At 51.1% G+C, this 142,023-nt stretch overlaps 2 protein-coding genes and 1 long non-coding RNA gene across 9 annotated transcripts in view; 1 reads left to right on the top strand and 2 right to left on the bottom strand.

Annotated features, from left to right (window-relative positions):
* Positions 1-25,963: 25,963 nt before the first annotated feature.
* On the bottom strand, positions 25,964-59,501 carry NFAM1 (NFAT activating protein with ITAM motif 1). The gene is made up of 6 exons (XM_061206621.1): positions 59,396-59,501; positions 43,266-43,595; positions 41,980-42,092; positions 37,268-37,366; positions 28,275-28,361; positions 25,964-26,381 (listed from the first exon to the last, which is right to left on the bottom strand). Exons 1-6 carry the CDS (start codon positions 59,499-59,501, stop codon positions 26,322-26,324), a joined length of 795 nt encoding a protein of 264 aa, XP_061062604.1. The 3' UTR covers positions 25,964-26,321.
* An 8,926-nt stretch (positions 59,502-68,427) lies between these two features.
* LOC133100891 (uncharacterized) lies at positions 68,428-121,371 on the bottom strand. 3 transcript variants are annotated; one of them, XR_009702553.1, is made up of 6 exons: positions 121,110-121,371; positions 72,602-72,689; positions 71,426-71,700; positions 70,319-70,852; positions 69,099-69,505; positions 68,428-68,732 (listed from the first exon to the last, which is right to left on the bottom strand). It is a non-coding gene; the product is annotated as an uncharacterized LOC133100891 (long non-coding RNA). The 3 variants fall into 3 exon arrangements; XR_009702555.1 differs by having other exon boundaries at positions 121,131-121,371; XR_009702554.1 differs by lacking the exon at positions 121,110-121,371 and adding an exon at positions 73,096-73,136.
* Positions 121,372-138,943: 17,572 nt separating this feature from the next.
* SERHL2 (serine hydrolase like 2) overlaps positions 138,944-142,023 on the top strand; it is a 16,338-nt gene continuing 13,258 nt past the window's right edge. For 2 of the 5 annotated variants that reach the window (XM_061204162.1, XM_061204159.1), the window contains exons 1-6: positions 138,944-139,041; positions 139,835-139,984; positions 140,098-140,211; positions 140,592-140,633; positions 141,058-141,077; positions 141,530-141,604. In XM_061204162.1, coding sequence (XP_061060145.1) covers positions 139,032-139,041; positions 139,835-139,984; positions 140,098-140,211; positions 140,592-140,633; positions 141,058-141,077; positions 141,530-141,604 — 411 coding nt within the window. In that variant the 5' untranslated portion in view covers positions 138,944-139,031. Of the gene's footprint in view, positions 139,092-139,834; positions 139,985-140,097; positions 140,212-140,591; positions 140,634-141,057; positions 141,078-141,529; positions 141,605-142,023 lie in introns of all 5 variants that reach the window. The other 3 variants (XM_061204161.1, XM_061204158.1, XM_061204160.1) reach the window with 2 other exon arrangements.

Raw genomic sequence — 142,023 nt, 5'->3', positions numbered from 1 at the left:
ATTTGCCTTTTCTCATTCATCCTCCGTGGTGCCGCCACAGGGTGGGTCATTCCCCCAGCTCAGAAACCTTCAAAGGCTTCCCACTGCCCTCAGAACAAAGGCCAGATGATCCATCAGGGCCTATGAGACCCTCCGTGGTCAGCCCACCTGGCTTTGCAGAATCCCCCCACCCCCACGCACCCTGTGCCTTTGTGTATGCCATGCTTCCACCCCAAACGCTCTCTCCCCCTCTGTGTCCGGGTATAAAGACCACCTCCTCGGGATCCCCCCCCCCCACATCCCTGCCTCCCTGAGTCTTGGCAGCATGGAGCCCTCAATTCTGCCAGTCTTTCCTGGAACCCAAACCAAGTGACATGACCTGACCAAAGATTTTTAGTGATGGAGACTTTGTTTGAAATGACTTAGAAATGTTCAACAATGAGATCACATGTAGTCACAAACTTGTTGAGTGACCTTAAACTGGAAAGAAGTAAGACTATCCTTTGGTCTTATTCTGCCCCGTGGAGAAGTTGCTTCAGGCCTGGACACAAGATGTCCGTCCACGAGAGCAGAGATTTGTCTGCTGAGTTCATGGACACAGGCCCAGTGTCTGGGACAGCAGCCAGGTAGTTGGGGTGCTGAGGTGGGGCTGGATGGGTGGGAGGAGGGTGGGTGGGTAAGTAGATGGATGAGTGGATGGGTAGGAAGGATCTGTGGAGAGGGTTCATATCGGCCAGGGACCACTTTAAGCCCAGCCCCCAGTCCAGAGCACAGAGAGGGTGACCCTTCCCGGGGTTGGGCTGGGGTCTGTGTAGCCCCCATGGGCACAGAAAGCCCCAGCTTTCTAATCCACCAGGGGCTGCCAAGCTGGAGATCCCTCTTGGCCATGGCATCTGCTTGTTTGGGGCTCAGCCACCCCCCACCCTTCACAGCATCCCTGGCCTCCCTTAGGGTCTCTGCTGAGCCTCTAGGCTCAGCCAGCCTTTCCAGCAGTTTGACCAGAACTCTCTGGAACCATCCTTGACACCTCTGCTTGCTCATGCGCTCCCTGTCTCTCTCTCTCTCTCTCTCTCTCTCTCCCACATCCAATCCATCAGCAAATCCTGTTAGATTATTTTCAGCAGCCTCCTATCCGTCTCCCTGGTGCTGCCCTTGCCCCTCCCCCGGTTTCTTCTCCACTCAGCAGCCAGAGGGATCCTTTTAAATGGTGAGTCCAGGAGGCCTCACCATCTGGCCCCCATTTCCTCTCTGAGCTCGTCTGCTACTGCCTCCCCCTCCCTTACTCCCCTCCAGCCACGCGGGCCTCCTTGCTATTCCTTGACCGTGTCAGGCACGCTCCCCGCTCCAGGCCGTCACCCGGGCTCATCCCTCTGGCTGGAATACTCTTCCCCCAGAGATCCACCTGACTCAGCCCCTCACCTCCTTGCCGTCTTTGCTCAAATGTCACTTTCTCAATTAGACCTTCCTTGGACACCTTATTTATAAATGAAAAAAAAAAAAAAATCCACCCCTTGTTTCCCTTCCCTGTTTTATTTTTCTTCTTAGCACTTATCACTCTGGACCACAATATATTTTACTTCCTTATTATGTTTTTTTGTCTGTGTTCCTCCATCAGAAAGTGATCTCCATGAGGGCAGGGGTCTTGTCCACTGCCCTGTACCCAACACTGAGCATGGGGTCTGCATGGCACAAATGAGGTGCTCAACAAACACGTGCAGAATGAAGGAAGGAATGAGTGAACCTCTCCAGGGTCCAGGCTTTCTCCTCCCTGAGCTGGCCTGCCCTAGGCTCAATGCCCATGCAGGCCCTCCCAGCCCCATCACTGCCTTTATCCCCTGGCCACTGGCAACTCTGGCCCACCATGCGGCCACTTTGAAGAGTCCCAAAGCCCCTCCCCTGCCTGAGGGCTGCCCACACCCTCTCAGAGGCTGCTGGGATGGGTGCAGGTACCAGTGGCTCCCAGAGCTGAGTTCAAGGGAAGATGATCCAGGGCTGGCCCATGCCCCACTTGGTTCAGAACCACTTATGGTTTATGCAGCACCTTCCCCAGCGGGCCCACATGGACCCCAGGAGCTGGGACTCCCCTGAATACCACCCCCAGCCACCACTTTACATTCTCCTGTTCTTCCCCCTTTAATCCTCCACGTTCATTGTCCGACTTGAGCTTCAAATCCAGCCTGACCGGGTAGACAGAGTGGATGGGGTCACTGAACAAATGAGGAAACGAGCTCAGAGAGGTCATGTGAGCTGCCCAGGGCCCCCAGCAAGGTCCCGGGCTTCCCCGGTGCTGGGCCAGATGAGACTGGATGGAGGGTGCTGGCTCCTCCCTTGCCACCCCCACTGCACTGGGGACACTGAGCCGGGCGGTGGGGCCCATGCACGATGAGCCGACAGGAACTCCAGTGAAATCAGCTTGGGGACTGAGGCCAACAAATCGATCAGCAGTGACAGCTCGACTCAAATATTTCACACAGACTTCACGCCGTTGCGGTTGCAGAGACGTGGCGGAGACGTGGCTCTGGAGACCGGTGAGGGGAGCCTGTTGGCCGCGGAGGTCAAGTGTATGTGTGCACATGTATGTGCACTGCATGCACATGTGTGTGCGTGTGCCACAGGGCACAGGACTCATGAACAGACAGATCACCATGGGTCCCGAAGTCTACACCCCCTCACCCCAGTGACTCCAAGGGGTGGCCTGGCGATGGGGAAGGGCACCCAGGAGGGAGAGAAGGGGGCGTCTGGACTATCCAGCAAAGGGCATAACAGGACAGAGTCCTAACCAACACACAGCCAGACACAGGTGCGAAAGCCAACTCAGCTGCTCATTCTCTGCGTTTCAGGCCTAAGCTCTCTAAGCCTCAATTATATTATCTGCCAATTGGGTCTAACAATTCCCACGTTGAAGGTTAGTCAGGATTAAACAAGATGACGTAGGCATTCAATACACGATAACTATTTAGGTTACTGGTAGTTTTATTAGAGCTCACATTTGCACAGGAGAACAGGCTGCCCATTTGTTCTGGAAGCAATCGCCAAGCCCCCCGCTTCTGCCTTGCAGTGAGCAGGACACCAGACACAAGGCCCTACCCTCAAGAGACTCACAAATACTAATAATGACGTGCACGAACGTGTATGTCCCAGCTGGCTGACTTTCGGAGGCGGTGTGGTTTGCTGCTTTATAAGCACAACCTCATTTAATCCCCTAGAGAACCCTGTGAGTTGGGGGCAGCTGCTGTCATCCTACAGAGGAAAAAACAGAGAAGTGAAGTAGCTTGTCCCTGGTCACCCAGCGAGCGAGGGGCAGAGCCAAGATTTGAGTCAAGGACCTTGCTACCACGCACAGGCAGGACACAAACCTGCGTGACCTGAGACACTGACTGCTCACATCAAGGCGGCACTTGGGGCCGTGGGAACACTGGGGAAGGAGGATGTGGAGAGGGGTGGCTCAGGAAGAGACGGACAGGGAACTCCACTGTCCAGGGACTTAAAGGCATGACGGCTTGGACAGGAGAAGGGGAAGGGTAGGCCAGGCAGGGAAGACAGCCTGGGCAAAGGCCCAGGATGGTGACAGGGCAACCCAACCCAGGCCTCCTCCCTTCTGCCTGCCTCCACCCTCCCAGCTGATGCGGCTCTCAAGGGCCTACTCACAACCTCTTGCCTCTGCCCATGCTGTTCCCTGTTTGCATGCTGTGTCCCTTATTCTTCTCCCTTCCAAGTTCGGTGGGGGCAGGATTTGAAAACAAGCCTGTGGATCCCTGGCTACACTGCCTTGCTTCACAGAAAGGGTGAGACTTAAGCCAAGAGAGACCCAGGGTAAAGAGGAGTCTGCCAGGAAAAGCATAGTGAGCAGAGGGAACAGAATGTGCAAAAACACGAGCGCAGAGTCAGGGCTGGGCCTGGATCTGTCCTCCTGCAAAGCCCAGAGTCCCCACAACCACCCACCATGCTCCAGGGCTGCAAAGCCAGTGCTCCTTCCACTGCCCTGCCTGGGGGACGCAGGATGCAGAGAACGCTCACCCCTGGGGATAGAAGCCCAGCTCTGATGTTGTTCAGCCCAGATGCTGCTTCTCCCTGAGCCTTGGCTTTCTCTCCTGTGACATGAGATGGTAGGCCCACCTCAAGAATTATTTGAGCAAAGGTAAGGAAAGTCTCTAGCACAGAGTAGGTGCTCTATAAATACCAACTGCCTGGAACACCGTGACAGAGCCCATTGGAGTGAGATTTCCCCAGCTCTCTGGGTCCTGGCATTGAGCCATTTCCTAACCAGGGAGCCAGGAAGCTCTGGAGGGCAGGGAGGCTCTGGGCTAAGCCTGGGTGGGGCTGTGATTTAGAGCAGTGAGGCTATTACGAAGATGAAATGTGAGCCCTGCCTCCTGGAGGCCAGTGTCAGTGGTGGCAAGAGGCCTGTGTCTGCCCTCAAAGCTGTGCTTTTCAAAAAGTCATCGTTGGGGGGGGGGACTTCCCTGGCAGTCCAGTGGTTAGGACTCCACGCTTCCACTGCAGGGGGCCCGGGTTCGATCCCTATCCGGGGAACTAAGCTGCGCGGTGCAGTGAAAAAGAAAAAAAAAAAGAAAGAAGTCATTGTGGGGCCTCCCCGTTGCTCAAGGTACCCCATGGCCCAGCTGACACATGAGACCAGGAGGCAGTTGTCTGGGACCCCTAGCCTGACCTACCCCCCCAGCTCCCCATGTCAGGGAGGCAGCAGGGTCTGCGGGGCTGCTCCACAGGGACAGGGCTGTTGGAGGTGGCCCCTTTGCCACTCTACCCTCTAAGCTTGGCTGTTATAGGGGAAGCTTGGGAGCCCCAGGAGGGGACAGTGGCACTTACTGGGCACCTTTTGTGGGCTCCTTGACTCCTAATGCCTCTGACAGCTAGGTATTAATATCCCCATTTCACAGATAAGGAAACTGAAGCTTGGAGAGGTCAAAGAAACTTGGACTGCTCAATCCAACATGACTTTAATCTCCCCTCCCTCCACTTGCAGAGGTTGTTGAAACTCCTGCAAAGTGTCCATCTTGGGCATACCTGGAAGAAAGTTCTTAGTGTAGGCTGAAATTAGCCCCGTGAAACTCCGCTTTAGGCCCCAGCACCAGCTCTCAGCTGTACATGGAGCTAGGCCCTCTGTCCCTAAAGCAGCCTCAGAGAATGAACCCAGCAGGACCTCCGCATTTAACCTGTGTGCCTCCCCTGGGTAACTGCTCCTCTCCGAGCCTCAGTTTCCCGACCTGTCAAATGGGGATAACAACAGCCCGTGTTCGAGGGGTGGTTGGGAGGCTCCAGGGAGTCAATAATCCTGGAATATTTCAGGAGCTTCCAGAGTCTTCAGAGACGTTCCAGCCAAGGGGAGAGGCTTAGAGGGTTTCCAGAGGCCTGACTCACCTCCCTCAAAGGAGGAAGTGGCCTTGATCAGGGCAGCCCTGCGGTGGGGGCATGGGACTCAGTCTCAGAGCCTGGCATGAGCAGGTTCTCACCTGTGCGATCCTGGCTCCCCGAGACCTGGCCCACCCACAGGTTGTGGCTCAGTCTTGCGAAAGGACAGCAGGGAGTGGGGCCAGGTAGGTCTGGATTCAAGTCCCTTGTCTGCCACTTACCAGCCATGTGGTAATGTGGCTGCCAGTCACCTCTCTGCTCTGAGCCTTGGCTCCTCCAGCTTCGAGGGCCTGTCTCAGGGCTGTGGTGCTCAGCCAAGTGTGAGGCCAAAGTTGGGTGGCCCCTCAAGCGGAGAACCAGGCATGCTCCAGGGCTGGCCCCCGCTGGGGACGGGCAGGCTGCCCCTTTCATTGTCTTCCCTGCCTCGCTGCTCCCCGAGGGAGCGACTGGAGAAACACATCCAGAAGAAAGGCCCCATGTCTTTGCACATTCTGTTCCCCCTGCTCACCATGCTCTTCCTGGCATTCTCCTCTCTACCCTGGATCCCTCCCTCCAGGTTCAAGTCTCACCCTCTCTGTGAGGCAGGACATGCAGCAGAAAAGGCACATAGTCAGGAGTCCACTGATGGGAAAACTGAGCTGCAGAAAAGAGAAGTGATGCATCCAGGATCACACCGTTGGAGGGGAAGAGCCAGGATTCCAGCCCAGGCTCTGCTGCTCCTCCTAACGCCTCTCCAGGCAGCACTTAAGACCTTCCTCAGTCCATCCCCGCCAGCCACGCTGCCCACACTCATTCCCGCCTCGGGGCCTTTCCCCACATGGTGACCCCAACCTGGAAAACTTGCCCTTCTCTCTACCCACCTAACCCCTATTGACTTTAATATGAGGTTACCTGCCCACCAGGCCGGTCCTCAGCCCCTGGAGCACACTGCCCACCTGTCTGCCTGACCCTCCTCCCTGCCCAATTCCTATTCACCTTCCAGGTCGCCCTGCGTATGCCCTCTCCTTCAGGAAGCTCCCTCGGACCGGCTGGACCAATTCCTCCTCTGGGCTCATTCCCGGACACCACCCCATTCCACCTGCTTCGTGATTTCTTGCTTGGCGTCTGTCTCCCTTCTCAGACTAGGGCTCTGTGGGTGGGACAGGAGGTCTTGTTCACATGTGTCGCCTCAGCACCCAGCACAGAACCTGATACAGACCAGGTGTTTAGTACTTGCTGTCCCTTCATGGAATCCATCCATCTAGCTTTTCATTCAACAAATGTTTATTGAGCATCAGGGATACAGCAGTGAGAAGACAGGCGGGGCTCTGCCCTAGTGCAGGTTACGTTCTAGTAACAGACACATACATGTATAACATAAGGTCAAGTGGGAATAGTTGCTGAGGAGCAACAGAGTAGGGAAAGAACACCACAGTGGGGAAAGGATGGGGCAGGGAGGTAAGGGAAAGTCTCTCTGAGCAGGTGACATTTGATCGATGTAAATACCAGAAGGAAGTAGATACTGGGGAGAAGGAATAGCAAGTGCAAGGGTCCTGAGGTGGGAATACACATGGTATGATGGAGGTCAGTGAGCAAGATGGGGGGTGGCAGGAGCTGAGGGCAGAGAGAGAGCAAGCGGGGGCCCCAGGCAGGACTCTGCTTTGACCCTGAATGAGCTGGGAGCCATTGCTGGGTTTTGGGCAGAGAAGTGCAGGATCTGGCCTAAGTTCTAACAGGGTCACTCTGGCTGCTGCATAGAGAATGGATTCCAGGGGGCTGAGGGGGAAGCAGGAGAACCATGAAGAGGCTGCTGCACTCAGACAGGTGGGCAGTTCAGGTGGAGAAGGGGTCAAACTGCTGGTATACTTTGAAAGTAGAACCAATGGTATTTGCTGATGGTGAATGGGGGGTGAGGGTGGGGTGGAGAGAAAGAGAGCTTGAGATTATGAAAGAGAGAGAGAGACAGGAGTCAAAGATGATCCCCAGGTTTTTTGGCCCGAGGAACTGAGTGGAAAATGAAGGTGCCGTTACCTGAGATGGGGAAGGTTGTGGAGATGAATTTCAAGAGCTCGGTTTATGATTGCTGAGGTGAAGCTGCCCCCTGGCCATCCAAATGGAGCTGTGGCAGGCAAAAGGCATCGGTTGGACAGGCCTGGAGTTTGGGAGAGAAGACCAGGCTGGGTGTGGGCACCTGCCGTATGAGTCCCCACGTCTTGCACATAGTAGGTCGTCAGTGAGTGCCTTGTGAGGGACACAAAGCTGGCCACAGCACAGCTCCTGACCTGTAGGTAAGGTGGACCAGGGTCCCGCGGGCCAACCACGGAGAGCCGCATCCTGAGGGGGGCACAATGGGCCCCGCCAGCATTCCTTGGATGACATGACTGGAGAGTGGTCTGGGAAGGCCTCTTGGCCAAGGTGGCATAAGAATCTTGGCAGACAGAGATGGGGTGGGCATTCTGAGAAGGCAGGTGCTCTGGCTTTAGGGATGAGGTGGGAAACAGGAGGGGGAAGGCCCAATGGAGCCAGTGGGGCTGGGATTAAGTGGATGGTGCAGGAGCCCAACCCCTGGCTCCAATCCAGGCTCTGGTACCTGAGGCAAGATACTTAGCCCCTGAAGTCTCACTTTGCCTCTAAAATAGGAATGATAACCATATCCCCTGCATGGGTTGGTGTGAGGATCAAATGAGTTAATCCATTTGATCCAACCTGATGGCAGGTTCTTGAAAATGTGACCTACCCATTAGTACTGAGTCCAGAGAAGGCGGTGTGCTCCAGCTGGGAGGACGAGAGAGAAATGAGGGGAGAGAACAGTGCATGAGGTCCAAGTGTGAGGTACCTGGGGCCCAGTTAAGGAGGGGAACTTTATTCCCTTTAGGCAATGGGGAGCCACGGAATGTTCTGTGCAGAGAGAGGAGGGCTGCTCTATTCAGTCCTCGATTATCCTCTACCTGTGCTCAGCTTGACACACCCCCTCCCATCCCAGGCCCAACAGTCCTACCCAGCAACCCACCTGCTGGGCTCAGGGGCATGTCTCACGTAAGAGCTAACGCTTGGTGAGCGCTTACTACATTAGTTCTCTCAACTGCCCCGTGTATGAAGTTTGTCCGATTATTATTATGGTTTGACGAATGAGGAAACCAAGGCACAGAGAACGTCACACAGATCAATGTGGTCACGCAGATGGTGGCTGGCAGAGCCGGGGCACAAACAAACCGAGGCAGTGGACTCAGCTCCAGAATCTCCCCCAGCCTCTCCCGGCTCTGAGACAGACCCCAGAGCCCTTTGAAGTGGCCGGGCATCGTGTGGAGCATCCAGCACTAAGTTTCTCCCAGCAAGCAAGGTGGTGTCGTTATGCCCACTCCCAGGGGCAGAGGCTGCAAGGTGAAGGGCCCCACAGCTTGTCCACGGAGGAGCTAGGACTCCAATCCCGGTCTCTTAGACTCCACATGCCTGCACTAGGGACCTGGCAGGCACAACACCTGGAACCCAGAGCTTCCTCTAACCTGAGCCTGCATCAGGGGTGAGCTCCCTCAGCCTGGAGCTATTTCTGAGGTCCTCGCTCCCCTTTGGGAGGATGGGGAAGACAGTGGATCCGTCCTCCCAGGCTGCCCTGGGGCTCGTATCACAGGCCCCTTCACTGTCTGTTCTCCTCCTTTATCCTTTCAAAGTGGTTTTCATCCCAAGAACCGACCTGGCTCACCAGGTCCCGGCCCTGCCCTGCAGAGAGGAGACTGAAAATCAGGCTTAACTGCATCCTCTTAGCAGTTTCACAGCCAGAAAAACCAGCAGAGGGAAATACAATGTTTGCAGACCGGGTCAGGTCCAAGGTCACTCCATAAAAATGGATTCCTAGAAAAACATAAACCAGCAGTTTACCCAATGAATTTTATTGGCTCAAAAAAAAAAAAAAAGCTATCCCATTTGAATAACGAAGGGAGAGAAACCATTCCCAGTTCCTCCTTTATTAGTGAATAAGGACACACAAAACTCAACAGAAATGGAATGTTCACATGCAGCTTGAGGTCTGATTTATTAGCCGCTTTCGTATCATAAAAACCAGCACTTTCTATTAAAATAGGATGATGTCCAAAAGGTCTGTTTGCTTTAAAATATTGTATTTAATACAGGTCAGGTCCTAGTTTTATTTTTTGTTTTTTAAACAAAGCTCATATTCTCCTGACTTCACGCCTGTTACTACAGCCAGAGGGAAACTGATTTCAGAATCCATCTGATATGTCGGATTTCTTTGTGGCATCCACTTCATCGCTCAGCAGCCAGCCATGATGTCATAAGCCCATCAGATTTCCGGTAGGGGGGAAACGCTGGGGAATTGGAAAGAATGGATGTTTCTTACCCGTCAGGAAGGGGAGGGAAGGGGTTGGGTGTGTTTGGGAGGCGGGGGACGGGAGGCAGGCTCAATGTTTGTGATATTAAATGTCAGGCAGAAACCTGAAAAATCCAGCCACCCAGATGTTTTCTAAATATCCAGATGTCTGGCACCTAGCAGACCACGCTCCTCCCGCCCCCTCCCGTCCCAAGAGGAGCTCGACATTTCGGCTTTGACCTCAGGTCTCCAGCGAGTGCGGGCTGCCAGGAGCTGTACATCCTTGAGGCTGCCCACCCTCGGGTTGGGAATTTTTTCTAAATCTTTACACATGGATGACAGGAGTAACTACGTCCAGATTTTTAAAAGCTGTTGAAGCAGTGATTTGAAAAGTTCAGTCCCTGGAATTAGCTTCCACGGAATACACTACGCAAGCCAAAAAGGAGGGAAAAAAAAATCCCTCAGCCAACACACACACAAACATATGTGACTCTTAAGCCATAGGAGTTAAAAACCCAAAACAAAACCAGCAAGTCTGAGAACCAAGGACTCGGAACTGACACTGAGAAGCGATGAGCCCTCCCACAGGAGCACGCTTCCCCCAAATCAGAAAAACACCAAACAGCTTTGTTCTTCCTGACAAAGCCCCTCGCTTCCAAGGAACAGACAGTTGCCAACAAAAGCACAGGGTAGAACTAATTTACACTCAGACTCAGGGCTTCAAGGAGTCATAAAGTACAGAAATGGAAATGGCTTTGCCTGGGAATCCGCCTCCCCACCACTGGCAATGGGGACCCCCGGGCCTGGGGGAGCGCCGCAGGCCACAGACGGAGCAGAGTCCTGGCTTCCAGTGGCCTGGCCACACGCCCACTGAGGCCACCTCCAAGGCCTGTGGCTAATTGCTCCTGAAAATGAGCCAAGAACGGCAGGCCCCTGGGGCCCAACCCTGCAGACTTCACAGGGAGCCAGGAGGAGAGGCAGCTGGGGAGGGGGACCACCTCCAATTAGAGATGAGTGCTTGGATAACGAGGAAAGGGGTGGCCAAAGGAAGGTGTCTGGCAGAGGGCAGGAGGAGGTGAGGGGGGGCTCAGGGCTGGAGGTGGGGGGCTCAGTGGCATCATCTCCTAGAACAACCCCTGTGCTTTTCAGATGCAGAAATTGAGGGCCGAGAGTGGCTGAGTGGCCCACCCAAGGTCACCAGGCTAATTAGAGGGACAGCCAGTACTGGGGAACAGAAAACACAGGCGTGGCATTGCATGGCTCTTCCCTGAACGTTATCTAATTTAATCCTCACAACACCCTGGGAGGGAAGGATTATCATTAACCTCAGTTTCCAGAGGAGCCAATGGAGGCGCAGAGAGGTTAAGTAATTTGCCCAAGGTCACACAGCTCATCATTAGCAGAACTTGGCATGAACCGCTGAGTCGCTGCCCGACTCCAAATCCAGTGCTCTTTCTGCTGGGTGGGGGGAGGCAGTTAAGGTTTAACTGGGAGCAGTGAATCTGATTTAAATACATCTTTAAAATGCTGGTGATCCCCCTAGAACAAAAGGGAGTGAATCATTGCAAATTAATTAATTTTTATTTTTATTTTTTAACATCTTTATTGGAGTATAATTGCTTTACAATGGTGTGTTAGTTTCTGCTTTATAACATAGTGAATCAGCTATACATATACCTATATCTCCATATCTGCAAGTTAATTTTTTAAAGCAATTCCAGTCAGGAGGGCTGGCTGGGCGGCTGGGTGGGGAGGCCGTTTTTATTCCGTCCCTGCCAGAGTCTGAATAAAGCATGCAGACACTCTAGCTGTGCGTGGAGGCCGCTCAATCCCCTGAAGTAGGGAGGACGGGGGGGGGGGCACTAAAAGCTTTGTCAGGCATCTGTGAGAGCATAATCTGCCACAGGAAAGTTGCCAGGCGCACAGGTCTGTCAGAGCCAGGGGAGGGAGAAATTCACTGAGTATAAAACTATGAAAAATGAAAATAAGAGTTGCCCCTCTAAGCCTGATTCCTACTTTCTAGCCAGGAGTTTAAATGAACTGCAGATCACCTGCGCTGCTATTTGTGGCCCAGAGGCCTGACTCTGGGTCAGAGAGGCACTGCCCTGAGTCCTGTCTGTCCAAGATGTGGGGGGAGGAGGGGAGTTACTGTGGCCCTGTACCCTGGCCATCCTGGGGACCCTGCTGGCCACCACCTTCTCCCAGAGCAGCATTTGAAGGAAACCAAACCTCCCAGAGCTGGGACAGAAAAATGAGGAGTAGGCTGATCTGAACTCAGAGAACAGGACAGTCACCTGTCCCCAGGCCTCCCCCCAGAAGGGTCTCTTCCCTTCCCGAGGGCCAGGCTCGGCGCTCCAGTGGGCCATCTGTGCCAGGCCTTTCCCTGCTCTCTTCCTCACCGGGCCTGCTGGTTTCTTTTACTTTGTATCTCTGAACAGCAAATGGGGTGTGGAGCCCAGGACTCAGGCCAGGGACAGGGAAAGAAAAATTTCTGCTGTCAGGATGCCTGACCTGGCTGAGCAGCTCCTGTTTTTCTGGGGAAATTCTACTCATCCTTTATTCGCTTGGCCTACCATCTACCCAGAAGAGATTCAGGTCCGGCCCTCATGCCTCTTACAGTTGATGGGAGGAGACAAACATCAACCCAATAATGACATAAAAATGTCCACGGAGGGAGTGGTTCCCGGGCTATGAGAGCCTGGCATAGGGAAAGTGTCAGGTCAGGGAGGTCAGGGAAGGCTTCCTGGAGGAGGTAACTGATGATGAGGCATTAACCCTTCTGACTCACTGTCACCTCTGCAGAGAAGCCTTTCCTCATGCCCACTCAAGGTTGCCTCCTGTCCCCATTCCTTTCCTGACTGTTGTTCACCAGCTATGTCCCTGCACTGGTCTGGAAGTCCTGTGAGGGCAGAGACGGGGTTTGTCTTGTTCACCACCGAGTTGCCTGTGCCTGGGACACAGTCGATGTTTGATGACTACTTGTTGATCAAAAAAATAAATAACATGTGCAAAGAACCTGTGAGGAATCACAGAGACTAGGAGAGTGTGTGAGAGTAAGAACGGGGACAAAAGGCACAGAGAGGTGGAGCCACCCCGAGAACCACCCTGGACCTGTAGGTGTCCCTCCAGCCTCTGGGCCCCCTTCTGCCTTTCCCCTGTGGCAGAGACTGGGGTTGGGTGTCTTCTCCTACAGAAGAGTGTCACATAGCTACCCTGCCCCACTTGATCTGTGCCAGACACAGCTCCCCTGGGTCGAGGTAGGTGAGCGCTAGCATCACCTGTCCCATACTCTCCCCCCACCCCCTTCTTCCCTCCTCCATTCATTCCCTTGCCTGATGCTGTGAGGCCACCGGGAGACACAAAGGGGCAGGGGGAGGCAGATCCGGGGGTCCCGATCCAGGGCCTCCTGACACCCCACCCCCAGGTTTCATCTGCACTCCCCCCCAACATCCTGGCGCCCTTTCTTCTCCCTGAGGCAGAAGCGGAAGGAGAGAAGGAGCAGGGCTCCGGGCTTGGACCAGACCGGGTTGGAGTCCCCTCAGCTGATGACCAGAGCGTGTCTGGACACCAAGCTGGCTCTGCCCCTCACAGGTGAAATGGAGATGCCCCAGGCTTCAGCGGGGACAGAGCAGGTGCTGGGTGGACCTGCCTGAGAGGCTCGAAATCAATCTCTGGTTTTCCTCTAGGGCTCAGTTCAGTTACTGCCTCCCCAGCTCCCTTTTCCGCCTCAGCTACAGAAGCTGAGGCTGGGGTTTGGGGTTCCCCCAGGGCGCCTCTGGCCCGGGGAAGCGGCTGAGGCCGGCGGCGGTGAGCGGTGTGTGGGTCCCAGCCCCAGCGCGGCGCCTCCGTAGGCGCGCGGACCCTCCCTCCGCGCCGCGCGCTCCTGCAAACTTTCCCGTCTGCCACCCGCCCGCGTGTACACCTGCTCGTGGTTCTGCGGCGCGGGTCCACACAGCCTCACCTGCCCCCGGGTCGCTGGAAGGTGCCTCAGTCATAGTCCGAGTCTCCAATCTCACCCGCCGCGAGTTACGAGGACCGTCAACCCAGCCTTAGGGATCAGTCTCCACTACCTCGGGATTTCGGGGTCGCCTCAGCCCGCTCCCCTGCGCTCGTCTACACCGCCTCGGCAGCCCCCAGGTCACTGAACACGTCTCAGCTCAGAGGCCGCGTCCACACCGCCTCGGAGATGCCTCATCTCTGGGGCCGCGTCCACACTGCTCAAGGCTCACGAGACCCTTCAGAGCGCGGACCGGGACACAGACCCCGCGACAGCCGCTCAGCATGGGAGGTGGTGCCCCGATCTTCTCTGGGTGCCCCCCACGCCCGGAGACGCCCGCGGGGTGCTGCTTACCTTGCCCGCGGCCTCACGCTCCTGTCCAGGCGATACCGTCTGTTTCATACATTGTGCAAGATTGTCGATGGTGAAAGAAAATGTTATATATCCTCTGCCGGTCACTTGGCAGTTCCCCACCCTCCCCACTTTCCTCTTGTTTCGGCCCTTAAGACAATACTGGGCCCCAGCGGCCGGCCGCCGGCCAGGGAACTCCGGGCAGGCGCGGCTGACCGTGGTGGGGCGGGCTTTAGGCGGGGAGTGGGCGGGGCCGGGAGGGGGCGGGGCACGCGGGCTCCGGCCGCCCTCCCTGGGGAAGCCTCGGTCTGCAACTAGAGCTCCTGTTCCGGCCGCTGATTAGTCGGCAGGCCGGCGATGCTGGCGCCTGATTGGCTAAGGCAAAGAAGGGGTTCAGACAGTGGGGGTGTGGGGTTGAGGGATCCATTCTTTGCCTTTTTTTTCCCCCTGTGTCCGCCACTACTCTTTTGGGTCCTCCTGAGATCTGTATCCTTTTCCTCACTGCTTCTGTACACCCCATCATAACACTTAGCTACCTCGAGGGTAATGAGTTTCTTTGTCTTTTTCCACCAAATAGGTAGCACCTTGAAGTCAGGACACCGGGTTTGTGCCGCTCACCGCTGTATCCCCAGGACCTGGCACTCAGGAAGTGCTCAAAACATGTTGATTGAATTCATGGAAAATGTACATATAGGTTTTTAGAGCTATCTTTAAGGCTGGTAACATCCCTAGAGGGTGGTATTACTATTCTCCTTCTAGAATGGGGAGACTGAGGTGCAGAGAAACGCTGTCACTTGGGACATGCTTACATCACTGGACCTCAGATCCCTACACAGCGATGCCCTGTGGAGTGTCCGGGCCTGAGTTTCCCATCTATCAAAAGGGAGTGGATTAGAGCAGATGGGTTAGAAGGTGAATCGTTTCAATGAACAGGCTGCACCGAGCGCTGTGTTTGGCAGTATGAGTGAGACAGCCCTGCCTTCGTGTTAAAATCCTGGTAGCCTGCAGCGCCCTCTCCCTCTCTGACCACCCCCCACCCCGCAATCACAGCGGAAGTTAAAAGCACTCTGCTCAAACCAGTGTACCTTGCCCACTTCTGAGGGTTTGCGGGCATATGGGAGGATTTTCCTGGGGGAGCCACAGAGGTTATCATTAAGCAAACTGACTTGAGCAGGCATGCTGTTCTGGGGGGAGGGCAGTTCTTGGGAACCTCCACCTCCCAAGAGAGTCGTTTTGATTGCAGGGTGGTCTCTGATATGGGATAGGGGAGAGAGCTTCCTCTGACAGAGGAGGATGTAGGAGCTGCTCCTGGAGTTGGGTGGGGGAGGGTTAATCGACCAAAGAAATGCTGAGATCCTGGGCAGTCAGATGCAGGTGTGCAGAGGAGCCAGCTTGGTGGCACAGTGAGTTCTCCCTGTGTCTCTGTCTTCACATGCCCTTCTTATGAGGATGCCAGTCATTGGATTTAGGGCCCACTCTAATCCAGTATGACCTCATCTTAACGTCATTACATCAGCAAAGACCCTATTTCCAAATCAGGTTACATTCACGGGTACTGGTGGTTAGGGTTCCAACGTATCTTTTTTGGGGTCACAATGCAAGCCACAACCAGACCCAATATGGAAAGACCATTCTGGTTAGAGGGGAGCAGCAAGAAGATCAGGGGCCCTGAAGCTGCACAGGGTAGGTTACCCTCCTAGCTGCCCACTGCTCTTTTGGGGCTTCTCTCCAGCTCATCTCAGTTCCTGGTACCTGGCAGCTGCCTAAACAGAGCCAGGAGGGAGCTGACCCCCTGGATATCAAGCCTCTCCTTCCAGCAGACCCTGCTCAGCCTGGGACCCTGAGGAGAGCCCAGCCTGCCTTCCCTCCTCCCCCTGCCTGCCTGGTCCCCACCCCCACCCGCATCCCACATGCAAGATGGACAAGGACAATAAAAGCTGTTTCACAAGCAGGTGGTGATTAATTGCCAAGTTAATTAAAGAGGCAGTAATTACTCTCGGATTTCAGAGGAAGGAGTGATGTCTTAGGCAGGGGTGGGTGGTCAGCCTTCAGGTCTCCCTGAAGAGGTGGGGCCGGAAGATAGAATTTGAAAAGCCAGGAAGAATAAACAAACAACATTTAAAAAAAGCAAGTAACATTTAAAAGCTTCAGTCTTAGCTATATAGCTATAGTTTTATTTGACAGAATCAGGTGATGGGCTTAGATGTTTAAGCCTGTCTCCGTACTTTCCCATCTTTGAAATATTTCATTAACAACAACCAAAAAAAGGCAGCGGGGAAGTTAAATATTTCTAAACTCCAGTTTGGGATTTATAAATGGCCTCAAATACACGTTGCCTCACTTTACACAATGGAGAGGACCTTAAAATTATGTGTAAAAAAAAAAAAAAATTATGTGTAAATCGAATCCCGTTTGCCCACCCTGTACATCTTAATGCCAGTGATGCTCTATCTTCATTTCTGATTGATTTTCCCTGGCAGAGGCGCAGAATTCTTTGCTTTAAGTGTCAGGCTCTCTCTGTCAAGTAGTTAATGACCTATAAAGCACTTAAAACGTACTGGAGGAGATGCTATTTGGAGGCACCCCGTGGTGTACCCTCTCCTATTGTCAGTAATCACCCCTCATTTATTTGCTCTTATTGGTTTGGAATTTGCTATCAGGTTTCCCTAAAGTGGAGCCCACCAGGAAAGGTCCAATTCCATACGGACCCAGATGAGTGCTGGGGTTGGCACCCAGGGGCAGCAGCAGCAGCTGAGGAGGGAAAGAGACCTTTCCTTAAGAGCCTTTCACCACGGGTGCCCTGGTCACCTCTCAGCATACCTTCCCTGATTACCTCATTCCTCCTGCCGCTGTGGCCACCACAGCCTTCCCAGTTTCTCCCCATCCTCTGTCTGCAGCCTCAACCTGTCTCCTGAGTCCTGACCCATACTCTCAGCTGCCTTTGGGACACCTCCCCCTGGTTGCCACCTGGATTTCCCCCCACGTTGCCTCTCTACTCCTGTACATCTCGTTCTGTTTACTGAAACCAGCCTCTGTCCACTGGATGGGGGCATGGACATCCCTTCACCCTTATGCCTTGAGGCCAGTAGGTCACCAGGTCTTGTTGTCCTCTCTCCAAAGTGGCTCTAGAGTCTGCTTCCCTGCCCCAACCTCTACCTCCTCGGTCTCAGTCCCAGCCCCAAAGCTTTTGCTTTTGGAGGCAGCAGCCTCCAAATGGAACAGGCCACCCTCCCCAGAGCAACTCAATCGAGTTGCCTCCTAAAGAACGATGTAGGGGATTTCGCTCTCCTGTTGCCCAAGCTCTGTGTGCTCTTCAGCCTCAGCTTGGTATCCAAGGCCCTTCATGACCTGGGCCTGGTGTCATCTCTCCAGGCTCCTCCCAGTGCTTCACCTTTCCTGCCATCCCACTCCTTCCATCTTCAGACCTTTGCTCATAATATTCTCTACTGGAGTGCCCTCATCCTTCAAGGGCACCTCTTCCAGGAAGCCTTCCTTGGTTTGCTCAGGCACAGTTACCACCCTCCTTGTGGATCCCATAGCCCTTCCCATGATGTGTTTTCCATGGGTTACTGTGTCTGCCTGTCTTGTCACTCATTCAGGGACATTTACCAAGCGTCCACCAGGAGAGGAGTTGTTGGGAGCACAAGCTCTGCTATCAGACAGGCCCAAATTCAAATCCGGCTTTGCCCCTTGCCAGCTAAGTGACCTCAGGCATTCACTGCCCCTCTCTGAGCCTCAGTTTCCTCCTCTGCCATGCCCTAGAGCTGGTGCATGTCTTTGGGCAACTGGAAGATGACGCCAACCTGGCAAGGTCAGTGCTGGGAGTGAGAAGAGAGGCCAAGGCTGGGGTGAGCAAAGAAGCTGTGGCTGCAGCAACCTCCAGGGTCAGAGCCGTGAGGAGGCATCACAAGGAGCACAGAATGGGAGAGAGCCACTGACCGGGGGGAGGCCTGGGAGGCTGAATTGGCTCTTCCAGGAGGAAAAGTGTATCCGACTCCTAGGTTGCTATAACCAATTGCCACAAGCTTGGTGGCTCAAAACAGTATACACTTTTCCTCTTACAGTTCTGGAGGCCAGAAATCCAAAATCAGTTTCAGTGGGCTGAAACCAAGGTGTCTGCAGGGCCATGCCACTTCAGAGGCTTTGAGGAGAACCTGTTTTGTTGCCCTTTCCAGCTTCTAGGGCTGTATTCCTTGGCTTATGGCCTCTACGTCCAGCTTCAAAGCCTGCAAGGTAGCATCTTCAAATCTCTTTCTCTCCTTCCATCATCACATTGCCTTCCGCCTTCTGTCTGTAATCTCCCTCTGCATCCCTCTTATAAAGACACTTGTGATTGTAATAATCTCCCCATTTTAAAATCCTTAATCACAAGTACAAAGTCTTTGCCATATAAGGTAATATTCACAGGTTCCAGGAATTCTGAGGTGGACATCTTGTGGGGGGGGCATTATTCAGCCTATCACAGAAGGCAACCAAGCGAAGCGGTTCAGATCACTAACTCTGAAGCCATTTCCGGGGGCTTGAACTCAGCGGCACCATTTGCCAGCTGCCTGGCTTTGGGCAAGTTGCTACATCTCTGATACTGTTTCCTTGTCTATAAAATGGGAACCGTGCCTAGCTCCAGACAAGAATTCAGTAGGCATTTAAGTATCTGTTGGGTTGAGGGAGCTGCATGTGCCAGGGCCTGGAGGTTAAGAGAGATCCCAGAAGGGCCCTTCTGTAGAAAGAAGGGACGAAGGGCAGGAAAGGGAACAAGGCAGGGCAGGCTGGGGTGGAGGAATGAGGGTGGAGCCGGGCCATGTCCCAGGGAGGAGTGAGTGTGTGTGTGTGTGAGTGTGTGTGTGTGTGTGTGTGTGTGTGTGCGCGCGCGCGCGTGCAGGGCAGTTTTAGGATGGAGCATCGTAAGGCTCTCTTTAGTCTCCAACTCTGGGCTTGAACCCAGAAAGAAGACAACAGCGTCCTGAAACACTGAGATGTGGGGTAGGAGTGCAGGGCAAGGGACCAGACTAACCTGGGGTCAACTCCCTCCTCGGCCCCTCCCAGCTTCCTCCCCTTATCCAGGGAAGCTAGGCTGACCCGCGGGCACAGGCTGAGGGAGGCTGAGGCATGGGAGCTCAGGGCTTGCTTTGTATTGCTACAGTTACCATTTTTCTTTCTGGACCTGGGCACTTGGCTCCAGAATCTCCCTCCCCTGGGGACTCACTGCACAGACTTGTTCTAACAGGTCCGAGGGGGCCACCAGCAATCTTGGCCCCGCCCCCCCCAAAAGGCACCCCCCCCCATAGGAAGCAGTAGGCTGTGGGGCTGCAGGAGGAAGGTGGGGGGCATTTGAAGCTGGGTCTTGACTGGTTCCCAGGAAGCCAGAGTAGGGGACCATCTAAAGGCCTGAGCACCCTGAGCCTTCCTTACCAAGCCAGCCGCTGTCAGGGTGGTTGTGACCTAGCCTGGACACTAGGGACCCACAGGGCTTCGTCAGTGTTCCCACCCCACACTCCCCACTGGGCTCAGTCCTGCTGGCTGCTTGGAAGGTCCCAGGCCCTGCATGGTCAGGGCTGTCTGGCCTGGCCTACAAGCCCCTGAGGCAGGACATTGCTGAGTGGGCTGAGACATCCCCCTGGCAGTGATAGAGGCTTCTGGGATCAATTAGCAGGACCACCCTAACAGGGCTCACGGCCCCTGATGTGCGCTCCACAGGCACGCATCAGCATCATCGACTGATCGGAGCCCAAGACAGCTTCCACGGCCCGGAGGTGAAGCGAGGGGCCGCTGCTGGCCTGTCTGATGTGCCTGGGCTTGGCTTCCAACAGTCCAGCACAGAGCTTGCCCCTTCCCATCAGGCGATAGGGGGCTGCCTTGTCACCACCTGCACTTTCATTGCCTTGCCTATCCTGGTGGTGTGGATGCAGCTACATGTCTTTCTCAATTTTCACATACGTAAAATGGGTCACCTACTAATTAGAGATCGCTTCCTGGAAATCTGGGGAAAAAATCATTCTCCCTTTTTCAGCAAGAACCAGCACTAAATCACCAGCAAAGGAATAGTTGAATTTATTCTTTAAGCAAATGGCCCTTGGGTCCCTGCTATGAGTCAGGCAGAAAGAGAGACGAGTAAGGTATTTGCCATGCTCAGGGAGCTCAGACCCTCCTGGGGATGTGTGTGAACCGATTCAATGCAAGGAGGTCAGAGCAGTCAGAGAGATGGAGAAACTGCTTGGTGGGGGGAGGGAGTTTTAGGGAAGGCTTCGTGGAGGAGGTGGCATTTGAGCAGGAATTCCTGCTCAGGTTCAGAGGTGGGGAGTTTGGCACCAGGGGGAACAGCAGCCATGACTGGAGCACGGACAGGACTTGGGGTGACTTTGGGCCAGTGCGAGCTGGTCAGAAAGGAGGCTGATGGACTCCATGAGGACAGAACTGTCTGTCTCTTATCCCAGCCCCAGCACAGGGCCTGGCACATAGTCAGAGCTGAACAAATGTTGAAAGAATGAAGGGATTGTAAAAGCCCTGTATACAGGGCTGAGGGGTCAAGCCTCCAACCTGTGGACAGTGGAAGCCACTATGAGGTTTTGTACAGGTTGTAAGGTAGGGGTCCTGCTTCATCCTTTCGCATGTGGATGTCCATTTCTCCCAGCGCTATTAGTTGAAAAGACTGTTTTTCCCCATTGAATTATCTTGGCCTGTTTATTGAAACGAATTGACCATAAATGTAAAACTACTGCAGGGTTTTGAGAGGGGAGTAACGTGGTCAGATCTGTGCTATAGGAAGATCAATTTGGTGGCAGAAACTGGGAAGGGCTGGAAAGAGGAGGGGTTGGAGACTAGATGGGTGGGCTCGAGGGAGGAAGGAAAGGGGAACTAGGGAGAAAAGCAGTCCCCAGATCAGCCGGGGCCCATGGTGGGGAGCCAGGTACAGGGCTGTGCCAGAATGTGACCAGCGGGGGCCTGTGGCACTCACTGGGGAAGCGGGATGGGGCGGGTAAGGGGGTGACAGAGAAAAAGCCTGTGCTCCTCAGCCTCTCAACGGCCACAGAGTGGTAAAATTAAACCCTCTCTAGATATAGCCAATGCGAGTACGTTTTCAGGTAACGAGAGGATTGTAAATGCAAAACAATGCCAATTACAGCAGCGTTACCCCAGATTATAAAGCTTCCAAGAAGCAGCTCACACCTCCAGGCGTGCTGTGCCTGGAAATTTCCAGGGGAGGCTTGGGATCCAAACATCCAGGCTGCCTGAGGCCAGGCCCCACAGTGGGTGTGGGCAGCTGGGCAGGCCTGGCCCTGTCACTCCTACTGACCTGCCTTCATTTCCCCAAGGAAATAGACCACTGAGGGGCAGGAGGACACCCCCGGATCCCCACAATTCTGAGCAATATTCTTAAGGAAATTTGTCCCTTCACGGGCCCCCCAGCCTGGGGGGCACAGAGTCCCTCCATGGCTCTTTCTGCCTCCCCCCGCTGCCCTTTGCCTGCACACAGTTGGAACCAGCCCAGCGCTGCCCCTTCTGTGCTACATGACCTTTAGCCAGTCAGCTTTCCTGAATCGTGGTCTCTGCTTTGGTAAAATGGGGAGACAAGCCCCCCCACTTCGCAGTGTGTTTTCAGGAGTAAATGAGATCTTGTAGATAAAGAGTCTGAACAACAGAAACCGGTACAACCTCCATGCACGACGATTTGGCAGTGTCCGTTAAAATAGTAAATGTCCACGCCCTGGGCCCCAGCGATTTCTTCTCGTCATTTCCTACAGAGAAAGTTTTGCAGACACGTCCAAGGGTGTTCCCTGCAGCACCTTCTGTGAGGTTAGAAAATCATAAACAACTGAAAAGGGCATTAATAGGGGCCTGATTAAATTAGGATCCATCAGTCCTGTGGAATCCTTTGCTGTAATTAAAGAGTCTGGCAGTTCCTGTGTGCTGTCACCGGCAGATCCCCACCACATGGGACTGCATGAACAAAGCAAGAGCAAATAACACGTACAGATGATTCCATTTAAGCTTTTCAGAACCCCACACAAACACTATATATTTTATGTTTGTCTATGTGCATATAGGTATGCAGATGCAATAAAACCAGCCGGAAGAAAATATGCCCGAATGACCCAGGGTTGCCTCTGGGGAGGGGATTGGGATGGAGGCTGGGAGGTGGCAAGAACATCAAAGAGAATTTCGCTTTGCTGTAGTGTCTACGTGTTTTACTGCAGTACATGCCTGTGTCCCCTGTGGAGATACACACATACAAAACACACGCCAACACCAAGTGCAGAGAATAGTAACGGTTAGCCTGACCCACGCGCCATCAAGGCTCAGAGGCCACAATTCTGACTGCAGGTCAAGGAAGGCACCTAGGAAGGAAGGTGTCTCAGTGCCTCCTGCCACTGTCCGCAGCTCTTAGAGTCTGGATTCAGGTCTGGGGAAGCCCCTCAGGTGGGCAAATGACATCCCCTGGCGTGCGGGAGGGATGCACTCTGTTAGCCTGGCTGGGCCGAGGCCACAGCCCGCCTCTCCTGGCTGAGCGTTCTGCCAAGAAAACTCTTGAACTACATAAAAATCCATCCTGGAAATCCCAGAGGCATCCTTAGAATGGAGCGTAGCCTTTCAATTAGAATGGGGAAAAAAAGGCAGATTTGCCTGTAACTTGATTTCATGTGAGTGAGGCCCGGTGGCCAAAATGCAACGGCTGCGCCTGGCCGTGGCCCCCATGCCAAGGTCCTGCCATGTACTGTGAAGGGGACCCCAGCCCCACCGAGGTTTCCAGTGTAACCAGCACGTGTTCCCATGGAAACTCTGCTTTGCAGAATCCTTTGGAAATTGTTTCCGAGGAGGGGGAACCGCTTCCCACACCCACTTTGCATTCCTGGGTTTGGTTTCCAGGGATGATTTTCTCCAAGTGCTGAGAGGAGCAGGAGCAGAGGGGAGGGCTGGAGGCTGAAACCTGCCCGAAGGGGCAGAACGGGCCATTTCTGAGCCACTACCCTGGAGAGGCCAGTGGAGGCTGAGGGTGTCAGCAGTGGTTGAGATGTTTCAGATGCCCAGAGGCCTTGAAGAGGGTGGCAGGGGTGTGACCTAGAGATGGTAGGAAATCCCAGGTCAGAGCTAGGGCGGGTCAGGCAGAAAGAAGCATCGGCCGAGACCGTGACATACACGTCCGCCCCACTGTGGTGAGGCTGGGGCGGGGTCCGGACAGGAGGAAGCAGGGCCCGAGGCCTGGCCGTCAGGGGCTGCCAGGGGCTTCTCCAACAAGCTCTAGGCCCAGGGGTCTACCCTCAGGATGGCTGCCATCCACCCTCCTGGTCTAAGGCTCCCCTTCACCTGGGTCTCACCTGTTGCTCCTCAGCCCCCTCCCCTCCCTTCCCTGGTGGCTAAGCCCCTCTCCCTCTCCGGCCCTCTCAAGGCCCCTCCTGGGCCCAGACCACCACACACACACACACACACACACACACACACACACACACACACACACGCCTCTCCGCTTGCCTTGCCCCCACCCCCAGGTGCTCCCTGCAGGGGGCCAAAGAGGGGGGTCCCCACCTCCAGGGAGGCCTGCCCCTCATTTAGCAGATTCCCTCTGCACTGCCCAGTGGCAGCCTGTTTTTCCTGAAGGATGAGTGGAGAAGGAAACGCACACCCACTGAGCCTCTGCAGAGCAGGGAGTTTCCCATCTGTCCTCTCTGAGCAACACTCAGCGTCCTGATTGTCACTGAAGCCAAGGCTCAGGTGGACATGGCTGCTGGGAGGTGGAGCTGGGATTCGAGAGAGGCCAGCGGCCACTCAGCCCCGGATGACCCCCAAGGGCGGCTCCTCTCTCCTCTCCTCTGCCCACTCAGGGTCCACGCAGACCTGCCCTCCAGGAGCTCAATTCGAGGCCCCCTCTGCCCCCTCCTCCTCCCTCGTGGCCACCTGCACCCCCCTGCAGTCATCGGCCACCCCTCACCCCTGCACCAGCCCCTCTCCACAGGCTCCCGGTCCCGGGGGCTGGGGAATGAGGGGTGCTTAGTCTTCTTGGCTCCATGCTGGGTGTCCCAGAACATTCTCCCCTGAGGGTCCCCCCTTCCACCTTGACCCTCCTCCCTGCCTCTCTCCTTGCTCATTGAAGACCTCAGTGCCTGCCCAGCCTTGCCCTGAACTGAGCTTGGTCACCACACTTGACAACGTCTGTGTCCACGAGAGGGGCGATGAGTCGGTCCCTGAGGGCCTCACAGGCCGCAGGGAAGAGTTGGGATTCTGTTCCAAGTGAGGTGGGAACGGTGGGAGGTTTTGCACACGGGGAGGGCCATGGTCCTATGTAGGTCTCATCAGGATCCTTTGGCTGCTTCGTGGAGAGGGGACTGCAGGGGGCTGGGCCAGGGCGGGGGGTGCAGTCTCTCCAGGCTCCCCGGACTGTCCCAGGGGCCAACTGGAAAAGGCTGATTCCCAGCCTGAGGGTCTGGGGCCAGGGGCTGAGGACGCTCCGGGGCCCAGCGAGGCGGCCTCCTCCTGGTCTTGCTGCCTTTGGTCTTCCCTGGAGAGACTCCGCTGCACGCTAAGCGGCCTGCCTCCCTCACCCGGACCCCAGCCCCGGCCTCTGCCTCAGGCTGACGGAGTCAGGAGCCTGGAAGTCAGCTCTGCTGCAGGCAGCTTCGCCTCCCTAAACAGGCTAGGAGTTCGTTAAACTGCCTTCTGGCGAGCGGGGGCCCCTCCCCGCAGCCCCGTGATCCCGCTCAGAGCCCTCCTTGCTGTGTGCTCCAAGGCCAGGCTCAGAACCAAGCTGAGAGGCTGTGAACCGTCCCGTGGGCCCGAGGGGGCCCCACACAGCCCTAGCGGAAGGGGCTGGGGCTTCTTCCTGACGGCAGCCCAGGCCCACCCTGCCGCCCCCAGCCCTTACCCTGCGGGGGCGCGGGGTGGGGAGGGGGCCGACCTGCAGGGCTGAAGGTGCTACCCACAAGCCACCCGGGGGTCCGGTCGGGGCCTGCGCCTCGGGCCACCACCCTCCCGGGCACATTGGGGTTTGTGTGCGAGGGCACCTGAGGGACCTCTGGGGGGCAGCACTGGGTGTGTGGAGGGAGGACTGGCCTGCCCATTGCACGAATGACCAAATAGTGGAAAGCAAGGGAAGGATGGGGGAGAGCAGGGGAGGGAGGGCTCAGAGCCTGGCAGCCTGGGTGAGCCCCACCCTCAGCCCTGGCCTGCCTGTGAGGTAGGTTACCGTGCGGGGCTGCTCTGAGGTGAAATGAGGGGTAACATGAACACTCGAGCAGCAGAAATGGCTCAGGGTCAGACACGGAGGGGCCGTGGGGCCTGAGCTTCTGCAGCACAAAGGGATCCCTCCGCCTACCCCAGGGGAAGGCCCAAGAACAGAGCCGTGCAGCTAGACCACGATGGAGAGGGCTGGCCTCCAGGCAGCTGGGACTGGCCCTGGGCAAGGAGGGAAGGGGCTGGGCTGGCCTCAATCCCCAGGGGCCGGGGCTGGGGCACGAGGCAGATAAAGACAGAGGAGGTGGGAGGGGTCGAGATAGGCCAGGTGGAGGGGGCCTCTGGGGAACTGGGCTGTAGGGTTGAAGGAGGAGCAGCTGAGACCCTGAGGCTGGGGAAGGTTTGAGGTGGTGGTGAGCAGGGGGTGGTGAGGAAGCAGTTGGCACACAGAGTGTAGGGGGCCAGGCTGATGGGAAACAACCTTGGGGTCCTTGCTGGGGGAGGCAGAGAGCTTCCTGCGTGTGCCCGGACCCTCCCAGTCCCAGGCCCCCAGAATGATGACCACCACTTAGCCACCTCCCTGGCCTCCAGCTCTGTCCCTGAGCCCAGCCCAGCCCAGCCTCTGCATGGTTCATTCTTGCCCACACCCCATACCCCCCACGCCAGCCCCCTGATCTACTTAGTGTGGTCGCCTTGTACCTTTGGCCTAGTTGGGCAGGGGGCGGGGAGGCGGGGGCCATTTGCCTAGTTGCTCCTTTATTCATCTACGCTGGGACCCCTGTGCACACAATACTGACAAGGGTCCCTGGCTGGAACCTCCTGGTGGTTCAGGCTGGTGCAAGAGAGCCCGTGTGTCTAGAGAGGGTAAGAAGGGCTCTGGGTGGTGTTCAGGAGAGCCCTTGTGGAGGGAGGGAGGGCCCGCCTGGCAGAGGGAACAGCTTGGGCAAAGGTCCGGAGATGTGGCACACTCGGTGGGTGTGGCCGGGCTGCAGAACGGTGGGCGGGGCCAGCCAAGGCAAGAGGGCACCCTCTTAAATGTGGGTGTGAGGTGATGGGGCACCCCTGGGGCCTCGCTCCTGGTAAAGATCAAGTCCTTTGGAGGGAGAGGCTGCCCCAGGGCCTCTGATCCAGGGCAAGACCCATGGGCAGGCAGAGCTTGTCCTAGAGATTTTCATAGACCAGGTTAAATTCACTGTCACCCTCAAATCTATGTTGTTTCTCCTGGAAAAAAAAAAAAAAAGAAAGAAATAAAAAACAGTAGGGAGGGAAAAGAACAAACTTGCACAACTTTAGTTTTAGGCAGAGGCAGACAAACAGATGGCTTCCCAAGTAGCTTTGACAGGGAGACCTGTCCTTGTCCCCAAGCCCACGTCACCAGCCTCTTCTCCCATCATTCCAGCCCATGCCTGCTCTCTGCCCTCCAACCCCACAGACCTCTTCTTTCCTGCCTTGGGCCTCCCCAGGTGCTCTTCCCTCTGCCTGGGGTGCTCCCTCCATCCTACCTCTTCCCTGGCGATCTCCTCCTCACTCTACACCCCCGAGACCCCCCTTCCCAGCTCTGGGCTAGTCCCTCCCCAGAGCCCACCCTTCACAGGGGGCTACAAATGTCTCTGCGTGTTTGTAAGATCAGTGACCCTGTTCCTGCAGACCCGAGGATCCTGGAGGGCCGGAACATTTCTAGTCATTCTGCCAGGACTTCAGGGCCTGGCACATGGTGGGCACTGCCTGGGACCGCCCAGACATCCTTGGGGAAGCCCTGCCTCCAGTCAGAGCCTAGTTCAGGGATGAGTATAGAAAGGGCTTTGAGAATAGGAGATTCAACAAACAGAGTCAGCCTGGGCCAGCGGGGCCAAGCACTTGCTCCCCTCACTTCCTGATGGCTTTTCCAAGGTGCCTACCCACAGCCCTTGAGCTCCTGAATCCAACCTTGCACTTGATGGTGTCCAAAGCTCTGGTGTAGATGCTACTTAACTTGGAACTCATTTGAATTCAGGGGCAGTTGATTTTTCAGTAAAGTGTCACTCATCCACTTTACAGATGAGCAGACTGAGGTTTAAGAGAGAATCATGATCGGGCTTCCTTGGTGGCGCAGTGGTTAAGAACCCGCCGGCCAGTGCAGGGGACACGGGTGTGAGCCCTGGTCCGGGAGGATCACACATGCCGCGGACTAACTAAGCCCGTGAGCCACAACTACTGAGCCCGCGTGCCACACTACTGAAGCCCGCGCTCCTGGAGCCCGTGCTCCGCAACAAGAGAAGCCACCGCAGTGAGAAGCCTGCGCACCGCAATGAAGAGTAGCCCTCGCTCGCTGCAGCTAGAGAAAGCCCGCGTGCAGCTAGAGAAAGCCCGCGTGCAGCAACGAAGACCCATTGCATCCATAAATAAATAAATAAATAAATGTATTAAAAAAAAAAGAGAGAGAGAGAGAGAGAATCATGATCAAGTGATATGCCTTAGTCCCCATCGTGATAATAACGAAGCCCTGTCCAGACCCTCCCAGGCTGGCATCAGTGTAGACTTCAGCTCCCAGCTTTAGCCACCTTCAGTCTGGGGACAGCTAGAAGCCAAACACCCCTGCTTTACTGGCCAGTGTAGACTCCAGCTCCCAGCTTTAGCCACCTTCAGCCTGGGGACAGCTAGAAGCCAAACACCCCTGCTTTACTGGCCAGTGTAGACTCCAGCTCCCAGCTTTAGCCACCTTCAGCCTGGGGACAGCTAGAAGCCAAACACCCCTGCTTTACTGGCCAGTGTAGACACTATACCGTGCTCAGTCGTAGTTACGATTGCTCATCTTGCACGGCGCCTACGGGGTCCCAGTACAGCATTTGATCCTCATGGCAAATCTAGGAGGTGAGTGCTGTTAGGCTCCTCAGTGTACAGACGAGGAGAAGCAGGCACAGAGGTTAGCCCCTTGGCCAGGGCTGCACAGCTGGTAAGGGGTGGAGCAGGGGTTCAAATCTACCAGACCTCCTAACCACTAGGCCAGCGGCCTCGGAGAGAGGGCTCTGATTCAGCAGCAGGTGGCTCACTCCTCTGGTCCTATTGACCCCATTTCCCAGATGAGGAGCAGGACAAATGGAGTAAGAGGAGGCTTGCTGCCCAGCCCCTGCGTACCTGGGAGAGCAGGCCCTGGGGGGAAGGCAGGCTGCTGGCCTCACTCTGGATGCAGTCGTAGACCTCGGTCTCTCGGCGCTGCAGGTCCTGCAGGAGACGTGGGAGGGTCAGAGAAGGGTGAACAGAGGGGCAGGGTCCCAGCGCCAGCGGCCTGCTATACCTCCCCGCTGCCTGGGGGAGCCCAGGGGCCGGGCAGACCTGTGAGGGGACACCCACCACCCCCCGCCTCGCCACTCGCAGTCACACGGCTGCACCTGTGCACCTGCCGTTCCCTCTCGGAGCGATCTTACCCCTTCCCCGCTGGTACAGTGCCACTCCTCTCTGTGCCCCTTGCCACCCCCCTCACATCACCTCAAGGCTCTAGTAGAGCCTGTGCTCAGCCCGGTGGGCTCTCCAGGCCCCCACCTACCTGGCAAGAGGAAGGGCCCAGGCCCCCTCCCACCATCCCTGCCTGTCCTTAGTTCCTTTGGTGCAGCCAGCAGCCCCCGGATGTGACTCCCATGGCCAAGGCTCCAATAGGATGCTCTCCTGGCATCCCCCCCTCACTCCCCTGGGCCAAAGCCCTGTCCCTGTGAGGGTCCCACCCACGCATCCACCCCTCTAGGTCTCCCTTCACCCCTCACCCCAGCCTGTGCTCACAGATGACCTAGGTACCCGCTGGAGTCACACTCCTTGCCCACAGCTGTGCTTGGTTTGTTGCTGGGTCACTGTAGCTGTGGTTGGCACACTTGGAGACAGCACCAAATGAGCTATGATGAGGGGGCTTCTCGCTCAGCTAGATGTGTGTCTTAGGGCCACACTCACTCTTGGCCCAGCTATGAGCAGCCTGACCAGAGGCCTCAGGATGGTAGAAAGTGACGGAGCTTTGAAATCAGACAAGCCTAGGTTCAACTCTCAGCTCTGACACCTGCCAGCTATGGGCAACCCCGGAACCTCCCTGTGCCTCAGTTTCCTCATCTGTAAAATGGGAATAATTGTATCTCTCTTTCAGACTCAATGGATGATTAAATGAGATATTGTACATAAAGGGCCCAACAGAGGGTCTGGCAAATCACAGGTGTTTAATAACTGTTGAATGATCATCAAGGGAGGCTTGATGCCTCCCTCCCCTCTCTGCGGTCACAGCCTGGACCCTCCCTCAGACCCTGATGGGCACCGGAGTCCCAGGCAAGGGGCAGATGCTGCTCCTTGGGGGATGTCGGAACAGAGCTACCAACAGCCTAAGCAAGAGGCAGGAACCTTTCCTTCCCACGTGTACATGTCATATGGATGCCGGCTGGTTGCCAAGGAGGTGGTTTCCCTGGCAACAGGCAAGCAGGGGTTGCCGAGGCAGGCTGGAGAGACAGGTGGTACTCTGAGGCAAGAGAAGGGAGGGGAGGTGGGGTGAGGGGAAGGAGGCTCCGAGAGGCAGCGGGGCGTGAAAACCTGTGTAATAAGCCATTTGGCACTTGGGAGACCCTCACTTCAAGGGCATCACACACAGGGATGGCAAGGCTGCCCTAGGGACCTCTGCGTCAGAAAGAGGGAGGGTCGGGACTTCCACGGTGGCTCAGTGGTTAAGAATCCGCCTGCCAGTGCAGGGGACATGGGTTCGAGCCCTGGTCCGGGAAGATCCCACATGCCGCGGAGCAACTAAGCCCGTGTGCCACGACTACTGAGCCTGTGCTCTAGAGCCCACGAGCCACAACTACTGAGCCCGCGTGCCACAACTACTGAAGCACGCCTAGAGCCTGTGCTCCGCAACAAGAGAAGCCACCGCGATGAGAAGCCCGCACACCACAACCAAGAGTAGCCCCTGCTCGCCACAACTAGAGAAAAAGCCCGCTTGCAGCAATGAAGACCCAACGCAGCCAAAAATAAAGAAAAATTTTTAAAAAAAGAAAAAGAAAGAGGGAGGGTCTTGGAAGGGGGGCTTCCAACCTGCCTCCGGGTAGGGACGGGGGCAAGGCTGTCCCAGGGAGGAGCCCAAATTCCGGTGAAAGGCATTTTCCAAGGCCTGCCCTGGCCTGTTGGGCTTTCATGCCTGCCCAGAGCACTAACCACTGCCGGCAAGCCTGGCACACGGGATGGGAGTCTGCTCCTCAGCAGCCCTGGGCCTCCACCGCCTGTCTACCCAGACCTGGATCCACACATCTGACAGTCCCCCAAGCTGGATGTTTCTGGTCACAGAGTGAAGGGAGAAAAAGGGCCTCCTGGCTGACACGTCAGCAGGAGAGCAGATCTCGGGTCCCACAGATGGTTCTCTTCTCCCTCGTGTCCAGTCCACGTGGGCTGCCCACCACGCATTAGCCCAGAGAGGCCCAGAGACGTCTCAGGTCACACAGCCCCTCCCGCCCTCCGCACCACGTGCTCCCACTGGCCTGGGCCCCACACTGCGGGTGGTCATGCTGTGGGTGGGAGCAGCTGCAGGGCTGAGGGCAGGGGAGGCTGCAGAAGTTGCTGCCAATTAGCAGCTGCTGAGTGAAGCCTCTGACAAGTCCTGACCTGCTGGGCAGCATTTGCATGCAGGGAGTGACCTGCATCACTAGGCTGTGAAATGCAGGGCAGCCTTGTCAACAGGATACCTTCTTGGCCTTCCTTGATGGTGATGGGGATGGCCTCCCTCAGGGTGTGCCTGCGGGGAGAAGGCCAGGCCTCTGAACGGGCTGGGCTGGGCTGGGCTGGGCTGTACTGGGATACCGGTCTGGGATCCAGGCCCTCTGAGCCCTTTGCCTCCTGCTGCCCAGTATGGGCAGTGATGCTGAGCCGAGTGGTCACCAGCCCTGGCAGAGGTGTGAAGTCCGTGCCAAGGCCTTTGTCCAGGGGGGTTGAGGCCAGAGCTGAAATCAGCTGCCCTGAGCCAGGACCTAATCTGAGGGTCCTGGACATTGGTCCCCCTGTAATACCCACCCCTGTCACCAAGGAAACACAAGAGCTGTGCTCTCATGGACACCTGCATGTTGAGATTTGCATGATGCCCTCTGCGGGGCAGACGGGTGAGATCTGGGGGCCTTGTTGAGCAAGGAGTGGTACTCAGGAGAGACAGAGCACATCTGCTCTAGGTCAAGGTCCTGGCGTGTCTGAAGTAAACAGCCCACGGCAGTGACAGGAGTCTGGTGAGGCAGGGCTGGGTTTGGCCTCCAATGAAGGCCTCTCGTGCCAGGCTGAGGAGCTGGCAATGGGGAGCCACTGGAGGTTTCTGAGTGGGAAGCGACAGCATCAGTGGTATGTCGGAAAGGCCCCTCCTGCTGCCGTGAGGAGCGGGAGGGCTGGGGGCTGAGAGCAAGAATGAGGCACTGGGCCAGGCAGAGGATGGAACACAGCTGAGGGGGGTAGTGTCCAGATGCTTCCGGGGAGCGTGAAACCACAATGCTGATGCCCCACATTCGCCATGGAGCACCTACTCTGTGCCCAGCACCGAGCCCCAGGGAACCCCAGCCAGCTGGGAGCTAAGAACAAGCCTCCACTCAGCTGATCGCTGAGCACCTACTATGTGCCAGGTACTGGGCTGGTGCGGGGGAGGGCACCAGGCAGACCACAATCAGAAAGAAATCAGTGGCCGTAAGGGCCACGCAGAGACCCAGAGAAGGAAGATGGGGATGTTGGCTCATGGAGAGGGTGGGGAGGTCAGAAAGGCCTCCCTGCAAAGGTGCCCTCTGAGCAGAGAGCTGGGGAGTGAGGGAGCAGCCCCTGGACGGCTCCAGAAAGGACACTCTGGAGGGGAGGGCACAGCCAACACCAAGGCCCCGCTGCGGGGTGGGCATGGGGGGCAAGCCTGGTGCATCTGGAGAACATCAAGGAGGCCAGTGTGCTTGGAGCAAGTGAGTGAGGGGAGAGACAGTGGGAGGGCCTGTGGGCAGCACGCTCAGAGACCACTGTCAGGGCTCCGGTGTTGACTCTGAGTGAGACAGAATCTATCTCACTAGACGGCCGAGGCGGTCATGAGAACGTGATCCGCAGACCTCCAGCTCCAGGGATCAGCATCGACCCGGAGCCCCAGCTGCTGGGCTCTGAAACTCATCATTACATGTGCACAGAGGCCACCCCTCCGTGGGCTACCACCAGCCAATGGCTGAGCTCGGCAAGGATGCCGTCACAGCCTCCCGCCCTGGGAGACCTGGGGCTCCTCTGACTGGGCTCCCCATGGCCTGCTGAAGCTTCCCTAGATGGTGCGGTGGTTGGTGCATCCTCTCTGCCTTCCTTCGCCCTTGCCTTTACCCAGGATGAGATCTGCAAGAGTCTGACGGCTCTCCCAGTCTTCTCCATTTTCTCTCACAGGTGGTTTCCCTAATAAAACCATCACACATTTATCCCTGTCTTGGTGTCTGCTTCTCGGGGGACCTAGGCTCACCAAAGGCTCTGAGCAGAGCGGGATGTGATCTATGTTTGGATGGGATCACTCTGCTGCTGCTGGGTGGAGCACAGACTGTGGGGCAAGGATAATAATGGGCCAGCTGATTAGAAACCAATTGCAGGACTCCAGGCACGAAATGGCGGTGGCTCCCACCAGCGTCAGCCCTGCAGGGGTGAAAAGGGTCAGATTCTGGATATGTTTGAAATAAGATGTGCTGATGGATCCGATATGAGCAGTGATGGAAGGAGAGAAGGAAAGGGCAATTTCAAAATGTTTAGCCTGAGCATCAGGAAGGATGGTGGAACCATTCACTGCATGAGGAGGACCGTGTGCAACCATTCACTGCATGAGGAGGACCGTGTGCAACCATTCACTGCATGAGGAGGACCGTGTGCAACCATTCACTGCATGAGGAGGACCGTGTGCAACCATTCACTGCATGAGGAGGACCGTGTGCAACCATTCACTGCATGAGGAGGACCGTGGAAAGAGGCACTTCGATGGGTAAAGAACTGGAGATTGGTCTGAGAGAGAAGCTGATGAGGGGTCCAAATGCAGTTGCTTCTGGTGTTCAGAGGAGGTGCCCGGGCTGGACGTATAAATTTGGGAGTTGTCAGAGTGTAGAGGGTCTCAAAACCTTGAGGCTGCTTCACTCCCAAGGAGGGGAGTGAAGATCAAAGAGAAAGGGCCCCAGGCCTGGACTCTAATGTTTAGAGGTCAGCATTTCTCTGGTTCCTAAGAAGAAACCAGGGATGGAGGCTGAGGAGGCATGGTAGTGAGTCAGAGGGGCATTAGGAGAGAGTGGAATGTTCCGGAAGCAAGTAAAGAAAGTGTGTCTAGGAGGAGGGAGAGCTCGATGGTGTCAGATGCTGCTCATCAAGAAAGATGAGGACTGGGAACTGACCACTGGATTTAACAATGTGGAGGTCAATGGTGACCTTGAGAAGGAAGGCTTTGGTGGGCAGAAAGAAGAGGTGTGCAGAAAGCCTGACTGAGTGAGTTGGAAAGGAGAGAGAGAAACTGAAAACAGGGAATTTTGACAGATCTGTTATAAGGAGTCGTCGAGAAAGGACAGGGTCACTGGAGGTGGCTGTGAGCTCAAGATAAGGAATTTAAAATGGAAGAAATCATAGCATGTTTGCAAACTGTAAATGTAATACTGTATCATTAGCCCTATATTAAAGGTTATGAAACCTAGACTCAGAAAGTTTAAGTAGAACCCGTGAGCAAAAGAACTAGGCTTTCGGACTTCCCTGGTGGCGCAGTGGTTAAGAATCTGCCTGCCAATGCAGGGGACACGGGTTCGAGCCCTGGTCCGGGAAGATCCCACATGCCGCGGAGCGACTAAGCCCATGCGCCACAACTACTGAGCCCACGAGCCACAACTACTGAGCCCACGAGCCACAACTACTGAAGCCCGCGTGCCTAAAGCCCGTGCTCCGCAACAAGAGAAGCCACTGCAATGCGAAGTCCGCACACCGCAACGAAGAGTAGCCCCTGCTCGCCGCAACGACAGAAAGCCTGCACGCAGCAACGAAGACCCAACGGAGCCAAAAATTAAATAAATAAATAAATAATTTATTAAAAAAAAAAAAAAAGAACTAGGCTTTGAACCCCAGTCTGTCTGGCTTACTCCAAATCCATGCTCCTTAATAGGTCAACTTTTCACATACAAAAAAACTGGAGTAGTACAGCTATTTTTTCCTGTCACAATATATCATGAGCATTTTTCCACATGAATAAAAAGCAAAAATTGACATAATCAGAAGGAGAAATATACAATCTACAAGCAAATGGGCAGATTTTAACTCAATTCACTCAACATCTGATAGACAAAAAAATCAATAAGGATATGGCACACTTTAGCAACACAATCAATAAACTTGACCTCACTGACACATATAGAACACTCACTCAGCCATGCACAATGCACATGAAATGTAAGCCAACAATAAAGCAAGTCTCAAAAGACTTCGAAGGATTAAAATCCTACCGAATGTATTCTCTGATCACAGTGGAATTCGTGAGAAACAAAAAACAGAATGATAACTAAAAAATAAACGTTTGAAAATTAAGCAAAAGACTTTTAACTAACTCATGGGGCAAGTGAGAAATTTAAACTGAAAGACAACAAAACTATGACATATCAAAACTTGTGGGATACAACTAAAGCCATACTTAAAGGGAAGTTCATAGCCTTAAGTGCATAAATTAGGAAAAAAGAAAGATTGAAAATCAGTGATCTAAGTATCCATCCAAAGAAAGTAGAGGAGAAGTATACAAAAATCCTTCCCTGGATGTTGTCCACCGTCACCACTCTTGTTCACCATCACTGTCTGAGGCAGTGCGATAAAACAAGAAAAAAAGAAATAAAAGGTATGAAGATTAAAAAAGAAGAAATGAAACTTCCATTATTCATAGATGACATGACTGGGTTCATAGAAAATCCAAAGGAATTTACAGAGAAACTATTAGAATTAATTAGTGAATTCAGCAAGATTACTCTCTATATAAAGTCAATACACAAAAATCAATCGTATTTCTACATTCCAGCAATAGACAATTAGAAAATAAAATTAGGGACTCCCCTGGTGGTCCAGTGGGTAAGACTCCGCACTCCTAATGTAGGGGGTCCAGATTCGATCCCTAGTCGGGGAACTAGATCTCACATGCATGCCGCAACTAATAAGCCCTCATGCCGCGACTAAGGAGTCCACATGCCGCAACTAAGAAGCCTGCATGCTGCAACTAAGACCCAGCACAGCCAAAAATAAATGAATAAATTTTAAAAAAAAAGAAAATTAAATTAAAATGGGGACAACACCTGTACCCTGAAGCCCTATTATGAGTATTAATGAGATAACAGGTGTAAAGTCCTACCACGGTACCTGGCACGTAGTAGGTACTCAACAAATGACTTCGTGACATCATCATCGCTCTTGTTAACGTCATTCTTATCTGCCCAGGTCCAACCCCAGCAGCTAGGGACTGGTCTCAAGGGCTAGCAGAGTCTGCGGCCTCCCTTCACATCTCCTTTCCAGCCCTAAAACCTTTTGAAGCCACCCTGCAACCTGGCAGGGCTTTTGGACCTCTTCCTCACACTCCAGAGAAGTCAGCCTGAGCCTCAGAGAAGTCTAAACACAGGCAAGAAAGATGTTCCATGCAAAAGTGAGTCTCTTCCATTAAAAGTAATCTTGGAGAAGGATATTTATTCATGTGAAAAGATGTTCATGAGATATTGTAACATGAACAAAAATAGCTGTACTACTCCAATTTTTTAAAAAAAGTATGTGTGAGTGTGTGTATGGGTCTCTTTGTATGTGTTTACAGAAAAGACTGGAAGGTATAGAGGTCAATGTTACTAGTATTTATACTGGAGGAAGATAGGCTCAGGATGATGGCTATTTTCTTCTTTTTGATATATATAGAAAGATCTCGTGTGTGTGTGTGTACGGAGAGAGAGAGAGAAATGTTTTTATTTAACAGCTGACACCAGAATTCCTCCTAGGGAAAATACCACGATGAGTTGCTGGGAGAGAAGAGAGAATATGGGGAAGTGTGGGGCCACGTGGGAAGCAGTGGCTGCTGGAAATTCCCTGGGGTGGAGGGGCTGAAGGCCCCATGAGAGCTGGCCGTGTTATGTTCTATTTGGGGTTATCGGCGCTGCCCTGTAGGAACGCTGCCTTTGCCTCGTCCCCATCTGCCTCATCCTCAGTAAACCGGGCCATATTCTGAGCACCCTCTGTGCGGGGTTTTGTGGACATCGAGGAAGGACCTGAGTTTCATGTATGAGTCAGGGTGGTGGGGACAGGAACAGCTACAGCACATACAGGCAGAGTCCCAGAGCATGCCCTTGGAGGACCTGCAGGGCCCAGACATGGCTGTGCACCTCCCAGGTGCGGAGTCAAGACCGCTACCTGGCGGCTGGAGGCCCCGTGGAGTTGAGACCCCAGCTGACACTGGGTGGCATTTATTCTTCACTTTCTCCACAATGAGCATATGTTACTTGTTCAACTAAAATAGATGTAACTGAAAAAAGAATGTCTGTCACCATCCCAGCCACCGGGCAGAGTGACCACGTGCTGACCAGATGGGCAAGCCGGGCTGGGGGAATGAACAGCATCCCAGCCGTGTCTCTGCTTGACTGTAAGGACATAAAACAGTGTGTGCGCGTGCGCGCGCGCGCGTGTGTGTGTGTGTGGTGGGGAAGGGGAGTGTGAAGAATTGAAAATCATTGTTGTGTTAAGGGCGTGGGACACTGCCTGACTTTTTCCTCTTTTTGTGATTCTTGTTGTTGCTCCGATGTTGTTTGTGCAATAAAAACAGGAAGGAATTGGTGAGCGGGTCAACGTCATTTGGTCAGATGAAGGGCCTTTCTTCATTCCTCACCAACTGTGCCCTCACTGCCCCTCATTCCAGAAGTGGAGGGGCACACCAAGGAGGGGACCCCAGTGGCACCTCACACCTACACTCCTTCCAGGGGCCAGGGCCACACACTTGTAACCTCGGTTCACCTTCACAGAAATCCCTCCAGGCAGGAATTCTTGTCCCCAGTTTACAGGTGAGGAAGTGGAGGCTCACAGAGAGGTCACACAGCTGGTACACTGACCGAGCCAGGGAACCAGACCCCGAGCCAGGTCTGAGAGGGCAGAGGACTCACTGTGTAGATGGATTCGGATGGAGGCTGCTCCCGGCTGCTGGCAGCGCTGGGGCCCGGGCACTTCTGGGCAGTGTGCTTCCGTGGAGCCTGCATCTGTCTCTGTGGGGAAAGGAGTCGGGGCTGGGGACCAGAGGCTCTCCTTCTCCCCACCCCCGACCAGACCCCACCAGAGGAAAGGATGGCAGATTGTCATGAGGCCACTCAGAAGTGCATCACTCAACACCTTCCATCACCCTCTCCAGGGAAACGGGGCAAATACCTGCAAGACCTACATCAAACCACTCATCTGCCGGGGGACACCGGAAACGATAAAGATCCCGGCGAGGCAATTGCCCACCACCCAGTGCCTGGCTCTGGGGAGGGAGGTGCTGCAGGGCACAGTGCCAGCAGTGTGACAGGGTCCCCGGCTGCAGCCGATTACTGTGGGTGTTGCTGAGTGAGCCAGCGCAGGCCAGACCAGGTGTCCAGTCCCTCTCTGCCCCTCACTGGCTCTGCGGCCTCACTCAAGCACTTACTCTCTCTGGACCTCAGTTTCTTCAGCCATCACCCTCCTTTGTGAGATTGCTGCACAGATTCAGGGAGGTGATGAGGAAGTCAAGCACTCTTGACACTCGTGTGCCACTTATGTGGCCCTTGGCCAACCACACACTCTCTGGTTAGCCAGGCGGTGTGAAGAAGGGGACACCATCCCTGCCCTCCCGGAGCTCAAGACCCGGTGGGGAGACGGACAATGAACCAGCAGTTTTACCACGTGTGGTTCATGCACTGACCAACAGGGACAGAGCCTCTGGCGCACGGGAGGGAACAAACGCCTCGCCTGGCAGGAAGGGATGTTTAAGGCTGAGAGGTTCGTTTGGAAGAGAGGGAGGAGAGGCAGAGGCAGCAGGTCTGGAAGAATTTAAAGACGGTCAGTGTGGCCGGAGAGGCGAACCTGCCCTGGTTGGGTCAGGATGGCCATGCTGGGCTTCGAGAAGAGGGTGGACGGTGGAAAACATCTGAGGGCTTTAACCAGGAGATGCCAGGATCAGAAAGTGGTTTCAGAAAGCTCACGCTGGGTGCTGCGAGAAGCGCTAATGGTCGTGGAGGCCGGGGCAGTGGGCCTTCGGGAGGGTGAGGGCTCAGCTCCTTCCAAGGCAGGGGGAGGCTGTCCGGACGCCCCCCTCATCTCAGGCACACCACGCTGCCAGCAGTGAAGCAACACAGCCTCATCTCGGGGCAGGACCTAAGTAAAAACCCTAGCCGCCTGCCAATCCCCGGACCATTGACTTGGGATTAGCTCTCGAGAGCTACTTAACGCGCAGGCAGAAGCCCGCACCAACCCCAGTCACAGCATGATAACGGCTCGGGACTACCTGAAGCCTCGCTGGGAGCCAGGTGGGGCTCTAAAGGCATGACTTGCCTTATCTCCTGCGCCTCTCAACAAACCTGCAAGACCAGTCTTCGTATCATCCCTGTTCCACCCATGAGGCTGTGAAGGCTCAGAGAGGGCTGACAACTTGCCCGAGGTCACAGAGCCAGAAGTGGCAGGGGCAGGATTGGAACCCAGGTCTGTGTGATTCACCAAGACGCTGATCTGACAGTACCTGGAGTTTTCACTCCCCTGTTTTGTTTGAAAGTGTAGGTCTCACAGACAGATCGGTGCAGGCATCCGGGAAGCACTTTACAGTTTACAAAGAACTCTGGGACTTACTGTCATTTAATTCTCATAGTAGCCTAAGGAGGTGGGCATGGACTTCCCACTTGCCAGAGGGGGAAACAGGTTTGTCCAGCTAGTCATTGACTGCCCTTGGATCAAACCCACATGCCCTGTTCTCAAATCTAGTGCCCCTCCCCTGCACCACCTACTTCACTGCCAAGGCTGGTGGTGTGGGCTCATGGGCAGGGGCTCTCCTGGACCCCATGGTGAGCAAGACCCAGGCCTGGCCTCGTGGCATTCCTATTGAGGCTGGTGGGGCCGCCAGGGAGGTAAGTGCCACTGTGGGTTCGTGAGAAGGAGTCCATGTCTGCCAGGGGCTGGGGCAGACTTCTCAGGGCTTGCTTGTGCCCTGAACATAGGACAGGAGTCTGAGGAAGTGTCCCAGGCCATGGAAACAGCGCAATGTTATTACTGGGGTAGTGACGCTCCTTGGAGCCAGCCTTGCCCCATCTGGGTGCCCTGTCCCAGACCATCAACATTTACCCTTCCAGTTGTGATTTTCAAATGAATAAACCAATCGGCAGCTCAGGAAACCTGTAGAGCCTCTGTTTCCCCTTCTGTAAAATGGGAGCGATACCATCACCTTGCCCACCTCACAGCCTGGCCACCTCTGACTCATCTTTCAGGTCTCAGCTCTCATTTACTCCATCATTCCCTCCATAAGCACTATGTGTCAGGGTCCCACAGACACTGGGGACACCAAGTCCCTTCTTTCTGGGGCTTATGCTCTGGTGGGGGAGACGGTAATGACACAGAAGCAAGGATGTGGGGAGCAAAGCAAGAAGAACCAAGCAAGAAGCAGGGAGACCCACATTCCGGGTGAGGGGTGATGGAAGCCGGGGCTGGGGTTGGGGCAGGAGAGAAGGGACTGGATCCTGGACAGACTGTGGGCAGGACTTGCCAAGGGATCAGCCGTAGGGGGAGGGAGGGGGCAAACACAGCACCAAGCCTTCTGGCCTGAGCATCTGGGGGCCTGGTGCCATGTGCTGAGCTGGGGCCGACTTGGGGAGACTAAGGTTCCTGACCAGGTGGGTGCAGACGCCCGTGGGTGCCCGCACGGAGTGGACGTGATCTGGAGCTCGGGGGTGGGGGTGGGGGGCTCTGGGCAGCCACATTGGGTGGGACTGTAATCCCTGGAGCGGAGCAGTCACGGAGGAGCGTAGACAGACGAGGAGAGCTCTGAGGAAGGGGCCTGGGAGGTGCCAATGTTCAGAGGCCACGAAAATGTGGGTGACCCAGCACAGGGCCACCGGGGGATCCTAGGACCAAGGAAGGAGTGTGCCATGGAGGAGGGAGACCTGCTGTGTCTGATGCCCTGTGAGGATGAGGACGGATCAGCATCGGAGGCTGCCTGCTCCGGGGAGCCAACCTTGACCCCAGGCTGAGTGTGAGCCCTCGAACCTGCTCTCAGGACAGGAATCAACTGCCTCTTCTGAGTCAGCAGCTCCCGGCTTGGATTCGTTTATCAGATGTGCTCCTGGCGTCCTCCATGCCTCTTCCTCCTCGGCCCTGTCCTCTCGGCGCCCGTGGCTGCCTGCCGGGCCTGTCTCTGGCCGGGGCTCCCACTGCATGCTTTGTTCCTGCGCTCAGCTCATGGTTCAAACGCTGGCCATCCAGTTCTGGGGCAGCATCTACAGGGGCCACGTCCAAATTTGGATCCAGCTCCGGGGAGCTCCGGGAACTTCTTTGGCAACACAAACCCAACAGCAGCGTCTGGCCTCCTGAGTTCTCTCTCCTTTAAGACCAGGTTCTCACAGCAAGTGCAGGGAGGGACAGCAGGAAACGTCCATGCACTGTGCTCCCACCAGGGGTCAGGCACCGGCTGGTGACTCGCAAACGTGGTCTCTTCCACCCTTTTCGGGGAAGGGTGGGGATCCATCCTTACCCCCATTTCTGGAGGAGAAAACAGACTCGGAGAGGGTCGAAACTTGACAAGAGGACAGGGGCTGCATCTGTCTTGCTTTCCACTGCGTCTGGCACTTAGCCCAGTGCCTGGCACACACTAGACACTCAACAGCTATTCCTGGAAAGAGAGGAGGGAAGGCGAGAGGGAGAGGGACGAAGGAGGCAGGGTCTCCGAGGCCGTGTGGCAGGAGGAGGGGCTGGGATCTGAAGTCAAGCTGAGGCTTCGAGGTTCAGCCTCTCCTGTCCTCCCTTCGAGACTTTACTGAGCACCTACTCTGCACCACTGTCTCCCTGGCCTCTCAGGACACTGAGATCAGTCATTAAAATCCTCTTTTTGCAGAGCAGGGGCTGAAGTGAGGGCTCAGGGTCAAGGTCTTGCTCTGACCCTGCTCTGCCCTCACCGGCTGTGCTCACACTTCATGGGGGGCATTTGTGTGGTCACACAGTAAGCCAAGTGGGGGGTCCACAGACGGAGTGTGAGTCCCTCCGCACCCCTGCCTGAAGCCCAGTTACTGTGTCCACACCCAGGTTGCAGCCTGGGAGCTGCTCAGTGAGGGCAAACAAGAGCTGTCCTGCCTGTACCCATCCTTGGAAGAACAGCAGGGTGGGGAGGAAATATATTAAGGGCCAGTCACCGCCTCTCTGAGCCTCACTTTTCAGAGCTGTAAAGTGGGAAGAAAACTCTCTCACCGAGTGACGCTGGGACGCGAACCAGAGCACGCCTGGGAGGGTGCCTGGCACCCAGCAGCCCTGAGGAAATGCTTCTTCCTTCCTTCTGGGCTGCTGGGGATCCAGAAAATCTGAGATAAGGTTTCCTAATCTGGAGAGCTAGAAATGGTAAGCATGCGGGCTCGCGGCTTCCATCAGACACTCAGAGGGACCCGTGACCCGGAAAAGGCTCAAGAGCCCTGATTTTTTGCAACAAGATCAAAAAGGACCTGGTGGTGATGAGTTGGCAGCACAGGCCCAGCCACAGGGCAGGGCGAGGGAGGGGGCCCTGGTGCAAGTGGCCACGAGGAACACCTATTCCAGGCACCCTCTCACGGGGTGGCAGCCCTAAGCCACAGTGAGTGGGGTGGGGGCAGCGTTGCCGTGTGCCTGCAGCCCCTACCTTCTTCCAGAGCAGCAGGGCCGTGGCCAGGAGGCTCAGGACAGTCAGGATGCCGACGAAACAAAAAAGCAGGAGCACCTGGGGGCCCTGCGGGGGCTCTCGATACCCTGTGCCTGGGTGGAGGGCAGGGAAGCAGAGATGTTAGTTGCCTGGGAGAGATGCACCCCACCCCCCAACCCTACTTACAACTCTCCCCCACCAGGACCCCCCAGACCCTGCCTCTGCTGAGGTCCTCCTTCCCACACTCGCCTTGGCTATGTTTCTATGTTTGCTGCCTTGATTCTTGTTAAGGGTAAGGACTACATCCTTTGCTTCTTAGGTGCCCCTGCCTCGGTGCCTTGGCTCCACCGAGAGGTGCTTATGGGACCTGGGTGAGTCATTTCGCCTCCTGGGACCTCCTCCTTTCCACACGTGAAGTAGCGATCATACGGGCAGGAGTGGTGAGGGTGAAGGGGGTGGGTTTGTACAAGGCCTAGCAGGTGCTGGCCGGCACCAGGGGTAGGTGAGAGCACAGCCCAGCCCTTTCCCTTGAGCCATCCAGCCTTTCATCCACCCCTTTCTCCTTCCATGCCTCTGTCCACCCCTCTGTCCCCCTGGTTGGCCAAAAATTGCAGAGTGCCAACCACATGCCAGGCACATGAGCGTCTGTTATTTGACTAGCACATCCTACTACCGGGCACCAGCCCTTGCATTCAGGATCTCACTCATCCCAGGAAAAGCCTCTGCCAGGCAGGGTATTGCCATGAAGAGTAGGTGCAAGGTGACATCCTGGCAAGAAGCAGGACTGGGGGCCAAACTCAGGTCCGTGGGACTCTGTAACCCTGGCCCCTACCAGTGGAAATCACAGAGGTGGCTCAGAGAATCATGACTTCAGTGATAGACTGTTCTTAACCTTTTGGAGTCATTACTCTTCTGAGAATGTGATGAAAACTAGGAATCTGTCCCCAGAAAGGTGTACACGAGCCGTGTCTTTGTTCACAGGTCTCTACAAACACACGTGCACATGCCCCATTCTGTGCTCACCCAACTAATAGTGCCAAAGGGACACTGAGAAAAGTGCCTGCCAGAGGTAGCCAGATCCACACCCCAGGCCTCTGCCCTTGCCACACAAAGATGGGCATCTCGGCACACCTGTGTGGCCAGGGGCTCCCCGAGGCTGCTCTGTTCTGTTTTGCCAAAGCTGAACAATGAGGCAAACGTTCCCCACTTCGGCTCCTGTGCCCCAAAGTCTGACGGATGAAACCTCTGGGCCCTTCGCCCTGGGAAGGGCCGCGGAGGAAGCTCACCTCTGACCAGGATGAAGGTGCCGTTGCCTGTCACCATGGAGTCCGGCCAGCGGACGGAGCAGTAGTAGGTGCCAGTGGCAGATGCGTCAGGCAGCTTGGGGGTGATCTGACACTCTTTGGTGTTGGTCTGGTTCTCTCTGCCTGGACCAGGTTTGCAGCTGGTCTTCTCCTCAGACCTCTTCTGGCCCTGCAGGTCCACATGAAAGTAGCTGACTGTGAAGTCCTTGAACTTGGGGGTGTATGGGTAGGTAATCCTGCAGCTGAAGGAAACGGCCTTGTTGGCCAGAGAGACCACAATGGGGAGGCCGGTGTGGGTCACTGACTGCCCTCCTGCAGGGGAAGGAAAAGGAGAGAGTGGTAGCTTCAATCCCCTGCTTCCCCTTGAGGACCGTGGCTCACACACGTCCCACGCCCTCAGTGTGTGCAGGTGGTGTCCAGGTGCTTTACACGTTATGACTCTATACTTCCCAACACACCCAAGGCACAAGTGTGTAAGGGCTCCATTTTACAGAGAAGAAGAGTCTGGGGTCAGGGAGGTCAAGCCGCTAGCTTTCAGTTTCTCTGCAGGTATGGAACGGAGTTGCCACCATCCCCCCCCCACAACCCGGGCTGGAAGACCCCAGACCCCACGCTTCCAACCACTCTCTCTCCCAAAGGTCAAGAAGCCACGTTGGATAAAAGCACAGGTCTGAGACAACCCGAAGCTGGTGAAGGATGAGAAGTAAAGAGGAAAGAGGCAGGAAACAAAACAACGAAACGCTTCCTGGCAGGAAGAAGCGCTTCCTGGCATAGACAAACACACAGAAGGAGGCAGGTCTGCCCAGGGCCCCCCCAGCCTGAGGGGGAGGCATGCCAGGCATCAATCAGGAGAGACAAACCTCTCCCTGAATCTGAGCTTGGAGAAGAATTTGTCAAGTTTTTATGGACTATAACAAGCAACGCCCCAGAAGCAGTTTTCCAACAACGCAGAGGTGTTCCATATGCAGCCTTTTGGCCGTGAGCATGACGAAGGCAGTTCTCTGGGAGCTGTCTTCTCCCCCACCCCCATGTACCACCCCCCTCTCATCAGAGGCACCTAGGAAAACAGTTTGAAAGCCCCCAAAGCAGCAGCCTGCCTGGCTGGGCGTCCCGCCCTCCTGCAGGCTCTGAGGCGCTGGTCAGATCCTGTGCCGGGTCAGCAGCTGCCACCTCCCCCCCCACGGACTTCAGCTGCACAAGCCACCCCCCAGCTTCAACATGCCCTGTCCCCCAGCACCTTCCTTCTCCTGCAGCTGAACAACAGACAGCTCTAAACTGAGGTCGGCATCGAGCAGCCAAGAACATGCTGGCCAGGTTGTTAATCGGGAGAAGATCATGCGTTGCAGCCACTCGGAGGGAGAGGCCGGATTTATCTGGGTGGGGAAGTGAGGCGTGGGCCTCCCACCTGCGGTCGGTGTGCGTCTGGCGAGAGGCCAGGCCGGTTTGTTTGGTTTCTTCTTGCGTCTTTTCAGCTCAGCCCTGGGCCGGATCCTCAAGGGAGGTGAGGCCAGGCCCTCTGGGAGACTCGGCGACAGGGGCGGAGACGGCCCTCCACACCCGCTAATCCCTCCAAGCTCGGGCCAAACTGATATTTTGAGCTTCCTGGGGAGCAACTAAAGAGACACCCCCTCTGCCGAAGAACTCAAACCAGTTCCAGGGAATCGACTGGCGTGTCTGGATGTCACAGTGGGTTGACTTTGTCATATGTGATGCTCATGCATGGAGACGCCACTGAGCCAGCCCCGGGGGCTCCCCTCTGGTGAGCGGTGGGGAGAGGACTTCACACCGCACTTTAGATCCCTGGGCTGGTAGTGGTTGTTGTTTAGCTATAATGATATATTCGTTTTGTCGTAAAACAAGGAGCCTTGATTCAGGGCTGAGGTTTGAGGTGTGGCAGGGGCAGGGTAGGGGTGCAGAGCCGGCGGGAGGGGTGGTGTGCACGATCCCCCAGGTCCCAGGTGGGCCGAGAAGGACAGAAGGCGAGATGAGCAGTGCTCGCCAGCCCATGCTGTGTCCTTCCTGCACACACAGGCCACCGCCCCGCTCTGCAGCCACCTCTGCTGTCCCCTCTGCCTGGGACTGCCACCTCCTCACCTGGCCAACTCCTAGTTAGTCCCCCAAACTCAGCTCAGGAACCGCTTCCCAACTCTTACGTACCTCCTCTCATTTGGTTCTCATGGTGACCCTGCGAGGCAGCCAGTCAAGCGCCAGCAACAGGCTGGTGTTTCCTCGTGAGGGTCGGGAGGTTGGAACCCAACCAAAACCACCGGGAAAGTGGCTACGCCGAGGCCTCTCCCCCTCCCCCAGGGCCTCCTGTCCTCCTCTCCCGTATCTAAGAGGCCACTCCAGGCCCGGGGAGGCTGGACATGCTGTCAGCACGGCGAGGCCACCTTCCTGTTTGTCCTGGCAGGAAGACATTCATCCAACTGTCTTAAAAAATTATCCCCATTTGAGGTATCTTTCTAGAAAATGAAGGAATCTGCTAGGGCAATTAAGCCAATATTTTACATTTCTGGGGAAATCTATAAAAATAGATGACCATTGTTCTGTATTCTTCTGGGATTTGTTATTTTAAGGTCAGAGGGACAGGATTGTGGAAGTGTATGGTCTTGGCTCAGGTCTGCCACAGAGAGAACCTCAGACCTCAGGTGAAACTGCTGTCTCCAAAAAGTGAAGGGATGAGGCCATCTCTGTGGACCAGTAAGGACAGCCAATCAGGAGACAGCAGGCCAAAAACAAGGAGGAGGACGGGAGGCCTGCTCTTGCAGCAAAGGCGATTGGGTTCTGACCTGAGGATGTAGCTAACTACTTCCAGTGGCCCTTCTTTTTACTGGGTGTCAGCACCCCAGAGCCTGGACCATGGCAGCCCAGCTCCTACCTCCTCTCCTGGACCTGTGCCTCCAAGAAGCCCCTCTGGGGTCCAGGCTGCTCCAATTGGCTGCCACCTAGAAGCATCCCTCAGTTAAGGCTCCGTGCTACAGACAGGTTCAGAGTAATTTCTGAGTCCACAGATGCTTTTCAGCTACCAGTTGTTTGCAGCTCCAGCAAACATTTAAGAGTATCAGTTAGATCACAGGCCCTGTTTGAGGTCCAGAGGGGCTCCCTGCCCTGGCAATGTCCCCAGTCTAACAGGGACGGGAGGGAGCCTGGAGTGGGAAGGCTGGTGGGGAGGGAACCACTAACTGTGACTAGGGAGGAGACGAAGGAGTGGTGATGCCCTGGAGGTCTGGAAGCAGGAACACACATGTACAGTGAGGCCAGAACTGGCCCAAGGAAAGAGGGGAAAGAAAACGTATAGAAAACGTATTCTGGCTCGGTGTGACACAGACCCTATGTCAACTAAACACCGTGACAGGACTTCCCTGGTGGCGCAGGGGTTAAGAATCCTCCTGCCAAAAAAAAAAAAAAAAAAAGAATCCTGCCAATGTAGGAGACACGGGTTTGAGCCCTGGTCCAGGAAGATCCCACATGCCGCCCGCGTGCCACAACTACTGAGACCTGCGCTCCTAGAGCCTGTGCTCCGCAACAAGAGAAGTCACCACAATGAGAAGCCTGGACACCGCAACGAAGAGGAGCCCCCCACTCACCGCAACTAGAGAAAGCCCGCGCGCATCAACGAAGACCCAACGCAGCAATAAGTAAATAAGTAAATAAATAAATAAAATAAAAATAAACACCGTGACAATCCTATGAGGCAACGACTGCAACCCCATTTTGCAGAAGAAAAGAAAACAGAAGGTCTTAGAGGTCCAAAGCCACAGAGTTCCTAAATGGTAGAGTTGGGATTTGAACCCAAGTTTGTCTGACTGTGCTTAAGGAAGAAAAGCCAGCACTCAGGCCAGGCAGCGGAGTCAGACCCAGCCAAGTGTGACCGGTGCCGGACTGTGAGCGTTCGTGGTGGCACCAAGCACAGGAGACATCAGATGCTAAAGAGACGGGTTTGTCAGACCCCTGGTAGGAGGCATACTTTTTCACAGTTGGAGGCTGACAGGTGGCTGCACGGCTGCAAGATCCCATGGAAACCACGGACCAGACAGTGTGGGTGAAGAGGGGCTTGGACAGAGCTGCTGGGGCACCCAACCTGCCCTGCGGGGGCCTGCTCCTCACCCTAGATGCAGAGGGGCTTCCTCGGGACGCTCACAGAGCTTAAGGTGTGCCCCCTGAGTGCCACAGGGATGGCACACTGGCTGGCATCTGTCTCAAGCCCTGTATCAGCTGCATCACGCTTTGGCCCTAGTTCAGCAAAGGGAGTGTGTCTCCCAGGGGACAAGGTGGGCCAGGGCCGAGTGAGCCAGCCTGGGGATTCTCTTAGATTCATGGGCTGCCAAGAGGGGCAAACGGCCCAGGGAGGAGGACTGGGGAGGACCTTGGATTCCTGAGGCTGTAGCAGGAGGGAAAACCACAGGAGCCCGGTTGGGGGCCCCTGAGTGGCCACGAAAGTGCCCAAGAGGGTCCACTCCACACCCTGCAAGCACCCAGAGACAGGCCCCGTGTCCGCCACACCTGATGGGCAGGGCTTCTCGCCCCTTCCCGCTCCACCCGGTTGACACGTGGGGACGCTCGAAGAGGGGATCTGAGCAGAGAAAGAGGGAAGAGGGCCTTCACCCCTTACTCTCACCCCATGGCCCCAGGAATGAGTTCAGTGTCAATCAGTTCTGAATCTTGGCTGTGACTCGGGTTTGGAGACTTGAAGAACTCATTTGCGACGGTAAGTGACCGCAGGGCTCTGCCGTGCTCAGAATGGCTGGAGCAGCTCCAGGAATCTCCGCACACCAAGAGATCTGGGCTGCAGGAGCATCAGAAAGTTGCTTCTGGATAATTCTGTGCATCCCGGTGCAGCCTAGGCCCGGACAAGCACCGGGAGGAAAGCACTTTAAGGAGCCTGGCGTGTTTTCTGCAGGAGGGACGGATTGGTGGCAGGAGGGACGGATTGGTGGCAGGAGGGAGAAGGGGCTGGAGGTGGCTGCTCTTCCCGATGCAGGTCTGAAAGGAAAAGAGGGGGCGGGAGGCGCAGGGAGAATTTGAAGGTCGAGTCCAGGGGGAGCTTTTCTGGATGGGAGAACTGTGAGCCTGTGTCAATGTGGATGGTACGGGACCCGGGACGGGGTGCAGCCCTGTTGGGTGAGGTCCATGGCGAGTGGGAGTGGGAGGAGGCTGGGAGCAGGGCAGCCAGAGAAGGATTGGGAAAGAGTTGCAGCAGGGCGTCTGGGAGGGCTCCACTCCCCAGGGCCACCACCCCAGCCCCACACAACTGCAAGCACCCAGAAGCTTGCACTGGGCAGCACGGCTACCCCCCAAGCCCTGCCCACTCCTACTTTGCAGGAGATGGTGTTTTCAGAGATGGTACATCCTCCATCCCTCACTTATTGGCAGCTCCAGGGACTGCTAGGAAGCCTGCGGCCTGAACAGAAATGGCGGGGGGAGGGGTGGGGGGCGGGGGGAGGGGTGGGGGTGGGGGAGGGGTGCCTAGGAGAAGACCAGTTTCCGGAGGTAGCAGGCCTGGGTTTGGATCCTGACTCTGCCATTAAAAACTATGCAACCTGGGCTTCCCTGGTGGCGCAGTGGTTAAGAATCCACCTGCCAATGCAGGGGACACAGGTTCAAGCCCTGGTCCGGGAAGATCCCACATGCCGCAGAGCAACTAAGCCCGTGCACCGCAACTACTGAGCCTGCGCTCTAGAGACCGTGAGCCACAACTACTGAAGCCCACGCGCCTAGAGCCCCTGCTCTGCAACAAGAGAAGCCATCGCAATGAGAAGCCCGCGCACCACAACGAAGAGTAGCCCCCGCTCGCAGCAACTAGAGAAAGCCCGTGCGCAGCAACGAAGACCCAATGCAGCAAAAAAGCAAATAAAATAAAATTAATTAATTAAAAAAAAAAAAAAAAAACTGTGCAACCTTAGGCAAGTGACTTTACTTCTCTGAACCTCGGTATCTTCCCTGCAACAAGGGGAGAAAAACAATGCCAAACTTGCAGGGTTGTCATGAGATAAAATGGGTCCAAGAACACAGCATGCCTGCCACAGGGTCAGGCTGCCTTTCCCCAGTGACAAGGAGGCAGGGAAGCCAGACCAGTCCTAAGTCCTCACTGTGAACGTGGAAAGGCAAATGCCAGCCTGACTCTTCTGCCCGTGTAAGTGAGAAGCCCACAGCACAGGGCACTGCAGCACACGGTGGCGTCCGGGCATGACAGGACCCCCGAGGACTCCCTGCCTCCTGCCCCAAGCCTGTCTAACACCTCAGGCCCTGTGCTGCGCCGGATACCAGGGGGTAGGCGACACCGTGGGGCGTGGACCCTGGGCCTGGCCCTCGAGGCTCGCCTGCCTGGCTGAGCAGTGCGTGTGCAGGGGGCTCTGAGCCGGGAGAGCCCTCCCCCCCAGCACCCTCCTGCTGCTCCTCCCCCATCCTGCCTGCTTGTCTGCCGCCCCTGTTGGGAAAGACTTTATCTACCACCCGCTGGCGCCTGATTCCTCCCTTTTCCGGTTCTTCTTTTGAATCTGTGGGCGCTTGAACTGTGGGTTTGAGAGCTGGTTGGCAGTCAGTGCCTCACTCCCCACTCTAGCCCAAGGACTCCATGCTGCGTCTCTGGGGGAGGGATCTGTAATCAAGGAGCTTGACTGGGCGTGGGAAGGGTGCCCACGCCATCAGACCTTTCCATGCCCAGCACAGTAGCCTCCTCTTCCACCTTGACAGCTCCAGCATCCATCCTTCTCTTCTCCCCAGCCAGGCTTGCCGGGCATTGCCCTCGAGGGATCCACCAGCCATCCTGCTCCTGCCCTGCCTGGCCGTGCCTGGACGCCCCACCAGAGGAGGCCCAGGAAGGAGTCTGAAATCAATTTACGGGGTCAAGACACGCAATTAAAAAAAAATAGAACATGGAGCATCTCGTTGGTAGTAAGGACGCTGTTTGTGACCTTCTGGTTTGTTATATTCCTACAACTGGATTCAGACAGGGTCACGCTGTAACGTGCATCCCTTAACTTTGGGCCGCTGTTAAACAAAATTTTTTTAAGTCCTTGTCCTGGCGGATCCAGTTCATTCCCTCAGGCCCTGTGCAGCCCCACTCAGCTGCCCTCGGTCCTCACTCACTCGCTCCCCGACAGACGCCAAGTCTACCAGGCTCTTGAGCCTTTGCCCACACTATTCCAGCTGCTCAGAATGCCCTTCTGTTCCCCTCCTCTCCCCAGGCTGTGGAGTCACCCTCTCAGTCTGCAGGACTCGCTCACCTCCTCCCTGAGCCACTCCTGGGTGCACGGCCCTGCCCGTAGAGCACATACCCTCAGCCTTTGCTGTCAAGCCTCCGATGATAAGGACTAACCTCCACTGGGCGTGTTCCCTTTTGCAGATGAGAAAACTGAGGCTCAGAGAAGGGAGAAGTTTTGCCCAATCGGCACAGTAGTTAGTAGTGGAGGAAATTGGATTTTAAGCTGTGTCTCTTTGAGCAGATAACCCCGTACTCTTATCCACTACTCTGGGCTACAATGTTAAAGTCTCAAAGCAAGCAAAAGAAAAAACTTTTCAAATGAAAGAACTGCCCTCTTTTAAAGGGAGACAAAAATTCAGAGGCCTTTCCCCTAAATTTGGGTCATCTAATAGGGAAACACATCTGACAGCCCGAAGGGGGTCTGAGGATGGTGACTAACCCTGCAGCATTAGGGGGACCGATACTGTTGCCCAGCTCACGAGAGCCTGTGGCTCCCAGAGCAGAAGCCAGTGGCCCCATGAGGCCTGTACAGACTGGTGCTGTGGCAGGGCCAGCCAGAGTCCCTCCCTCACCACAGCACTCACATCCTCTCGCCCCTAGAATCTGGCACTCTCCCCCCTCACGCCCCTCCCTCCCCAGTCTCTCCAGCTGTCCTGGGCCACTCACTGCTCCTCTCACCAACCAACCCCAGAGCCAGGCCCTGGCCTCAGCTTCCCCCTCTGCCTGGAACTCAATCCCTTCTAGGGCACCGAGCCAAGGGTATGAGAGCCCAGAGGTGGTGATCAAAGGTATCCATTCCAACTTAGGTCGATTTTAAAATGAAAACGCTTTGTCCAGCTACAGAAGAAAGCAGTTCCCACGGTCTTTATTTTAGGCATGGAGTTTTGCCCTCCAATTTAATTCTGGCATCTCTCAGAGCCATGCCTTTTTGTCAAGGCCCTTCTGATGGGCTGCTAGGGAGACACAGATGCGGGGCTGCTGGTTTTATCACAGAGCTCTGGCCATTTGCCTGAGCATGAATCCCAGGATGCCACAGAAAAACAGGTGAGTCCTTCAGGACACATGCATCAAACATGACGGTGCGTGGCCAAGCAGCTGATCAGGGAGAAGCACAGAGCAGGCGTTGGAAGGCAATCTTTGAACAGAGCGTGTGTATCCTGGAGCTCTTAGCGCTGATGCCCTCGGAACACTGCCATCAGACTGGCTGTCACATCTTTCAACACCTCCGAATGACAAAGATGCTCACGGATGTGGCTTGCCTGGGGGTGGGGGGGAAGGGCATTTCCACGCCTGCCTGCATGCGGTTCTCACGCCTCCAGACTCTGGACCCTGGGTGCACAGCGGCCACACGGAGACACAAACCGAGGGCAGAATGTCAAATGTTTAGTCCCAGAAATGTACAAGCTTCACCGGTGTTAACTGGTATTTTTATAGCAGTCACCTCCCTTTTGGCCTGTTTTGAAAGGCAAGTCGCTCAAACTTCGGAGCTCGTTTGAGGGTGTGGCCTGGGGACTCTGTTTCTCCCTTTACAACCGGCTTTACCCTTAAAGTAGGGGGTCAGGATGGGGTGGAGGTATGATAGAGCCAACGGGTGGAGTGAGGTTCTGCTCCTTGTCTCTGAAAGGGGAGAAATGGAGCAAGGGGGATAGACCCCACCAGGACGCCTCCTTCAGCAAGGAATGTGTGTCTCCCCCAAATTCCCACTGCCACTGGGAAGGGACCTGCCTGACGAAGCTGAAAGTGGTGAGATAAAGGGGAGTCTCAGGGGTGGCAGAAGCCCAGTGGAGGAGACCCAGCCCAGACAGAAGGGGCAGGGGCTTCCTGGAGAGGCGACCCTTGGAGCTGGCACTTTGTTTTTTAAATTATAACTCTTTAGGGCACACACACCCCTCCCCCCCGCATTATAAAAGCGCAACGTGCTCACTGTATAAATTCTAGAAACCACAGCGAAGGATCAAGAAGGACGTCAAGCTTGTGTGCAGTTCTCCCCCCCCCCCCCGCCGTGACATCACAGCTGTGAGCATTTTGATCTTTCTTTCCCATCTCTTTACCGAGCTGAGCTTTGAAGGAAGAGTCATTGGAGGCAGCCAGGTTTAGACGGGAGGGTCGACGCGAGGGGGTTTAAGCACAGGAAAGCTCCTTAGGTGAAGCCTCTACAAGGCTTCAAACAGGCCAAGGAGTTGGGGGACTCCAGAGCCGTGGTGGAGTTGAAAGAAAGGGTGTGAGTGGGGGCCAGGGGGAGGTGGGGGGTTGAATGTTGTCCTGGAAACCTGGGGAGCCTCTGTGGGCCTCAAAATTGGGACGTGACATGATCACACTTGATGTTAGGGAAATGACAAGAGAAATACTAGAGAGCTCCAAACAGCCTTCCTCAGCCGCCTAAAACCCTCGCGTTAGTGACTCGTTCTGTGGGATTCGGCGTCCCCCACCTCCAGCCTCCTTTTAAAATATAAATGCTTCTGGCTGACAACACACTAACTCCTTCCTGCGGATGCCTCCGCCAGATCACACCTGTATCCTGACTTCTCTTAAATCTCCCCCTCCCCAAAGATCCTATACCCTCCGGGCACAAAAGCACTCAACTGCCCTCCATCTTCCTCTCCCACCCCTTCCACATCCTCCAGTCTGCCAGCCTGGTCCTTCCCTCTTGTCCCACCCCCTCCCCTTCCAACATCTGATGCTTTCCACCCAGGAGGTCAGCAAAGACCCTGGCGGCTAAGCTGTGGCTCCTGTTCTTTCTGGCCTTGACCCTGGCCCCATAGACCCCTTCCTCTCCAGCCTTCCCCTTCTCTCTTTCTTACACAGCCACCTCCTAAGGTTGGGTACTTGTTGCTTGGCTGTCTGTACCCTCACCTGCCCCAGGTAAGCTCAGTCATGCGCCACACCTCTGAGCTCCTGCACATTCAGAACCACAGGTGAACACCCTAGGGAGCAAGGCTGGTTTGTCAGGGACTGGGAGAGTCGACCAGAAAGGGCACCACAGAGAAAGTAAGAAAGTACCAGAGTTTGACCTTGACCAACAGGTTGGAGTCACCAGGTGGGCAAGTGAGAGGACACCTTCCAGACCAAGGGAACAGCAGGAGCAAAAGCTCAGGGGCAGACAGTCATCAGCATGGCTCAAAGTGGGGTGTGGGGAAGGGGGGCAGGAACCTGGGAGGAAAGGGTAGCCCAGGGTCGGGGGGGGGAGGGTTCTATCGAAATTCTCTGCAGCAAGAACCAGCTGATGGCAATGAGGCTGTCTGCAGCTGTGCTCCATGGACCCAGGGGTGATCATCCTTATATATACACACTCTCTCCTGGGCCCCTAGCTCCTTAGGACAGGTCTGAGAAGGGGAGGTTCTGATTTAAAGGGTATGCATGTTTTAAATTTTGGTATGTGTTGCCAAGTATGAACTTGCCTTTGGAAACGTACCCTTGGACCCTATGACCAACGCTGTAGCAAGTGCCTCCCCTGACTGTCTGAGGATGGGCTGCCTGATGGGAGGAGGCCAAACCTGCACTTGAGCTTGGGTTGCACCCACTTGGTGCCTCCTTCCGGCCCCCACCCCTACCCCACAACCTGCCCATGAGCAGCAAGCAGGGACCAGGCCTAGAGCCTCAAGAGGGCCCCAGCTCTGGCCCTACCCCGTCTCCACCACAGCCCATGCAGTCTTGGGGTGGCTGTGTGTGTTGATGGGGGAGCAGATACTCACCAGGCCCACCCCCTCCTCCAGGCAGCCTGTCCCCACGATGGAGACCCACGAACCTTCCCTGAGGGGTCCCAGGTGCCATCGGTGGTCCTGGATGTGCCCTCCTCTTGCCACTGGCAAGAGGCCTGCATAGGAGGGTACTGAGTGCCATGACAGGGAAATAGGAGCTCAGAGTGGTCAGGTGACTTGGCCAAAGTCTTCCAGGACTCAAACCCAGGTAGGTCACACTGTCCTTGCCAGGAAGCCAGGTGCTGCACCTGCCAATATCACATCTACTCCCTCTCCCTCCACCTCTTCAGGCTCATTTCAATCGCCCCCTTCACTTCCTCTGGCTTTGGCCCCCACCCCAGTGCCTGACACCCGTACTCCCACTACCGTGAGGCCCCACCTAGATCCTTAACAAGCAAGCAGTCAGGTGTAGGGTCAAATCCTGTTTCCCGGCTTATGTTTACCCAGCACCCCGACATCCACTCCCTCATTCACGAATCAGGAGGGTTTTGTCACTCCTCTCCTGGTGGCATCACACCTCCACCCTGCTCAGAACTCCAGGGGTTGTCTGGCTGCGAGTTGAATTCATCCTGTTACTGTTAGTATTTCCTGGGCATCCTCTGGGTGCCAGGCGCCATGCTGGGAGTCAAGGATTCGAAGCCAAGTAAGTCCACACGTGTTCTGCCCCCTGGAGGCACCGAATACACGTGTGCCTGGAGACCACACATGAGCATTCACAGCCACAGACAGGAACACCTGGGACGTCAATCATAACTAAATAGATCGCAGTATATTCATTCAATGGGACGCTCCACAGCAGGGGTTGACAAACATGTTCTGTAAAGGGCCAAGTACTAAATACTTTACACTTTGCGAGCCACATGGTCTCTATCACAGCTACTCAACTCTGCTGCTGTGGGGCAAAAGCAGCCATAGATGAGCCGTGAATGGCTACGCATGACTCTGTTCCAATAAAACTTTACTTATGGACATGGAAAAGGGGATACCGTCATCACTCGGTATCCACGGGGGATTGGTTCCAGGACCCATCATGGATACTAAAATCCACAGATGCTCAAGAGAGGGGGTATCTTGTGCAGGTTGAGGGGTACAGGGGCTTTGGGACACTAGAATGTTCTCTTTCTTGAGCTGGGTGGTAGACACACAGGACTATTTATTTAATATGTATTGTACTTTTCTGTGTCTGTATTATTTTTCATAATATAATGGCATAGGATTCATAAAATGGCATAGACCGTCAACTGGATATATCTTAAAAAACATAATGTTGAGGGACTTCACTGGTGGTCCAGTGGCTAAGGCTCCACACTCCCAATGCAGCAGGCCCAGGTTCGATCCCTGGTCAGGGAACTAGATCCTGCATACATGCCACAACTAGGAAGTCCGCATGCCACAACTAAAGATCCCACACGCCGCAATGAAGATCCACGTGTCGCAACTAAGACCTGGAGCAGCCAAATTAATTAATTATTTAACATAAATAAATAAAATTATTTTAAAAAACAAAACAAAAAAACATAATGTTGAGTGAAAGATGCAGGTCACAAAGAACACCCACAGTATCATTCTGATTATACAAAGTTCAAAAACAAGCCAGACTAATCTATATTACTTAGGGACGCAAACTAAAGGATAAAAGTATAAAGAAATGCCAGGAAGCGATTGCCCCAAATTCAGGATCGTGGTGCCTCTGAGGGGAGAGGGGTTGTCTTGGGGGTGTCCAGAGGCTTTGGGGCACTAGAATGTTCTCTTTCTTGACCTGGGTGGTAGACACACAGGATTTTGTTTTATAATATTTATTGTACTTATTTATTGTGTTTATTTATTTATTGTATTTATTGTGTATGTATGCTATTTCACAATTTTAAAAAAGAAAGCAATGACAATAGGACCAACTGGAATGGCATCTGAACCCCTCCCTGACGAGCATTTATAATCCACCTGGAATCATATCCCAGTGGGAGTTGTATCCCACAGCTCTGCTAAGAGACCCTCCACAGTCAAACTGAACCTCTCACCATTCCCTCCCCCTGGCTCTGCCTTCTGGCCTCCCAGCCTTTATTCATGCTGTGCCTGCCACCCACCCACCTGCTCTGTCTCCTCCCTGTCTCCCCTTCCAACATTCCCCCTGCCCCACCTCCAGCAGAGAGGTGCTTCTCGTCTGCCTGCCTTGAAAGCTCTTTATCGGGATTAGACGAAGATGAAAAGCAGAGGCCAGTCCTGCCAGAGGCCCAGAGCTGCGGGAAGGCAGGCAGCAGGCTCCTGACCACCTTGTGGACACAAAGGGAGCGGCGACCCCGAGCCCAGAGCAAACGGGGGAGGGGAAGCAAGCCTGCATCGGTACTCTGGCCTCGGGCCTTGTTCTGCGGGTGAGTCTCACGGACTCCACCAGGCTTGGGGTGGGGGCTGTGGCTTGTTCACCACCAGGTCCCCCCAGTGCCTAGAACTGGTCCTCTTCAATGAACATTTGAGAAATAAATACACCCCAGAGCTCTGGAAAGGCCAGGGAGAGAAAGAGGACTGACTTTTTTGAGGACACGGAGGCTCAGAAAGGTTAAGTAACTCGCCTGAGGTCACACAGCAGTCAATATAAGAAGGCAGGACTTGAACATGGTCTGTCTGGCCTCAGACAGACAGAGGTGACTTGGAGGTGACTTGAGGCTTGGTGGAAGCAGGGCTAGAGCAGGTGTGCAGCTGCTCCCAGGAAAGCTGAGCCTCAGACTCAGATGATTCACCTCTGAGGAGAGCAGGTGCCCCTGAGACCAGAGGTGGCTGCTAAACCCTTTGAGAAAAGTAGAATTTGCCGAGGGCTCAAGAGACCAGAGGAGAGCAGGAGGAGGAGGGTTGGGAGCAACAGAGGTCCTGAGATGCCATCCGAGGGTGAGCTGGAGACCCCTGGAAAAGTCGAAGTGACCCCAAGGAACCCGTGGGCTCCCCAAGATGGAGAGCCAGCCCACTGAATCTTGCATTTCGATTGGCTCCTCTAGGCTGGCAGGTGGCTGACATTCTCTGAGCCCTAACCACATGCCCTAACCTCAGTCTGGGGATGTGCCACCAGCAAGCACTACTGTCGCACCCACTTGACAGATGATGCCACCGAGGCACAGCAACATTAAGAACCTGCCCAGGGGCCCAGGATGAGTTGCAGAGCTCAGACCCAAACTCAGGCTGAACGCCCCTGGCCTGCACTCAACGCTGCCTCAGGCGGTTCAGGGAAACGGTGCACTGAGCCCAAGCTTCATGGACCATGCTCCGCAAGGCCCCCGGGGGACACAGTTGAGGCCACAGGCTGGGTCTTGGCGCTGGCAGTTGGTGGAGCTGTTTGCACCAGGCTGATGGGTGAGGTCAGGGGAGGTTTGGGGGACGTGGGAGAGGTAGGATTCCCTCCACCAAACTCTCAAAGCTCAGAGACAAGAGGGTGGGGAAGGGGTGTGGCACAGCAGAGAGACAGAGCCAGGCGCCCACAGGGGAAGGACCAGGAATAATGGGGTGCTGTCTGCTGCTCCAAGAGGTTCTAGAAGGGACTTCCCTGGTGGTCCAGTGGTTAAGACTCCACGCTCCCGATGCGGGGGGCACGGGTTTGGTCCCTGGTCGAGGAACTAAGGTCCCAGATCCCGCATGCTGCAAGGCGCTGCCCCAAACTAAGAAAGTTTCTAGGAGACCGCAAGGTGTTTCCACCTCTTGCGAAAGAGCAGAGTTTCTCTTTTGTATAATGTTTGCTGCAATACTGGGGGAAAAAAATCTGTTGTTTCTTTGCAGTCAAGACAGTTACAGAAATGCTTTTCACAGCAGCACCCCGAAAAGTCTCTTCCACTCAGGTACTAGGATGTGCCAGGTCCCTTTTGGGGAGGAGGGACCACACAAAGAGAAATGATGGGAATTAGGGGGAAATTAAGTTAAAAATGAAAAAGTAGGAGTTCCAACACATTGTCACCAACAAGCCACATTTCATCAGGCCATCTTTGCATCTGTCCATGGGTGGGTGAGTGGGGGGGTGTGAGGTGCCCAGATGAAAGGAGATGACCTCGCAGCGGGCCAGGCCTCGAGGCCTGCAGTAGGTACCACACAGTCAAGTCTTGCCTCCCCAGGGGGGGTAGATCTTTCTGTGAAGAATGTTCTTTACAAAGAAAGGTAGGAGGACCCCCAGAGCCCACTGCCAAGAGTCCTGGCTCGGGGCTGAACCTGGCCTCTACTTACCCTCCAGGCCGTGGGCAAGCTACCTGGCCTCCCTGGGCCTCAATTTCCTGGTTCCTAAATGGTGCCAGTGGGGACAGCACCCCAAGGGAGCCTCGAGGGGGCCTGAGTACGCATGTGAAGCCCAGCTTATGTGCTCAAAGAGGCTAATTCATGATACTAAGAATAGCTGTTATTGTTTATGGTATAACCGAAAGGCAGAGGATGAAGTAGAAAGGTGGGAAGCAGCTCCTGGACGGCTCATAAAAGTCAAGGTGAATGAGAAGGAAAGCACCCAGCCTGCACAGCGGGGTGGGAGGAATCCTGGGCCTACCAGAAGGTCGGCACTGCCCAGTTGAGACTGAGCCTCAGGGACCCCGGGGTGGGCAGCCCTGGCCAGGGACGCTCCTGGGAGTTCCCTGGCCTGGATGAACTTGCCCCAAAGCCACTCATCCCAGGGCCTGGCTTGGATCCAGGCCACCCAGCTTCTGAGGGAATCTGGGACCAGGAAAGGGGCACAGTGTCCGCCCCCGGAAAGTAATGATGTGGCCTCTGGTTGTTATTGCAGGAAGTGGGAGGTGCCTCCCTTTCTGACAACAGTGGCAATTCTGCCTGGGGCACTGTGCTCCCATGGCCAGCAGCTGCCTCCCTCCTCCCCCAGCTAAGAGGGGCCACACCTGGGCAGGTTCCATGCGGTGGCTCCACTGTAAGCTGCCCTGGGAGTGGGCTGTCCCTCCCCAGGGATCCCGCACCCAACTGGATGCCCCCAGGCCACCCACCTCTTTGAAGGGCCAGGAGGTCAGGCCGTGCTGGGAGGGAGGCTGCTCCAGCAGCGAGGGTGGGGAACGCTGCCCCTGCCTCTTCAAAAGCCACCTTGGTAAGGCCTTAGCTAAACATCTCCTGGTCCCTGAAGGCTTCCCCTGTGAAGTCTGCAATGTTCAAACGCAACCAGCAAATCCCCCGAGACAGGTCCCGGGAATTAGCCGCGGGGCAACACGAGCCAGAGAGGAGCGCGTGAGAAGGAGAGGATGGCGCACCTGTGCCTTCGAGCTGCAGGGTCCAGGAGAGCAGGAACAAGCCCAGGAGCCGGGGCGCTGGGATGCGGCCCGGCGGGGCCCGCCACCAAGGAGGCCCGCTCTCCATCGGGGCCTCCGGGTCAGTGGCCCTCCTTCCTCTTTAGCTCACAAGAGGGGACAGCCTGCTGGCAACCACAGTTCCCCTTCGCGTAGCCAAGAAGCTCCTCCCTGGCCGCCCGCCCTTCCGCTTCCTCAAGGCCTCAGTTGGCCCCCTTGTCCTCTCAATAACCCCCGAATTTCCACTCAAGTAGAGGGAACAGACCCAGGCCAGGTGGCCGGCCTCCAGGTGAGGATCTGGGGCTCACACTTGTCCAGGAGAAGAGCTGGGAGGGGCTAGGCCTCCCAATCCCCCCGGGGGGGTGGGCTTCTCCCCTCCTCGGCCCCTTTCCAGCTGGTGGCCTGTCTAGAAGACACTGGTGACAGAGGCGGGCACAGGATTTCCACGGGATTTCCAGGGCTGGTTTAGCTGCTCATGTCTGAAACTCTTTAAAACAAAAACAAAAACAAAAAACCAACCCCATTCACAGAAACTTCCCCCCGGAAATAGTCCAGGTCCAGGAACCCGTTGGATTGAGGTGCTCCTCAAAGAGTAGGGCTTTGCACTCCCCCAGTGTGGGAGCAGGGGGTGGAAGCGGTCGGGAGCATGGGACGGGGCAGGCCGTCAGGGGGAGGGCAGGCGCCCCAAGTTCCCAGCCTTCCACGGGGCCAAAAAGCCCGTCGTTAGCCCAGCGGAGGCCACCCTGGGTCCCCTGCAGAGGCCCAGCCAACGTCTCCCCTCTGACCGACCTCAAATGAGATGTCTTCCTTCCCTGCAGCTTCCCTGAACTTGAGCCACCCCTTCCCCACCAGGAGATACATGACTTTCTTCCCCATCCAGCCAGGACAACAGCCCCTGTCCTCCCCTCCACAGGCACCAGCACAGGTAATTCTCTGCCGCCTGGGCCCCTTTCCCCCGCAGACTGGGAGCCGCTCGGCCTGGCCTTCTGGAGCCCAGCACCGGGCAGAGCCGAATGTGGGGGGACAGAGGTCTGCCGCGTGTCCGGAGTGGCAGAGAGAAGGGGTCTGGGGTGGTGGTGAGGAGCCAGCTGGCACGGGAGGAAGGCGGGCTGAATTGAAGGTGATGAGTTTCAGCACGAGCTGAGCACTTCCCCTCCTTTCCCCATTAGTGCCCATCATATCCTCAAGATAAAGGTTTTTATCCCAATTTGACAAACTGTGCCCCCGAGAGGCAAAGCAACTTGCCGAGATCAGGGTGGGTACCTGGGGCCGGCATTCAGTGCCCAGCTGTGTGAAGCCGGAACCTCTCTCCCCACCCCTGACGCGGCCTCCAGTGATGGCAGGACGGGGTCCAGTTTCCGCCCATCGTCTGAGTGCTTTCCCCTCAGCCACTTAGCACACAAACAATGAAAGCCAGAAGCCGTTTCCTACCAACTCCAGGAGTGCCAGGAGGATGGCAAGCAGCAGGGCCCGCCCACCAGGTGAGGAAGACGTATGAACACCAGACATTTCCTACTGGCTGGGGGGCGGCGGGGACCCCAGTGGTATTGACTGTTGATCCATCACAGTGATACATGATAGCATATGTCACAGTGAGACACAGATAATCTGCTTCACGCTGTTTCCGAGCTCCTGGGGGGAGCAGGTTGTCTAAGCACCTCGATGCCATGGTGATAGACGTCATGTTAATGCCTCCACGCACGGAGGGAGCACTATAAAGGCATCAGTCTGTGCCTCTGGGGTCTCTTTATGACTCGGCATCGGGAGGCGGCCGAGCGCCAGGCAGCCTCGGAACACGGACCCGGGCTCTGCCTCCACACTTGCCTGTCCACTCCGGGGCTGCTCTACCTTCTCCCAGCCACCAACACAAGGCCCTGGGCCCCCTAACGGCGCAGCCCACCTCTGGATCTGCACGCTCGGAGCCCCAGGAGCTTGGCCACCTCTGAGCCCAAGTCCAGCCCACGGCCTCTCGCCTGCCTGGGGCCTCCTGTTTGTCTTCTTTACCTCTGACCACACCCCCCCCCCCCGAGCCTAGCACAGTGCCGGCACCTAGTATGTGCTCGATAAATATTGGTGCATGAATGATGGATGAATGAGCATAAGACGGGGGTAAAGTGCCTCCCTCCCAGGCTTGCTCTGAAGGTGGGTGCCTAACATCGAGCCTGGCACATAGTAGGCTCCCTTCAGGCCCCCGTGGGATGGCTGGACTCCAGAGTGGGGCGGGAGGAGGGCCATGCCCTCCCCGGGCAGATGTGACTTGAAAAGAAGTGGCTGGGGGTCTTGGGTCATTGTTGAGTTTCCTAGATGCTCTGAAGCCACCCAGTCTCCTGGGGAGAGGCAGGCATGGACCTTGGGTGGGGAGCCAGCGGGCCCAGGCTGTACTGTCTGGGCCTCAGGAACAAGGGTGATGGAAGAGAAACCACAGCACATTCAGAAACCTCATTTTCTTCAAGACTCTCCACCTCCTCTCACTGAAGTGGCCACCGAGCAACGAACTTGCTGGACTTCGGTCCATAGGCTTCTCCTCTCCCCTGCCCTTGGTGGGAGCTTCGAATAAGTGGGTGAAAGGAAGAGCAGAGGACATGAGGCTCTGTTGGCATCTCCGGTGGGCAGCCAGGAGCTTCGCGGCCTTTGGGCCAGGCCTCCGCAGCTGAGTCTGCAGGCGAGGGCCCCGGGGCCGGCGCGCTCAGCTCCTGCTCCTGTCCAGGCATCTGTCTGCCTGTCCACCCATCCATCCATCCATCCCTTCACATTTTCCTGAGCACCTGTTCTTCACCAGGCACTGGCCTCAACAGAAGGATGCAGAAGTGAAAGACCCCAGCTTCGAGGAGCCCATGTCTCGGGGCAGGGGGAGAACTATAATCAGCACAATTACACAATCACATGGCAGTTCAGAGCAGTTACTCAATGCCATACACCATCCAAAATGATTTTAATCTACACAGCAATTTAATCCTCACTGCAATTCTACGAGGCAGGTACTATAATCACTACCATTTTACAGGTAAGGACACTGAGGCACAAGGAGGTTAAAATAAAATTTGCTCAAGGTCACACAGCTAAGAAATGTGTCCAGGGGAAATGACTATGAAGATGACCCCAGCCTCTGCTCCTAACCACTGCTCCAGCCTGCCTCAATGGCAGAAGTGTGTACAGAGCAAAGAGGGAGGCAGGGGAAGAAGTGAACTACTCGGGGTGGAGGGAGGAGGGGCTACCCAGGAGGACTTCATGGAGGAGGTGGCAGCTGTGACGGAAGAGGAAATGGGGGAGCACACACATCCCCTGCAGTCCTAAGGCGCCTTGTCCACACAAAGACTAAAGCTTTCCAAACTGGACCACAATTGCTGGCCTCCATACACATATTAAATGCCTACTGTATGCCAGGCAGTGGGAGTACAAAACATAAATCATAGTTTTGCCCTTAAGGTGCTCCCTGTCTAGGGAGGAAAACAGAACCCCCAGACAGGATTTCCAACTGCCCCAAGTGAGTGAGGGTGAGTGAGCGAGTGAGGTGAGGCCCCTGGAGCCGCGTTTGGCTCCGATGCTCAGGATCTGCTGTGTCTTCTCTGCGTTTCCTCCCCAGGCTGCACTGTGGGCAACGGGTGTACAGGAAGCCGGAGGGGACCACTCTCCTCCCTTTCCCACCTGCAGGAAGTCACTTCCTTCCTCCGTATAGACGCCAGCACCAGGAGGAGCCCACCAGTTGGAGGGGCCCCCTGAGAACGCCCTCTGTACTGGCCTGGTGGTCGAGATGGAGAATGTCCCCCTCTGTCGGGCCTCCACGTCCCCACTGCCCGGGGTACCAGGGGAAGCTGGGTCGGCTCCTTGTTTCCTTCCATCCTCTCCCTCAAGCACCCCCGCACTGGAGAGAGCGGTGTTGAGGGCAGCCTCCCTCTTCTCCTAGCAATACTCATGTTCGCCTTGGAGGCCCCCTTTCTGCACCATGTAGCAGCCTGCAGGTGGGTGGTGCTGACGGACCCCCCCCCCCACCGCTGACCTCACTCTGAGAGTGGACCTGACCACCAAGCCCAGGGGGCCTGAGGACTGGCTATAACTCAGTCGAACGAGACCCATCTAATTGTGAACTTTCTCAGGAGGGAATGAGCTCTCTGTTACTGTAGCTGTGCAAACCATCCACCCTGCACGCTGCTGGAAGATGCCTGCCTGGCCTGGAATGCTGACCTGGCCCATCTCCAAAGTCCCTTCTCAGTTCAAGCTGCTCTGATTTTGGCCTGTTTATGAAATATTTGTTTCATGCCAGACACCATTCTAAAGGCTTTACATGTATTGAATACTTCAGTCCTCATAGAAACCTCATGTGAGTAGGTGTTATTATTGCCCCTATTTTACAGATGAGGAAACTGAAGTTCAGAGACTGTAAGCCACGTAACCTAAGGCCACACAACTAGTAAGCAGTGGAACAAGGACTTGAGCTCCTCGGCTGCGCTTTTAATCACTATGCTCTCCTGCAATTCATGTGATTCTCCCGGGGGGGGCTAGTATTACAACCCTCATTTAGTGATGGAGAAGAATAGAGTAAGTGGCCTGCTTGGGGGTCACAGAGGGGACCAGAGTGCAGGGTTTTCCTATTGGACATATACCCAGAGTTACATAAGACTTTCCTTGCTAACTCTGTTGGGGGGAGGCAGCAAGGAGCTAGTGCCCCTTCCCCAGCCCCTGCCACACTGAAAATAATCCTGAAGATCTGAAAAACAAAGGTGGCGTCATTTTTCAACCTTTATTCCATGTTCACCACGTGCCAAGGCCTTGTTAGGTTTAGGCTCTTGGTACAACTGTGTCCCCAGGAGAGACAAGCACCGACCAGGAGGCTAATCACTGGAGGTCCTTGGGCGGCGGGGACCAGAGCTTGAAGGTCCCGTACTCAAGCTGCCACCCCCTCCAGCCACAAGGACAGCCCCTGGGTTGTCCTGTGCTGATGGCGCCACCTGGTGGCACATGTGGCTCTCACCTGTGATGTCTTCCTCTCCAGGTCGCTTCTTCCCCCACTACTCAGCAAGGTCAGAGCAGGACTTGAGAGGCCACATGATAAAGTCGCAAGGGGCAGGGGGTGGACAGGGCAGTCAGGACCAGGCATGTGCTGGGGGCCTGTGGGAACAGAGGGCAGGGCATGCGGCTGTAGGGCCCCAGCCCGCCTGCCTCCCTGATGCCTTTCCTGGGCACCCACGGGAGCCTCCTTCAGAGCCCGCCCCACTCTGTCCTAACAGCTGCTTTGGCTGGGAACACCTTAGAAATTCCTCTTGGGAAAGCTTCAGAGGAGCGTTATTGGGCGCCAGGAAAACCAGTCCATGGCTTTGCAGGGACAACCAGGGACTTTCCCCGGCAGGGCTCCCCATAGAGAGTTCAGCCAATTAAGGAAGCAATTAGCCTCCCCTGAGGCTAATTCATGCATTGTCACCTCACACAGTTTTATGGTTCTTTGGGACAGAGGACAGAGGGCCTCAGTTCCCTGTGGGCAGAGGCGGGTGTGTGGCAGCCACTCCTTACAAAGATTCCTGGTCCCACCCCAGCGATCCAGCTCCACAAGGCTTTGGGAGGCCAGAGGGCCTGTGTTTTAACAGATGCTGGTTCTCACACTTGCGAAACTGCCCGAAGTGCTTCCCAAGGCAGATTTCCAAGGGGCTGTGGGCAGGGTGATGGGCAGCTCTCCAGGGGGCCTGCTCTGAAGGGGCCACTGGCCAGGAGGAGCCCTTCAAAGAGGCTGGGTCGTCCCTCCTTCCTTCCTTCTCCCCCCTTCTCCTCCACTTGTCCTCCCTCCCTTCTCCCTCCCCCTTGGAAGGCCAGTGTGGTGGAACTGGAACAAGCCCCCTCCATCTGCATCCCAACCTTACCTCCTAAGCCAGTGGGGGCAGTTTCCTCACCTACAGTATGGGGGTAAAATACCCACCTTGCACGGATTGGATGAAGAACAGTTGTGGTAACAGAGGTGAGAGTGCTTGGCAAAGAATGAGATGTTGGTTGAAAGTAGCTGTTTTGCCTTAAGCCTTTGAGCCTCTCTCGAGTAGGTCTCTTTACAAGAGGTGGGCCGGCGTCTCGGACGGGAGCAGGTTCTGCAGAGAACAACAAGGGTCCAGCATCAGGGGATGAGGCAGGTGTAGCCCCCAAAGGTGTGCGGTTATGGATGAGGAACTCTGCCTGGGGGGGCGGGTCTGGGGGCAGCAGGGAGACACACGGGAAGGGTGGGGAGTGGGAACAGGAGGGGAGGTCTTCCAGGCAGCCTGGAGTCCTCGAGCTGGCCCCTGGTAGGTTCCAAAGCAGGGTGCAGGGGGCTGGGCAGCAGCAGGGGACTCTCCCACCAGCTGACCCCTCAGGAAAGCTCTGCTCTCCCCTCTCCTCCCTGCCCAGAGGTACCTTTCCTCTCACTTCTCTTCCCATCGAACTGTGTCTAGGCCCGCTCCCTCATACCCTCTGCCTGGGGAGACCTGGCTAAAGGTCAGAAGGCCTTAGGTCCACAGACAGCAAAGAACCCAGGCCACCACCTCTAGTTCCTACAGGAGTCCAGAAGTCCCTCCAATGACCCACAAGGAACTTTGGTTCGCTCATTCACTCATTCAGCAAACATCTCCAGGGCGCTGCTCTGGGCCAGGCCCTGTCCTGGGCACCTTCCATCTAGGACAGAGCTTGACACCCACACATCTAAGTCACAACCCAGTGGGAACCCAGTGTGAAGGGGACATAAGCCCAGATCAGGCTGAGCCTGCCATGGAAACCAAGGCCACAGCATTCACAGAGTCTTGGTAAGATGCTCCAGGAGTAGAAGAGAGAGGGCTGGCAGGAGGGGCTGGGACGTCAGGTCCAGGCTAAGAAGCTGAGACAGGAGAGGGGTCCAGGGGAGCCAGACTGGGACGGACTCCCTTCTCCCCCATCCTCTGATGAAGCTACCTTCTCTGTCCAGTGTCAACAATCAGATGAATAAAACCATTTATTTTTCTATTAAAAAATTACTGGTATTGCAACTAGTAAAGATTCCTACTGTTTTCATTTCACATGTACAGATTTTCAGCCACACTCTGAGTTAAGCAGATTCCTGGCTGTTCCTGGAAGCCCGGCATCATTTATGACACGGTTTCTGAGTGGAAAGACTTTCTCCAGAAGACAGCTCATTTGGAAGTAAAGAGATTTCCTGCGTTCACTGGAGTGAAAATCCCGTGCTTTACAAAACCGCCTGCAACACTGAGGAGAGGCTCTGGGCTTCTTAGGACCAGAAATCTTCATGGGGCGTGCTGATCGAGAAGACCACAGTCTGCCCTTCGTCCAGGTAGAAAAAGGAAGGGAAAAAGTCAGCTGAGTCTAGACCTTTGGATGCTGCGCCGTGAAACTTCCACCAGGTCACAGCAGATGGGCAGCAGCCTGAGAGCCCAAAGATTTCACTCACCCGGAAACCTCCTCCCCAGGAAATTCCCCCACCCCCACGGAGCCCAAAGGAAAGTATTTTCAGGCTTCTTTCATTGGACTTGGGTGAAAGTATTCCTAAGCAGCGGCCCAGCCTGGCTGGGAGCCCGGGCCTGAGTCACCGCATCCCTGCGCCCTGCTGGCCACTTCTTTTCCTTTCTTCCCTCCCTGAATCTATCTGCTGATCTTTGTGTCACCACCTTCTGGAAGATGAGCCAGGCGCAGGCCGTGGCCATCCCTGAGCTGCCCATGGGACCGGGGCTGGGCTCCTTGCCAGATGCAGCTGACCTCAGAGTAGGCAGGAGGCCCTTTGTCACCCGGCCCAGGGCCTGGACCCAGGCAAGGGTCCCCTCTGACACCATCCTGCCCCCTCCCCCGCCAGAGGGGGAGGGGAGGAGACTAACAAATGGTCCTGGGGTCCGGGCAGCTGAGGGGACAGCTGTGCTTGGGGTCAGGTGGGAAGGTTGGCAGGAGGCCTTGGCTGTTTGGGGAACATACTGGGGGAGGAGGAGATGAGGGGGGATGGGCTCAGTGGGCTTCCTGGGGTCTGCAGGTGGCCTGGGGCTCCCTGGAGCCCTTGTGGCTTTGCTCCCTCCCCTCCCCACCCCTCCCTCTGCTTGTGTTCCGCCTGTGACGGGAGGCTCTCAGGCTCACAGAGCCGCCCCTGCCCTGGATGAAAAGTCTTTCCCTCGGAGGTTTTTTTTTTTTAAGAAGGATACAAGTCATCCTTTTTTTTTTTTTTAAATTTATTTATTTTTGGCTGCGTCGGGTCTTCGTTGCTGTGCGCGGGCTTTCTCTAGTTGCGGCGAGCAGGGGCTACTCTTCGTTGCAGTGCACGGGCTTCTCATTGCAGTGCCTTCTCTTGCTGCGGAGCACGGGCTCTAGGCGCGCCAGCTTCAGTAGTTGCAGCATGCAGGCTCAGTAGTTGTGGTTCATGGGCTCTAGAGCGCAGGCTCAGTAGTTGTGGCACACGGGTTTAGTTGCTCTGCGGCATGTGGGATCTTCCCAGACCAGGGCTCGAACCCATGTCCCCTGCACTGGCAGGCGGATTCTTAACCACTGCGCCACCAGGGAAGCCCTTTCCCTCGGAGTTTTCACCTCCAGGTCCTTCTTCTTCCATTTCCCGAGCAGGTCTCTTTCCTTCTCACAGGTGAGGACATGGGGGTATGGTCCCCTGCCTCCCCCTCTTCAGGCCAGGACATCCCTGGTCCTGTTCATTCCCCCCACCCTGCTTCCAGACCCTTCCCCATAGAGGGCTCCTCCAGCCTGCATCTCCCTGGTGCCCAGCTGGGGTCTGACCGGGGCTGAGGTCAATGGGACCATGGCCCCGCCCACATTCTGGACAGATACCTCCTGAGAATCCCCTACCTCCTTCTGTGTCCCCTGTTTCCCCTGAGCTGCTGGTCGACCCTCTGCTGTGCCCCCTCTATGCCCCAGAAGCCACCCCCAACGTGGGTCCTCTTTTGAAGTAACTCATGATGTTGACTAACGTCTGCCTCTCACGTGGCAAAGCCTGCCCTTCCCTGAAGAGGCCCATCAGGGCGGACCGAAGGGAGAGGCACTGTCTCAGAAGACCCCCTCCTCGTCTCGACACTCTGATCCCAACCCCTCGCATCATTGGCTGAGATTGTTCACAGGTCATTTTGATTTAGAAAAAGGCTTTCTCAGGCTCTTGGGATCCACTCTCTATGCGGAAGTTCAGAGCAAAGGCAAAGATAATACTCACCCACTTAGCGGGGCCCATGGGAGGAACTGAAACCATCTTTGTGAGACACGCACCAGGAAAAGACAGAGGGAAGGGGCTAAGAACTGGCATCTGTTACGGACGCAGGAGGCCTGCAGGCACTTTACACACGTGATGTCACAGCCCCCCAGGAGGGACATGATCCCCCTGTTGACAGAGAAAGAACTGAGCTGGGGAACCCAGCCAGCCAGGATCCAGAGCGAGGCAGTGGTAGGACCAAGCCCCTCTCTTCTCTGTAAACCGCCTGCTCTCAGCACAGAGGAAACTGGGGTCTGAGGCTTACAGTTTCAAGGGGATTTTCACTGGCAAAAAATCCCTACAATTGCAAAGCCAATTTTAGGTATGACTGTAAATATTAACTTCCCCTTCTTGTGAGAACAGAACTCACAAGTTACAAGTTCTAAAAGGCTGACAAAACCATAAACATCAAGCAACTCAGTAACATAGAATATTCTGTATTAACTGCCCGACCACCTCTATAAGGCATTCCCTGTGATTTTGTACACTGATCACCTCTTCGTTGGACAAGGATTCTGGAATGTCATATTCTATCGAGAGAATATAAACTTCGACCAAGTTTCCTTCATAGATGAGCAGGAAGAATTCAGGGCATGTCCAGTTTCCTCACGCAGGGACTATCCTTCTCCTTGGATGGATGACCCTCAATACCCAGTGTGGCCGTGATATGCTCTGCAGGGACCTATTTTGAGTTATGTGTTATGTTCATTGATGTCAATATTTCATGTCAAATCACCAGGAAATTTAAATCTTATTCCATTGTGTTCATCGGATGCCCTCTTCTTCATTCATCGGTGGGAGAATTCCTGGAAGCCATCTGGACCCTCAACAGCCCAAGAACTGGTCTCCACGTGGAGGTAACTGGGAGCCACATAACCCAGGGCCAGTCCAGCACCAGCCGCCTGGAAGAGAGAAGGGAAGGGAATCAAGGGGAAAGAGGCTTAACTAACTGAGGTTAAAATGTCTCACATCTGCAAACCTTACAGAAACCTATGGTCATGTGAACGCAATGCAATTGCATATTGCAATTCAGTGGCCGAAATAAAGCCTGTGTTTTTACTGAATGGCACTGACTGAGCAGGTACATCCAGGCGGAGCCAAGCCACTCCTTGGCTGTTCTAGAGAAAGTGCCCCAAAGACGATGCGGCAGCCAAACTCCCGCTAGTTTTCTGTCTCTCTCAAAAGGCGCAGCCTTGGAAATAACCCTTGCAGGTAGGGGTGGCCTCTCTGCCTTATAGGAAACTGAGTCTGGACTTGGAGGAGGCAGGAGATCTGGGTGCAAGGCCCGGCCCGGCCTCTTCCTACCTGTGGGAACTTGGGCAAGTCATGAGGGTCCGACCTGAGCCTCCCCTTCCTCCTCCGTGAGGCCGATGAGGAGAAGAACAGCCGCAAGGAGTGGGAGTGCCTGTGAGTGTGAGAGCCCGTGGATGTGCATGGGGCTGTTCACTTCTGTCCGGGGATCCTGCCGTCTGGGGCTCTGCAGGGGGGCCCAGGAGCCCGGTTCTGGGAGCTCCTCTGTCTCCCCAGGCATAGAGAAGGGGTGATGTCTCTGATCAGGATTCTGAACCAGTTCCCGCTAGGCTGTGTTTACCAGCAGGCAGGGTGCCAGCCTCCCGCCCTGGCCTGGGCCTGCCCTCCACACTGGGGCGCTCTGACCAGCCCACCCGGCCACCTCAGCAGCCAGGCTCCGGCCTCGTTTCCTTTTCCTTTCAGACCTGATGGATGACTGACGGCTCCTCCTCCAGCTGTAGAGAACTCCAGCCCGCACTTTGCCTCCAACTCGATCGTGCAGGACCCAGCTCCCCTTCATCCTGGCATCAAATGTGTGTTTGATCAGCTTTTCATCCGTTTTCTGAAAATGTGGCGATTTGAGGCTATTCTGAATCTTGCAGAACTGTATGTGTTGCACCCTGGCAAGATATTGATGAAGCCCCAAAGCTGATACTGGATGGATGCCCTGCTCTCTGACAGCCCCTTCATCCCCTCACGGCCCCCGCCATGGCCCCCACAGCCCCTGGCTCTCTCCCCTTTGCCAGGGCCACCGTGAGGGACAGAGGGTCAGCTGAATGCTCTTAGCAGAGGGTCAGAGAGGCGGTGAACCTGTCCTCACTGGGTGGGGCTCCTCTGTCCCGCCCCCCCCCAGGTCAGATGGGAGGGGAGGGGTGGGGTGGGAGGGGTGGGGTAGCATAGAACAAGGTGGCATCTCTGTCCTGACATCCTGGATTCCATGGCCCCTCTGCTCAGCCTTCCTGAGAGTAAAAAAAAAAAAAAGATTGTTTCAGTGCTGGTTAAGTGTTCTGCATCTCACATCTTTAGTAATAAGCTTTCTCATTTGGCAGCAAATCCCAGTTTTACAAAGCATTTTTTCAACCATTTTTTTCCCTTGTGCACAGACCCCTGTAAGGTAGCAGCTCCCCAAGTTTTCAGAGAAGGGAGCCAGGCATCGGAGAAGCTGTGGCAAGTTCATGAGTTACTGTCAAGGATGCTCATAGGTCGATCCAGCAACAGAAAGGCCAGGGGTACCCTGATTGGGAGCTGCGGGCGTCAGGGCAGGGAGCCAGGGGCCTGGCAGGCAGGGTTGTGGGTGGTGGCAGTGGACCTTGGACCAGGGCTCAGGATGGAAGCTCTGAAATCCCAAGGGTGAGGAAAGAGGGAGAACAGAGCAGGGCAGAAACAAGGACCCAGTGAGGATGCTGGGGACAGAGTGAAATCAGAGCTCAGAAAGTGTAATAATCAAAGATCTATAAAGACAAAGCTCATCACCCCCGGCCTCCCACCCCTCAGTCCCTCTCCCCCAGAGGGGTCTACACCCTCAGGCTCACCTGCAACCTTCCTCACTCTTCTGATCTGCAAACAAATAAAGCACAGAGCCACACACAGCCAGGGAACTGGGTTTGTTGGTTTTTACTGCGGTAGGGCCATCCTCGCCCTTTTCACCTGAATGCGTCTTGCTTCGGGCTGGTAGGCAGGCCGGTGTGGGCAGCTCCAGCCTGCGCCTGGCCGGTCAGCTAAATCAGGAGGGAGGGCCAGGCAAGGCTGCAGAAAAGCAAAGATCTGCTGATCTTCTCTGCCCGGGGTGGGGTTGTGGGGACTGGCCCTGGGGGAAGAAACAGAGGGCAGGAAACTGAAAGAAGCCAGCTGCGGGTGGGGACAGCCCTGCCCGATTAAATGACCTGGAGAGGGCAGGAGTCCCCACAGGACAATCAAGGCTGTTCCTAGGGTGGGGTGGGGCGGCAGGGGGAGCAGGGGAGGATGCTGGCCCAGTAAAAACTGGCAGAACCGCCCCCATCATAAAAGGATATGTTTTCGTCAGGCTTTTTTCTAATCCATACTCCCCTCCCCCCCATTTCTCCCTGTCGCCTTGTTTCACCACGGACACCACTGGGGAAATTGCTGGGAAAGGAAGGAGGGAGAAGCAATGGGGTTTATTAGGAATGGTGACTTTGTGATTTTCTGCTGCTAAGTGGCAACTCTAGCTGCCCTCCCCCCGCCTGCCGGACAGAGGAGATGGGGACAGTGAGGCTCAGCCCCAGCCCGAGGTCTGGGAGTGACAGCAGAGGACAGCGAAGGCTACAGGGCCACCAGCAAGCACCAGGCCTCCAGCTTCCCTCTGCCCTCTCTGAGACAGTCTTACTGAATGTAGTCGCTTGAACTGTGTTCCCCAAAAGATATGTTCAAAGACTAACCCCCTGTGAATGTGACTTTATTTGGAAATAGGGTCTTTGCAGATATAATTAGTTCCTTTCATCTCGAGATGAAATCATCTTGTATTTAGGGTCGGCCCTAAATCCAATGGCTGGTGTCCTTGTAAGAAGAGGAGGGGACACACAGAGACACAGGAAGGAAGTCCACATGAAGATGGAGGCAGAGACTGGGGTGATGTAGTTACAAGCCAAGGGATGCTGGGGGCCACCAGAAGCTGGGAGAGGAAAGGATTCTCCCCCGGAACCCTCAGCAGGAGCATGACCCCGCCGACACCTCGACTTTGGAGCACTAACCTCCAGAACTGTGAGAAAACAAACGTCTGTTGTCTGAAGCCACTCAGTTCGTGGTACTTTGTCACAGCAGCCTCAGGAAACGAATACACTGAATAAAGAAACCAAGCAGGGATCATTAGGAAGGATGATGACTCTCCTGAAGAAGAGGCAGGCAAGGGATTTTAAACACCTCTGAATCCACTTGGGAGCAACCCTTTTACAACAAGGTGTAGTAAGAGAGAAGTAGGTAACCTTTTATTGTAAAGCCACATAACCTTATGAAAAGTCTGGAAAATAGAAAAGCACATTTACCTGTTACCCCATGATACCCTTTGGAGTCTACAGACCTGGGTTCAAATCCCTGCTCCATCATCCTTTTGACTTGAACGTAATTCACTTCTCTGAGCCTCAGTTTATTCATCTGTAAAGTGGGGATAATAATCCTGCCCTCCCAATTTTGTTAGAATTAAACAAGAAAATACACACGAGGTCCTAGCACGTGCCTGGCTACTCACCAAATCTTAGTAAGGTGCTTGTTGAATACTGGTTCCTCCCCCTCTCTGATAAAAAGCTCCAAAATGATGAGATTGGGTTTGTTTTAAAATCCCTAAATGTGGATGTATCACAACTTTCTTCTTCCTTTATTTGGAAACAATGAAGGTTTTTTTTAACTTTTAGAAAGACTTATTTTTAAATTTACATACAGTAAAATTCACTCTCTTGGGTATATAATTCTCTGGGTTTTGACAAGTGCGTAGAGTCGTGTAACCACTACCATAGTCAATACAAAGAACATTCCAGGGACTTCCCTGGTGGCCCAGTGGGTGAGACTCCGCGTTCCCAATGCAGGGGGCCGGGGTTCGATCCCTGGTTAGGGAGCTAGATCCCACACACATGCCGCAACTAAGGAGCCCGCCTGCCGCGACTAAAAAAAAGGATCCCGCACACCGCAACGAAGATACCGCGAGCCGCGGCTAAGACCCCTCGCAGCCAAAATAAATAGATAATTTTAAAAAACAAACAAAAAAAAACCAGTCCATCACCTCCCAAATTCCCTCCTGCAGCCCCTTTGTGGTCAGACCCCCGCCCCAGCCTCCAGCAACCACTGGCCTGTTCTCCTTTTGTCTTTTCCAAAAAGAGGTTCATAGAAGTGGAATCGCAAGCACGTGGCCTATTGCGTCTGGATTCTTTCACTGGACATACGCTTCTGAGGTCCGTCCATGCTGTCGCATGGCTTCCCCCGTATCGCGGGGGGTTCCCGCCGAGTGTGCTCCTGTGTGGATGACCACAGTGGCTGGTCCCTCCAGGTGAAGGATGCGGGCTCTTCCCCGATTTCAGTGATTATGAATAAAATTGCTATAAGCATTCATGTCTGGGTTTTCGTGTGACCATGAGTTTCCATTTCCCTTGGGTAACACCTGAGAGTGGGGTTCCAAGTTCCCATCAGGTTTCTAATGGCCTCTGGGTCAGACCTGCTCAGAGGTGGGGTGGGGAGAGGAGCACGGTCTGGGAAGATCTGGGTCCCTGTCGCAGCTCAGGGATGACAAAGGTCAGACAACTGAGGAACACAGTGAGGCTGCGGTCACCTCAGCCTCCTCCCGATCTGCTTCCCTTCTCTGGGAACGACCAGGCCAGGGCGGGGAGGAGGGTGGCCAGCGATGGCCCCTGGGACTAACCCGAGTTTTGTGGTATAATCCACATGTTCCGCTGCAGCCCTCCGGGGTGGGGAGGTGGGGGCAGCTCTGTTTAGTTCTGGTGCTACTGGGCCTGCAGGTGGGTCTGTGCCATCCTTGCTCCTTGCGGCTGTTTCTGGACTATTCTCCTCCCTCCTCCTTACAAAGCCTCCCTCTGCGCCTCCCGTCCTCAGTTCTTCTTACGTGTCACCTGTTACCTCTCCTGGCGGCAGGCACCCAGACCTCCAGGCCACGCCGCCCCCGGTCCTTGAAGATCCTAGCACATGGCCTACTGTCCCATCCACCAACTGCTCCTGTCTTCTCAGTGATTCCAGAATCCGTGTCGATAGTCCTTAGGCCTCTCAGTCCTTCACTTTCTCTCCTCCAATGGCTTTGTCCTCCTCGAAGCCCAAGGACCCAAGGCACGCTCTAGACCTTGCACCTGTGTCCAGATCCTTCAGCCCCTCAATTTCCAGCACTTCTTTGTCACCACCTCCTACCATCCATTTCCTGCTTCTGGATTCCTGCTTCCAACAACCCTTGCCTGCCTCAGGACCTACGAGCCATGATCTTACCCTCACCCCATCCTCACTCAGCATCACAGTCACTCTGACACCTGGACCCCCCCTCCATCCTCATCCTACTTGCCTGGGGAGAGCCCGGCTCTGGTCAGATCCCACCCTCCACCCACCTGTGCACACGCCCACTCTCCCCAAGGTGGCTGGAGGCCAACACACATGCCCACGGACCGCTCTCACTCACGATCCAAACCGCCCACCCCGCAGGGCCCCACTGCCACCTGGTCCAGTCCCTGCCCCCGCTCCTTGGGGAATATCCCCACCTCCCCTCTCTGCTTCGCCCACCTGTTGTACTTTCCTGAGGAAAAGGAGAAGCGACCAGCAAAGAAATCAGGATCCCTCAAGATCCCTTGCCTCCATCCTTCTGCTTGTTCAGACTAAAACCTCGGGGTCGTCCCCACGTCCCCGCCTCCTCTCACACCCCACCCCTCCACCTGAAAGTATCCCCACAGTACAGCCCCTCACGTCCCCTCCATGCCATCGGGCCCCTCCGAGCCCCTGTCTCCCACCCGGTTCACCGTGGAGCCTCCCCACCAAGCTCCCGTCTCTGCCTACGTGTCCTTCCCAGCTTGTGCTCAGCAGCAGAAGGAGAAGCCGGGTCGCATCCCACCTGCACACGCTTCGTGTCACTCAGAGTCAAAGCCAGCGTCCTTGAGCCCTCACAGGCTCTCTAGGACCTGCTGCCGCCCCACCTGTTACTTTCCGTCCAGCCTCCTCCCCTTCTCTCTCAGGCTCGCCCGCTCGCCACACTGGCCTCCTTGCTGGCTCTCCAGCCAAACTCGCTCCCCTCTGAGCCTTGGTACTTGCTGATCCCTCTGCCTTGAGCCTTGCCCCCCCACCAATATCCATGACCGTCCCTCCTGTCGCCGTTTTCCCAGCTTCACTAAAATGTTCCCCTCCTAGGGAGGTCTTTCCAGGCCACCCCATCTAAAACGGCACCTTCTCCAAGCTGCGTCTCCCTCCCTGCCTGTGTTCTTCTTTGGCACTACTGCAGTGTCTTTTTTATCTTTATTTACCTTGTTTGCTGTCCATCTCCCTTTACTGTGACGTGAGCTCCACGAGAGCAGTGAGTGGTCATCTACCCACTGCCGAGTTCCCAGCGCTATCGCAGTGCCTGGCACGTAGCAGGGACTCAACAAGTCTCTGCTCTCCTACGCTGCCCGCGCCACCCGGGACCTCTCCTGGGGCCGTATCCTGTCCTTCTTGCCAACTCAAGCCGCTGCTTTGGAAATTCTCCCTGGCTCTGCATCATTCCCCACTAGCTGTTGGGTCATTTCCATCAGTGTAAAAACGTGCAAATACACTGTAATTTCTCCTTCTTAAGAAGAAAACAACCAAGGACTTCCCTGGTGGTGCACTGGTTAAGAATCCGCTTGCCAATGCAGGGGACACGGGTTCGATCCCTGGTACGGGAAGATCCCACATGCCACGGAGCAACTAACCCCATGTACCACAACTACTGAGCCTGCACTCTACAGCCCGCGAGTCACAACTACTGAGCCCACGTGCCACAACTACTGAAGCCCGCGTGCCTAGAGCCCGTGCTCCACAACGAGAGAAGCCACCACAATGAGAAGCCCGCACACTGCAACAGAGTAGCCCCTGCTGGCCGCAACTAGAGAAAGCCCGTGCGCAGCAACGAAGACCCAACAATAAATAAATAAATAAATAAATAAATAAATAAAATGCTAGTTCTTTAGGAAAAAAAAAAGAAAGAAAGAAAACCTAAAAAATAGGATCACACAAAGTGGGAGAGAGGGAACAGTGTAGAGAGGATAGGGGTAGAACTGGACCTCTCTAAACATACCTTGTTTTGTAGTTTTGACTCTGGAACCATGTAACTGCCTTATTTAATTATAAACTGAAATTAAATTGAAATGAAAGAAATCCCCTAAAAAAACAGAAGCAAAAGGATGGGCTTCCCCGGTGGCGCAGTGGTTAAGAATCCGCCTGCCAATGCAGGCGACAAGGCTTCAAGCCCTGGTCCGGGAAGTTCCCACATGCCACGGAGCAACGAAGCCCATGCACCACAACTACTGAGCCTGTGCTCTGGAGCCCGCAAGCCACAACTACTGAAGCCCGCGTGCCTAGAGCCCGTGCTCCGCAACAAGAGAAGCCACCGCAATGAGAAGCCCACGCAGCGCAACGAAGAGTAGCCCCCACTCACCGCAACTAGAGAAAGCACGCACGCAGCAAGGAAGACCCAACGCAGCCAAAACTAAATAAATAAAATAAATAAATAAATTTTAAAAAAAAAAAGCAAAAGGAAACGAATAGATGTAACTGTGTATAAAGTTGACGGCTCAACCACTCAGGAACTATTTCAAGAGAAAATAATTTGACCGTACATCCCAGAAAAAATACTGCAAAGATTTAAAAAAAGAGCAAATAAATCTTAAATTGTTTCCAGTAATCATATTGTTAGCAATAATATTGGTATTTTTCTGAAATATATAATATAAATAAAATATACTATATTCTATATTATAATACATATTATAAAATATATGTTACATATAATTATATATATGGATAAAACTAATAAGTAATTATGGTAATGTTTTTAGGAGCCAAGATTTTCAGGATGAAAGAAAAAAGAAACAAATATAAAATCAAAAAAAGATAAGTAAAAACCCAATCACCCTAAATTTAAGCTAGAAATATAAGCATTTATATTTATATAAATAAATATAAACTCATTATACATTTTCTTTTTAAAACAAAAGGTATTTCCCAGGTCTGTCCACTAAAACAACCTAGAAACTAATAAGCAACAAGTAGCAAAGTATTCAGCTCCCAGATTGCAGTCTCTAAACACCATTTGTCACTAAAAGGAGGTAGGGCTCTTTGCTTGATTCCAAATCTGGGTAAAAAGAAAGGACAAGATGAGCCTGTAATACCTGTTCACACTAGAAAGGTCTCACAGACTACTCCGGCTCTTCCTCTTCCCTTCCCATCTTTATACAATACTTACTTTATTTTTCCTTCCTTTTTTCATCCAAATCCACTGGGCAGATGTGAACAAGGTAGGTTGCTGGGAGCCTGCAGACCCTAATTAGGTTGGGGGGGGGCGGGAGGTGTCAGGCCCCACGCTCAAGGTAAATGGCAGCCCACAGAGAGAGGAGACTGGTGTCAAACAGAGGGCATGAAACAACAGGAGCCCAGTTTCTCTCGGCCAGAGAGTGGAGATACAAATATGGAAAGTGGGAAAGCTAGAATGAGCCCTGTAGTACTAGACTGGAATTGCAGGCAATGCTGGGAACTCATGGTGTCTTAATAGATGGGAGGGGAGAAATGGAAACACACTATGGTAAGGTTCTTACACTTTCCATGAAGTGGTATATTATCACTTAAAGGTAAACTGTAATTAATTGAAGTTGTACTACAAACCCTAAAGCAAACATTAAAATAATAAAAGTCTTATAACTAATAAACCAATAAATGAGATATAATAGAATGCTAAAAATATTCAATTATGCCAAAAGAAGGCAGAAAAAGAGGAAAAGGGAAATAAAAAACAGATACGACAAATAGAAAATGAATAGCAAGATGGTAGATTTAAACCTAACCATATTAATGGTCACCTTAAATATAAATGGTTTATATATCCAAATTTAATGGCAGAGATTGTCAGATTGGATAAAAAAGCAAGATCCAGCTGTATGCTTTCTATAAGAAACACATTTCAAATATAAAGACACAAGTAGATTAAAAGTAAAAGGATAGGAAAAGATACACCTTGCTATCACTAATCAAAATTTTAAAAGCTGGAATGACTATATTAAGATCAGACAAAGTAGATTTTGGAGCAAAAGATGTTACCAGGGATAAAGAAGGTATATAATAATGACAAAGGAGTCAATTCATCAAGAAGACATAACAATCCTAAATATTTATGCACCTAATAACAGAGCTTCAAGATGCTTGAAGCAAAAACTGATAGATCTACAAAGAGAAATAGACAAGTTGACAACTATAGTTGAAGATTTCAATACCCTTCCTTCAATAATTGATAGAACAACTAGACAAAAAATCAGTAAGTACTTAGAAGACTAACAACATTAGTGGAACAAAAATTAGTTGAACAACATTATCAGCTAACTTGACCTGACATTTATAAAGCACTTTTCCCAATGATAGCAGAATACACATCCTTCTCAAGTTCACACGGAACATTTACCAAGATAGACAATATTCTGGGCCATTAAAAAAGTCTCGTTGCATTTAAAAGGACTGAAGTCACACAAAGTATGCTCTCTTATCAGAGTGGAATTAAATTAGAAATTGATAACAGGAAGATCTCTGAAAATGTCCAAGTATTTGGAAAATAACACACTTCTAAATAACCCATGGGTCAAAAAAGAAGTCAAAACAGAAATTTGAAAGTATTTTGAACTGACTAAAAAAGAAAACACAACATATCAAAATTTGTGGGACTATTAGCTATAGATATTTTGCAGATGCTCTTTATCAAGTTGAAGAAATTCCCGTCTATTCCCAGTTTGCTGAGAGTTTTCGGTTATTTTATTTTATTTTTTAAAATTATTTATTTATTACTTTGTTTGTTTGTTTGTTTTTGGCTGTGTCAGGTCTTAGTTGAAGCGTGCAGGCTCAGTAGTGGTGGCACTCGGGCTTAGTTGCCCTGTGGTGTGTGGGATCTTAGTTCCCCGATCAGGGATCGAACCCAGGTACCCTGTGTTGGAAGGCGGATTCTTAACCACTGGACCACCAGGGAAGTCCTGGGCTATTTTAAAATCATGAATGGATGTTGGATTTTGTCAAATGCTTTTTCTGCATTAATTGATATGATCGTATAATTTTTCTTCTCTAGCCTATTGATATGGTGGGTTACATTAATTGATTTTTGAATATTGAGACAGCCTTGCATACGTAGAATGTGTTCTGCTTGATTGTGGTATATAATTCTTTTTTATATTTGTTATAAATTTGATTTGTTAACATTTTGATGAGGATTTCTCTATGTTTGTGAAATATATTGGTCTGTAGTTTTCTTTTTTTCATGCTGCCTTTGGTTTTTATATCAGGGCAATACTGGCCTCATAAAATGATTTGAGAAGTATTCTCTTCTCAACTATTTCAGGAAGAGATTGCATCATAATATTGGTGCTAATTTTTCATTAAATGTTTGGTAGAATTCTCTATTGAACCCACCTGGACCTAGAGGGTTTTTTATGGGAGATTTAAAATTATGAATTCAATTTCTTTAATGGTTATAGGTCTTTTCAGATTATGTATCTCATCTTGCTTGAGTTTTGGTAGTCTGTGATTTTCAAGGAATTGGTCTGTTTCATCTAAATTATCAATTTATAAGTGTAAAGTTGTTTATAGTATTCCTTTATTATCCTTTTAATGGCTGTAGGATCTGTGGTGATATCCTTGTGTCATTCCTGATATTGGTGATTTGTGTATTCTCTCTTTTTACCTTGTCAGTCTTTCTAGAGGTTTTTTTTTTTTTTTCAAAGAACCTGTTTTTGTTTCATTGACTTTCTGTATTGTTTTCAATTTCATTGATTTCTACTCTTTATCATTTCTTTCCTTCTGCTTGCTTTGGGTTTATCTTGTCTTTTTTCTAGTTCCTTGAGGTAGGAATTTAGGTTATTGATTTGAGACATTCCTCTTTTCAAATGTAAGCACTTCGGGCTATATATTTCCCTTTCAGCTTCACTTTACCTGCATCCCACACATATTTTCATTTTCAGTTCTATGTAGGGGATTATTTTTTAAAGTGGCACCAAGATGTTTAGAGGAGACAAAGACAGCTATCTACCAAAAGGCATGCTCTTCCCCTCAATGGCATAGATGTGTTGCCAGCAAGTGGCTACCCAACCAGGGACTAAGTTTCCAAGTTGTCCTTGTCTCTGGTGAGGCAATATGAACAGTTCTTGCCAATGGAGTGTGAGAAGTACTGTATGTCACTTCCAAGCCAATGCAGTTAAGAAATAAATATTCTTCCTTCATCCTCTCCCTTTCCATGATGGAGGCAGGTGATGATGATGAAGCCTTAGAGGGTAGTGGAGCCAAAAGATGGAAAGGCTATGGTCCCTGAATCACTGTATGAAGGAACACCTCCCACCAACTGTGAACACTCATATTGGTCTGTTATTGGGGTGAGACACATGTCTTTTTGTGTTAAACTATTAATAGTTGGGATTTATTTAACAACAGCTAGCATTTCCTTGCTGTTAACCTCAACAATCAGCAGTGTAACCTGAAAGACATCTTTTAATAACCTGTTAAGGGCATGGCATCCATAAATATACCTGAGCTTATTGATTTCATCCAGAATCAATTCTTGGGTATGAAAGGCCTTACGTTTTGTTTTTTTTGTTTGTTTGTTTGTTTTTAATTTTAGCAATTTCATGTATCTTTATTTATTTATTTTATTTATTTATGGCTGTGTTGGGTCTTCGTTTCTGTGCGAGGGCTTTCTCCAGTTGCGGCAAGTGGGGGCCACTCTTCATCGCGGTGCGCAGGCCTCTCACTATCGTGGCCTCTCTTGTTGCGGAGCACAGGCTCCAGACGCGCAGCCTCAGTAATTGTGGCCCACGGGCCCAGCCGCTCCGCGGCATGTGGGATCCTCCCAGACCAGGGCTCGAACCCGTGTCCCCTGCATTGGCAGGCAGAACCTCAACCACTGCGCCACCAGGGAAGCCCCCACGTTTTGTTTTTTTTTTTAAGAATTCTGCTACCATTTACTTTTTATTTATTTATTTATTTATTTATTTATTTATGGCTGTGTTGGGTCTTCGTTTCTGTGCAAGGGCTTTCTCTAGTTGCGGCGAGCGGGGGCCACTCTTCATCGCGGTGCGCGGGCCTCTCACCATCGTGGCCTCTCTTGTTGCGGAGCACAGGCTCCAGACGCTCAGGCTCAGTAATTGTGGCTCACGGGCCTAGTTGCTCCGCGGCATGTGGGATCTTCCCAGACCAGGGCTCGAACCCGTGTCCCCTGCACTGGCAGGCAGATTCTCAACCACTGCGCCACCAGGGAAGCCCAGGCCTTACGTTTATTGCCTTGTTATACCTGCTATACTGAGAACATAAAACAGTAGAACATTTTGGACAAGAGACCCGATCAGAAATCCCAGTTCAAAAGCATTTGGCAGCAATTCAGAAAACCAAAGCCCCAGAGCTATCATCTCTGACAATGCTGCTCCAGACTTCTGCTTTTCCCCCATTAATGTCTGCTGAAGACAACCGTCTGGAGAAATGAGAATCCCTGCACTGTCTCAGTGGACAGTTTCTGCTCCCTATGTCCCCATGATATGGGCACATGGATGCCTTGGGAAGAACTGATGCTCTTAGGCTCTGAACCTGCTCTCCTGAATTTATGTTTCATTTTTGTAAATCAGAGAGGACGTGGTCCGGGACCGTCTACAAAACACAACCCCAAACTGCTTCTCGATGTATTTCCAGTTAAAACGAACAACTGCTCTAGTCTCAGATCTCCTTTGCATCATTTGCTGTATCTGTCTCATTGGCCTCCTCTTTTTCAGAAAAATGTACTTACATTTAAAATAGAAAGTGGTTATATTTTTAAAAGCTAAATGTCTTCCTCACCAGGCCAAATGAGGGTGCTTTCCCCCCTTTTTTTTCTCTGCACTTCCTCTCACATTAAAGCTATTGAATTTGAGCCCTTTTGACTCCTATCTGGTTTATAAGCTCTGATTTATAGAACAAATGACCTATGTAGCGCTCAGGAAGGCACCTGTCTGTCAGATAACCCCGGAGTTTGATTTCTCCGCCCTGCCCCCGCGCTCGTTTATTCATTCATGGCAGGGAGAGATCCGGAGGGCCAGAACAATTTCATCAGCCCTTGGAATTCACGTACTGTGAGCCTCCTTCTCCCCAGACCACGCCGCTACCATAAATAGACGTCACGTGGCTTCCTTTTATGATAAGGTCGGAGGAAACGAGTGCACAGGAAGAAGCCGCTAGGAGAGTCAGAGCTCTGGGTTTCGGCTCTACAACCTGAACAGTGCTAGTTCTCTTGCCTGGGGGCCAGCTCAGAAAGGAGGGACGAGGTGGAAGACCTCGTGGGCGGGTCGCCCCCCGAGGGCTCCTCTGGATGCCTGAGCGACTCCCTGACTCGCAGCAGTCTCTGCCCTCAGCCATCCCTACCCCTCGTGAGGAGGCCCGCAGACTCCTTCCCGCCCCACCTGCCCGGCCAGGCTCTGCGGCTCCCCCGGCTCATTTTCTGATAGAGCTGTCAGTTTTTATTGCTGATGGGAGAAATCATTTTCTCTCTTAGCTGAATGTTAATTGGCCTTTCCCCGCTCTTTCATTCAGTTAGTACATGCAGTCCCCTAGTTTGTTTCCACTCCCCAAGGGAAAAGCACCTTAGTAGAGAAGCATTCCAGCAAGACAAGGAAGGTGTTTCTTGCAAAACTGCTAATTGGTAATTGCTAAATCAGAGGTTAAGAAAAAGCTAAAGAGGAGGGCAAGGACGGGGGTAACCAGGCATTTCGGTAGTTCCACAGGAGTTACCGCCTGCAGGCTCACAGCTACAGTACCTACCACTGTAGAGGGCTCAGTACTCAATAGGGAGACCCAGGAAGCCAGCTGGGTCTGGTTGAAGAATCAACTGAGCATCTTCAAGGTGCCAGGCACCTAGACAGACCCGAGAGGTGCAGAGATGACTAAGATGTAGTCACAGGAGGCAAACCAATAAACTGGGGACATTGGTTTCCATGTGACCACAGCAGTGGCAGAGGTAAGCCAGGATACTGCGGGATGCACAGAGCACCAGAGAAACTTCCTGGAGAAAGCCACGCTGCAGCTCAGCGGTATAGGATCACTAGGAGGTCAGCAGCAAGGGCATCCCAGGTGGAGGAGACGGTCTGTGCAGAGTCACGGTGCCTGGAATGGGGTGGTGCGTGGGAGGAGGTTAAGGTCATGTGGAGGTTACGGTCACAGCAGGGCTTCGGTGCCCAAGCAGGTTTTTTTCCGCATATAATTTTATGCCCTTAAAAAAAAATAGTCTTGGACTTCCCTGGTGGCACAGTGGTTAAGAATCTGCCTGCCAATGCAGGGGACACAGGTTCGATCCCTGGTCTGGGAAGATCCCACATGCCGCGGAGCAACTAAGCCCGTGAGCCACAACTACAGAGCCTGTGCTCTAGAGCCCGCGAGCCACAACTACTGAGCCCACGTGGCACAACTACTGAAGCCCGCGTGCCTAGAGCCCATGCTCTGCAACAAGAGAAGCCACCGCAATGAGAAGCCCACTCACCACAACGAAGAGTAGCCCCCGCTCACCACAGCTAGAGAAAACCCGCGCGCAGCAGCAAAGACCCAACGCAGCCAAAAATAAATAAATAAATTTTTAAAAAAATAGTCTTATTGAGATTTAATTTATACTCCATAAATTTACTGCTTAAAGTGCACAATTCAATGGTTTTAAATTTTTTCGTATATTTAAAGAGTAATATTCCTGTATATTTACAGAGTTGTACACCCATCACCATAATCTAATTGTGGAACATTTTCATCATCACCAAGAGAAACCTTCTGAGTGGGGTTTTTGATACGGGCCTGGCCAAATTATGCCTCACATCAGTTGGCAGCAGGGCAGAGAGGGGTCTGGAGGGGCAAGCCTGGCCTCTGCCTCATCGAGCCCAGAACAAGGGCAAGGAGCACAGGAGGGACTGAGACAGGGGCTGAAGATCTGTGGCAGTGGCAGGTAAAATTTACTCCATCTCTTAGAGTCTTCTTTCTTGACAGGAAAAGAACTAGGTTATGAACACTCAGGCTATTTTTTGCTGGCTGGCTATTTAGTGGTAGTGATACAAATCAGTATTTTAGATGGATGGTCGCCTACTTACAAAGAAAAAAGACAGAGGCCATATCACAGCAAAATCCAGAATTCTGAAGTTTCTGCAAAATGAGAGCATCACAGAGCACTATTCATATGTTTCATACAGCAAAAACCATAGCTGGTCTGTCCCCAAAAAAGGGCAGGAACTCTGTCCTCAAAGTCTCTGTAGGGTGACTGAAGTGTGGTCACATGAACCAGGGTCTTGAGCAGGCCTGCCTCTGTGTAGTACAGATCGACCATTCATACCCAAAGTTCTTAGCAAAGCAAGGACCAGAGAGAATGGGTGTACCTCTGCAGTGGCTTTGGGGGCAGGTGGGTCTGATCTGAGCATGATGCTATGATATGCTATGATATGATAATTGTGTGTTATTTTTTTAATATTTGTTCATTTATTTATTTATTTGGTTGCACCAGGTCTTAGTTGCGGCAGGCGGGCTCTTTAGTTGCAGCATGCATGTGGGATCCAGTTCCCTGACCAGGGGTCAAACCCAGGCCCCCTGCATCGGGAGCACGGAGTCTTAACCACTGCGCCACCAGGGAAGTTCCTAGGTTTATTTTTAAAATCGCAACTAAGAAACAAAAGCAAAAACAAAATAAACCAGCTTTCACAATAAAGGGGACTCAGTTCTGACAAAATCTTGACCAGTGTAATGTGAAAAAACTCTCCATACAAAAACATAGAAATGCGGGATAAAATATAACTACATAAAGAAACTGTAAGTGCAGGCTGAGTTAGCAAGCAAGAAAGGGATCTCCCCAGGGGCCGGAACAAAGAGGGAGAAACCAGAGCAGTAATCACGTGAGTTGACCCCACAGCTGCCTCAGGGAGGGATGCAATCAGAGCCAGTAACCCAGGGGCCTTGGCTTTGGCCTCCAGATTGGGATGAGATGTGGAGATGGAAGGTTAGATCTTCAGAGGACAGGAGGTGGAGAGGTGAAACTGACTCCCTGAAAAGCCAGGCTCCTCTGAAGGCTGATCTCTCAGTGAAGGGGTGAAGAGCTAGGAAAACCCTATCCCCTGGCCTGAGGAGATAACAAGAAGCTTGTCTATCACAGCACAGGCAAGAACAGGCAACTTACAAAAGGATCCTCTGAAAAATCCAAACCTCACCTACGTGCTTTGAATGGGTTTGAGGTCCAAACTGGTATTGTATGCATGGTCTGAGATTCTCATGCCAAAAGAAAAAATTGGTCCCAGGCTGGTGATAACCCTGGGCCACCTGGCAAAGCAGCTGCAAAATGGCTTTAGAGGGACACTCTTACAACTCAGGTAGCAAGAAGTTCTCCTGGGAAAAACAATCTCCTCCGAAGATGAGCTCACAATATCAAATTCCAGTACCCGGCACGCCTTGTTTTATTGCGCCTTGCTTTATTGTGCTTCACAGATACCGCATTTTCTACAAATTGAGGGTTTGTGGCAACCCTCTGCCAGGCGAGTCTTTCAGCACCATTTTCCAACAGTATTTGCTCACTTCATGTCTCTGTGTCACATTTTGGTAATTCTCACAATATTTCAAACTTTTTCATTATTATTTTTTTTTAATCAGTCATCAGTTTTATACACATCAGTGTATACATGTCAATTCCAATCGCCCTTTTTCATTATTTTTATATTTGTTACAGTGATCTGTGATGTTACTATTATGACTTGCTGAAGGTTCAGATGATGGTTAGCATTTTTTAGCAATAAAGTATTTTTTAATTAAGGTATGTGCCTTGTTTTTTTTAGACATACTGCTATTGCACACTTCCCAGACTATAGTATAGTGGAAACATAACTTTTATATGCACTGGGAAACCAAAGAATTCGTGTGACTCATTTTATTTTGGTATTCGCTTTATTGTGGTGGTCTGGAAGCAAACCCACAATATCTCCAAGGTATGCCTGTATTCATGAAGAAAGAGGTCATCTTGAACACAGCAGATGCCACAAACAGAAGGAATAGAGCCCTAAGACTCCAAGATAGTACAACAGCAGGGCCAAAAGAGATTGTGCAATAAGAATGCTTATAATGATTCAAGGCCAAAATGAAAAGTTCAAATGCTCAAGAAAATAGCAATACATCATGAAAACAAGAATAGGCAGATTTGAACAATATTTACAGATGAAATGATATGATATTTGAGATTGCCTCAAAATAATCTCAGAGTGGACAGCTGTGTGGGTTGGTACTTGTGGAAGGTGAATAAGCATAAGTACATAGGGGTTTCATATTCTATTAACTCTAATTTTATATATTTGAGATATCCATAATAAAAATTAAAAACAAACAAAATTAAAAGCTCCAAATAGAAGTTCTAGAAATGAATAATATAAAAAATGAAATTTAAAGCTCAAGACAGGGTTAATGGCAGATCAGACAGAGATGAAGAGAGAATTGATGAACTGGAAGATATTAAAAAAAAAATCCGGCTTCCCTGGTGGCGCAGTGGTTGAGAATCTGCCTGCCAATGCAGGGGACACGGGTTCGAGCCCTGGTCTGGGAAGATCCCACATGCCACGGAGCAACTGGGCCCGTGAGCCACAATTACTGAGCCTGCGCGTCTGGAGCCTGTGCTCCGCAACAAGAGAGGCCGCGATAGTGAGAGGCCCGCGCACCACGATGAAGAGTGGCCCCCACTTGCCACAACTAGAGAAAGCCCTCGCACAGAAACGAAGACCCAACACAGCCATAAATAAATAAATAAATTTAAAAAAAAAATATCCAGGATGCAAAGTAGAGGAGAAAATGTAGGAAAAACTTCAAGAGAGATTAAGAGACACAGAGACGCAGAGGATAGACAACCACTTTAGAGTGCAATTTTTAAAATATTTATTTATTTGTCTGTACTGGATCTTAGTTGTGGCATGCAGGATCTTCATTGCGGCATGCAGGCTCTAATTCCCTGACCAGGGATCAAACCCCTGCCCCCTGCATTGGGAGCGCAGAGTCTTAACCACTGGACCACCAGGGAAGCACCTAGCGTGCAATTTGACATTATCTGGTGATGCTATGACCTGACAGTTTTACTTCTAGTTTTGCTTCTCATACGTAAAAGTATGAGCACTAGAGCTATGTGTAAGAATGTTCATAGCAGCGTTACGTATAATAGAGAAAAGATGGAAATAAGCTAAATATCCTTTAGTGGCAGAGAAGATAAATAGCTTACATCTTGGTCATATAAAGCAGTAAAAATAAATAAACAGCAACTACATGTCTCTCCATTAATAAATTACAGCAGGATATATATATATATACCACATCTTCTTTGTCCATTCATCTGTCCATGGACATTTAGGTTGCTCCTATGTCTTGGCTACTGTAAATAGGGCTGCTATGAACATCGGGGAGCATGTATCTTTTCAAATTATAGTTTTCTCCGGATATAAGCCCAGGAGTGGGATTGCTGGATCACATGGCAACTCTATTTTTAGGTAAAACTGTTTTTTTTAACCCATATGTTTTAAAATTTAAATTCACGAATCACCCAATATAAGGGTCAAAGAAGATATCATAAGGGAAATCAGAAAATATTGAGAACCGAAAGAAAATTAGATCACTATGTGCTAAACTAGAAGAATCCCACTGCAGGATTATGCAGGGGAAGAGTTATAATCGTAAACACACACATTAGAAAAGAAGAGGACTTCCCTGGCAGTCCGGTGGTTAAGATTCCACGCTTACAATGCAAGGGGCGTGGGCTCGATCCCTGGTCAGGGAACTAAGACCCCACATGCTGTACGGTGCAGCCAAAAAAAAAAAAAAGAAGAAGAAGAAGAAGAAGAAACACTCCAAATAAGTGTCCAACTCTAGAAGGAAGAAAGAGAATAGAATAAAGCAGCAAAATAAAAGTAGAAGGAAGGAAATTAGGAAATAACAAAGATAAGAACAGAAATTAAAGAAAAAAATAAGAGGATCAACAAAACCACAGCTGGATCTTTGAGAAGACTGATAAAATAGGCAGATCTCTGGCAGGAGTGGCTGAGAATAGGAAGGAGAAGGGACGAGGCATGTTAGGAACGAACAAAAAGGACACAGCACAGCTAGAATAGAGATTCAAAAAATAATGATAGCTCACATTTAGAAGTCAGTCTTTCATACCTCATTCTATAATGCAATATTTATTTACAGTTTAGGTTGAAATACAAATCTTTTCTACAGAATCTTCTGCCTGGGTATAGTGACAGTGATGGGCTAACATTTATACAGAACTTACTAGGAGCCCCTGCACCTGCCATGGGCTCTCTTGCCTCCACCCCTTTGGTTAGGCTGTTTCCTCAGCTCAAAATACCCTTTCCCTCTCACACATCTTGCAAGGTTCGGCTAAAATGCAACTCCTCTGGCTGTTCCTGGAAACCCATTATCCACTCTGCCCTTCTTCCTTACCAACAGAATGATAATTTTTGTTCAGGATAATAAGATGCCCCATTAAAATAACCACAACTACAATACTACAGCCCCAGCTTCCTCTACGTCTCAGGGTGGCATGGGACACCATTTGGTCAATCAGATATAAGTAGGAGTTTGCTAGGTACATTTTTTGAAGATTTTTTTTTTAATAAGTTTATTTATTTATTTATTTATTTATGGCTGCATTGGGTCTTCCTTGCTGTGCACGGGCTTCTCATTGCGGTGGTTTCTCTTGTTGCGGAGCACAGGCTCTAGGCGCGTGGGCTTCAGTAGCTGTGGCTTGAAGGCTCTAGAGCGCCCGCTCAGTAGTTGTGGCGCACGGGCTTTGCTGCTCCACGGCATGTGGGATCTTCCCAGACCAGGGCTCGAACCCGTGTCTCCTGCATTGGCAGGCAGATTCTTAACCACTGCGCCACCAGGGAAGTCCTGAAGATTTTTTTTTATCTATCCACCCATCCATTCATCCACCACCCATCCTTTCACTCATTCATTCACCCTTCCACTTGTCCACCTGTCCATTCACTTACCCACCCACACACCTATCCATCCATCCATCCATCCATCCATCCATCCATCCATCCATCCATCCATTTATCCATCCATCCATCTATCCATCCATCCATCTATCCATCCATTTCTGAGGGCCTTTAAAGTGCCAGGCACAATATTTAGGTACTTGACATAGAAAATGAGTGATATTTGTCCCCTGCCTTTAAGTAACTACACTCTATTTGGAAAGACAGATAAGGAAACAATTTCAATACATTTGTGGTAAGTGCTATGCTAGAGGTAAAAGAGAAATAAAAATCTTAATATATTAATATTTTTTCCTTCTCTCATTCATCCAGAGGCACCTGTTTGTCTCAGGGAGGATTGTGATTTTTGTAGTAGAAATGTAACAAGAGAAAAAAAGAAAAGACCCTTTTACCATTGAGTGTTAAGACCAACTCTGAGTGCACATGAGATAATAGTCTTGAAACTGAACTTGGTTCAGAGAAGAGAGGGATTTTCTAAATTCGAAGGGCTCCCCTTTAAGAAACTACGACCGAATCTGGTGGACTTGGACCCAGAAGCAGGATACAAGGTCAAAGGATATGACTTGGGAAAGTTCCCATCAGGTAGGAAGAGGCAGGAGATCAGATACAAAAGCCTTGGTTCGCTCCCCCGGGTCATAACAGCAGTGGAAAGGCCCAAGGTGAGCGTGGCTGGAGAACATGGGAGGCCGGGCGGTGGTTTCGGAGGGTTCTGTGGCCAGAGCCCTGGGCTGGAGCCCGAGGACCAGGCAGACTGCTGCCCAGTGGGCACAGGACAGGTAGCCCAGGAACCACCTCAGCCACACACCTTAGAGGCAGAAGCCAGAGCCCGGACGCTGTCTGGGAAGGCGTGGGGAGAAGGAGCCCTGACAGGAAACCCGAACCTGAATGTACTTGAACTCTTATCTTGATGTGACTGAGTTAACTCGGAAGGAGTTCTTGAAGCCTGAAGAGACTGAGTTAGCTTTGATGAGCAAGTTCACGGTGTTTAAATTTTCTTTTTCTTTTTTTTGCCCTTAGCAGGAGTGGGGACTTGTGAGCAAGACAGAATCAATTACAGACCATTTTCGGTTGCATTTCTGTGCCCCTTTGCTTACAGCATGCAGATTTTATCCCATGAGGGAGGCTTGCACCGGGTGCTGAGAAGCCAGAGGGCTGAGAGCGGGTGTCAAGGGGGCCATGGGCTTGCATCAGGGCAGTCACACAGGGCGCCAGGCTCAGGAGGGCCCCGTACTTAAGGATTTCATGCTCCGTGGTCGTGGTCTTGAAATGCTTAATAATTTTACCTTTGAATTTGTGTTTTGTAAGTGAAGTCTGATGGGGCAATAGAAGGCTGGGGGCTTGGGGTCCTGCGTCCCACTGCCTCCTGGGACCAGGAACTAGACGGTTCTCAGCGACCTGCTCCCCGGCCTCGCCCTCCCCACCCCAGCCTGCTGCTGCCCGCAGCCCAGGCCAGTGACGGGGTCATGTGGGTCATGGGGGGGGAGTGACAGAGAGGCCAGTGTGTTTCTGGCACCCTCAGCTCCCAGCAGGAGCCTCAGAGCAGGCAGCCGTCCTCGCCCTGGGCTGGCTGTGCCGTGGCGTGTTTAGCAGGTCCCTTGTAGGAGGCCCACCCCTCATCCAGGCACCAGGTGTGTCTGTGCATGCATTCCCTCGGGATTCCCCTTCCACCATGAGCTTGGGTGGCAGGCCCGTGGGAAGGGGAGGTCGACTTCGCACCCCTGCCCGGGCCCTGTAGTCCAATAGGTGGCGGGAACGGGACCCTGGCAGCCTCTGAGGGTCTGCACCTTCACTTTGAGTGTCCTCACGCCTGATGGAGCGTGGCATTAAGTAGCAAATAAGAAGCATCACGACAGGCTTAGAAGAAAGGAAAAAGCTGTGTATTGTTAGTATCTTTAATAGCACCGTTTCCTACTTTTCAGACAAGAGGCCTGCATTCTCATTGCACACTGGGTCCCAGTGTGCATGCAGCCGGTCCTGGCCTCAGGGAAGCTTTACCAGAAGGAAGTCTGCTGGGTCTTAGGCCTTCAGCCAAGCTGGCCCACCAGGTAGCAGCTTTGACCACCTCGATGGTCAAAACTCAAAAGGCATCACCCTGCTTGGTAGGCTAGCCCAACCACACGATCAAAGCAGGGCTACTGTTTCAGAAACACTGAGGCCAGATTCTGGCCTCACCAGCAGCATCTCCAAGGCCCTTTCCACCAAATATCTCAGCGTCTCCAGGGACATCTCATTTCTTTTCAAGTACTATTTTCTCAGCTAGCACATGATTTCTGCCACATTCCTCCTCTCCTTCCTGGGATGGCTGCCTTTGGAGCTGTCTGCAGCCCTCAAAGCCCGAGAGTACATTCCACCACTGCCCGCCACTGAGTGCCTAGATTCCGGTCCCCACTGACAGATTAGTGATGAGTAGCTAGGATGTCCGCTGTGCCTGCCATGCGCCAGGGACCCCCCTGAGCACTTGACTCATTGAATCCTCTCATCAACCCAACCAAGTATGCACTTAGCACTGCTTTCTTCCACATGAGAGAACAGAGGCACAGAGGGCACGGGTTGAGCAGGGGATGGAGTTAGGATTTGAACTCAGGCAGAAAAAGTGATCATTTCATGATAAAACAAAAGATGTCACACCTGAGATGGTGTGCTGGAAACTCGAATGCAGTAGCTGAACATGTGTTTAAGCTGCCAGAAAGGATTTTACCAGCGAAAAGGAAACACTGACTCATTAACATGATGGTGACAATGCACCCAGTTTGGAGAGCTTCAGTGCAGTTGGGCGTCCCCTTTGTGATGCAGAAGGGCAGGGAGGACAGTTGGGATGAGGAACGTGGGGTCAGACGGCTGGTGGTACAGATACATCTGGCAGCCCGCATCAAATCCCTCACCTCTGCCCCAGGCCCCAACTCCACAGGACCCAGGGGAGCAGCCTGTGTCTCCACCACCTGACACCCCCCAGACCCCAACTCTAGTCTCACAAGACCAGTCACAGAAAGTCAAGATGCTCACTCTGGTTGGTTTAGAAGCCAGGGTTAGATTTAAATTTTTAATAAAAATGTTACATACTTGGCCATAGCTGATTTATTTGAAGGTTACCTTAATTTCTTTCAGTCCACAGGGGCCCAATTCAATTTGCAAGGTTGATTAATTCCTCCCTCCCCTCCTCACTGTGACAGCGATCCCACAGAGCCCTCTCCTTCCTCATCTGACCCCAGGGCCCCTCTCTGCGTTTCTCCTCCAGTGATACCTGGAGACTTTGGTGTTTCTGTCCACCTGTGGTTTTTGATTGTCACAGCCCTTTCTAGGAACAGATAAAGATCTGCCCTGCCCAGAATCTTCAGCCTCCCCGCAGCCTGAAGTTTGCTGGGGGTCTGTGCTAGTTTCACCACCTTAGGGCCAAAGAGGGTCTGGAGGAGGCAGATACTGCCCCTCCTGAGGGCCGGCCACCCATTCTCCAACGCAGCACAGGTTACATTTTTAAGGTAACTCTCTGCAAGTTTAGAACCATGACATTTTGGATACAGTAGTTTCTGGGAAAGTGCCTGCATTTTGTTTAGACACATTTTTACCTAGATATTTGCCAAAGAATCCTGGAATTAAAATTCAGTCATTTGCCAATTAAAACTAATTTTTGAAAGGATATTTAACTCTGTGCTGCCAGTCTGTGTGTACATACACACATACATATTTTACGCATACATGCATGTGTATTTAAGTCTCTTTGGTTAACCATGGAAATAAACGAAGACCAACCAAATGAGGAAAACAAGGCTATTTGTTCTGAACTTGCTATAGCGAAGGAGTGGGCCAGTGCCGCCTGCGTTTTGGCAAAGATTCAAAGGCAGGCAGAGTTGAAAGCTTTAAAGCGGGGGAAAAAAGGGAAGGCCTCAGGTGTGCCCTGATTGGAGGCTGTTGGCCTGGGGAAGCTGTAGGCAGGCTGACTACAAGCGGATGTCCTATGTGATTGGTTAAGGATACAGATTTGGCTTTCTCTGATTGGTCCTAAACTGGAAGAGAGGACATAGATTAAGAAAGCTGTTGATTATTAATCTAGAGCTGGTCATTTGGGGTCAATTGTTATAGAATTTGTTGTTTAGTTTCTTGGATTGTCACAGAGATAGGAATCTGGCTTCCTATCTCTGCAAATCTGATTTACAGCGGGCTGGCTTCCTGGGTTGTTTATTGCAGGGAAGGGGTCAGTTTCCCAGGCAGGTTGCTGCAGGCTGTGGGTAAAATTTCTATTCTTATATATGGTCTAGCCATTGTCTTTATATATTCAGTCTCTCAGGATAATTACGTAAGAATTGGTCAGATACGTCCATCCCTTCTCTTTGAAGGGTAAATCAGTCCATTCAGCAACTTTAAAAGGTGACCTTATTAAAGAGTAGCAATTAATCTGCTGAATTCTGTCAGATCGCAGACAACTTCACTGAACAAATCCACAAAAATCACACATGATCAAAATGCAGCTATCTCACACATCGAACCAAGCTCGTGTTTGGCAATAGCGTGGAAATCGTACGTGACCTAGATTGGGAGAGAAAACCAAGGCATCTCCTCAGAAAGCTTCAGACAGCGCCTTCTTCCCACCTTCCCTGTCCCAGCCCCCCTCAGCGTCTTGCCAGGCAGTGCTACTGGATGAATTCTGATGGAGGACAGAACATTAAGGAAAGGAAAAAGTAGCTTGGTAATGCAATTCAGAAAAATGCATGCTTTCCTCCTGAATTATTAGGACAAATAACTCTGCTTGGCAAGAGCACCCTCCCTCCCTTCTGCAGTGGGGATGAAGCGGGTACTTTGGAAGACCCGTCCTCGGCGTCCCGTCAGTCTTGATGGTGGGAACAGAGGTGATGCTCCTGATTCTTTGGGGGCCAGCCCAGTTCAGTGCCCTTTCTCATATCAGGAGCACTCAGAGCTTTTCCTTGTGAAATTAATTCCCCATCATTGGTGCCTCTGCTTTCCAACCTGGACACTTCCAAGACCCTTACTTCACTATGGTACCAAATTTCAAACAAAGGCAAGGAAATGGACCAAGGATGTGAGGCAAGGAGGCCGTGAATCCACAGCCGCGTGCTGCGGAGGTGGAGTTGGACGACCTGGATTGATGCACAGTTTTGCCCAAGTCAACAATGATTTGGGCAAACCATTTATTTAATTTCTTTTGTTTCAGATTTCACATTGGTGCAACGAAAATTAAAATGCTATTTCACTCCACTATTTCACTCACGATACGTTGCACGGCTACTCTGTGCCAGACAGTATATGCTGGGTGCTGAGCAAGACAAAGTCCCCACCCCATGGCTCGCCCACCTACACAGAGGAACATTCATCCTCGGCTTCCCTTTCCCTCACCCCACTTCCTGTCTGAAGACAATCCTCTCAGCTCCATCATCAGACTTGGTCTCCCCAAGTCCACTATGCAGGCGGCCCTGGGGATTCCAGGAGACTTTACGGGCCTCCTGCCTCTGCCCTCTTGCCCTGAGGGTCAGTTCTCACCCTGTCAGCTAGGAAAATCCTTTTAAAACATAAACCCAGTCATAGTTTTCTGCTCAAAACTCTCCCATAATTTTCCACCTCTCCTGGAGTAAAAGCCAGCGTGCTCACGGTGACCTGCAAGGCCGTACCACACCCACCCCTTGCCTCTCAGACCTCATTCCTGCTCCCTCCTTCAGCCACTGTGATCTAGCCACCCGTCCTCGCTGCCGAGAGACCCTGCGTTGAGAGGGGCCAGGTTCATGACTGTTGGTCCAGCACGGTTATTAATGGTGCCACTTCCACTCTCAGAGGCCCCGGTTTGGATGATGGATTAGACGGCTGCACTGGCAGCTCACTTGCTATTATGTTTTCTCTCCTCTGCCCGGCCTGCTCCTTCCCCAGAGAGCTGCTGCCTTCCCTCACCTGCTTCGGGTCTTTGCCCACATGTCGTATTCCGTGACTGTGCCATTTACATGGCACACTCCCCAACCCCAGGACCCCCATCCTCCTCCTCGATCGGCTTTTCCTCCCTAGAACTTCCCACCACACTGTTTATTTTTCTTGTTTGTTTATTGTGTCTCCCTGCCCCCCGTGCAGGCTCCGTGACGGCAGAGATTTTCAATGTCTTGTTCACTACTGTATCCCTAGTGCCGAAAACACTGCTTAGCACATGGAGGTGCCTGAGAGAGTAGCTAGATGAGGGTTGGGATGCTACTTTGGATACGGTGGTCAGAGGCGACTTATCTGAGGGGTTGGCACTGAAGTTAAGGTTTGTATTAGTTTCCTGTTGCTGCTGTAACAAAGTACTACAAACTCAGTGGCTTAAAACAACACAGATGTATTATCTGACAGTTCTGTGGGTTAGAAGTCCAAGATGCATCTCAATGAGCTAAAATCAAGGTGTTGGCAGAGATTCATTCCTTTCTGGAGGCTCCAGGAGAGAATTAGCATCCTTGCCTTTTCTAGCTTCTAGGGGTCACCCACATTCCTTGGCTCCTGGTACCTGCCTCCATCTTCAAAGCCTGATGGTCGGCCAAGTCTTTCTCATGATGCCATCTGTCAGTTCTGAATCCTCTGCCTTTCTCATCCCAATTTAAGGACCCTTACGATTACACTGGGCCCACCCAGATAATCCAGGATAATCTCATTAAATCAGTTGATTAGCAAACATCATTCCATCTGCAACCTTAATTCCCCTTTGCATGGAACATAATATATTTACAGGTTCCAGGGATTGGGACATGGATATCTTTTCAGGAGGGGCATTATTCTGCCCTAGTGGGGATGCTTCTTTGGATAAGGTGGTCAGGAAAGGCCTCCCTAAAGAGTTGGCATTGCAGGCAAGATCTGAAGGACAAAGAGGAGCCACCCGTGTGAAGAGCCAGAAGAGGTTTTCAGGCAGAGGGAGTAGCATGTGCAAAGACCCTGGGGCAGGGAAGAGCTTGGTGTATCAAGAAGCAGAAGGTCGCCCAGAGAGGCTACAGTATATCGAGCAAGGAGGAGAGTGGTCCCAAGTGAGGCTGGGGAGGGAGGCAGGAGTCAGATAGCGCAGATGCCACGGTTTTCTCTTTCCCAGGCTAGGTCATGTATGATCCCCATGCCGTTGGTTCTGTGTGTGAGGCAGCTGCATATTTTTAAATTAAAAAAATTTTTTAAATTTATTTTAATTTATTTATTTTTGGCTGCGTTGGGTCTTTGTTGTTGCGCGCGGGCTTTCTCTAGTTGTGGTGAGCAGGGGCTGCTCTTTGTGAGCGGGGGCTGATCTTTGTTTGTTTCTCATTCTGGTGGCTTCTCTTGTTGTGGAGCATGGGCTCTAGGCATGCGGGCTCCAGTAGTTGTGGCTCGTGGGCTCTAGAGCGCAGGCTCAGTAGTTGTGGCGCACGGGCTTAGTTGCTCCGTGGCATGTGGGATCTTCCCGGACCAGGGCTCGAACCCGTGTCCCCTGCATTGGCAGGCAGATTCTTAACCACTGTGCCACCAGGGAAGCCCATGGGCAGCTGCATTTTAATAATATGATTCTTGTGGGTTTGCGCTATGAAGTTGTTTGCAATCTGACAGTATAAAGCAGATAATTGCTATTCATTGACAAGACCACCTTTTAAACTTGATGAACTGACTGATTTACCCTTCAAAGAGAAGAAAAATAATTTATTCTCTCACAGTTCTGGACACTAGAAGTCTGAAATCAAGGTTTCAGTAGGACCACGCTCCCTCTGAAGGCTCTAGAGGAGGATCCTTCCTTGCCTCTTCTAGCTTCTGGTGGTTCCCAGCTGTTATAATCTGAATGCCTATGTCCCCCAAAATCCAGATGTTGAAACCCTAACCCCCAGTGTGATGGTATTAGGACATGAGTCCTTTGGGAGGTAATCAGGTTTAGATTAGAACATGGGGGCGGAGCTCCCATAATGGGATTAGTGCCTTTATGAGAAGAAAGACAAGATCTCTCTCTCATCTCTCTCTTCCTCTCTCTGCCATGTGTGAACACAGGAAGAAGGCAGCCATCTACAAACCAAAAGAAGAGCCTTCAGCAGACACCAAATCTGTCAGCACCTTGATCTTGAACTTCCCAACCTCCAGAACTATGAGAAATAAATGTCTGTTTAAGCCACCCAGTCTGTGGTATTGTATTATAGCAGCCTGGACTGACTAAGACACCAGCAGTCCATGGTGGTCCTTGGCTTGTAGAAGCATCACTCCAGTCTCTGCCTCCATCTTCTCATGGTCATCTTCCCTTTGTGTCAGTGCCTTTATGTCCAAATTTTCCTCTTCTTATAAGCACACATCAGTCACTAGATTCGGGCCCACCCTAATCTAGTCAGACCCCACCTTAACTGGATTACATCTGCAAAGACCCTATTTCTAAATAAGGTCACATGCACAGGTTCCAGGTAGACATGAATATTTGAGGGACACTGTCCAACCCAGGACACCTCCAGTTCCATATGGCCCTCTGTTACTATCTCCCCAGGCCACCCCAATCCACTCTCCTTGAGCTGCTGCCCTGGCCCAGAGCTACCTTATCAGACTGACTTTTCCTGTTTGTGGGTTTGTATACATGTTACCTCTCCTCTCCATACCCTATCACCCTGCCCCCAATTTTGACTGCAGCCGCAACTATTTTTTTTTTTTTTAATCAGTAAGTCTTTTTACAGTGCAGTTGCCTAGCAGATTGAATGCAGTTTAAATCCTCCAGATACCTCCTTTCAGGTCCATTTCTCTCTGTAAAGCGCTTATCTTAGAAAATCTGGGAAGAATCTGCGTTTGATCTTAATATCAACTAATTAGTATACACAGGCTCACCCTCCTATATGGTTACAGCTATCCTGAGCTGCTGACTGACTTCAGGCCACAGTACAAAGGACACTTGTGCCAAAGAGGCTCAGGGAAGGAGGAGCTGAGTGACACTGTAGTCAGAATGCTGTTCTCCATCATCTCCCAGTGGACACTCACTGCTGCATCCTGTTACTCAGATGGCCCTAGAACCCAAGGAGGCCACTAGCCATCCTCCATTTGGTAAAGGAGGAAATTGGGGTTCTGGAGGTTTACAGGACTTCCTCAAAGCCACAGCAAGTATGTGATAAAAGGAAGGCTCTGGAGTGAAATTGATGAGTGGTTTCTTAATATGATAAAATATATATACTTTGTTCCTAAAGCTAGAATCTAACTTAATGGGTAAATACTAAGGGCATTTCCATAAGATCAGCAATAAACCAAAGAGGCCCTCTACTATTAAACATTGTACTGGAGGCATTAGGCAAAGTAGTGAGAGAAGAGAAATCAATAAGAGGTACAAGAATTGGGGAGAAAAGGAGTAAATCTATCACTTGCAGGTGATATGATTGTGTATCTGGAAAGCCCTAAAAGTATTTTGTATTTGTCTTCATTGTTACATTTCTGGAGTTGTTCATTTCTTGGTGTAAATCCAGGTTTTTATCTGGTATCATATACCTTCTGCCTGAAAAACTTCCCTTAATGTTTCTTATAGCACAAGCCTGCTGGGAATTAATTCTCTTGTTTTTGTTTTTCTAAAAACATCTGTATTTTTGCCTTAATTTTTGAAAGATATTTTCACTGGGTATAGCCTTTTTAAAAAAAAGTATTTAAAAAAAATTTATTTATTTATTTGGCTACGTCGGGTCTCAGTTGTGGCATGCTGGATCTTCTTTGAGGAATGCGGGATCTTTCGTTGCAGTACTCGGGCTTCTCTCTAGTTGCAGCGCACAGGCTCAGTAGCTGCAGCGTGGGCTTAGTTGCCCTGCACCACGTGGGATCTTAGTTCCCCAACCAGGGATCAAAACCACATCGCCTGCATTGGAAGGCAGATTCTTAACCACTGGACCACCAGGGAAGTCCCTGGGTATAGCCTTTTGAGTTGACAATATTTTTTCTTTCAGCTCTTTAAAGATGCAATTCTTATCTTTGTTCCTCTGAATGTAATGTATCTTTTTCTCTGGCTGCCTTCAAGATTCTCACTTTACCTTTGGTTTTCAGAAGTTTTAATATAATGTGTCTAGATTAAAAAAAAAAAAAGGAAGGCTCTGGAATCATGCCTCCACTTCTCTACCCAATCTCCCACCTGTTGGCAACCAAGCCTTGGAAGGACTTGCCACCAACTGGTCTTGTAAGATGACAGCAGCTACACTTGGTGCTTGTAATAGCCAAGGGTCCCACCTCCAGCTAGCTCAGGTCCTAGGAAATGTGCCAGCTACACTGTGCCACACGGGGCCACAGCCGAAGGGATGTGGGATACTATTGCCTCTGGGGTGGGTAGTGTAAACTAAGAGGAAGAATTTACCAGCTGTTTAAACCCTGTTGCATCCACCCTTCAAACACTCTGCTGGCTCTGCTTCAGTAGCACCCCCCCCCCCTTAGTTGGTTCCCATCTTTCAGGTTTTCTAAACATGCAAATGAACTGCGCGATAAATCCCCCCACAGGCAAAGCCACGATTTCCTCAGCAGGTGGATGCGGAACGCTCCGAGACCTAGAATAATCGACGCTTTGCAACAAGCACTTTTTCTTCCTACTCATTATCGCTGCGCTTTAAGAGGAGAAAGGAGTAACTGCTCTCGCACGGTTACAAAGAGACACTTGGAAACGTGCTGCTGGGGGCCGCTCTGTCACCAGGAAAGACAACGGAATACGTTTTAAATGTCTTTTCCCCTTGCTCTGCCAAGCAAAAGCATCAGAACCCTTCTGGGAATTCACTGTCCCAGGAAGGAAAATGAGGCCCCGCGGTCGGCGCCACTTGCGCCCCCTCCGCTCAGCCCCCGCCCAAGGTCGGTGGCCGCCGCCCGAGGTCGCAGGGGCGGGGTCGCCAGAGCGGGCTCCCAGCGGTTGTGTAGTTGGGACGCGTTCGCTAAACGCAGTCGTTCTCTGCAATGGCTCACGGCCTTTTCTGTTTTGAAGGCGCCTCTGTTTATTCCCATTGAACCGCCTTCTGCAGAGGGCGACCCCGATTGCAAAGTCCCCAAGCGCTGTTTTCCTCTTCTTCTGTCCCCACTGGACAGACCCTTAAGGCTCCGCGTACCTTTGGTGCCCAACAGAGGACCTGGCGCGCGGCGACGCCCGCTAATGCTTGAGGGATGGATCCCTACCCTGTCGCCAACGTGCGATCCCAAAGGATTTTCTCAGGCTTTAAAAAAATTCCTCTTGAAAAAAAATTTTAAAGTCGCCAAAGATTCTAGCCAGCAGGAACTTCAAAGATGAAGAGCTTGAAATTACTTGCTCCGAACGTCTTGCTAAACCAGCAATGTTCTGATCATCGATCTGCAAACCTGCTGGGTCAGGAATCAACGCTGGTCCTGGTGCTGGTGACAATGGTGTGTGACAATTTGGCCAATTTGGCCCACTTGAGGGAAAGGCCAATCTGAATCAGTGAAAGTTCTGAATTAGACAAAGTGTAATAAAATTTAAGCATTTTAAATGACTGATTTACAATCTTATTTATAAATTATTCATGCATACTATAAAGAAGGGTTTATTAAGGTAAATTTGGGGCAGGCCCCTATCAGTCATACTTGAATGAAATGATGTTTTGACTCTTGCTGTAAATACAATTGAGGACTAAAGTAAATCATTTCAACTTTTGTCACTACCCAGGAGGAACAAAGATTCAGTATTTATCACCAAACAAGACACCCAAGTAAAGAAAGTTTTTCTTTCGTTAACTAAACTTATAAAACAGCATAATAAAATCAACAATACTTAAATAAAAATAAAGTATAATAAAATATCTGCGAAAAACATGACCAAATGATCAATTTTTTAAAAAATCAATATTTGCTATTCAGAAGCCAACATATCCTTACCCAGAATATAAGGTTCCTAATACCAGAAAAATCATTTTAACCATGATCTTTGACCATCTCTTACTAAATGTTCTTTGCAGCTAGGACTTTAAGAATGTTTAGATCTGGACCTAACTTGTGTTATTCAGAGTTCTGCAGAAAGGTTCACTAGGCAAAAATCAACTCTGAGTTAATGGGAATTCCCTGGCAGTCCAGTGGTTGAGACTCTGCTCTTCCACTGCAGGGGGCACGAGTTTGATCCCTGGTTGGGGAATTAAGATCCCGCATAACGGACGGCCAAAAAATTTTCAAAAAAAAATTTAAATCCTGAATTAAGACCAAGACTGAGCTTGAACTCCCCCCTTGAGTTGCAAAATATTTATTAAATACCTTTAAGGGAAAAAAAAATATTTTTTTGGCTACGCTGCTCAGCTTGTGGAATCCTATTTCCCCCACGAGGGACTGAACCCGGGCCCTGGGCAGTGAAAGCACGGAGTCCTAACCACTAGACCAGCAGGGAATTCCCATAAGGGAAAATCATTAAGTCCACTAAACTATGCATCACAGACAACCTATGTGGGGCATATGTTTCTGTTTTTTTAATTTAAAACATATTCACACACACAAAAAAATTTTCCAGAATCCTTGTGCCTAATAATTGTGTGCTTACAGAAAATGTGGGCCAAATGGCTTAAAATTATTACCTTCAAGAGACATTTCGGGGGACTTCCCTGGTGGTCCAGTGGGTAAGACTCCGCACTCCCAATGCAGGGGGCCTGGGTTCCATCCCTGTTCGGGGAACTAGATCACGCATGCATGCCGCAACTAAGAGTCCACATGCCACAACTAAGAAGTCCATATGCTGCAAGTAAAGATCCCGCATGCCGCAACTAAGACCCAGAGCAGCCAAAATAAACAAACAAACAAACAAATTTTTAAGACATTTTGGATAAAGATTACGGGATAATTCATCCCTCAATGCCTAACTTCCCCACGGTGTGTTTTTTGGTCCCTTTTATTTTCTATTTGCAAGCTTCTTTGGTCAACACCCACTTTATAGACAAAAGAACTGGAGCACAGAGGCCACACACTGAACCAGTGATAGAATTGATCACAGACACATGAGCTGTCCTCTTCCACCAGAAGCCACGGTCCTCGAGGGCTCCACACCCACCCACTTGTCTATCTGTAGGACTGAGTATTTTAGAGATGCATAGAGTTGAACAATTCAGTAACTAAGTGCAAACTTGTTTTAAAAGGCTGCCTACAGGGCTTCCCAGGTGGCGCAGTGGTTGAGAATCTGCCTGCCAATGCAGGGGACACGGGTTCGAGCCCTGGTCTGGGAAGATCCCACATGCCACGGAGCAACTGGGCCTGTGAGCCACGATTACTGAGCCTGCGCGTCTGGAGCCTGTGCTCCGCAACAAGAGAGGCCGCGATAGTGAGAGGCCCGCGCACCGCGATGAAGAGTGGTCCCCGCTTGCCACAACTAGAGAAAGCCCTCGCACAGAAACGAAGACCCAACACAGCCATAAATAAATAAATTAAAAAAAAAGAAAAAGGCTGCCTACAGTTCCAATAAGTTTTTTAAAATCTGATTTGATGTTTAATATAAAATAAATATTGAATATCAACCATATATTGAGGTTTTAATGAAAAATATAATCCAGAATCCAGAAGTCAGGTTTACAGGTGACTAAATGACATACAAAGCGTTGAGATGATAAATGATGCCCATGCGTGAGATCCATACTACAAGATCCAGCATGCAATTCATTTATCAGGTGACCTTTTGGGCTGTTTCTATTTCCTTGCATTTTAGGGTTTGGACCCTAAACCTATAATTTTAGAAAAAGTACTGCTAACAATTTTTTAAATCAGGAATACATAATAATATCTCATAGAACTACTATTTCATGAAATACAGTTTGGGAAATGGTGTTTTCATATAAATCCAACCAGTTTTAAGAGGATGAAAAAAAATTTTTTTTGAGGATGAAAATTTTTCCCTTTACCTCCAAAGTTTAAAAAATCAAATCAAGAATACAATGGCCAGGCTTCCCTGGTGGCGCAGTGGTTAAGAATCCACCTGCCAATGCAGGGGACACGGGTTCGATCCCTGGTCCAGGAAGATCCCACATGCTGCGGAGCAACTGAGCCCGTGCGCCACAACTACTGAGCCTGCGCTCTAGAGCCCACATGTCACAGCTACTGAAGGCTGCGTGCCCTAGAGCCCGTGCTCCGCAACAAGAGAAGCCACCACAATGAGAAGCCTTTGCACCAGAACGAAGAGTAACCCCCGCTCGCCGCAACTAGAGAAAGCCCGCACGCAGCAACGAAGACCCAATGCAGCCAAAAATAAATAAATAAATAAATAAATTTTTAAAAAAAAGAATACCATGGGCATAGTCTAGAAGAAAAACCTACAGGCTGAAGTCAGGAGGTCCTGGGAAAATGATTTCATTTCTCCAGGTCTTAATCTCTTTTCCCCAAGGTCCAGGGTTCAGCTTACACCAGGCTCTGTGACCTGGCCTTACACCTCATGCCATGGGCCTCCTCCTCAGCTATCAGTACAAGGCTGCTCCACAAGGGCTCAACATATTTTTGCTAAATGAATCAATGACCCTAAAAAAACACATACAAATTACCACAGTATGGCGGTGTTGTGAGGAAAATTGAACAGCCATCTCCCTATAAAGCACTGTCATTAAAGAGGACATTTATCGGGCTTTTAAATTATTTCAGCTTTCCAATCTTTTATCTACGCATTAATATATTTTTGTAATATCCTATTTCGGGCTCACTTGCAGAGTTTGCCAGGAGAAGAGAGAGGAATAGTGGGAGGTGAAAAACCCATATTGCTTTCTGTGTGCTTCTACTGACACCAAAGGTTTATCGTGAAACTGACACTCTGAGCCCAATCTCGCTTGCCACGAAGACTGTCGAGTATACATCTGCTCTGGTTGTCCAAGAAAGGCACACGAGGAGCTGTCTGTAATAGGAAAACGAGGTATACCTACTGAGTCTTTTTTTTTTTTTTTAATTTATTTTTTGGCTGCGTTGGGTCTTCGTTGCTGTGCATGGGGTTTCTCTGGTTGTGTCGAGCGGGGGCTACTCTTTGTTGCAGTATGTGGGTTTCTCATTGCGGTGGCTTCTCTTGTTGCGGAGCACGGGCTCTAGGCGCGCGGGCTTCAGTAGTTGTGGTGCGCCAGCTCTAGAGCGCAGGCTCAGTAGTTGTGCACAGGCTTAGCTGCTCTACGGCACGTGGGATCTTCCCAGACCAGGGCTCGAACCCGTGTCCCCTGCATTGGCAGGTGGATTCTTAACCACTGCGCCACCAGGGAAGCCCGAGTGTTCTTTTTAAGAGAAATTCCAAAAGTATCTTTTTTTTTAAAAAATATTTATTTATTTATTTATTTGGCTGCGTTGGGTCTTAGTTGCAGCGCATGGGCTCAGTAGTTGTGGCGTGCAGGCTCAGTAGTTGCGGTGCGGCATGTGGGATCTTAGTTACCCAACCAGGGATCGAACCCGCATCCCTTGCATTGGAAGGCAGATTCTTAACCACTGTACCACCAGGGAAGTCCCCAAAAGTATTTCTTGATCAATGATATGATCAACGTAAACATTCTAAAAATAACTGATAAGGGTATAAAGTATATTGTCTATATCATTGGGGAAAAGTATGTTGTACTTCCTATTTTACACATATTTCTACCTAATTTTTAAAAGGCTTCCAGGAACCAAATCTTCTGACTCAGATTTTGACTGAAGTCTGAACTCCCAGAGTCACAACATTGGCACAGTACAGTCCTCTGTGACACTAACAGGATTAATTGTAAAGTTTCCAGAACTGAGGCCCACCCTGCTGAGGAGGCCCTTCACCCCTCAGGCTATAATGCAATATTCAGTTATCTTCCAAGTTGAAATACAAATCCTTTCTACAGGATATTTTGCCCCAGTAGCATATTATTAGCGATGACAGTCCTATTGTATATTCAAGCTTACCATGAGCCACAGAACAGTGCGAGCCTTTATGTGAATTACCTTGTCCAGCAATGACTTATCCCTGCTCTATGATGAAGGGACTGAGGCTCAGAGAGGTGAAGTAACCGTCCAGAGTCACACAGCAGGGAATGGCTGGGCCAGTATTCAAACCCAGGCCGTCAGCTTCCTGAGCCCGAGTGCATACCCTTTGCTGCACCTCCTCACAAAACTGGTCTTGAGAAAGTTACTGCACCATTTTTTGTTTTTATTTTTATAAATTTATTTATTTATTTTTGGCTGCATTGGGTCTTCGTTGCTGTGCGCAGGCTTTCTCTAGTTGCGGCGAGCAGGGGCCATTCTTCGTTGCGCTGCGCGGGCCTCTCACTGCAGTGGCTTCTCTTGTTGCAGAGCACAGGCTCTAGGGTGCGCAGGCTTCAGTAGTTGTGGCGCGTGGGCTCAGTAGTTGTGGCTGATGTCCTCTAGAGCACAGGCTCAGTAGTTGTGGCGCACGGGCTCAGCTGCTCTGCGGCATGTGGGATCTTCCCCGACCAGGGCTCGAACCCGTGTCCCCTGCATTGGCAGGCGGATTCTTAACCACTGCACCACCAGGGAAGTCCCGTGCACCATTTTAAAGTGGGGAACCGGAGGCAGAAAGGGCCAACAGCAACTCTCACAGGCATCCAGGTGGCAGGCAGTCAGCAGCATTCAGCAGACACATTTGGGGCTGTCCTGAGCCAGGGGCCCCTAACATTTTGTGGGTCAGGGGTCCTCCAAGACTCCAGTGAGGGCTCTGGCACACTCTCCACAAACATGCACAAGATACACACACACAAAACTTCACATAGTCCGTGGGATCGTCTAAAGTGCATGGGATCCCAATTAGGAATACGCCTTGCTCCCCTCCCCAATCCTAAAGGAATTTCTGTTTATCTGAAGTTTTAGAATTTTTGATTTACTAATTCCAATAACTGAAATGTCGGGAAAAATAAATCACTTTTTTTCTTCAAGACCAAATGTCGGGACATCCCTGCTGACACAGACTTCCCTGGTGACACAGCTAAGCCCCTGCGGCGCCACAACTGCTGAGCCTGTGTTCTAGAGCCCTCGAACCACAACTACTGAAGCCCACGCGCCTAGAGCCTGTGTTCCGCAACGAAGAGAAGCCACCGCAATGAGAAGCCCGCGCACTGCAACAAAGAGTAGGTAGCCCCCGCTCGCCACAACTAGAGAAAGCCCGCATGCAGCAGCGAAAACCCAACACAGCCAAAAATAAATAAATAAATTTATTAAAAAAAAAAAAAAAGACCAAATGTCCCACACATCCTTGCCTCCTTCTATTTCCCCCCTCTATCTCTCCTCCCAATAAATCTGTCTAAAGCCCTCAGGTTAGTTGCAGCATGCATATGGGATCTAGTCCCCTGACTTGGGATCGAACCCAGGCCCCCTGCATTGGGAGCGCAGAGTCTTATCCACTGTGCTACAAGGGAAGTCCCCACTTGTGACTTTAGAATCCATTGTAAGGATGCTGGCTTTAACGGAGGGAAAGGAGGAGCACTGCAAGGTTTGGACAGGGCATCACTCTGGCTGCTGTGTTGAGAATAGATTTTAGGAAACAAAAGGTTATATAGGGTGAGGCACTCTGGCAGTATTTCAGATGAGAGATGAGGGTGGCTCCAACTGCCTGGCAGCAATAGAGGTGGTGAGGAGCGGACGGATTCTGCATTTATTTTAACGCAGGGTCAATGGCATCTCATGATAGATGGGTTCTGGGTGAAAGAAGAAGAGAAAGAAAGGATGATTGTAAGGGTTTGGGCCTGAGTGACAGGGGCTGGAGTTGCAGTCAACAGAGAGAGGAGGACTGAAAGGCAAGATGAGACATGCGGATTGGGATGGTCCAAGACAGATGTGGACGCAGGGATGCTGAGAAGGCAGCGGGGTGCACGAGAGGAGAGGTTCCAGCCAGAGATAGAAAGGTGGGAGCTGTCAGCCATCACCAAAGCCATGAGAAATTACTGCCAAAGGAGAGAAAAGGTAAAATTAAAAAATTAATTTCTGGTTCATTTAGAAATGTTCATTTCACTCAAAGAAACAGAAGATCATAAGTATATTAATTAGGATTTTTACAGAAAATCAAGTTATCACATATAAATTCAGTACAAGCTACGATGGAGTAGATGATACTTTCAGCTCTTTGTTGGGCCTCTTTCCCTTGATGCTATTCCTGTCAGTTTTTTAAAAGTGTAAAACATTACATGACATCTTAGATTGTGCTAGCTATTGGGGTTATGTGTCTATTTTATTCAGCTCAGGATCATGCTGGCCTTTCCAAATGGCCAAAAAGTTTTGTAAACTTTTTGACATCAAATCAGGGAAGGTGAATATAATCTATTTTAAGATAAAAATTAGGTTCTGAATATGTGACTAGTATCTTATTTCAGAACTGCCATTGCTGCATCATTTAATAGTTTTCACCCATGATCTGATCTGATGCTGAAAACACCCATGAGGTGAGTAGAAAGCACCATCCCTGAAGGCTGAGGGGATCACTGAATGCCTGACAATCTTCCAGGCTCTGAATGCGAAGCCTGAGGATTCAAGGACCTGCCCAGGCTCCAGTCAGACCCTCTGGCTCCAGGCCCAGTTCTCACTCTACTTCTCATGGTTCTTCTTGATTAAAAAGGAGAAACCCATCAACTTAAGGAGAGTCAGAAAACTTGGAGCAGAGGGAAGCATAAAGAGAAAAGAGAAAACATTCCCAGATAAGTAAGCATGAAGGCAGCAACAAAGAAAGGGCAAGACCGTAGCTCGAAGGCAGCAACAAAGAAAGGGCAAGACCGTAGCTCTTAAACTCCCACTATTCACTTAAGACCCCAAATTCAACCATCAGTATTGCAGTTTGCCACATATTAAAAAGATTCTACATTTTAAAGGGTAAAATTCATCCCCTGTCCTACTGCGCAGTAATCCAGAGCCCTTTACCAGATCAGACCAGCTGCTGTCGAATTTCTTCAAGTGCGAGGAATCACGTGGGACCTGGCCACGCCTTCAACTTCCAGGAAGCCTTCATATCGGTGTCCTTGACCCCATTTCCCTCTCCTTAAAAATGAGCCTCCATTTTTACCTCTGAGGAATACTAGTTTATGAATATATAAATAGCCAAGAAGCCTCTATGACCTATTTTAAAACTCCAGAGAGAGTAGCCTCTACCTTTGAATTATTCTCCTACTTACCTCAAAGCTGGATGCTATCTTAGAATGGATCCCCAACTAGAAGGGGAAGAAAGGCTATAATTTCTTACGTGGTTACTGGTCAGACATGGAGGCGCTTCACAGGAGCTGGATTTGGAGTATGTCCTCACAGGAGTCAGAAGACCTGGGTTATCGTCATGGGTCTGCCCTTCATTAGCAGGGTGACCTTGGAAAAGCCCTTCATCCCCATCAGATGGTGATGTGGTTTTGCTGGCCTGTCTCAAAGGGATGCTGTGATCCAATGAGAAAATTCACTCACTCAGTAAATATTTGGTAAATCATGCATGAAGAAATGTGGTGTAAATTGTGAAATGCTAACCAATGAAAGATACTGTTACTTTTCAACAGAAGGCAGTGAACATTGTATTCTATTGGGATACAAGATCCCAAATGCCCACGGCACACTCTGAGTTGTCAGTGGAGGAGGGAACAGCTATGAACAAAATCCTACTCATGACTTTAGGTGCATACTCGCCAGTCTTTTTGTTTTTGTTTTTGCTTTGTTTTTTCTATTAGTATTTAATGCATGCCTACTTTTTTATATAAATTTATTTTTATTTTTATTTATTTTTGGCTGCGTTGGGTCTTTGTTGCTGCCCACGGGCTTTCTCTAGTTGCAGCGAGCGGGGGCTTCTCTTCATTGCGCGGGCTTCTCATTGCGGTGGCTTCTCTTGTTGCGGAGCACAGACTCTAGGCACACGGGCTTCAGTAGTTGTGGCACGCAGGCTCAGTAGTTTTGGCTCGCGGGCTCAGTAGTTGTGGCTCGCAGGCTCTAGGGCACAGGCTCAGTAGTTGTGGTGCATGGGCTTAGGTGCTCCGCGGCATGTGGGATCTTCCCGGACCAGGGCTTGAACCTGTGTCCCCTGCATTGGCAGGTGGATTCGTAACCACTGTGCCACCAGGGAAGCCCCTACTCGCCAGTTTTTAAAAGAAGGAAGGAACAGGTATTTCGTGAGTGCCTGCTCTATATTATCCAAGGTTTTTTCTGTCTGTTTTGATCCTTGCTGTATCCTCAGCACTTTGAAAGGTACCTGACACTTTTCTTTTCCATCACATCTAAGATGCCTTTGGTTGTAAAATGAAGCATTATTTTATGTACCACTAAGCAAGAAAAAACTCTGATGACTCAACTATGATATCCAATGATAGTAAAATTCATCCCAGTTTAGGAGATGTGAAAATGTGAAAAAAAAAATGGACATTTTGCAATCAATGAAATACAGACATTCAATAAATATTTTCTGAATGAATACACACTTTCACATTAAATACATTTTATCTTATGATCCCATCTAGCTAAAACTAAGCTGCCTAAGGGCAGCGAATGCGTCCTACGCTTCCTGTGTGCCAGCACAAGGCCACATGTAGAAGGCATTCAAAATGTTTACCTTCAGCGATGCCAACAGTAGATATTCTGAAGATCTAAAGTAAAGAGAAGAAAAAGTTATTCCAGAAAGTGGCTAGCCGGGCTTCTCTGGTGGCGCAGTGGTTGAGAATCTGCCTGCCAATGCAGGGGACACGGGTTCGAGCCCTGGTCTGGGAAAATCCCACATGCCGCGGAGCAACTAAGTGAGTGCACCACCACTACTGAGCCTGCGCTCTAGAGCCTGCGAACCACAACTACCGAGCCCGCATGCCACAACCACCGTGCTCCACAACAAGAGAAGCCACCGTAATGAGAAACCCTTGCACCGCAACCAAGAGTAGCCCCTGCTCGCCGCAACTAGAGAAAGCCCGCGCGCAGCAATGAAGACCCAATGCAGCCAAAAATAAAAATAAATAAAATAAATAAACTTATTAAAAAAAAAAAAGAAAGTGGCTCGCCATCTCTATTATTTGGACAAAAATACAAGCAAAGGAGGAGCAGGAGATGAGGAGTTAGTGTTTAACAGGAACAGAGTTTCCTTTGGGAAAAAGACAAAAAAGTCCCAGGCATAAGATGGTGGTGATGGCTGCACAACAATGTGAACGGACTTAATGTCACCAAACTGTACACTTACAAGTGGTTAAAATGGGGCTTCCCTGGTGGCGCAGTGGTTGAGAATCTGCCTGCCAATGCAGGGGACACGGGTTCGAGCCCTGGTTGGGGAAGATCCCACATGCCGCGGAGCAACTAGGCCCGTGAGCCACAACTACTGAGCCTGCGCGTCTGGAGCCTGTGCTCCGCAACAAGAGAGGCCACGATAGTGAGAGGCCCGCGCACCGCGATGAAGAGTGGCCCCCGCTTGCCGCAACTAGAGAAAGCCCTCGCACAGAAACGAAGACCCAACACAGCCAAAAATAAATAAATAAATAAATAAAAATTTTTTTAAAAATGGTTAAAATGGTAAATTTTATGTAATGTGTATTTTTTCACTATCAAAAAAAAAAGCAAAGGCACTGATGGGTAAGTAATATGTCTTATCAACTTTGTGTCTCTAGAATCAGCCGTTAAAGAGATTTACAGGGACTTTCCTGGTGGTCCAGTGGGTAAGACTCCACGCTCCCAAGGCAGGGGGCCCTGGTTCGATCCCTGTTCGGGGAAATAGATCCTGCATGCATGCCGCAACTAAGAGAAGTCCGCACGCCGCAGCGAAAATCCCACGTGCCGCAACTAAGACCCGGCGCAGCCTAAATAAATAAATAAATAGTTTTTAAAAAGAGAGAGATTTACAAAAATGTGAAACAATGCCACTTGACTCACTACATTTTTTTTTTAATAGTTATCTTTCATAAAAATATGCTATTTATGTTAACATTTAATGGTGGGCTTATTGTTATTTTCAAACGCATGAATACCTATTTTTTTCAGTTTCTCAGCTTTAATATCGTTAGATGCAATCCACATAAACCACAGCTCTCTGGAGTCCTCAGTGTCTACGAGTAAGAAGGAGTCCTGAGACCAAAATGCTTGGGAACCGCTGGTTTAGTGGAAGAGACAAACAAGTGCATAGATAAATAAATAATCAGGAAATGTCCAGCACATGTTGATAGGAAGAGAAGGTCTCTCTAAGAAGTGGAGCCCTGAGGACGGGAAGGAGGCAGCCCCGGAAGCACGGAGGCCAAGCAGGGGTCACAGGAGGGAGGCTGGCATTTCCTCACGCCTGATTAAACAAAACAAAACACCTCAAAATCCAACTTCTGTGAAGCTGCATGGTGGTTAAGCAAGAGAGGGCTAGCACAAGAGGAGGGCCAGATCGTTGCAGGGAGGGGCGTGGACCTGACCGATGCTGAGCGAAGGATGCGCTGGAGGTGGTGGTGGTGAGCCGGGAGGTGCTGGGACCCCGGGGCAGGAGCTCAGGTGAGAGCAGGTGCCTGGCCTCGTGGGGAGAGGGCAGGCAGAGCAGCCGCGTGCTCAGATCTTTAAAGACTCACCGGGGAGCCACGTCCTGCCCGGGCTCCCTGTGCACACCTGGCGCGAGAAGGATTACCCTGAATTGTCAGAGTCTGCTACCCTGCTCCCCCACTGGATGGCGAGCTCCTTAAGGGTAAGAACTATATTCTCATCTCTGTGCATCCACCACCTGGAGCCGTCCCAGCACGTGGCAGAAACAGTAGTAACAGCAATACTTGCAAGTTCATGTGCCAGCACGGTTCTAAGCGCTCCACATACATTAACTTATTTCATCCTCCCAACAAACAGATGAAGGAAATATGACTAACATGCCCACTTTATAGACTAGGCAGCTGAGGGACAGCAGGATGAAGGGCTGGTGTGAGGTCACACCCCTGGTAGTGGCAGAGGCAGGATTCAGCCCGGGCTGTCTGGCTCGGGTCTGCCTCTCCATAGCAGGTAATCAACAACTATTTGCTATGGGAATCAATGTGTTAATAAACACAATGGAGCATTTTTTAATAGGTCCATGGTACCAGCAAAGTGACAATGTCAGCCTTCCTGATTACTGCGTGGCAATGCTATACTCTCCATCTGCTGACATCTTCACCCAGCTCTCAGTCTGAATCAGTGCAACCCATCTGGCATGATTCCAGGAAACAAATGTCTACTGACCACCCATCTGTGCCAGGCACGGTGCTAGGCACAGAGGTTGCAGCAGTGAAAGAGGCGACAAAGTCCCTACGCTCGGGAAGCTTCCATTATAGCAGGGAGACATGGTAAACCCTGGAACAAATAAGAAGGGACCGTGCATGTGGTAAGTGGTCAGACGGGAGATGGGTGAGGGGCTATTTATTTTTATTTTTTAATTTGTTTATTTTGGCTATGTTGGGTCTCCGTTGCGGTGCGCGGGCTTCTCATCACGGTGGCTTCTCTTGTTGCGGAGCACGGGCTCTAGGTGCGCGGGCCTCAGTAGTTGTGGCTCGCGGGCTCTAGAGCGCAGGCTCTGTAGTCGTGGCGCACGGGCTTAGTTGTTCCGTGGCATGTGGTATCTTCCGGGACCAGGGCTCGAACCGGTGTCCCCTGAACTGGCAGGCGGATTCTTAACCACCGCGCCACCGGGGAAGCCCTGGGGGGCTGTTTAGATGGGATGGTGCAGGAGCAATAAGGGCCCTGGAGGTCTCGGTGGGGAGCTGGACTTAATTCTGAGTGGCTGGGAAGCCGGTGAAGGATTCTGAGGTGAGGCGTAGTCTGGTCTCACTTACATTTTAAAAGGATCATTCCATTTGCTCTGGGGACTGTTCCCCTAGTGCAGGGGCGGGAGGGGGTTGAGATTAGAATGGGCTTTGGGGTGGGGGGAGGAAGAAACGGACCGACTCTGGATTAATCCTGAAGATAAAGCCAGTGGGATTTGCTGATGAACTAGAACACTTTTACCCATTTTTAAAATTCCTGCTACTACCTTATCTATCGTGCCAGGTCCTACTGGTTCTACTTCATATGCATCACTCAAGTCAAGGCCCATTTTTCTGCCCAAATGTAAGTGGTCAGGGCAGCCCCTGTTGGCTGCACTGGCCTCCTGCCCTAATCCAGCAGCACGGAGCAAACTGTACAGGCAAACCTGAGCCCGAGATTCCACTGCAAGTGTTCAAGTGCATTCACTGTGTGTGTGCTGTGTGGCCTTATCTAAAAGCATAAATGGATGGCAACAACGTGAATGCCCATCCACAGATAAATTATGGCACACCCATACTCTGAAAAATGACAAAATTGTTAAAAAGAACGAGGTAGATATATTCGTGCTGACAGGAAAGATGTCTGCAACATAGATATTTTCAGTAAAAGTAAATTGCATAAAAATATGTACGCTTTCCATTTTTATTTAAAAAGACATGATATATATATTTGCATGAGTGTAGAACAGAGAGTTAGGGAGGACACATACCCCATTGTGAACGGTTACTCCCCCTAGGTGTGGGAGGAGAGAGGTCGAGAGGGAGGACCATATGTATCTCTGTGCTGTTTTACTTTTTTACAATTATTAAGTGTTGTTTTTATAATAAAAAATGAGATCTTTTCCCCAAAGGTCCTGTCCGGCTCTTGCAGGAACTAGGGGACCATCTCTGCCCCTTCCCACACCCTCCATCTCTTGCTCTCTTCTCTCCCAATACCTTGCCCCCCTAGTCCTGCCAGGCAGTGCCTGCCAGGCTGTTTCTGGCTCTCAGCTTTTGGCTTCACTCCCTGGACTCCATTAAAGCCTCTTTTCCATCTGGCAGTGCCCACAACCCGCCATCTGGGGATGGCCCACACTCCAGGATACTACCCCGCCTGCCTAACCCGACCACTAAATGCTCCTGGGTCCCCTTCTCTAACCTGGCCCCCGTGCCCCTGCCCTGGAATGTCTAGAACACTGATACGCTTTGAATCACTTCTCTGCTGGGAAACTTCCAAGGTTTCCACTGCCTATGAAGTAAAATCCAAATGCTCTGGCATGGCAATAAAGGCCCTTCACAAAACTTGGCCCAATTTCCCTGCCCGCTTCGGGCCATTCTCCTGCTTCCTGTTACCCAAGCGCAAGCCACATCAAACCGGTCAGGGTTCCGAATATGCCACGCCCTGTAGGCCTTGTTGTCCTTATGCCTTTGCTCAAGGAGCCTGGAATCAGCTCCCCACTGGTCCTTATCCTCCACCCCCTTCAACTGACCCCAGGCAAACAAATACTTAACTGTCAAAGCCTGTGTAAAATTCCCCTCCTCCTGGAAGCATTCTCAATCCTACCTCAGTCCTGCAGAAATAGTTAACCCCTGCCTGCTCTGTATTCTGTAGCATTTTGTACGTACGAGGTCTGTCATAGCGCACTCCAGGAGTCAACAAAACATGGCCCGTGGGCCAAATCTAGCCTGCCACTGATTTTTGCATGGCCTGCAAACTAGGTGTATCTTTTACATTGTTAAGCGGTGAGCAAAAATCAAAAGGAGAATACTTCATGACACATGAAAATTATATGAAATTTAAATTTCAGTCCATAAGTAAATTTGATTGGAACACAGCAGCACTCGTGTACTTAGTTAGCTAGGGTCCATGGGTGCTTTTCACGCTACAGTTACAGAGTTGAATAGACTGTATGACCACAAAGCCTAAAATATTTACTACCTGGCTTTTTATAGAAAAAGTTTGCCAACCCCTGGGCTACTCTTTTTTTGTTTGTTTTAATTTTTGGCTGCCTTGGGTCTTAGTTGCGGCATGCAGGATCTTTTGTTGCAGCGCGCAGGCTCTTGTTGCGGCTGGTGGGCTTCTCTCTAGTTGAGGTGTGTGGGCTCAGTAGTTGTGGCATGTGGGCTTAGTTGACCCACAGCATGTGGGATCTTAGTTCCCCAACCAGGGATTGAACCCACGTCCCCTGCATTGGAAGGCGGATTCTTTACCACCGGACCACCAGGGAAGTCCTTGGGCTACTCTATTTTTGTATTTATATAGATGTCAATTTTCAACAAGACAGTAAACCCACAAAAACAAGAATTTATTGTACTTCTCTGTTTATTTGTAGCCCTTAATACTGTATCCAGCATGTAGCAGAATTTCAATATTTAGTGAACAAACGCGTTGCTGTGTTCTTGAAAGGGAGAATGTACTGGGTTCCTAATTCACAGAGGAAATGTCACCATAAAAGGAAGATCAATGCCAGGTGCCACCAGGATCGGAGGTTAGCATTTTTTTCATGAAATGGAGACAGAATAAAATGTGTCACAATCTCAATTCCACTTACAATTCCTACTGATTAAGGACAAAAACTGAGATGTAAATAAACACTTAAAAGTTGCTTTTCATGAAAAATTCCCAGGCTGTATTGATTCCACTGATCTTATCATCCTAACGCAGGCTCTTTTAGTAGGGGCTGTATTTACCTACGACTTTGTTTAAAATACACAGGGCTGGTACTTCCCTGGTGGCGCAGTGGTTAAGAATCCACCTGCCAATGCAGGGGACACAGGCTCGAGCTCTAGCTGGGGAAGAGCCCACATGCCGCGGAGCAACGAAGCCCGCGCACCACAACTACTGAAGCCCACGTGCCACAACTACTGAAGCCCGCGCGCCTAGAGCCCGTGCTCCACAACAAGAGAAGCCACCACAGTGAGAAGCCCGCACACGGCAATGAAGAGTAGTCCCTGCTCACCGCAACTAGAGAAAGCCCATGCGCAGCAATGAAGACCCACCGCAGCCAAAAATAAATAAATTAATTTTTTTAAAAAAGAAAAGATACACAGGGCCTCTCCATTTCCTATCTTATCACATCTAAAGAGCTGATTAGTTTCCAAAGTCCACCATAATTTGGTCCCGTCCTACCCATCCAACCCCAAATCGGAATTCTCTCCCCACAGGCAAGGTTGGCTCTCTAGTCTCCCCAGGCACCTGTCTCCTCCCAAGGCCAGCTATCAAACTCTAAGCATCCTTGAAGACCTACCTCAAGCCCACTCCTCCTTCCTTGAAGATTCTGACTCCTCTAGGTTTCCAGGACATGTATTAAAAACAAAGCAATTACCTGTGCTAGACCTTTTGGCACTTGATAGAGCTTGGAAAGCTAGTAGCCATAATGGAACTGTATATTCTCTGTGAAAGAAAACTTCATCTCACCCCGTTTGTGTATCCCACATGAGTTGAGACCCTCAGCAAATGCTTAAAGGTTTATTGAGTTGGTGGGGGTCAAAAGATGAGTAGCCAAGATTAGACAAGAACCCAAAAACTGTAATGAATGGAGAGCTAAAGTTAATTCTATAATGGAAAATATACATAGGATGCTAATGGCAAGCCAGTGGGATCAGCAAGGGGTTTAGGGAATAGGTACCTGTGAAATCATCAGTGAATGCTGGAGAAGTTTTTAAGATACAGAAATAGGATAGATATTGCAGACTAAAGGTACAAAAGCACCACATAGTCATCCTTGGTCTTTCCCAAGACTTCTCTAGGCCTGGGTGTGGGAGGTGAGAAAAAGTTGGATTAAACTAGTTAACAGTTATTAAGGGCTTTACATGGACTCATTAGCTTAAATTTCACAACAACCCTATGGGATTATTATCCCATTTTACAGATGCATACAAAGAGACACAGAGTTATCTGACTCTGATAACTTACATGTCACAACCATGTAGGTTATCAGTGTCAGAACCAGGATTTAAACCCAAGCAGCAGGCCATGGCATCTTAGGTAATAAACAGTTCATCACACACATTTTTACACGGTTAGTCCTAGGAAAGGGATAATAGTTCAGAATTCTTAAAAAAACAAAAAACAAAAAACAACCCAACCTCAGATTGATTATTATACCATTTCTTTATACGCTGCATTAATCATTTTTGAAAAAACAATTTCCATTTAATATCTGTTTTCTTGAAAATAGCTTGGGTTTATGAAACCTTCACCACACCGTACTCAAATGCCCATCAATAGGGACCATCATCCATAAAAGGACAGAGGCAGCTCTGCACAGTTGCTACGGAAAGTGACAAAGATTGTCCTCCACCAAAATTTAGTCGGGCTCCTCTGAGTCCTCTTCTCCACTAGACCTCAACCTTGGCCTGTAAGAATTGCAGCTTTTAGCACAATTTCAGCCACCTCCCCACACTAAGAGACTTGAACAAACACTAGCATGTTTCCAGCAGCTCAAGGCTGTCGCTGGGATGAGGACCCCAAGCCCCTTAAAATGTCTGTCTGAGAAAGCTCGGGCTGCCGAAAGAATGTACCTGAAGAATATTCAAGAATATTTAAAAATAAGTTATTTCTCTCATGGACATTTTTATTTTGACTATTATTTCAGAGGTCCAGCTAATAATAGCGATAATAACAGCTAAGCTGCTATTGAGCACATACTATATCAAAACTGTGCTAAATATTATATATTTTATAAAATTATTTATATAAAAATAAATTTAAATTAAATATAATTATTTTCTTTAATCCTACAATAAGTTTTAAGTATGTAGCTCAATTTTTTAAAATACTTATGCATTTTAAATCAGTAATGCCAAAATATAAACATTCAAATGAAATGTATGCAGCTTACAATAACTTGACATATTCTTAAACTTAAAATACATCACACCAAGAAGCTTAAAAAGCAGTTAAAATTACAACCTTTGAACATTATATGTCAGTTTTCACACAGTAAAACAGAAGAGTTTTGACTGTGTACATAAATTGCATTTCCAATAGGCTAAAGAGGCATTAAGAAGTTTTCTATCTATAGTCTCTTTTCTCATTGAATAAATTTTTCATGCTGTTTTTATCTACCATTTATTTTGTGTAGGACACCGAGCCAGGCACCCTACTGGCATTATCTCATTGATGAAATGATCCAGTGCACAAAGTTCTAAGACCCATGCTGGACATAGCAAGTGCTCAATAAATGTTGGCCATTATGATCTCACTTAATCTTCACATGCTGCATCATTCCTAACGAGGGAAGGAGTAGTATACTCCACCACAAATCTGGACACTGTGTTCAGTCCAGAGTGACCCATCTAGTACGTGGCAGAGCCCAGCCAAGATCAGGTTTGCCCCTTCTTGCACTGCCACTTCTCACTTCATACTTGATTTCAGAACATTCTTGGAAAGGATTTGGTGGCTTGTCAAAAAATATAGTCCATTTCGGACACATGGCATAACGTAGATTCCATGTGGACGGGAGACTACTGACTCATTCCCTGTGGGAATTGGAGGAGATCCGTGGAAGAGGGAACACAGGGTGCAGAGACTGCCAGAAGACCACATGAGACCTGGTCCTACCCTGAACACAGCTTCTGAGAGGGCTCTGCCTCTGTGCCAGGCAGGGGACGGATGCTGAGGTGCTGACTGCCCTGGGGAGCTAACTGACTAGCAGCAAAACAGCCCAAAGACAAAGAGAAAATAGCTGCAAACGGGGATGGATGACGAAAGCAAACAGGGTGCTGAGCTGGGGACTAGAGTCACAACTTTAGATGTTCAGGTAGCAATTTCTTATACTTTTCCTACTAAATGTTTTATAATTAAATGCTATGGACAAGAGAAGCTATATACTCTCCTTCTTTCCTATCCACCTGGCACTTTCCATAATGGTAAACTGAATGGGTACGTTTTCTTTTCTTTTCTTTTCTTTTTTTTTTTACTTCATAGGACAAAATTCTACTCTTGGGTGACAAGTGCCAGAGTATCAAGAAAGTTTCGTATGTGCCTTGACAATGAAACATCTAGAACGGGGGAGGGGGCGGTGGCGGCGCGGCATTTGCTAGGTTAAATACCTTGGTTTTTTTTTTTTTTTCATGTTTGCTTTCAGGATCCTCCAACTGCGAGTTTCTGGGGCAAAGGGTAGATGCCCAGACATTCTTCTTTGGAGCTGTCTCCACAGACAGCGATTGATAAGAGGCAAAGGAAAACACAAAGAGCTCAAGGCAGATTTAGACACTGAGTAGGTGTGTGTTGCCCTATGCATTAGTAATGAACTAAAAACCTACCAGGATGAACCAAACAGATGAGGGCTTTTTTTTTTTTTTTTTTTTGGTGTTATAAACTTCAGTTACTCTCCAACTATGTATCTAAAGCATAAGGCTCCAAAAAAACAAAAAAAAGCATAAAGCTCCCTTGGGTAAAGCCAACAGTATTTGCCTCATTGTCCTAGTAAAATCCCAAGTTAGGAAAGCAAAGTTTTATTTCAGCTGAAGATATTAGTTGACCTGAAAACAGTTTTGAGAAACAGCTATTTTCAAGTTGAAGGCAGGGGGTAGCGTAGTGTGTGCTGGGAGTGGTTGGGTGGCTATTTTCACATATACTTGGTCTAAAACTTAGGACTATGAATTCCTCCAATATGAGCTGGTCTCCCACTGTCTCCAAGGATATGAAGTCAGTTGCAACGTATAAAGATGGCATTTGGGAGGCTTAATTTACATATTCTTTGTGAGCATTTTTATTATAATTATTATATATCATTGTACAGTTTCATGTTTGAAGATGGGTGAAAAAAGCTAGAGAGAGAAGAGACAGAAAATACATGATATGAAGATAGGTTAAAGACTTTCATTATTTAACCTGGAGGAAAGAAGGTTGAAACGCATACAATTAATAATTGTCTTCAATTATTTGGAAATTTATCATGTAGAAGTTAATGATAAATTGCCCTCCATTTCCAAAAGCAATAAGAGATGGTGTGCTAAAAGTGTAACAGAAAGTGTTTAAGTTAGAATTTCGGAAGAATAAATGTTATGAGACCAAGGAAGAAGGTGAAATCTACTTCTTTCCAGCCCTGTATCGATGGACCAATAAGTATGTTCTTCTAAATGATGCAGATACGGTGGGTCTTATCACTAAATCGGTTACATTCGGAAGCCCTTTCTGTCTTACATTACTTTGATAAACCGTACTCTATCAACCGCTAGCCCAACTTGGACACAGTTCTAGAATACTCCGAGATCCCAGGATGTCCCTGGTGCCATCAATTCAACCTAAAACAAACTGACGATGATCCTTACAATTCCTGCCTGGTGAATCAAAAATATTCTCCAACACTGGTTCTGAGTTGACCCCAAAGATCCTCCTGGCAGTTTAAGAAGCAACGTTCAAAGAATCAAATCACAAACGAATCAACAAGTTGTAAAAACAAACAAAAACATTATTCTGTTTTCTGTACATATCTGAAGCCCCATTCCCAAGTGCCAAATCTAACTTTTCAGTGACTGTCCAATTAAAAGCGCCCTAAGACTTTGTACGGCAGCAATAGGAGATGTGCTTTAGAATCTTTGACCCCGAAGTGGTCCTTGAACCAAAAACGTCTAGAGAACCCCACCGGAGTGTATGTGTATTCCTCTCCATTTTCTCACACAGGGGTCGGAAGGAAGACCCTTCTTCCCCTTTCTCTTTAAATTAAGGCCAGATCAGTAGCAGCCTAAGCGCGAAGGGACTGCAGGCCTTGGTAGGAAGCCGCTGGACGCTCTCGCGGCGCCTGCCCGGGTCCCCACGTCGGCCCGGGGAGGACGGCGGGCAAGGGCTGCAGTAAGGCGGGGGGCCGCCAGGGGGGGCTCCAGTCCCGCCCGGGAAGCGCCGCACGGCTTCCTGGGGGTTGACCCGCGCCCGAGGTCCCCGTCGCCCGAGGTCCGCGCGGTGCTGCGTGTTTGGGGTCCCGCGGCGGCCGGGGCCTCCGTGGACCGTCCAGCGCCCCCTCATGCGTCTCCCCCTTTTTGCTCGCACTCACCCTAAACTCCGCAGCGCCCACCTGCGTCCTCGCACCGGGCGGCTGCCGGCACGGTCCGAGCCGCTCTCGAGGGGCCGAATTCCGGGTCTACAGGAGGCGGGTCTTCTTCGAACTCTATGTCCCGGGAAGGATGAAATGCCTCCCTCCCCTTCCATTCGGCCTATCACCCCACTGCCCTTAATTCAGGAAGCTCTCTTTCTCCAAAAAAGTGTCGCGTAAGTCGCGGCCAGGATGGAGACTCGCCCCGCCCCCGAAGGGGTTCTAGAAGGAAGGAGAACGGGGGGTGGGGGGGGCGGTGAGGACCACACACACAAACACACACTCGCTCTCTCCCTCCTCCACCCCTTCACCCCACCTCCCCACCTCCCAGCCACGCAGGCAGCCCCCGGCCCCAGAAAGGCTCCTCTGGCCCCCACCCGCCCCCGCTCCCCTCCCCTCCCCTCCCCCACGGTACCCGCCCGCACCCCGCCTTCCCCGCGCCCCTTGCGCACCTGGAAGCAAATTCGCGCCTGGAAACCATCCAAAGGGCGGGAGGCGGCTGGTGCTGGGCGGTGAGAGAATCAAATTGAAACGAACCTCTCAGTCGTTGGAAAAGCATTTCCCCACCCGCTTGTCCCGGCCTGCAGGATTGGTTAAAATACTTCTGTTTCCTCAGTGGCAATACGAGAGGTTTGGATGAAATTTTTTTCTGGAGCCCATCTGAGGGCCTCTGAGCGTCTATACCACCTTCAGCCTGGAGACTTTTCCAGATTCTAAATGGGGACTGAGCTGCTGTCTCACCAGAGGAGGAAATTCCTTGAGACCAGGAACAGGAACCCAAGGGAAAGCACCGTGGTAAAAATGCAGCTGGTGGGAATTAATGCACGTGTGTGTCTCCTACTGCAGGGATCAGAGATGGGACCTGGTCCAGGGCACTGTGACGGCGAGATGGGTAAGGGAAGGAGCCCCGCACCTTGTGGGCCCTCAGTCCTTGTTGAAAGAGAGAAGCCGGCTGGGCTGGGTGAAGCACCTCACATCTCTGCCCTAGGACGGTGGGGGGACCTGATGGGCTGTGTGAGGGAGGTTCAGAAAAAGGATGAAGTGCCAAGGCCAAACTTTACCTCCCTTGCAAAGTTTTCCCCCGGCCTACCCTGGTATGCTGGAGGCTGAAATGATTACCACCCTGACCTCCCTCAAACTATGTTCCCTTTAGTAAACATTAATCTAGGAAGACCCAGCACTAGAGCCAGCAAGGAAGCAGAGATGCTTATTGGGAGGAACTACTGCATCGTCATAGCAACCACCAGTTATACCACCAGTCCCTTTCAACTATAAGCCTCTTATCTTAGGTTGGGTGCCCTGGGAAACAAAGCTGGAGTCTCTTATTCGTGCGTGCAGAAAGCTTATTGGGCAGCCTCTCAGGAACCGGCCTTTGAGTAAATCAGAGAAGCTGCACTGGACAAAAGTTGAACGTCGATGCAGCTGGGAGCCTGACCCAATTCCATAGGGAGCTCAGGAGCTGGGATGGTCCTTCAGAGTTGTCCTGAATCAAGGTAGGGGGCCAGCCCTTTGTACCCCTGCATGGACCAGTCATTGGTGGTGGACTGCGCTAGGGAGGTCATATCCTTGGTCGTGGCTGGTCCCTTCAGTAAAGGGCAAGTCTCAGGGAAGAACTCAGCTGTGAGCTGTCACAGCCGATGGCTGGAGGAATGGCACCTCAGCCCTCGGAGGATCTGGCTGGCACACCACAGCACCCCCTCCGCTCCTTGAGGGCATCCTGTTTCATTCTCCGCTGCTCTATGCACATCTGATTTTTTTTTTTTTTTTTTTTTGCCCCACCGCTTAGGTTGCAGGGATAGATGATGGTCATACTACAGCTCCTAATTTTTTAAAAAATGTGTTCCATTCTGAAGACAGGCCTAGAGTAAGGCTGGAATATCAAACCCAATTCCAGATTTGCGAGACAACTTGGCCCAACTTGGATCAGGTTGCCCACCCCAGTGACTGGTTGTGGCCTAGGGACAGAATCCAAGATACAAACATGGCTGTCCTGGTGACTATGTGGATGGGAGGGGGACAGATCTCCCCAAAGGAGAATTCTTGTGAGTTAGGCACACATCCAAAGGTAACCCCAGCAATGAGCAGGAGCTTCTAGACTGGAGTAAAACATATGCCAAGGCATGGGAGAGTGAAAAGTACGACATTTCAGAGAATTCATGCATTTATTCATTTGACAAACATTTACTGGGCACCTGCTATGTACCAGATGCAACTTCAGGCTAGAAATACAACTGCTAAGAAACTGGGAAACTGACGACAGAGACGTTAAGCAGCCTGCCCCGGAACACTTCCCAGCAGTGCTGAATGTAGAACCTACTGTAATAATTCCCTGAGATGTTTTGGTGAGATGTTGATGTATAAAGTTGTGTAGGCAAGGACTTCCCTGGTGGTCCAGTGATTAAGAATCCGCCTTCCAACACAGGAACACGGGTCCGATCCCTGGTTGGGGAACTCAGATCCCACATGCCATGGGGCAACTGAGCCCATGCGCCATGACTACTGAGCCCGTGCACTCTGGAGCCCTCACGCCACAACTAGAGGGAAGCCCGGGCGCTGCAACGAAAGATCCCGTGTGCCGCAACTAAGACCTGACGCAGCCAAATAAATAAATAAATATCTTTTAAAAAATAAAATAATGTAGTGTAGGCAGAGTTGACCCTTGTCACAGTCATTGAGCAAAAAGAAAGAAAGAAAGAAAGAAAGAAAACCCCACTTATTCTGTTACATGGTAGGAGTTGAAGAATTCTACTCTGTGTTGCTCTGGTTGCTTAATAAACCATGAAGAACCTACCCACTTTTACTGTGGAGACCATGGCGGGCAGGATGCAGGATTCAGGGCAAGGACGTGCCCTGAAGCTGACTGGGGGGGCGCTAACACACTAGAACTAGCAGACACGGAGACCATACACTGCTTCATTTTACAGCAAGAAAACGTGTCGCATACATGACTTGGAGTCAGAAGAACTAAACGCAGTTGGGCTCCCTGTTCTGTGCTCCTTTCATAACTCAGGGAAGATTTGGGTCCTGGGCTCCTCTGTCTGACTCTGGCAATAACTACATTGACAATCTGTCAGCCTTCCTCACTCCTGTCCCTCTCCCCGAGCTCTCCCTTGTGGCTTGAGGATAATGATATTGCCTATTATCATTGAATGCTGACCGAGTGCCATGCATTGGGCTAGGAGCTTTCTCTGCGTTATCTAGTCTACCCTATGAATCAGGTGTTAGGGATCTACTGGATTGCTTATCTTCTCTTCCCCTGCCTCTTATAAGACAATCGATTTAATAAAAGATAATCCATACTATGTGAATTTTTATAACAAGGATTTATTCATTTTGTGATTAAAAAGGTAAAGCAGTTATCCATATGTGTGACCATATGTGAGCCCAAGCTGTAATGACGTTTTAAGGAAGCAAGGACAACTTAGAATGCAGTTCCCTTAATTGTAACCTTTGAAAAAAAGATAAGCCCAAAGTGAGAGAATCTCTGACTGCTTGTCAGGATTGTATTTCCTGGGCAACAGCAAAGGTCTGTGGGTTATGCAGTCCCAGGCAACTTAAGGGTCTATGGCTAATACCCAGGTGGCAGCAAGGGTCTCTGGGTAATGCCCGGGCAGCAGCAAGGGTCTCTGGGTAATGCCCGGGTGGCAGCAAGGGTCTATGGGTAATGCCCGGGTCGCAGCAAGGGTCTCTGGGTAATGCCCGGGCGGCAGCAAGGGTCTATGGGTAATGCCCGGGTGGCAGCAAGGGTCTATGGGTAATGCCTGGGTCGCAGCAAGGGTCTCTGTGTCGTTTAGTCCTGAACAGTGCAAGGGTTTTGGGGGCATGTGTTTCTGGGTAACAGCCAGTGTCTATAGGTAAAGCAGTCTGTCGCTGGTACGTGACATGAATGACATGGTTTTACTTAAACACCCAGAACATGTTTCTGGTGCGTTTGGCTACACCCCCTCTTCCTCGTGGAAGGACTCTGTTTGGGTCAGCCCCTCACCCACTTTGCACTTGTTCATTGTCAGGATGGGTAATGGGAAGCCCTTCTGGAGGCTCACACCATGTGGACTTCACTGTAGAGGCCCACGCAGCTATCATCCTATCCCAAAATATCTGTGACCAGGCTCCAAAACAAGAGATGCCTATGTATTGTGTTGTGTATAATTTTTGGTTATTAATTTACTTTTAAAAATTCAGTAATTCTCATCCCAGCATTCCTTTTCTGCTGCCTTTGTTTCATTTATGGGGGTACCGTGTTCTTGTGCCAGCCAGGGCCTCATGTCAGAAATCTGAATCTCAGCCTTGTGGAGCTTCTTGCCCTAAGCTTCTCAATCCTTCCTTATTCACTTTAACCTCAGCCCCAGAGGTGCTCGCCTCTGCTGGGTTGCTACCTCAGTTACACCTTAGAGTTCTCTTTTACTCCATCCAGTGGTTAACCATCTTTTACCTTGTTAATAATTCTTTGTATTGAAATTTTCCCTGTTCAAATTACTTGTATGATTTTTGCCCCCTGCCTGGACCCTGACAGATAGATACTGGTAGAAATAAAAGCCTGTTTAACTCACAGACTTAGAGAACAAACTTATGGTTACCAGAGGGGAAGGGATAGTCAGGGAGTTTGGGATTGACATGTATACACTGCTTTGTTTATTTATTTATTTATTTCTGGCTGCATTGGGTCTTCATTGCTATGCACAGGCTTTCTCTAGTTGCGGCGAGCGAGGGCTACTCTTCATTGCAGTGCGCGGGCTTCTCATTGCAGTGGCTTCTCTTGTTGTGGAGCACGGGCTCTAGGCGCATTGGCTTCAGTAGTTGCGGCACGTGGGCTCAGTAGTTGTGGCTCGCGGGCTGTAGCACTCAGGCTCAGTAGTTGTGGCGCATGGGCTTAGTTGCTCCGTGGCACGTGGGATCTTCCCGGACCAGGGCTCAAACCCGTGTCCCCTGAATTAGCAGGCGGATTCTTAACCACTGCACCACCAGGGAAGTCCCTACACTGCTATATTTAAAACGGACAGCCAACAAGGGCCTACTGTACAGCACAGGGAGCTCTGCTCAATGTTATGTGGCAGCCTGGATGGGAGGGGAGTTTGGGGGAGAATGGATACATGTATATGTATGGCCGAGTCCCTTTGCTATGCACCTGAAACTATCACAACATTGCTAATCAGCTATACTCCAATATAAAATAAAAAGTTAAAAAAAAAAAAAGCCTGTTTGAAGTAGGTTCAAGACAGCTGGGCAAAGAGGGGGCAAGTCAGTGAGAGGAGACATCTCTGAAGGAATTTTGATATGAAACTGAATTGAGAAATGGGGCCAAAGTTGAAAGGGGATTGGGGGGGCTGTTTTGTTTTGTTTTGCTTATTTAACATTTTATTATGGAGAATTTCAAACGTATACAAAAGTAGAGAGCATACACCCCATATATAAAAAGAGTATAACAAACCCCCATATACCCATGTTATGGGTTGAAATGTGTCCCCCCCAAAAAAAAATATGTTGGCATCCTAATCCTCAGTACCTGTGAATGTGACCTTATTTGGAAATAGGGCCTTTACAGAAATAATCAAGCTAAAATGAGGTCTTAAGTGTGGGTCCTAATCCAATATGACAGGTGTCTTCATCAAAAGGGGAAATCTGGACACAGAGACAGACACACATAGAAGAAAGAAGATGTGAAGACACAGAAATCACCATGTGAAGATGGCAGAGATCGGAGTGATGTATCTACAAGCCCAGGAACACCAAAGATCTCCAGCAACCCCCAAAGCTGAGAGAGAGGCCTGAAGAGATTCTCCCTCAGAACCAGCCTTGCTGACACCTTGATCTTGGACTTCTAGCCTCTAGAACTGTGAGACAATAAATGTCTGTTGTTTAAGTCTCCCAGTTTGTGGTACTTTGTCCCGGTGGTACTTTTGTACCCAGGTGGGTTGGGTACAACCCATCACCAAATTTCATCTCCACCCATACCCACTTCTCCTTCTCAGATGCTTTAAAGGCAACAGTAAGGGGGAGGAGACATTCCAAATGGAAGGCCATCCTGGGCCAGGGCCTATGCTGGGGTGGGGATGGGTGCCATGGTGGTCCCAGGAGCCCTCTGGGAGGAACATGCAGAAGAACTGGAAGCATTCAGTTGTTTCAATGATGGGGAGACAGGCTTGGACGGGCCTTTCCCTGCGGAGTGTGGTCCTCTCCACCGCAGAGGCCAGGCTGAGCCTTAATAACTTCCCTGAGCCTTTGCACTCACTCCAGACAGGTGGCCAGGATGTATGAATACATAATTATAATACAAGTATACAAATTAAACAAAGATGCTTCCTCTTCCTTCTCCATTCCAATCTCTAGACAAACCCTAATCAGTTTCAGTTGGCAGGGATGTGACTTCACCCTTTTTTCTGACCCTTGTCTTTCCTCTTCTACTTTTTTGATTTGAGCTTTATTACACTTTTCTTTCAAATACTCCCAGGTGCCTATGTACCTTGCCCTGCCCTTGAGACGGAGCCCCTGGAAACCGAGCCTGGCCTTGTTGCCTTCCCACCTCACCTTCTGTTCACTCCTCAATGCACTGTATCAGGATACTGACCCCATCTCACCAGTGAACTAAGTGATAACCATCCCCTAACCTTACACTCCCATTAGCACAGCTCCAGCTTCAGCTTGTGTTGTTCTCTCTGCTGCAGTGCTTGATTCTGTTGACCACTCCCTTCTTTTTTTTTTTTTTTTTTTTGGCTCTGTACATTAGACCGCTCCCTTCCTGACAGTCTCCTCCTTTGGCTTCCCGGAGATCGCACACTTCCATGGGTGGGAGACCACTTCTCCTCCCAAGGGTCTGACTGCACTGCGTAAGGCTCCCTTTTGGGCTCCCCTCCCCTTGCCTGTCCAGGAAATGCCAGGGCTCCTCAGGATCTCCCAGACCTTTCCCCTTCCTGCACCACACGCCCTCCAAGTAGACCTCATTCATCTCCATGGCATCACCTGCCACCTGTATGCCCATGGTTCCAATTCTATATCTCCGTCTTTAAAGACACTAAACATTGTATTTTAAATTGTATGTCATATATAGAAGAGTATGTAAGGTATCTGTAATACTTTGAAGATTTATAAAAATAAGGCAAACACTTATATAACCACCAAACAGTTTTGGAGCTAGAACATTGCCATCATTTTAGATGGTCCCTATGTGTCTCTCCCATAGGAGATCCCATTTTAGATGGTCCCTATGTGTCTCTCCCATATGATCTCTCTTGGGATCATATTCCCAAGACTAATATTCCTCCCCTTGCTATACCTTATAGTTTACCACTATGTATTAATCCGTAAGCTATATTTTTTATATATTCCACTTCTATTGAACCAAGTGGCTTCTATTGAACCAAGCTTCCACAGATAACAATTGTAAATTCTGGGAAAAATATAAAAAACAATGACCTGAAGGCACCAGAAAGCAACCAAAACAAGGCAGATACTGGATGGGGGTTGACACTTGGAAAAGAAAGGAACTGAGTGAGTTTCCGACTTCTTAAAATGGATTTAGGCTAAAAGCAGGCCCCAATCCTCACAGCTAAAATAGGCATACAGGCAGCTAAAACCTGCATAGAACCCCACAGTCCTCCTAGTTTGAAAACTGAAAACCAGAGATTATGGCAAAAGCACAACAACTGGAAAGTTAAGTAGGGAAGTTCCAAAGGAGAGAACCAGAGATGAGGAGCCCAAAAATCTGTAATATATATCCTGTCCAAATCTCTGATTGACCACTGAATTATGTAGGCATGGGGTAGACTCCAAGAAGCCCAGCTGAGGCTAAAAGAACAAAACTTAAATTTGAGCTGCTTTTTTACTAAAAGGGAGACCAAATTTGCAGAAGGAGTTCAGCCAAGTTAATTGCTAAAATAGATAAATCAATATTCTGTGGAAGAGCTGTATCCAGACTCCATATCATGTATTATTCACAATAACCAGAACAGAATCCAAATTACTCAACATATAAACAGGAAACTATGACCAAGAGAAAAAAAAAAAAAAAAAGCAATGGAAACTGACCCCAAGAGAACCCAGATGTTGGAATTAGCAAAGATATTTAAAGTAGTTGTTATAACTATGCTTAAGGACATAAAAGAAAATACACTAATAACTATTGAAAAGACAGTAAATTTTAGCAGAGTAATAGAAGCTATAAAGAAGACCCAAATGGAAATTCTAGAACTGAAAAATACAATATCTGAAATTTAAAATTCATTAAATGGGCTTAGCAACAGATTGAAGATGACAGAAGAAATAAAGAACCTGAAGACAGATCAATAAAAATTATCCAATCTGAAAAACAGAAAAAGATTGAACAATATATATGTATTAGTTTTCTATCACTGCTGTAACAAACTTAGTGGCTTAAAAACAGCACAAACGTATTATCTCACAGTTCTGTAGGTCAGAAGCCTGACACAGGTCTCACTGAGCTGAAAATCAATGTGTCCACAGAGCTGTGTTTCTTTCTGAGGCTCTAGAGGAGAATCCATTTCTGGCCCTTTCCAGCTTCTAGAGGCCACCTGCATTGCTCGGCTCATGACTTCTTCCTTCATCTTCTAAGCCAGCAACATTTCACATCTCTGTGCCTTTCTTCTGTAATCACATGTTCCGCTCTGACTTTTCTATTTTGCCCCCTTTTCTGCTTTCAAGGACCTTTGTGATTACTTTGAGCCCACTTAGATAATCCACATTAATCTCCCCATCTCAAGGTCCTTATTATTACATCTGCAAGGTCTCTTTTGCCATGTAAAGTAACACATTCACAGGTTCCAGGTATTAGGACACAAGTGTCTTTGGGAGGCTTTTTTCTGCCTACTACAATGTACTTTATAGTTTTTCTCCTTTATGAACTCCTTGTAAAGTGTATTACACTGTCATTCTCTCTTTTTTTTTTTTAAATAAGTTTATTTATTTATTTATTTTTGGTTGCGTTGGGTCTTCATTGCTACGTGCGGGCTTTCTCTAGTTGTGTCGAGCGTGAGCTACTCTTTGTTGCGGTGCACGGGCTCCTCATTGCGGTGGCTTCTCTTGTTGCGGAGCACAGGCTGTAGGCGCACAGGCTTCAGTAGTTGCAGCATGTGGGCTCAGTAGTTGTGGCGTACAGGCTTAGTTGCTCTGCGGCATGTGGGATCTTCCTGGACCAGGGCTCGAACCCGTGTCCCCTGCATTGGCAGGCGGATTCTTAACCACTGCACCACCAGGGAAGTCCCTGTCATTCTCTTTTGTGTACTGCTTCTTTCACTCACCATGATGTTTGTAACTTTCATCTCTGGTAATGTGTGTAGCACTCATTCAGTTTTTTGTCATTGCTATATTGTAGTCCATCAAATTCATATACCACAATTTATTTATTCATCTTTGTTGATGGACATTTAGATCATTCATCTTTTGGCTTTCACAAGCAATACTACTTGTACGTATATCTTAATGCATATGTGCACCATTTTCTCTAGGTTTTATACCTAAAAGATAAACTGTTGGGTCATACAGTATCAATGTTCAACTTTAATAGCTGATGTCAAACTGTTTTTCAAAGTGCCTCAATTTATACACACACACACACACACACACACCCCACCCCTGCCACCAGCAGCTTCAATTGCTCCACATCCTACCCAATACTTGGTATTATCAAACTTTAAAAGTGTTGCCGGACTTCCCTGGTGGTGCAGTGGTTAAGAATACGCCTGCCAATGCAGGGGACACGGGTTCGAGCCCTGGTCCGGGAAGATCCCACATGCCACAGAGCAACTAAGCCCGTGCGCCACAACTACTGAGCCTGTGCTCTAGAGCCCGCAAGCCACAACTACTGAGCCCGCGCACCACAACTACTGAAGCCCGTGTGCCTAGAGCCTGTGCTCCGCAACAAGAGAAGCCACCTCAATGAGAAGCACGCGCACCGCAACGAAGTGTAGCCCCCGCTCGCTGCAACTAGAGAAAGCCCGCGCGCAGCAACAAAGACCCAACGCAGCCAAAAATAAATAAATAAATTTATAAAATTAAAAAAAATTTTTTTTGCTGATCTGGTGGGTATGTAATCACAGCAACCAGTGTCTAGTTAAGTAAACAGAAAAACTCTAGGTATTTCAACAGAGGGAATTTAATGAGGGAAATTGTTTACAAAAATGTTGATACAGAAGGAAGGGCAAACTAAGAAAGATTGCAAGATTAGTAATTGCAAGAAGTTGACACAGCTCCTAGGGCTGATGCAACAGAAGAGAGGAAGGTTGACACATCCTCCAACACTGGCTGCTCAGAACTGATAGAGGCACACTTGACATTCTCTGGGAACACAGAAGGGGCTCCTCCCGTGATGCTGTTCCTGCAGTTCTGCAGGGACAGTCACTATTTCTGGTACATTCACTGTAGCTTGTGAGAGCACCTCTTTGTAGCCGATGGCTCAATCCCAGTATCCACCCGGTCACCCTGGTCAGAATCCTTGGAGTCATCCTGATGCCCTCCTCTTCCAGTCTCTTCCCCACTCCTCAGCCACCCCCAACCCTGCCTGTTCTACCTTCCAAATCTCTCTAACCTGGGCTCTCTCCTCCCTCCTGTCATTGCGGACTGCAGGGACTCCTGACACATCTCTCTACTCCAGCTCCCAGCACAGGGTCTGGCGAAAACTGCCTGCCCACGAAATGTTTCTTTGATGAATCTGAAAACAGAAGTGTTGGGGGCAGATGAACCATTAAGATCCCCTCCAGTTAGACATTCTGGGATAAAGACAGAAAGCGGCTTCCCTTTCTAACCTGAGGCAACAGGAGGACAGTGGTGGCCACACTGATGGTGCAGCTGGACCAGTTGTTGAACTACTGAGATGTTCTCACACCTGATGGTGAGGAGCCTCCGCGAGCCCCTCCAGGGATGCCCTGCAGACCTCCCCAGCACTGAGGGGTTAAGGTGGACCCCAGCCTGGCGAGTGGTTGCACATTTGAATATCACTCCGGAAGGGTGAGTCTGGGAGGAGAGTTAGTTTCACTGAGTCAAGATCTGTTGGTCTGGGTGAACTCTATTTTGTGACTTTTAAAATTAATTAATTGATTGATTAATTAATTAATTAATTATACAGTAGGTCCTTGTTGGTTATCTATTTTAAATATAGCAGTGTGTCGTTTGTGACTTTTTGTTTTGTTTTGTTTTAATAGAGGTATAATTGACATTCAGTACTATTTTTAGTTTCAGGTGTATAACATAGTGATTCAACGTGTGTACACATTGTGAAGTGGTCACTACAATAAGCTCAGTTACCATGTGTCACCTTACAAAGTTAATACAATATTATTGACTATATTCCCCATGCTGTACATTGTATCCCTGTGACTTATTTTATTAACATCTTTATTGGAGTATAATTGCTTTAAAATGGTGTGTTAGTTTCTGCTTTATAACAAAGTGAATCAGCTATACGTATACATATATCCCCATATCCCTTCCCTCTTGCATCTCCCTCCCACCCTCCCTATCCCACCCCTCTAGGTGGTCACAAAGCACCGAGCTGCTCTCCCTGTGCTATGCGGCTGCTTCCCACTAGCTATCTATTTTACATTTGGTAGTGGATATATGTCATTTTGTGACTTTTAAGGTCTAAATGAAATGAGGTGAAAACCCAGAGTCCCTGGGCAAAAGAGCTAAAAGGGAAGCTGTGGGTATTCTCAGAAGGGGCGTGCTATGTAGCCCCTCAAAGAAGGGGTTTTGTTTGTGGCAAACAAAAAGAGAGCAGAGTCAATTCCCTCCATCTCATCAGTCACCTTAGGGCTCTAAGGAAACAGGTCAGGCCCTGCCTCAGGGCAGGAAGGGGAGGGGAGGAGGGAACAGCTAGCTTGGCAGAGGGTGCTTAGGCCTCTGTGCTTTAGGCCAGTAGGATAGGGCAGGCTGGCAGCCAACTCAGCCTAAGGACAGCAGGGCAGACGCAGCTCTTATGACTACACGTAGTGGAGTGACAGAGTGTATTACCAGCCCTGGGTTCAGGTTTCAGCAAAGGCTTTTAATAGCTCCAGAGGGTTTGCCAAGCTGCCCTGGACTATGTCACTTACTCTGAAGCTACTTGCCCAGGGCCAGGCACACCACAGGGACCCAGCATTTCTGTCCATCCCCACCTTCAGGCATTCAAGTACCCCTCGCTGAGACCCCGGGCACACCAGCCCCTCAGTCCAACCAGGTTGGGCCAACACCCGTCACTGTTTCAGTTGGCTCTGGCTATACCCCATGTCCCCTAAGTTACAACCAGCATCCCTGAATCCGTGCCCAAACCAAAGAGGATGTGCTGTCTTGAAGCCTCAGGAGCGTGCGGGCACTCACTCCTGCCCTCCACGCAGAGCCCCGTCTTCAGGGGGTGGAGGGGGGAACTGCCCTGAGCCCATGAGGGTCACCCTCTGCCAGGGCCCCCATGACCGGGTGTGTATTTGTGTAGAGTAGGGAACTCTCTAATGGTTTTTTCTAACAGTGTGAAACTACCTGACCCACAGGGGACTGAAAATGCGATATGAGCAACGTCCCGCACAGAGACTGACCCACAAAACTGGAGACCAGAGGCCCCCGAACATCCTAGAGCACTCTCCAGGCAACTAAAGGAACTAAACTCTCAAGGAACTAAAAAGAAAAATACAATTTTTGAGATACACTGGTTTTCCGAGGTTATGTATCATTCCTTATTCTTTCATTCATTAATTCATTTAACAAATTTCCAAGCTTCTTTCATGTGCCATAGCTGTTCCAGTAACCTACTGCTGTGTAACCATCCACCCAAGACTTAATGACAAAGGTCTTTCTGCGGATGACTCAAATCTAGAAGTGAAATAAGAAAAGATGGCTGATTTGACTACATAAAAATTTAAAAACTTCTGTGTGGCAATAGATTCAAAAGTCAAATGACAAGCATTTAGGAAAAAAATATGCAACTCATATCACAGAGAAAGAACTAATCTCTCTAATAATTAAGAGTTCTAAAAAATGAGGGGGGGGGAAATAGCAAAAATAGGGACAGCACATTCTAAAAACACAAATGGCCCTTAAGTTCATAAAGAGATCAAGCCCACTTAATCCAAAAAGAGAACTTCTAATTATAAATGCCCTGTGATACAATTTCTCGTCTATCAGACTGACATAAATTCAAAAGCTGGATACTGGCCCCCTCTATCAAGGCCACGGGGGAGTAGGCAGGCTTGTCCAGCACAGGTAGAGGGCAGAATGAGACAGTCTGGCGATGTGGAAGCATCCAGCAACATCACGGATGTATTAGCCTTTGCTCTAGTTCTCCCTCCTCTGGGAGATTAACTTACGGTGATCCCTGACCGTGGTATACTATGCAGCATTGCTGTGAAGCAAAAAATGGGAAACAGTCAATTTTCTCTCCGTAAGGGACAGATAAATAAAACTGTGGCTTATTCACACAGTTGAAGACTACATAAGTATTAAAAAAGCATGAGGAAACATGGTTTTTTTTTTTAATGAATATGGACAAAGCTCAAGGATATACTGCTAAGTCACATACTAGTGAGTATAGCAAGCTACTCCTAGTGCCAGAAAAGTGGGAAGATTTGCCCACACGTACATTACAAACAAAAAACAAAAAACCCCACGAAGAATACTAAGAAATTAATAGAATTTTCCTGAAGTGAGTGGTGGGAGTGGGTTGGCCAGGGATGGGGTGAAAACAAGATACCCCACTGCACACCTTCTTGTGTGTTTCTTCTTTGAACTACATGAGTGCGTTATCTCTTTAAAAAATTAAATACGAATAACTCAATGAGAAGGAAATACACCATGTCAAGTTATATGGGACACAGGTAAAATCGTCTTTAGAAGTTGAAAGCTTTAAATACATTGAATAGGATACAAGGGGGAAAAATTTTTTTTTTAGTTAAAGAAAGTTGCAACAGAGCAAAACCGGCTTGTTAATAATGGCTGTACATTTCACAGTGCAACACACAGGCTAGTCCCTCATGTATTATATCTAATCAAATCTAAAATTATAAGTCAAGTTTCTTGTCAGGGTTGTTTTTTTTTTTAATGAAACTCTTTAGTTTTGGTATAATTTTAACTCACAGAAAAAGTTGCAGAGGTACTACAGAATTTCTTCTATGCCCTTCACCTAGTTTCCTGTGATGTTAATGCCTTGTATAACCATGATAAAAAGCTATAAATTAACATCGGTACATTACTGTGAACTAAACTCTAGATTTTAGATTTTTCCAAGAATGTCCCTTTCCTGTTTCAGGATCCAATCCAGGATACCACACTGCATTTAGTATCAAGGACTGCTTTTATTTCATAAACTTAACCGAGGGACTTTCCGCTTGCTGATGAAGGAGGAACTCCTGGGCACATTTCTGTCTCTCACTTATTAATACCTTCCCATCTCTCTGGATGTGGTCACTATTTTAACCTGAGGAACATAACCAAGGTAGTAAGGACATAAGACCTTAAGAATTACTCCCTGACTTCCCCCACTGTGTGCTGCTGCTTTTGTGAGCCCAGAGGGACAGGCTGGGAGGGAATGTTCTTTGTAATTCTCAGCCAATTCAATCGGTGGAAGTTGATTGAGCCTCTACTGTGAGCAAGGTACTCTGGTAGATGCTAAGGGGGAAAATAGAGTTGAGTAAGACCTTTTCCTAATTTTAGGCGCTGACCCACCCAGGAAGTGGACCCAGTTGAATACAACACCAGACAGGGGTGAGAGGCAGCATACCAGCAGCAAAAACAAGAGATGGGGAGATGCACCCCACCTGAGAGGACTGAAGAGGGCTTCCTGGAGCAGGTGACTTTCAAACCATGCCTTGAAAGAAGGGTAGGGTTTCAATGGTTAGGCAAAGGGGAACAGAATTCTGGACCGAAGAAATGGTGTAAGCAAAGGTGCAGCAGCGTGAAAATGTGGGCACATGCAGAGAACCGGTAGCCCAGGATTCCTGGTGCTGGATACGTGTGTTAAAAGGAGGGAGACTGGGGCTTCCCTGGCGGCACAGTGGTTGAGAATCTGCCTGCCAATGCAGGGGACACGGGTTCGAGCCCTGGTCCGGGAAGATCCCACATGCCGCAGAGCAACTAGGCCCGTGAGCCACAACTACTGAGCCTGCGCGTCTGGAGCCTGTGCTCCGCAACTAGAGAGGCTGCGATAGTGAGAGGCCCGCGCACCGCGATGAAGAGTGGTCCCCTGCTCGCCGCAACTAGAGAAGGCCCTCGTATAGAAACGAAGACCCAACACAGCCAAAAAATAATAATAATAATAAATAAATAAATAAAATAAATTTATAAAAAAAAAAAAAAAAAAAAAAAAGGAGGGAGACTGACCTCAGGGAGGGCCTCCAGTGCTGGGCGGGAGATCCACCTCCCTCCAGCGGGTAGTGATGCCAAAGGTCAGAGCTGCAGCCATGCTGTAGGGCGAGCTGGTGGCAATGGGATACGTGGGGTGGAGCAGGGGGCCTGGGGGAAGGGATTTCTCTTGTCTTCCTGGGGTGATGCGCACCCAGCCCGGGGCGGGGGGGCGGGTCACTGGAATGGAAGGGGGCAGAGGCAGGCAGGGAAAGGCTGCGGTGGGATCACGGTCAAGATGTGAATGTGAGGATGAGGAAGGAGGCGGAGGTGGGTGACTGAGGCAAGCCTGAAGGACAGAGATGAGGCAGCGGATATGGTCTGTGCTGAAGGGGCCGGCTGGGCTGAGGGAATCTGAGATCAAAGGTGCTAGAAGTCCCCACTCAGAGGTCAGGCTGGAGCCTGGTGCCAGGTATAAATGTGGCATCATCCATGAAGAGGTGGCAGTGTGTCCCCAGGGCAGAGGAGGAAGGAGCCTCTTCACAGGGGCCATGTCCCCATTGCTTCCGTCAGCTAAAAAAATATATTCACAACCTAAAAGTTGAGAGTTATGTTTTATTCGGCGCAAATTTTTAGGACTTCAAGCCTGGGAGGCAGCATCTCAAGTAACCCTGAGAGAACTGCTCCGAGGAGGCGAGGGGTGGGGGGAGCCAGGAGACATGGGAGTTTTGCAACAAAGGGCAGGTAGTCTGAACATCAAAAGATTATTGTTAAGTAAAGAAAACCAGGGACTTTCCTGGTGGTCCAGTGGCTAGGGCTCCGCGCTCCCAATGCAGGGGGCCTGGGTTTGATCCCTGGTCGGGGAACTAGACCCCGCATGCCACAAGGAAGGTCTCACGTGCCGCAACTTAAAAAAAAAAAAAATAAGATCCCGCATGCTGCAAGGAAGATCCCGCACGTGGCAACGAAGATCCCTCGTGCTGCAACTAAGACGCAGTGCAGCCAAATAAATACATAAATATTAAAAAAATAAAATAAAAAATAAAGAAAACCAGATATCTCAAGGAATTCAGTGATTTTCTGTGTATGGGAAGATGCAAGAGTCTGGGCTCACTGAAATTATTCCTTTGATACACAACCTCGGCTATCTGGGGCCAGTATCCTGTGTTTTCACATCCTGAGTTTCCTCAGGGCTCACCGTAGGGAGGGGCTGCAGTCTGATGGCTGCTAGATGGCAGGTATTCTTTCCTTCCTGAGTTCCCTCAGGGCTCACCAGCTCACCACTGGCTGTGGCTGCAACTGCTGATGAACTGTGACATCCTTTGTTTACTGATATGGCAGTCAATATTCCATTGATCACTTCTGTCACCTCAGGATCTGTGACCCCCTGCATAACTTGTCAAGGAAGCCAAAGCATTTCTGGAACTAATGGACACCACTGTGCATGTAACCACCTAGAGATGGTCTCGTCAACCCCAGCTCCCAGCCTCCCCAGACCCCCCACCACTCAGTAAGGTCCAAACTCCTTAGCTCCACACTCAGACCCATCCTCACCCTTATCCACATTTTCCAGCCACCAACTTTCCCTGCATTGTGACCCACCCCCCAGCATGTCCACCACCCCTGTCTTCAGGACCAGGGTCTCTGATCACCTCCCCCCCCCCCACACACACACCCCAGGGAGAATTCACTGTACAGCTCTCTCTCCAGCCCTCAGCCGGCTGGATTCTGGTTCCAGTTAGGAGCTCTGCTGGACCGTGACCCCTCAGGGACCACATGGGTTCTCTCCTAGGCCTTCCAACTAGCAAATGGTGCTGAGTGAATAGGAAACATTTTCCCTTATTTGTCCTAGACTAGCCACTTTCAGAGACTCAAAGGATGCACACTAAAGTGCCTTTATTATAGGATTTAGGACCCCAAACATCCCCTTGGGGTACTTGATCCTCTCCAGGCTCAATGTCATTGTCTATAACCCTTCCTCACCTGGGGGGGGGGTCCTCATGTTCCCAATTTATACATTCATTCCTTCACTCGTACAACAACTATTAAGGCTGGCTCATTGAGAACACGGTGGACGCAGCCCGGCCTTCCAGGAGGACATTAAACCACTAAATAAAGAGTCACCCCACCTTTAGCCCTACGGTGCTGGTCAGTGAGGACCCACGGGGTGCCCCGCTCGCTGGGGCAGCTCCTGGGCCTTCGCCAGCTCCTGGTCCCGCACAGGGGCAGGGGTGGCCATGTGGACTGTCCAAGGGTCGCGGTTCCACCACCCACGTGTCAAGCAGGGCCGGCTCCGCTCCCTGCGACGCGGCCCCGGGTGTAGCCCGAGATTTTGAAGGTCGTTTGGCCACAGCCCCCGGGTTCCCCAGCCGCTCGGCTCACAGCCTGCGCCGGGCGGGCGCGGACGGCTTTCCCCGTGCAGGCGGCGGGCGGGAGCTGAGGGTCAGGTCCCACCACCATCGGGATCCAGCCAGCCCGCCGGAAGTCCTGCGGGCGGGGCGGGGCGGGGCGGGGCGGGGCGGGGCGGGGCTGGCCGCTGAAGGGCGTAACCCGGAACTCTGGCGTCCCTAGGCTCCGGCGCGACTTAGCTGGATGGAGAGACGGCCGCTTTGAGACCGCGGGACGCGAGCGATGGGTGAAGGTCCCCAGTCCGGGGCCCCCTAGACCGGAGTGTGATGGGAGAGGCCACGTGTGCGCTTCCATCCGCCCACCCACTTACTTGGGACCGCGGAGGAGAGGGGGCGCGCCGCCCTCCTGGCGGTAGCAAGTCCTGCGTCAGCAGCCTGTGGAGCAGGCCGAGCCACACCGGCGGGGGGGCGGGGACCTGGCCGCACTTGACCTCCCAGGGTTCCGGGAGCCCCAAGTTAGAGAAGCAAGCTCGCGGGCGTCTGGGGGCAGGCAGGTCTCAGGCCCGGCCTGGAGAGCCTGAAGGGTGAAAAGGTCAGCCCTGGGCGACGGAGGAAGCAGCCCTGACTTGAGCAGGCCGGAGACAGTGTAGTGCCCGGCGGTCGGGACTGGGGTCTGGGGTCGTGCCGCCCGCGCTAAATCCTCGCTCCACCTCATTCTCTCTGTGTGAGCTGGAGAATGGCCTGCACCTCCCTGTGCCTCAGTTTCTGGGTTTGCGAAGGGACAGAAAAGGAAACTGAGAGTTGAGAGGTTTTAGTAACTTTCTCAGGGTCACACAGCCAGCAAGTGGCAGAGCCCAGGCCTAGCCAACCCCCCAACCTATTCTAGAAAGTTCTGTGAAGCCCTCCCAAGGTTTTCCTCACCCAGTGGACCCAGCTTAGCTTTCCTTATCTGGCTCTCTCCCCATAACTCCCGGGGGCAGCGCAGGCAGCTGAGCCCCCTGGGTAGTGCCGATGCTCTGGACACATTGGGTGTGGATGAGGGGCTCCGGAAGTGCAGGCTCCATGAAGGGTCACTCTGTGTTTCAGGTCTAATCTCAGAGCTGAAGCTCGCTGTGCCCTGGGGCCACATTGCTGCCAAAGCCTGGGGCTCCCATCAGAGCCCCCCAGTTCTCTGCCTCCACGGGTGGCTGGACAATGCCAACTCCTTTGACAGAATCATCCCTCTTCTCCCAAAAGGTGGGCGTGCAGCTGAATGGAAGCCAAGGGGTGAGGCAGCGGGACTGCGGGAGAATCAGGAAGGGGAGGTGGCTGACCTAGACGCCTTCCCCTACCCTTTCCCTCTGTCTCAGACTTTTATTACGTTGCCATGGATTTCGGGGGTCATGGGCTGTCATCCCATTATAGCCCAGGTTTCCCGTATGACCACCAAAACTTTGTGTGTGAGGTCCGCAGGGTCGCAGCAGGTGAGTAAGAGACAGAGCCTGTATGTTCGTCTCTGTGTGTTGTGGGTGTGTGTGTGGGGGGGTGTGCTCTGGGACATGCCCTCATCCTTGGAGTTGGGTGTGGTGGCCAGGAAGCAACGCTGGCCTGGGCGTGACTTGGGGTTTGGCCCCAGTTCTGCCAGGAATTCACCGGTGACTTTGGGAAAGCTGGAGAGAGCTGGCAAGAAGAGCTCGCTTCCCCCTGCGAGTTCCACCCCTGCTGTGGAACTGGGGCCCCTTTAAGTGGGTTTCCTGAGTGGGGCATCCCAGATGCTGGGGAGGGATTTCCAGAGCACAGCGACTGCAGGACAGAGGGTGCGGGGAGGCTGGGCCCATCCAGACCTGGCTCCGTGTGTTTTCAGCCCTGAAATGGAACCGTTTTTCCCTCCTGGGCCACAGTTTTGGTGAGTACACTTTGGCCAAGACCTGACTGGTCTTGGGCTGTGGGGCTGTGAGGAAGGGAGGGGAGTTGGTACACAGGTACCTTTCCCCTGCACTTCTGGAACTGCAAGGAGAGATGGAGGGGGTTCATCAGGCATTGACCCTTGGGCACCATGCCCTCTGGCCTCAGGTAGCTCCCCAAGGGACACGTGGCCCCATAGATAGCAGTCTCTGGATTTGACGAGGGAAACAGGGTCAGGTCTGATGCAGGGACCCCGTAACCCCAGAGAGGGAGCCTCAAGTTTGATAGTGAATGCAGAGCCCAGCCTGCTGGTGGGAGACAGGAGCTTGGCCCCTGGCTCGGGGGTGGCTCGACCCCTGGGAAGGAGTTTTTGAAGGACTTTGAGAGCTGGGGAATATCAGCCAACTACTCTTTTGTCCCCGCAGGTGGCACTGTGGGTGGAATGGTGAGTAGATTACAGTGACCATCTCTGTTCCTGCTCCAGGTGGGGTGGGGAGAGCAGGAGGACGAAGGGGAAGTTACCTGGAAGGGGAAGTGCCTCCTCACATCAGGAGTTTCAGGCAGCGTTTTAGTGACTGAGCCAGCTTCCTTTGTAGGTCCCATGATAATCACTGTTGTGAGGACATTCCTGACGGAGTTAAGTGTTCCAACATTGCCCATCTCCTCTGTCACAGAGAGCCCTGGAGTCCAGCCATCACCAGGGTCAGGAGCTTGATGCTGGATGCAGACTGTGGGAGTAGGGGAGGGAAAGGTGCCCTGAAGGGATAGGAGATTCTTGCTGGCCTCTTGGGAGCACCCTTTCCCCAGCCTAAAACACCGGTGTCCCCGCAGGAAAGTGTGAGCCCTTTTCCCTGCCTACTCTCCCCTTCATTTTTCCCCTCTTGTGTCACATTATAGTTTTCCTGTATCTTCCCCGAGATGGTGGATAAACTTGTCTTGCTGGAATCCTCGCCATTTATCCTGGAAACTAACGTAAGGACAGGGCTTTCATGCGTGCTGTCTCTGGGGAAACCTGGGTCTGGTCCCAGGTAGCGCCCTCAGCCCTGCCTTCCTCAGTGGGGCGGAAGGAGGTGGCAGAGGGTAGACAAGGGGCCTCAGGGGCCCCCCCAGAGGACAGGGTTATGCTACTTACACCCTAGGAGTGGGCAAGGAACAGGGTGTGCGGGCCTGAGTCATCCTTGGGAACCCTGTGTGTGGCCTGGAGTCTGCAGAATGCCAGCTGGGTCACGAGGCGGCAGGGGTGAGAGAGGGTAGAAGCAGCGGGTGGAGGAAGCTCTGGGGGCGCACGGCTGGGTGGACCCGCCTGCACTCGCGCTCAGGCAGGTGCCTGTGAGCTGTGCACACGCACAACTGCACACAGTAGACCTGAGTGTGGACCAGCGGGAAAAGCG

The sequence above is a fragment of the Eubalaena glacialis genome, chromosome 11 (assembly GCF_028564815.1).
Source record: "Eubalaena glacialis isolate mEubGla1 chromosome 11, mEubGla1.1.hap2.+ XY, whole genome shotgun sequence".
In the NCBI taxonomy this organism is placed as follows: domain Eukaryota; kingdom Metazoa; phylum Chordata; class Mammalia; order Artiodactyla; family Balaenidae; genus Eubalaena; species Eubalaena glacialis.
This window is presented reverse-complemented; position numbering and strand designations above follow the sequence as displayed.

Excerpts from the sequence above, each read along its gene's own strand:
- NFAM1 (XM_061206621.1), bottom strand. The coding sequence starts at position 59,501 with ATGGAGAGCGGGCCTCCTTGGTGGCGGGCCCCGCCGGGCCGCATCCCA. Across the intron at positions 42,093-43,265 it reads CACCTTCATCCTGGTCAGAG|GCACAGGGTATCGAGAGCCC; the intron begins GTGAGCTTCCTC and ends CCCTCCACCCAG. Across the intron at positions 28,362-37,267 it reads CATCCGAATCCATCTACACA|GACCTGCAGCGCCGAGAGAC; the intron begins GTGAGTCCTCTG and ends CGTCTCCTGCAG.